The sequence below is a fragment of the Neolamprologus multifasciatus genome, chromosome 18 (genome assembly GCF_963576455.1).
Source record: "Neolamprologus multifasciatus chromosome 18, fNeoMul1.2, whole genome shotgun sequence".
In the NCBI taxonomy this organism is placed as follows: Eukaryota; Metazoa; Chordata; class Actinopteri; order Cichliformes; family Cichlidae; genus Neolamprologus; species Neolamprologus multifasciatus.
Window position 1 is genome coordinate 25,359,681 of NC_140456.1, and position 129,909 is coordinate 25,489,589.

At 42.1% G+C, this 129,909-nt stretch overlaps 11 protein-coding genes and 1 pseudogene across 23 annotated transcripts; 6 read left to right on the top strand and 6 right to left on the bottom strand.

Moving 5' to 3' along the window:
* Window positions 1–4,843: 4,843 nt before the first annotated feature.
* Window positions 4,844–15,529, top strand: LOC146498078 (neuromedin-U receptor 1-like). Of its 2 annotated transcripts, XM_085139206.1 has the most exons (4): window positions 4,844–7,504; window positions 8,941–9,676; window positions 11,764–11,997; window positions 12,232–15,529. In XM_085139206.1, exons 2-4 carry the CDS (start codon window positions 8,980–8,982, stop codon window positions 12,555–12,557), a joined length of 1,257 nt encoding a protein of 418 aa, XP_084995332.1. In that variant the 5' UTR covers window positions 4,844–7,504; window positions 8,941–8,979; the 3' UTR covers window positions 12,558–15,529. The 2 variants fall into 2 exon arrangements, with proteins under 2 accessions (XP_084995332.1, XP_084995333.1); XM_085139207.1 differs by having other exon boundaries at window positions 4,844–9,676.
* A 1,472-nt stretch (window positions 15,530–17,001) lies between these two features.
* Window positions 17,002–22,079, bottom strand: cpdp (CPD photolyase). Of its 2 annotated transcripts, none has more exons than XM_085139183.1 (10): window positions 21,909–22,079; window positions 21,350–21,703; window positions 21,088–21,236; window positions 20,579–20,761; window positions 20,188–20,346; window positions 19,392–19,590; window positions 18,077–18,229; window positions 17,809–17,930; window positions 17,565–17,724; window positions 17,002–17,483 (listed from the first exon to the last, which is right to left on the bottom strand). In XM_085139183.1, the coding sequence occupies exons 2-10, from the start codon at window positions 21,609–21,611 to the stop codon at window positions 17,335–17,337; spliced, it is 1,536 nt and encodes a 511-aa protein (XP_084995309.1). In that variant the 5' UTR covers window positions 21,612–21,703; window positions 21,909–22,079; the 3' UTR covers window positions 17,002–17,334. The 2 variants fall into 2 exon arrangements, with proteins under 2 accessions (XP_084995309.1, XP_084995308.1); XM_085139182.1 differs by having other exon boundaries at window positions 21,350–21,726.
* Window positions 22,080–22,168: 89 nt separating this feature from the next.
* LOC146498080 (UAP56-interacting factor-like) lies at window positions 22,169–28,058 on the top strand. The gene is made up of 9 exons (XM_085139216.1): window positions 22,169–22,364; window positions 22,531–22,671; window positions 22,779–22,942; window positions 25,220–25,368; window positions 25,514–25,586; window positions 25,701–25,756; window positions 25,921–25,995; window positions 26,568–26,694; window positions 26,790–28,058. The coding sequence occupies exons 1-9, from the start codon at window positions 22,292–22,294 to the stop codon at window positions 26,889–26,891; spliced, it is 960 nt and encodes a 319-aa protein (XP_084995342.1). The 5' UTR covers window positions 22,169–22,291; the 3' UTR covers window positions 26,892–28,058.
* A 793-nt stretch (window positions 28,059–28,851) lies between these two features.
* On the bottom strand, window positions 28,852–55,553 carry LOC146498081 (TSC22 domain family protein 2-like). Of its 2 annotated transcripts, XM_085139177.1 has the most exons (4): window positions 52,981–55,553; window positions 39,222–39,296; window positions 32,016–32,067; window positions 28,852–31,853 (listed from the first exon to the last, which is right to left on the bottom strand). In XM_085139177.1, the coding sequence occupies exons 1-4, from the start codon at window positions 54,831–54,833 to the stop codon at window positions 31,494–31,496; spliced, it is 2,340 nt and encodes a 779-aa protein (XP_084995303.1). In that variant the 5' UTR covers window positions 54,834–55,553; the 3' UTR covers window positions 28,852–31,493. The 2 variants fall into 2 exon arrangements, with proteins under 2 accessions (XP_084995303.1, XP_084995304.1); XM_085139178.1 differs by lacking the exon at window positions 39,222–39,296 and having other exon boundaries at window positions 52,981–55,551.
* A 3,192-nt stretch (window positions 55,554–58,745) lies between these two features.
* Window positions 58,746–64,775, top strand: LOC146498082 (profilin-2-like). 2 transcript variants are annotated; one of them, XM_085139221.1, is made up of 3 exons: window positions 58,746–59,118; window positions 60,348–60,540; window positions 62,653–64,775. In XM_085139221.1, the coding sequence occupies exons 1-3, from the start codon at window positions 58,990–58,992 to the stop codon at window positions 62,748–62,750; spliced, it is 420 nt and encodes a 139-aa protein (XP_084995347.1). In that variant the 5' UTR covers window positions 58,746–58,989; the 3' UTR covers window positions 62,751–64,775. The 2 variants fall into 2 exon arrangements, with proteins under 2 accessions (XP_084995347.1, XP_084995345.1); XM_085139219.1 differs by having other exon boundaries at window positions 58,751–59,118; window positions 62,978–64,775.
* A 150-nt stretch (window positions 64,776–64,925) lies between these two features.
* LOC146498083 (uncharacterized) lies at window positions 64,926–71,039 on the top strand. 3 transcript variants are annotated; one of them, XM_085139179.1, is made up of 7 exons: window positions 64,926–66,366; window positions 66,516–66,683; window positions 66,764–66,885; window positions 66,962–67,127; window positions 67,471–67,586; window positions 67,658–67,793; window positions 68,875–71,039. In XM_085139179.1, exons 1-7 carry the CDS (start codon window positions 66,093–66,095, stop codon window positions 69,963–69,965), a joined length of 2,073 nt encoding a protein of 690 aa, XP_084995305.1. In that variant the 5' UTR covers window positions 64,926–66,092; the 3' UTR covers window positions 69,966–71,039. The 3 variants fall into 3 exon arrangements, with proteins under 3 accessions (XP_084995305.1, XP_084995307.1, XP_084995306.1); XM_085139181.1 differs by lacking the exon at window positions 68,875–71,039 and adding an exon at window positions 68,175–68,296 and having other exon boundaries at window positions 66,065–66,366; XM_085139180.1 differs by lacking the exons at window positions 64,926–66,366; window positions 66,516–66,683; window positions 66,764–66,885; window positions 66,962–67,127; window positions 67,471–67,586 and having other exon boundaries at window positions 67,687–67,793; window positions 68,175–71,039.
* Window positions 70,736–72,833, bottom strand: LOC146498084 (alpha-2-HS-glycoprotein-like). Its single transcript, XM_085139210.1, has 7 exons — window positions 72,604–72,833; window positions 72,308–72,415; window positions 72,141–72,222; window positions 71,867–72,021; window positions 71,678–71,773; window positions 71,474–71,545; window positions 70,736–71,350 (listed from the first exon to the last, which is right to left on the bottom strand). Exons 1-7 carry the CDS (start codon window positions 72,799–72,801, stop codon window positions 70,925–70,927), a joined length of 1,137 nt encoding a protein of 378 aa, XP_084995336.1. The 5' UTR covers window positions 72,802–72,833; the 3' UTR covers window positions 70,736–70,924.
* Window positions 72,834–74,610: 1,777 nt separating this feature from the next.
* On the bottom strand, window positions 74,611–76,961 carry LOC146498085 (alpha-2-HS-glycoprotein-like). The gene is made up of 7 exons (XM_085139208.1): window positions 76,691–76,961; window positions 76,223–76,330; window positions 76,056–76,137; window positions 75,771–75,925; window positions 75,582–75,677; window positions 75,379–75,450; window positions 74,611–75,255 (listed from the first exon to the last, which is right to left on the bottom strand). The coding sequence occupies exons 1-7, from the start codon at window positions 76,886–76,888 to the stop codon at window positions 74,806–74,808; spliced, it is 1,161 nt and encodes a 386-aa protein (XP_084995334.1). The 5' UTR covers window positions 76,889–76,961; the 3' UTR covers window positions 74,611–74,805.
* A 1,394-nt stretch (window positions 76,962–78,355) lies between these two features.
* Window positions 78,356–84,002, top strand: LOC146498086 (sentrin-specific protease 5-like). 5 transcript variants are annotated; one of them, XM_085139189.1, is made up of 11 exons: window positions 78,356–78,779; window positions 79,133–79,762; window positions 79,865–80,077; window positions 80,155–80,260; window positions 80,336–80,483; window positions 80,596–80,643; window positions 81,571–81,648; window positions 81,837–81,974; window positions 83,049–83,132; window positions 83,220–83,270; window positions 83,352–84,002. In XM_085139189.1, the coding sequence occupies exons 2-11, from the start codon at window positions 79,390–79,392 to the stop codon at window positions 83,466–83,468; spliced, it is 1,356 nt and encodes a 451-aa protein (XP_084995315.1). In that variant the 5' UTR covers window positions 78,356–78,779; window positions 79,133–79,389; the 3' UTR covers window positions 83,469–84,002. The 5 variants fall into 5 exon arrangements, with proteins under 5 accessions (XP_084995315.1, XP_084995312.1, XP_084995314.1 ...); XM_085139186.1 differs by having other exon boundaries at window positions 78,357–78,611; window positions 78,691–78,779; window positions 79,133–80,077; XM_085139188.1 differs by having other exon boundaries at window positions 78,357–78,611; window positions 78,691–78,779; window positions 79,136–80,077.
* Window positions 83,991–93,400, bottom strand: LOC146498087 (protein crumbs homolog 1-like). 2 transcript variants are annotated; one of them, XM_085139174.1, is made up of 8 exons: window positions 93,299–93,400; window positions 90,877–91,848; window positions 88,829–89,379; window positions 88,533–88,698; window positions 85,903–86,812; window positions 85,777–85,818; window positions 85,544–85,666; window positions 83,991–85,409 (listed from the first exon to the last, which is right to left on the bottom strand). In XM_085139174.1, exons 1-8 carry the CDS (start codon window positions 93,300–93,302, stop codon window positions 85,157–85,159), a joined length of 3,021 nt encoding a protein of 1,006 aa, XP_084995300.1. In that variant the 5' UTR covers window positions 93,303–93,400; the 3' UTR covers window positions 83,991–85,156. The 2 variants fall into 2 exon arrangements, with proteins under 2 accessions (XP_084995300.1, XP_084995299.1); XM_085139173.1 differs by lacking the exon at window positions 93,299–93,400 and adding an exon at window positions 92,097–92,299.
* A 99-nt stretch (window positions 93,401–93,499) lies between these two features.
* Window positions 93,500–103,042, top strand: zbtb41 (zinc finger and BTB domain containing 41). Its single transcript, XM_085139176.1, has 11 exons — window positions 93,500–93,644; window positions 94,160–95,401; window positions 96,306–96,513; window positions 97,098–97,167; window positions 98,665–98,812; window positions 99,146–99,275; window positions 99,408–99,503; window positions 99,673–99,779; window positions 99,916–100,021; window positions 100,170–100,258; window positions 100,882–103,042. Exons 2-11 carry the CDS (start codon window positions 94,192–94,194, stop codon window positions 101,511–101,513), a joined length of 2,796 nt encoding a protein of 931 aa, XP_084995302.1. The 5' UTR covers window positions 93,500–93,644; window positions 94,160–94,191; the 3' UTR covers window positions 101,514–103,042.
* Window positions 103,043–103,248: 206 nt separating this feature from the next.
* Window positions 103,249–109,672, bottom strand: LOC146498089 (complement factor H-related protein 1-like; annotated as a pseudogene). The gene is made up of 9 exons (XR_014870590.1): window positions 109,492–109,672; window positions 109,217–109,396; window positions 108,616–108,795; window positions 108,359–108,535; window positions 106,091–106,132; window positions 105,808–105,969; window positions 105,555–105,725; window positions 103,558–103,583; window positions 103,249–103,428 (listed from the first exon to the last, which is right to left on the bottom strand). The product of XR_014870590.1 is annotated as a complement factor H-related protein 1-like (transcript).
* Window positions 109,673–129,909: the final 20,237 nt, after the last annotated feature.

Genomic DNA, 129,909 nt, shown 5'->3' on the forward strand with positions numbered 1-129,909 from the left:
ACACGATCCATTTAACAGGGTTATAATGTTTAACAAGTTGATATAAGAAGGTGCAAATACATTTTTAAAAACCCTGAAGCAGAATTTTCGTTTAGTCTACATTTTCTTGCAGAGGGTAAAAGTTCACACTCTTAATAGGGAATATGGGATGGATCAGCCAGGATGTTCTCTGCTCCCCTGAGCCCAGACTGCTGGTATATAATGTAGATCTAAAGGATTGGTATTCCGGCTTCTCTATGACCTTGACGGTGGTCTGGACGAGATGGGCAAAACTAGATTTTAACTGCGCTGAGAGGTTATGATACTAGCCATGTTTCACATACCTGATTAGGCTCTCCCACTCTGACCGCCAGAACACATGCAACCATTTCTGTTCAGTGTTATACACCGTGAGGCTTCTCAAGAAAAGTTAGACCTCTACTTTAGCCCGGGGCACATACCGCCAGCATGGGCTTCCAAGGCAAACATGCCGTCACTATGGGCACTAAGACACTTGCTGCTCTTTTTTTCACATTCACAATGAGGTGGTTATCGTTACAACAGTTTATAACAGGAGGGGGATGCAGAACTGGCCGTGCTATCACATGAGGGATAGTAGTGTCATCAGAGAATTTAAAAATATTTATTCAGGTATGTTCACATGCTAATTTCTATAAACCACTAGAGCTGAAACTGTGATGCGCTGGGACAGTGTATATAAGATCTGCTATTAGAAGAGGTAAAGTTTAAAAATAAAAAAGACTGAAAATGATTGTGTTTAATCAAAAGCAGCAGGTAAGGTTGAACCAAAATCAACAGAAAGCAGGCCCATATAGAGTTTGTGTCAACCACAAGCTTAAGACTCAGATGGCTAATGCTGTTAACAGCCTCATCAGTGCCTTCCTGTGTCTGCACGCACACTGGAAATCCTCTAACAATAGAATTATAACAGCTTTAAATACAAAAAAACATGTATTTTTCCAAGCATTTTCCTACAACTGTCACTTTCTGGGAACTGTGTAATTAAATATTATTTATTCGTTTACTTTTCAGAGGCCCCTGCCTGTTGGAAAATATTGTAGCACTGGAGTCAACTCATTAGCAAAGCTGAGTTGATTTGAACTTAGCCAATCTGATCTTAGCTGATATACCAAAGATTATTCCTTAAATATCCTGCTGAGTATTTAACATTGACCATGATAGGGTGCATCCATGATACGGCTAGCACATTCACAAAAGCTCCAAAAGAGGACAAAAACCCAGCCTGACAGGGTCACAAGCTAACGTACTTCCGTGCTAGTTCCAAGACTGGATAAATGGAAGAGTTGTGTTAGGAATGGCATGTGGTGTAAAAACATGTGACAAAACAAATATGCAGGTCCCTCTGCTGTGGCCACCTCTTGGGAAATAAGGGAGCAGTCAAAAGTAGCTCAGCATTAACACTAAAGAGCACACAGCTAATGCCTCTTAGCGATGTTAGCGAGACGGTTAATTTGTTAAATCGTCTTGTTTTTTTTTAACCATCTTCCCACTTCTCACCTTTGGCAGTGTAAACGATGACGTAGCCACCATGATGGCACCCATTAACTTGTAAAGTTCCTCTGGGTATTTTTACCGTCAGCACCTTGGCAACATAAGAGGTCCACTCTCAGTAGACTGTTTAGCTACGCTACATTAGCGCTCTGCTTCAGTTTCAGATCACTTTCAGTTTTATTTGTCATATGCAAGTTAGCACAGGGTCAACATTGCAATGAAATTTGTTTGACGAGCAGCAGTCACTCAGCAGCATGGTACAGTAGAAGAAAATATAATAAAATAAAATAATAAAAAAAAAATAGAAAAATAGTAAGGAGCAAAATATTAGAGAGACATGGTAAAAGAGAAAAGATGACTAAATATATATGTATCTAGAAATATAAATATATGTACACTAGTGATTAAATAAGAAAATCTTGAAAAGACTGATAGCTGCATCTGTCACTGCCTACACTCTGCCTAAATAGTCCTTATAATGTTTTACTTCTGTGTCTATTCTATGCTTGTGTTTTTCTCTTGTAAGAAAGACAACAATTCACCTTTTGCACCTTACTGCAGCTGTCTGTGGGCGGTGGTGCTGAAGCACGAGCTAATTGAGCCGCACGGTTTTCTCAGTGCTGAAACATATGAACTCGACTTGCTCCCTGTCTAATTTTGAGTTCTTCTGAACATTCATACCTGACAAAATGCTTGGATAAATAAGTTTCTGTTTATGCATATATAGGATATGAAAGGTAAGCAAACTGTTTCACTTCTGCACCCTAGCAAAGGATTGGAGTGTTTACCGTTTTGTGTTTACACCTCTACTCCACTTCATTTCAAAGGGAAGTCTTGTTGGCAACTTTTTAATCCTTTATTTATATGACTGTACTAGTTTGTCAACAAGATGTATTCAGAGTTTATAGAGCTTAAGATTGCAGGTGAAAGAGAATAAAAGCTGGGGTGCTTCACTGATTGATTACACATGAATTCAAAATGATCTCTCTCTCTTTTTTGTGTTTAAGACTTTTATCCTTAGTTCCAGTTTTTGGATGTGCAATTTGGGGATTTGGGTTGCTTGTTAGACAAAGTATCCCTGCAATGGTCTCGCTTTGTTATCTAAAACCATTTTCTGAAGTTTTACAATCCAAGCAATCAGTTAATTGAGAATAGATTAGTCTGTAATGAAAATTATCATTAGCTGCAGTGTGATCTGCAACAGATGGGCTCTATTATCATCAGTAACAAAAACAAAATGCTGGCTTTATTTTAAAGTGCGAGTTAAAAAATGATATGAGTACTTTTAATTTTTATATTCAGACTTTTAATGCATTTTTAATGTTTTTTCAGTGTATCTTTTGTACTTTTGCCCATGTAAATATCTGAAAACGTTACCTTACAGTTATACATTTTCAAATGGCTTCAAAAAACAGTACGTCAACGTATAGACGTGCAGTAGAGATCATTTCAGAAGTGTATCCATGCAAACCAATCTGATTATCGATCGATATAACCAACCTGTCCCTATCAGAAGGAACTTTTGATCCAAAGGAGCGTGATCGGGTCCGAATGTCTTGTTTGGCATGTTTACATGAAGCATTTTTAGTCCTGTCTGACTTTTAATCTGGTTACTTGCCCTAAAATGACACTTAGACTGACCAACATTTTCAAAATGGACAAAGTGGAGTCATATAGAATAAATGATGTCTGAGGCAATAAACTCATTAGAAAGGGGTTGACTGAAGGCCATCGTCCCATGAGTAAGTCCTATTGGAATGAAAGTGTTTGCATCCCCCGGCCTTTAAAAAAACGTAAATTTAAGGCACTCCTTAGCTTTACTTTTCAGACCCAAAAGTTACATCTGCCCTTTAAACTGTCTATAGTCCCCACAGGGAAGTACCCACATGTAGATCAAAATAAAAGCACTATTTAGCTATTCACTGAGCAATGGAGGCTAGTAATACTGAGCCTTGAATATCAAAAACAAAGAAAAACAGGGACAAGCTGAAAGACCAAATCTGTATGCACTGACAGGGACTATATAACAGAAAAATGGGATTTTCAGTGTCTGTGAAACCATCCTTCACCACATCAGCTTTCATTATGACTTTCCCTCTTGAGGTCACAGTTTAGTCCACTCTCATTTAAAACATTTTGCTGCTGGCCCCCTGTCACAGAATCCAAATTAACACTTGGCTAAAAGGGGGCACCAACAGGAACATATCGGTTCCCTGCTATGAAAGTGTTGGACTCCAGCATCAGGATTAAAAGCAATGATTGAATTAGTCACCATCGCAGAGGGAGGCAGGGTTATGAGGAGGAGTGGACGGGGGGGCAAGCCACAGTCATACGATCGTGTGCAACAGGCAAAAATTTCTGCTCTCTGACAGAAGCATCGCTGATGATTTATCTGTCTCCATCCTTGCTAGTCTGTAAATGTATTGTGTAGGATGTTTCTCAGTGAGCTGCTGCATCAGCTAGACAATCCTCACGTACGGAATAGTTTCTCTTCTCTGCACAAATGCAAAAATAGACTTAAATCCTGGATTTCTGGCTAATGACTCTTTTGGTTTGCAGTAATAAAAGCACTCGTCTCAGCCTTTAGAACTGGAGTACTTCCCTTCCCGATACAGCACAAGAACACACTTGATGACTCACATATCCTCAGCCTAATGCAGGAAGACAAAACACAAAAAAACCCCACAAGCCACTTAAAATCAAGGACCCACGTTAAAATACATCAACCCTGTTTTTCATACTGTAGCAGTGAGTGATGAAATAAGGTGTAACGAGACTGTGCTGATTAAGCGGTGCTTGGATTAAGCTCGAGGTCTGATGTTAAAAACATGCCGTACTACATGTTAATAGTACATTACAGACCACTGTACTTATTACTGGTCTAGCAGAAAGAGATGCAGGGTTGGTGATTTTATCCCTCGTTACGACTCACTAATTGCTCAGTTCAGAGAGGACACGTTCACGCTGAAAGCGGCACGGCAAGAAAAAATTCACAGCTCTCATTTCCTGGAACAGAGCCAGTGAGGGGGGGGGGGGGGGGGGGGGGTACCACAAAAGTGGGTGGTTGAGGCTGCTGCAATACAATGCAATATCATCCAACAAGTACTTTGTACTACTACTGTTTATCTTGCGATTAACTGTACTTGACGAAAGAAGCGGAGTGGTTTGCCTTTAAAGGTTTTTCTCCTGTAATTGATTATGTGACTGGTTGCTTACAAGATCGCTGTGTTGCTATATAACAACAGTGTTTTTGTCTGAATCCCTAAGGAGAAAATGTCTCACTGGCAATTTGCTTAAAGTTCCTCATTGTGGAACTTAGGAGGTCATATATATCAGAGCTTTGTTTTTGTATATACATTTTAAGGCAAAACTAACAGCAGAGATAGTAGAAGAGAACTTCAAGGAAAAATCTCATAACAGTAAAACCTCACTTGTCACCCATGATTTTCTTACCTGCTGACAATCAAGCTTTTACTTCTTGGTTAAGATCATCGTGCACTCAGCTCGTGCATCACTCTTGGTTGGGCTGTTATGTTGCCTTTGCTTAGAAACATTTAAAGCTGCATTGGTACAAATGGTGATAGTCGAGTCGAACGGAGTTTGCACTTTACCATCGCATTCTTGCCTTTTTGTACAACAATCCAGGAGAAAGTAAGGTGTTATACTACTCGTTACATTACTTTTGCATTTCTCTGTAAACTGACCTGAAACACATTGTCTCATAATGACCAAGACAACGTGATTTGTATTACAGTCCAACACAAATCCCTATCCTAATGAGGACACATATGATATTTGTCTTAGTATTTGGGTATGAACACAAAGCCAACAACACAAAGCAAAGATGAAAACCAGCACAAAGAGACTATAACGTTGCTGTCACGGTGATTCTACTTTAGAAATATGAACAGGTAGAAACAGAGGATGCAGTCTGACTGCTCATCCGTTTGTTACCTGTTGAAATTCAGGTTCCGGCTGTTTGGTTGGGGTCTGCATTCAATCAGCTTTATCATCACTCTGGGTTCTTTGCCTGCTTAGCATTAGCATGCTGTCTGTGGAGATGCTTGCAAAGAGCAAGACGTTGTTGTAGTTGTAGGCGTTTCTGTCATTTCTTTCCTATCTCCTGCTTACTTATGCGAGCAAATTTCTTCAGTCAGCTGTTGCCTTTTTTTTTATTAGTAGCTGTGATTTGAAAGCAGTAATGTTTCACAGGACTGGACAGGAGACTGATTGGAGGGTAGCAAGTTTTAATCTGGTCCTACGTGTCTTGCTAAAGAGTGGGATAGGTTGACTTCTTCACTTTCTATAAAAATCCTTGTGTGTCACTGCATGGTAAATAGTTACACCCAATATTGTTAGTGACACTAGTAGGTTATTTCAAGCTAAATGCTAACAGCTGCATAGCGCTAAAATGCTAATATTGAGCAAGTATGTCTTTGATTCACCCTGGCATGTGGTTAATATGTTGGATCAACACCACCACGAACAAGAGTAACCCACAGATGGGTTGTTTGTGACACTGACCCCTGGTGACAGCAAACAGTTACAACATGTCTGTTTTAGAAGCACAGCAGAAGCATCCTAATGGGCTGAGCATTGGCAGTGCGTTGGTAGACCGTGGGGTGCTGCAGACTGCTCATCTTCCTGCAGAGAGCGCCTGTTGCCAGGTGGAGGCAGTGCCAAAGGTATGTGGTACAACTGGACGGTGAGCCACTCTTGCTTGTGTTTTAGGTGGTCCACCACCCAGAGTGAAATGATAAACTACAAAAAGCTGAAACAATAAAACGTGTCCAGTGCAGCCCCCGTTTCTCGTGTTCCTGGTGAACTCCACTGTTGCTCCATTCCTTGTTCCAGCCCACTCATCAACCAATCATCATTTGACCAATGCACAGTCAAACTATGTGGGTTTTTGGACGACTGCATGCGAACACATTTGCATAGACAAATAACTATGCAAATGGACACAACTGAGGGAACATGAAACAAGTGTAAGGGAACAGCTAAAAGGAGCATCTTATAGTTAAAATATACCAAAAACTAACATTCTGGACCAGTTTAAATCTTAATACACTGATGGGAAAAAAGATTAGAGATTAGCAAAGTAGTTATGATTCATCGTGTGAGGGACATGAACATCAACGGCAAAGCGGTCATGCCAACATGCACGTCACAATTATCGATCACCGAGGTACATCCAAGACATTCACATTTGTCTTCTGCAGACTGTAGGTTCTTTAACATTTGTTTTTGTTTTGTTTTTTTCAAAATTGCAAAAAGTATTTAAGAAAAAGCTGTTGCACAAATCAAAACAAAAGCTTTTTCGCCTTTTCTGATGGGAAAAACTCTTATTTCATATTTTTACAGCCTTTTTTTCTTGTTTCCAGATGTGCACCTCGCCAGTTGCTGCCGATTCTACTAATGAAAAAGAGTGTTAGTTTTATCTTTGATTTGAAATGAGTGGAAACGGGAGCACATCCACACACACACATATATCACACATACTTGTACTCAGCTCGCAGGCTTTAGGGTCAAAGCAATCTCACCTTTAATTTTCTCACCGGTGCAATATCTGTGAAAGCAATATAATGCAGGATCACAAGGCAGGTAGTGTCTGTGCAGGCTAGGTTCATGAAAGTGTGTATCACGGTGTCGGGAGTAAGATGAGAAGAAAAGATGAAAACAAGTTGAATTGGAGGAGAAAGATAAAGCATGTAGTGATGGATGGATGCGAGAAGATATTCCAGGGATAAAGAGAGATGGAGACAGAGAGAGAGAGAGAGAGAGAGAGAGAGAGAGAGGCGGGCTGAACACCAGCCATCAAATACGGGAAGCCGAGCCAGTTGTGACGCACTAAGGCACCAAGGCGCTCAAGATAAAGTGTCAGAAAAAAGATCCAGGATGCAGAGAAACATGACAATCACCCACCTTCCTTCATTTCTTCATCTCTTGCGAATCCTGTAGATAAGACGAGTATAAAGACCACAAACTGCAGGTGAGTGTTTGTCCTTTTTGTTTGTACCTCATTTGAAGTTATCTTAACAACTCCACTGCCTGTTACAACGATATAGAAATCCCCGTGGGGGAATCCAAACACAGCCTAAACACATCTAAACAGCCTCCCTGGCGTCTGTATTCTGCTGAACATAAATTTCTAACAGGGCAATATTGTGACAGCGCTGTTAATCGTAAAATCAATTTTTGTCGAGAGGACCAGAGAGGATATTAAACATATTAAAGATAATTAGAACGCATGTGCTGAACATTCTTATCATATCAGGGATTCAGTGAACTGATTGGGCTGTTGCTGCTATAGATGAAAGCCAACAACTGTCTTTTCTTTATGTAGAGATACAAAACACATAGGATGCAAACATCCTATGTCACTGAGCTTACTTCTTTCTTTTGTACTTGAACCTAAGTTTCTTCTACTTTTTTAAATCAGAGGCTTGAAATTTTATCATGTCAAGGTTGGACATTACAGTAGCCAAGGACAAGGTATGCCTGCATTTATTCTCCAGCAACAGCTGCCTGGGCTGAAGCCAACCTGTAATGCCATGAGACTACTTTGCGGGGATTCTTTTTAAATTAGATGTCTTAATTATACTGAGGTCTAAAATTACATGTGATTATGCGTGAGTGAGCGACAGGCAGCTATCATCTAGCTGTCTGCTTGGTGTCACCTCAGTTAATTGAAGTCGCTGACAGATAATAGGGTTCACGGTGCAGTTGTGCTGTCGATGAGATAGTTAAAGAAAGTCTGCACTCCAACTTCAGTGAGGGAATTTCTGCTATTATTCTATTTACATCTGTTACTAATGTGCCACACTATGAATGCAGCTAATATTAGCTGATGACATGTAGTTCTTGGCCAAAACTGCAGCGCACTGACTGATACATGATATCATGGGGGCTACGTCTTATATAGAAAGCTAATTGCCAAGCTTCAAACAGCAGGATCCTATAGTTCTCAAGATACAAAGGAGCAGCATGTTCAGTATCATCACCCCTGCCTCTTAGATGAATGTATTATTTAACTTCAACAACCGTTAATTATGAACTGTTTACATTTTTAATTCAGATATTTTAAAAATCACAACACTAGTTGATCCCATCAGATGTTAAATATCAAACTTCCTACTTTCTACTTTTACAGATTCCTGACTGGCTCCATAGTGTAGTGGATAATGCGCTCACCTAACATATAAAAGATCCTTTCAGAACAGAAGGAGCTACAAATCTCTGGGAGGGTTATGTCAGGAAGGGCATCTGGTGTAACAATATGTCAAATCAAGTATGCAGATCCATCTGTTTTGTCGAACCACATTGTGAATAAGGCTGCAGCTTAAAGAGCCTTTACCCTTTTCTGACGCACGAGTGTTTAAGGAATCCTTTAAAATTCACACTGTCTCCTTTTTCTTTTTCCATCAGGTTTATATTAGTTGAGGTCCCTGCTGTTCAGTCACCACGATGCCGATACCTAACTGCACCTTCAACTCTCTTGCAGCCATTTTAACTGGTGACAGAGAACTCAGTGACTTAGGATGCCCCGATTCTGCTGTGGTGTGTGGAATGAATATGTCCTGGGTGTTGACGAACGCCACTCAAGAAGATCTGGAAGAAATGCTTTGCTTGACTGAGGACAAGTACCTATCCAAAATTCTGGGGGAATCAAAATCCCCCATGTTTCTCCCTGTCTGTGTCACTTACCTGACCATCTTCATCGTGGGTGTCCTGGGCAATTCCCTGACCTGTGCGGTCATTTTACGCTACAAGGTGATGCAAACGCCAACCAATTACTACTTGCTGAGCCTGGCTGCGTCCGACCTGCTGGTGCTGCTTCTGGGGATGCCGTTAGAGATCTACGAGATGTGGCAGAACTACCCCTTCCTGCTCGGAGAAGGGGGATGCTATTTTAAAACCTTCCTATTTGAAACTGTCTGCTTTGCTTCCATCCTCAATGTCACTGCGCTCAGCGTGGAGCGCTACGTGGCGGTGGTGCACCCCCTCAAAGTCAAGCATTTGACCACACGTGCTCACGTTAAGAGGGTCATCCTCATGTTGTGGGGGCTGTCCATGCTGTGCGCTTTGCCAAACACCAGTCTGCATGGGATCGAAGTGCTGCCGCCAAAGTTTGGTCGTCAGTTTCCCCGATCTGCTATCTGCCGTATGTACAGAATTTATATTTTAGTTTTACTTTATACGGTCTGCAGATATGCTAGAAGCTCTCTGGTAATGTAAGCATGTTCACCTGCTGATGTAAAGCAGGTATAAGGGTTACTCTTTACCACTCAGTACACTAAGATGTCAAAAACCAATGGTTTTCATTCATAAACCGAAGTGTTGGGCTTGGTGATGGTGCTAGATAGAAAAAGCGAACCTTTCTGAGCTGCACATAGATAACTGGATGCCATCTGTAACAGTGATTATTCATTCAATCACTGTTGAAACACTTTACTCAAGTCCTGAACAATATCAGTAAATCTTGTCTGGGATCACTACTGTAAAGTTCGTCCCAGTACACTGGATACAGTACGTGATACTACACTTTGGTAGCAGCAGTATTAACCTGGCTTGCCAGATTATGAGACCACAAATCCCTAGGGGGTTGTATCAGGAAGGGTATCTGGCATATAACTGCTAAATCAAATATGGAGAACAACCTGCTGTTATGACCCTTTATGACTAAGAGAGCAGCTGAAAGTAGCTTTAATATTGCAAGAGGCAATCTACGTTATAGCTCTTGCAATATTTCAGTCTGGAACAAAGTAGTGGTTTTTCTAACAGACCATTACCAGACATTTTCATGGTTATATAGTTTGGGTAAAAAAACAACAAAAAACCCCAGAAACCTGACTGCGTATTGGAAATAATTTACCTGAATTTAAGGAGCAGGACCACACCTCCATACATCTGACCTCCTGAGCACTACAAGCTATTCATTCTTGTTTTCATGTCCCATCCTCCCTCCGTTTTTCAATGAATTCACTTCTCATTAAAACATGGGGATCTGCCTGACCCAGGAGCCGCCGTCAGTCCCGTCTGAGGCCTTTCCCAAACCGCACCTTCAATTTACGCTCAAACCATCTGCTATTATCTTCTAGAAACACTGTCAAACCTAAATGAGGATGTGGTCCCAGCTCGCGAATTAACAGTTAAAAGTAACGGTATACCTGGAATTGTGATCTATAATCATTTTCAAGCATGAGCTCTGGATAATATTCGGGGAATCAAGCTGAAGCATTGTATGAAGTTGCCGTTTTGAATATACAACAGACAGATAGAAGAGAATTTGCTTTAGACGTCTTCTTTCTACTTGAAATAGTTTGGCCTAGAGCAAAACGAAGGTAGGACAGGTTCAGACATGTCCACAAGCAACCATTACTTTATGCTAATAGAGTTTCACAGACTGCTAATCATATGACATGAACTTGTTGGCCATTTTGGATGTGATAGCCATAGTGACAATGGAGAAAATGATATAGGACCCAGTCACACGGGCTTAGAGACCAGGTTGTGACTGTGCCAACCACCGTTTGTGAAAGAAAATTGAGTACTCCCCCATTAGTTGCTGGAGGTTGCTAGGAAAATGCCTGCTAAAGCCCAGTCTCGCAGACCCATCACTAGGGGAAAATACATCTTCTTCGAACAGTTCACGAAACCCTCCTCACGATTGCTTCGGTCGCTGTCTTATTGCTGTGATCACCCAAAGTTTGCATGGATGTGAAGCACTGGCCAGCTACTCTCTAAGGTGTAGGTAATCTGCTAAAAGGATGGCACAAACTGAAAATGAAGACCATTTGCCTTCAGAGTAAAAATGATGCATTTTGAAGCATGTTGACTGTAGTGCTGAGGCACAACCTTTAATCTAAAGGTGAATCTACTCCATTTTGTGTCTCACTTTTTCAAGTTTTACTCCAGCTTGAGTAGCGGTTAGCAAGCGTCTGCAAAGAAACATGAAAAACTACAGGCAGCAGTTACAATCTGCTAGAAATCAAAGCAATCTCTCAGAGGTTTTTGATGCAGCACCGTCTTTGTCTGGATTTCACCCAGCCAGAGCAAGCATCCTCCAGGAAACACTTCCAACTAGTCGGGAAACAAATATTTTTCCCTAGCAACCAGTACTGTGTACATGATGTGACATGAGAAACGTCGAAGAAAGCTGCCAGGTTAAAGTCTGTGTTAGACATTTTCATTTGCACTGCTCAGATTTATTCTGTTTCTCTTGCTATCCTATCTTATATATATCCTCAGATCTGGTCAAACCCATCTGGATGTACAACTTAATCATCCTGATCTCCACGCTGGTCTTCTTCCTGCTCCCCATGCTGATCATTAGTGTTCTCTACCTGCTCATTGGCCTGAGGCTGCGCAGGGAGAGGGTGCTGACCACGGTGGATACTAACTGTGGCTTCGGCTCTGAAAGTATCTCCAGCTCCCACAGGCAGAGGCTGAGCAAACGAAACGTGCAAGTAACCAAAATGCTATGTAGGTGTTATTTTCCTATATTTTTATTCTAAATTAAATTGGCAACAACCCTAACCCTACAAAAACCAAGACCCCATAGTCAACATTTCTGAAATGTTTGTGTTTAAATTCATTATTTTAAGATTATTTACAATATTTTGCTTAACTAGTCATCTGCCATTAGAGACTTTACTGGTGTCCCAAAACATAATTTATGTGCCCCATGAATCCCATCCATTGTTCCATCTGCTCTAGGTGTGCTGGTGGTTGTCTTTGGCCTGTGTTGGGCTCCCTTCCACATCGATCGCTTGATGTGGAGCTACATCAACATATCATACGAGCAGCACCGCAGGATCTTCGAGCATGTCCACGTCATCTCTGGAGTTCTCTTCTACCTGAGCTCCGCCGTCAACCCCATCCTCTACAACCTCATGTCCACCAGGTTCAGAGAAATGTTTAGCCACATTACCTGCTACTCTAACAGCTGGAGAGAACACTCGAGGAGCTTCCAGATGACTCAACGCAGCACCCTGCGTGAAAAAACACCCCAAAGTAACAAAATGACTTCTGGAGCCTTTTGAGCCTTTAGGAGACAAAGGAAGTAAAGGAAAAACTGAATAAACAAGAGTTCTGCACCAAGCACCACTAACATTATGGAAAACGATGTTCCTGCATTCATATAGATCTCGAACACAACCAGAATCTATGTCTTAGCAGCTGATCTGACTCACAATAAACACAATTCACTAGGCTATTGCCCACAAAACTACAAATATTACACTAAAATCTGACAAATACTGTAGGGGGAGCAGCAGGTCTTGTGAACTGTGGATGGACAGAAACAGACGGTGCTTCAGCCGGATGAGCTAAAAGATGGTTCCATCCTGCATGCTTTTACTCTATAATCATTTTTATCAACAAGTCCCAGAGTGTAAAAACAACAATAACTCAAATTACATTCAGAGTGAAGACCAACAAGACCACACACTGAGGTTACTGCACTGCCACATAGATGATGTAGCAGCATTTTTATGCACTGGCAACGCATCAAATGCATCAAAAGTAAACGTTTTCTATTGGAAATGGAGGTGAATGTATTTATTACATACATACTGTGTAATGCAATGAATAATATTTCCAGGCTTGCCTATATGCTGCTCTACAGCCCATTAACACATTCCTAGCAGCAGTAACACTGAATACATTTGTCTGTGAATGAAAGCCAACGAAGTGTACATGAAACGGTTTGATATTTATAACCACTACGGACGCTAATCATGACACACATGCCTCACAAGTATTTACATTATATTCTGAAAACACTAAAGAATCACTGATATTATGTAGCAGTTGCCACAGAGGTTCCACATATATTGATACGTATATTATGGACTTGTATACAATGTACATGACTAGTAACTCTACATATTGCTTAAGTCTTCACTGCAGCATAATTTGACATATGGTTATTGCTCAGTCCCATTCATTTTCTGCTTTGCTGGTATAAGCGGTGCTATTGTTTACGTATTGCTTTAATTACTTTTTGATGCACAATGAGTACATATGACATGTTTACAATATCTTTTTATGGTGTGCACCATTAAAACAGACCTGATTTTGAATATCAGTGCTGCTTGTAAGATGTGTCAGCAGGCCCACTCAGAAAGAAAAGATCACACCGAGTCTTGTCTTCTTTGGATTCCTATAGTGCAACCGGCCCCCGGGAGGCAAAGGTCTTCTGTGTATACATCGCAGTAAAAGTGTCGGGGCGAACAATTCGAGTAACGAGGCGTGCCGAAAGCCACGAGAACCTTCCGCCCGGATGTCTCGTCTCAACTTTAGGTGACGCACAGCGCAGAGGAAAAAACTCATTTGTATACATGATGAGGGGTAGAAGCTAGGAGGAAAGATGATGTCACCGGGTCAATAATATGGAACAAAGAATTAATGAATGATTAGATGAAGCAGGATGTGAAAGCAGACAAAGATGAGCCATCTGTTCAATACTGACAAATCACTTCGGAAAGAAACAGCGTTATCAGTGTGCCACACCAGCACAGATGAAGGGCCCTCTACCCACAGCTTCCATCAACATAACAAAATGCAGCGTTTACGCACTGGCTATGCAAATTGGCCCATTAAAAAAAGGGTACATCACAGCGTCGCCCAAATAATTACAGACACTCAAGACCGGGGTAATGATTGACTCCTGTGGGACTTTAATGTGACACTTCGAGGCAGGCATCATCATTTACCTTTGAAAGATTTTTTTAAAATTAAGACATTAAAGGACAGATCAGAGAAATTAGAAATTCAATGTGTTTCATTTTCACTCACAGAAATACGGAATTATCCTCATGATGAAAGTCACGAGGCCCAAGAACTGGAAACAATAGAAAGTTCATGCGATGCTCAGTGGGAGTTCTGGGAAGGAAGACTGGTGAGGGACACTAATCATCCGATCAAACTCAACAGACACGGAACTTTGAAAAGGTAATTTATATCCATCATCCTGACACGACTCCCAAAATAACAAACGGCAGTGAGTTACGAGTTTGAGCTTAGAAATCTAATTGGCTCTGCAACAACGGTAAACTTAAAGGCCACTTCTGTTGCAGTAGAAGATGAGGAGAGATGGAAACTTAAAAGCTACAGTGCTACTCAGTCCTCTTTTAATAGCAAAGTGATAACTGGAAATGTACTAGGACAGGAGATAATGTCAAGGCGCAGAGCAGTATCGGAGACAAGAAGGATATGGAAGTGGAGATATGATTTCCTGCCAAGAGGATGATGTGCTTCATAATGAGATGAGGTTAAGTATATTGTGAGAATGGAGACTGACACAGATGGGCTGTCTCAAACTCAAAGGTCTCTCTTACATTAATAACAGTTACTCCAAGTGTCATTGACCTGATGTGTTGAGGAGAGGCCAGAGCACAATGAAGCGACACCTTAGCACGCCAGCGCCTGGTCAGCTCAAGGAGGATTTGCATTTACTAAGCAGTAGAATGAAGCAAGATAGCTGTCAGGTTTAAGGTACTTAATCCACTTGCAAAGACTTTCCAGCAGGCTTCTATCAGTCGAACAACCGTGACTGACTGAGCCATTTGCAAACAACTCCATCTGTCCAAATGACCAACAGTATTCGCCCATGACTGTGTATTAATACTTGTAATCATGCTAGGATGTCTTGGGATAGCAATGCAGTCTTTTAAGGCTGAGGTTTATCAGCAACAATTCACCGGGTTGACTAGTTGGCTAGACCAGGGATTGACCCACCTGGTGATCATCAAGAGGGCACATTTGCTATCCGATCTTTATGTGATGACGTATGACCTCGCTCAAATGAACACCTAGAGAAGGTTTTAGATTTAGAGCTTCAGTGGAGATCAGTAGAGACTTGGAGGATCCATGCTGAGGTGTCCATGTGGACTGTCTGTTAATCTTATTATAATAATAATAATAATAATAATGGATTGGATTTCTATAGCGCTTTTCAAGGCACCCAAAGCGCTTTACAATGCCACTATTCATTCACTCTCGCATTCACACACTGAGGTTGAACGAGGCTAAAAGGGCTCTTCAGCATACTCGTTAGCCTGTTTTTTTGAGGCGATCATGTGAAAACGCTACTGAAGGTCACTAGAGCAACACTAGCACAAAAAATGTGTGTGGTTAAATTCTTTCGAAAATGTTTCCTTATAATTCTGTGATAGTCAGCAGCATATTTATATATCAAATATCAGCAGTGATAATCCTGCCAGAAGTTTAGACAAGGTCAGTCAGTCAGGAGATAATTAGATACCAATGAAATTGTTTAGATCAATCAAGCCATTTACTCTAGGAAAATAACTCCCGTCTCTACAGCTGTTAATGTGACTCACAGCCCTACTCGCTGTAATATAACCACACTATCACCAGCCACTTCATTAGGTACACTTTGCTAGTATCTGATTGGTCCCCCCTTTTACCTTCGGAACTTCCATAATTGTTTGCGCCATGGATTCAGCAAGATACGGGAAACATTCCTCTGGGATTCTGCTTCATGTCGACATGACAGCATCACACATTTGCTGCAGATTTGTCAGCTGTGTATCCATAATGGAAACCTCCTGTTTCATCATATCCCCGAGTAAAACCGCTGACGCCAACGACTGTGCCTCTTTTAAAATCACCATTTTTTTCCCAATCTGATGCTCAGCAGGTCATCTTAACCATGTCTACATACCTAAACGTGTTGAGTTACTGCCATGCAATTGGCTGATTAGATGTTTGCACTACAAGCAAGCAGCAGAATAGGCATGCCTTATAAAGTTTAGCAGTGAGAGTATATCCTTTATGACTGTAACCTGTAAAAGTCTACTTCTCTGAGCTCATTTTAATTAAATGAGGAAAAAAAGGTGAAGTATCTCTCTTCCCTGAAATGAACCGAGCAGAACAAAAGAGGCCATCGCAAGGACGAGCTTTCATATGCCAATTTGCGACTTGGTGTTAAGCACGTCATTACCGATGCGGGCTGTTTTTATCCACTACTGAGGAGTGCAGTTAATTAGGCTGGATAGAATGGGTTTTGGTTCTGTTTAATTACATCTGAGCTCAATAAAAGCACATTTAGGGCTGTGATGAACCCCAGTGGCTGCAAACATGAGAATATTAATACTGTACATACTTTTCATTTAGATTCACTTTGGATCATGTGAGGTCCTCTAGTCTAGAGTATTATTTTTCCATCTGTTTGCTGACAGTTTATGCTAGATGTGTTTACAGAAAAAACAAAAAACATATTGGCCGGTTTGATTAGATTATGGGGAAAGCCTCTCATCAAACATAGCTGTAGGCAGCATTACTGAAAACCTTGGCTAAATGGTGAAAGAGTTGGATTCAAATTAAATTACGTCTTAGTCACTGTGGGTGGGAATATGCTTTTGAGTAAAGAGCAGTTCAGTCTGTTAAAGAAACACGCTTTATCTCAACTTTAAAGAAATAACAGTGAGAGAGTTGGAAATGATACAAATGGACAGAAAATGACTTCAAACTTGTATTAAAAACCGAACGACAGTAGTAATGTGATTGTTTTTATGGTGCTTTTATATTAACAAAGCCCAAAGTGCTTTCTCTAAAGCTCACTTTAAAATGCCACAAACAGCCTACAGTTTTATTATGCATGAACACGTCTGAATATTTAGTAAAAGTGTCGACGCAAGCGAGAATAGACCGAATGTTTTGAACAAAACAAGCTGTGAAGAACAGAATAAAAAAACAGAAAGGCTGTAACAAGAAAAAATGTCCCTGAGGCCAAGGTGTAGGAGATCCACGCTGTCGAGCGCTTTTAACGCATCCTTCCAAACATATCGTTCTTCAAAGACTTTTAGGACAGTACTTTCTCTCAAACTGAGCCACGTTAAACTTCCGAAGGCAGCCTTTGTAGTTCATGTAGCGGATCTTCCCGAATACGGCTCTCTCCGCCCAGCCCTGGTCGTGGATGCCGCAAATAGACCACATACAACCTTTGAGACCAAAATGCAGCAGAGTGTGTGAGAAAACGAATGCATATTTGATCAAATAAGTCTAAATAAATCTGTTCTCACCGACAAAGCCGTTAGGGTCTTGACCATCCAGCTCGTAGCGATCGTTTAGGTACAGAGCGATGGAGAGCGCCTCCTCTGGGGAAGAAGTCCACTCCAGGATCTTTTTGGCCCAGTACATCCTCAGGAAACCATGCATCTTCCCCTCTGTAACCATCTGGTGCTAATGGTGGTGATGCAGCAGTTAGAAAAAGCACAACATGGACCGAATGCGTTCAAACATTTCATTTTAGACTGAACGTTGTACCTGAGCTGCATTCCACAGCTTGTCATGAGTCTTTGCTTTCTCCAGCTGCTCACGCGTGTAGAGATACGGCCTCTTGTCTTTGGCATGATCTTTTAAGGTCTTCTGAGCCCACTCATTCGCACCTATGAGACGCAGACACAAATATATTTAAACAAAAACACTTATGAAGCTGAATAACTTCGATTCAATCCACTAAATTTGCTTGCGATTCATCCGACCGACGTCACAGCAGTCGACAGGATGCAATTTTAATGAGGTCTCCACTGACCCTCCACGCTGTCGTATTTCTTGTTGTAGAAACAGAAGTTGTCAGTCAGCTCTCGACGCACCACCAGCTCTTCGATGAAGGCCGGTACGGACTGACTTGCATTCTTCCCGTTGCGCTGAACCTGCCAAGCCACACGCTGGGCCGAAATCTGGCCTAAAAGGACCAGGAAGACAAAAAGGCAGATATGGAGAGGAGAGGCAATTAAAATGTCTTTCCCGCTTCAGAGAATGTTCGGCAATCTTTCAGAGCTAAACTGTCCTGTGATGTGGTGCCACGGTTGCTCTCTTTGAACTTGTAAAGATGTTCAGTGTCTGCGGAGCCGTGAAAGAAAGGCATTAATATTCAAAACACAGGCGTGCTGATGCCTTCTGGATGTCCGAGATAACCGGACCAATAAAAGTTGTGAGTATAACTGCTGTCTTAAGCAATGAACTCAAGGGGGAGGTCATATGGGAAAGTGTGTAGGACACTTTTATCATTTAAGGACATCATTTGGGGGATTTTAAACCATCTATAAAAGCAACACTCTGAACTCACCCACATTATCAAAAGTCTCAAGGAGATCTACAAAGAAGGCAGTCAAGTTTTTCTTGAAGAGGATTACAGCAGTTATTGCGCGATGAACAGACTGAACAGAACACCAAGATGCTACTAAGGATTCTTCTCCGGATGTACTGCACAAAGGTCTTAAGCCACCTGTCATGTATTCATATTTTGCTTCCAAGTAGCCAGACTTTCTTGTTATTTTTAAAGTGGTCCTGTGCAAAAGTTCTCTAAGTTTTCTGAAGTTCTTTCAAAGTTTTTCTTTTCTTTTTATCTTACTCGTTTTTAGTCCTGAGGACTGCTTTGTTAAGCCACTTAACACTGACTGTGACTCACTCAAGAATAAAAAAGCCTCCTAACTCAAGGGATGAACCAGTGTTTTGTCTGCACATAACAGACATCTTATTAAGGAACCAACTTTAAATTGTATCTTTAGGCACTTTGCTACTAGCAGCCTGTCAGAAAACACATTTGTTCCCATTTATTTCATTAAATCTACAAAAAAAAAATGCCAATGCTGACATTGTTTGACAGGCATAAAAAAAAATAATAATATTTTTGCACCAGCAACATGATTCCTAAAGAGCTTTTAGCTCCATACTAGTAATATCTTGTGCAGTGTGTCCTTAAGACATTTTGAGGAAACTGGACAAGTGCAGGACAAAAGCAGAATTGGCAGGACTAACAAACTAGAGCATATGAATAATATTAGAGAGTCATGTCCTTAAGAAAACTCTTTTTTTAAGTTCAAAGTTTTACACAGAATACTGACCAAAGCGGAGCCAGGGGGAAAGCTGGCTCAGGGCGGGAGCGTTCGGGTCGTTGCGTTGGCTGCCAAACAGTTTAAGTCGTACATCAATGAAGGACTCCAGCATGTCCATCCCTGCTTTGGTGCCCGGCTTGGCCCATTCTGGCTCTTTTACATTTCTGTCAACATCCAGGGAGGCTAGGGTTTTGTCCCAGTCTACTCCCTGTGAGGTAAAGAAGCGAGAAAGGAGAAAAGATCAGTCACTGCTGAGAGGGATGAGTTTAAATATATACAGTGGTGCTACAGAGATCTGACAACTTCAAAAGCAAAGGAGAAAGTTTTTTTTTTTTTATATCCAGCTAGAAAAATATCAAGTGGGGGGGGGTCAAACCATGTGTAGCATATCAATCTCAACCCTGGAGCAAAAGCACATACCCCTGCAGCTTTAATAACTACTACAAGGGGAAAGAGAGCTTTAACTTTTGGACAGTTAAAAAAAAATTCCAGTTTATACCGAGTCATCAATAAATAATGTGTGGAAGTGAGGATCGAGTTGAAGGGTAAAAGTGTGTGCTTTCTGGCAGCAGCTCGACTTCCAGGCTCCCCGTCGATGAGCCTCCCTGACAGCTTACTTGCCTCGCAATTGATTTTAGAACAACAACCCCAAAGCAATGAATAATTTCATGACCTCTAGAAGATAAATTGTAATTGTTTCTCAACTGATCCAAGAGTCTTTGAACTCACTATAAAGTATAAATACGCCGCTTTTATCCTCAGTACATTCAACATTTATTCACTTCACTGTTTCTCGAGCACTTACTTTGGCGGTTCTCGTAGCAGTGTGGGGGTGTGCGTCTACCAGGGGAAAATCAGTGAGGAACTCTGATAACAGATTGGTAATTTTTCCTCTGATCGTCCGAGCGGAGTACTCCAGTTTAGGTGAAGCTACCCAGCAGGGAACAATATTGTGGGCATCAACCTATAAAAGGAAAATAGAGTGTTCAAGAAATAATGATAGGAAAAACAAAGTCAATACGCATGAAATGAGAATGAGGTCTGCTGCATCAGTTTTCATACCTATTACTTTGGAATCAGGGGAACAAATAAAGAGAGAAAACAGCCTGGGGACAGACAATAACCAGGATACAGAGCATCCTATCAGCACACACCTCCTGCAAATTGGATCTCAGAAAGTGAGGGGTTTTTCATACCTGTATGAAGGGAATGTCTTTGGGAAGTTTCTTTTTGACGTCCTCCAACCACTGCAGCGGTTCTCTGATAGGAGAGAAGTCAGTCACCACGGCCCCAAAGCTGTGGTCGGACACAAAGCCGGGGAGAACTTTCCCGGGAGCGCCGTGCAGCAAGTGGAACTGGATGTTTAACTGTTCACATTCCTGTTATATGGGCAGAAGAGCAAGAGTGAGGCTGGTTCACTGATGATGTCCCACCGCGTAGTACCTGCAACTACAACTAGACTCAAACAAGAGCGATTCCTCTGGTCTGGTGTAGTACTGCACAACTAATGTACGAAATATTTCTCATATAACAACAGATACAAGTTTCTATCACAACGTTCCTTTTATTAAGCTCTGTTTATAAAACAATGCATTTTAGATTACACTTGTAAAACAAGAAGCACTCAGAGAGCTCACCCTCTGTGCAGTATTTACTTTAAAGGAATAGTATTATATTCACTATATGTTCATTTTGATGTTTGTACCTTTGCAACTTCTTCCAGCCCCTTCAGCATGAAGCTGTAATGTCTCAGAGTAGACAGCTCTGATTTGGGCACTACCAAACAGAAACAGACATGCAGAGGGAGGTTCTCCTTCACGGCGAGCCGCTGGGCATGGATCAGTGCCCAGTTATCTAAACACACAGAGGGAACGCGCACATACGTCATGAGAAGAGACAGTGAGAAAATGCAAACCAAACAGAGGCTGCGCCATTGCTGCACTGCTGGCTCTGCTTTGATGGGTCACCTTGTACTCTCTGATCTCTTATCATCCAGTAGAGCACACCCTCTGAGCCCTGCTTTATCTTTTCAGTATCAGATAGAAAACGCAGGCGCTTTTTGTTGAACTTCACGTCTTTCTTCTCTGATCTTTGCTGCTGCACAAGACTCTGCAGCCAGCCCCCAACTTTCTCCTTCTTCTTCTGCTTGACGGGAGCCAGCTTCTGCTGCTTGGCACGGTGATCCTTGCCAGCCGTTGCAGAAGATGCCTTGCGTTTCGTGCCTGGCATGGTGGGCTGGCAGCTGAAGAAACTGGTCAGGAAGAAGAGTGCGGGGCTGCTGGGCCTCTGATGATGGTGAGGGAGAAGCTTTAAGAAGCGCCCTGGTGCAGAAAAAGGTGATGTGCTGCAGGAAATCGTATAGAAACAGCGAAACTCAAAATTCAGAGTTTTTGCAGATGTGAGCAAAACAGTTACAGACTGGAAAACTTTCTATGAACAAAGCGACACTGCAAACTACAAGAACTGAGTCAACGGGGAAGCTCAATTAAACGTGTTTATAGTGATTCCGTAGCGACGGACACATACCTCCTCCAAACACAGTGCAGCATACAGGGTGGGAAGCTTCAAATGATGCAGGCTCCGCTTGAGTGGACAACAAAATGTGAAATTAAACGAATAAACAACAGACTGAGTAGCCGTCGTGACAGCAGCAGCCAGGCGTCTGAAACCCGTGGCGTTTTCCCTTACACAACCACTTACATGAGCGCGCTGGTTCGGGTTTTGTAACGCTGTGTTTTCATTGAATTGAAATACACTTCCCACAGTGCATGTCTGTCACGTCTTCACGGGGCATGCGCGGCAGAGGCGGTTTGTGTCTGTTCTAGCGTATACAGGAAAGGAGCGGATAGCTAGCACGGCTGCTAACTACATTTCTGTGTCCACTTGGGTTGTTCGCTGTGGTTTGAAGTATGAGCATGGGGGATTTCACAGCAGACCGAGGGAAAAGGACACCTATACCGGATAAAGTCGACATGTCCTTGGGTAAGGCCCTCACACAGCTATGAGCAACGTTACTAAAATAGATTGCAAGCTAATAATACTAGCACCTAACTACTGGGGGGTCGCCAGTAGCTAGCTAGGCTAGACAGGCAGCACTTGTCAGAGGGCTCGCAGATGTTGATCACTGCTCGTGTGATGATTTTAACAGATGACATTATTCGGCTGAACAAAAAAGAGCAACAGTTAAGAAGGAGACAGGCCAATGTGAACCGCCGACCAGTGAAGAAGAAAGGCCGCTTAATCCAAGGAAAGGGAGTTTCACAGAGGACTGCAGGACCAGCCCAGAGAGGTGTGTTCGCTTACGTTTTCTCAGTTATTATTAGCTTCATGCTTCTCTTTTTCACCCCAGCTGAAACAAGTGTGTTTATCTAATGTCGCTATTCCAATACTTACCAGGAGGTGGCATTCCCCGAGGAGGAGGTCCCAAATTGAGAAACAGAAAGGTCCCACCAATAGTGGCTCGGAGACGGGGTCAGGGGGTCATCACGGGACTGGCAGCCAGGAGACCAGCGGCTCTGCTGAAGCGAGCCGGCACACTGAACAGATCAGCATTCAACCAGGTACTGGAGGAGACATGAGCTATAGTCCACAATACTGCCCTGCCATATTAACTGGCAAGCGCAGACCTTATTGTGGTTTTATTAAAGCGTGGGAATCACTCCAGCTTTTGAAGCCTTATTAGGGGGCAAAACACTGAGAAACCAGACCTGGAACACATACAGCTTTAATGGAGCTATGCTGGAAAATGACGCTACACCTTCATAAAGCAATGTTGGAATAATTCATCAACTTAAGTCCTGCTAGTATTAGTTGTAAATCATATTCAAAGTACTTCTAAAGTGGACAAAATAAATAAATCTCTTAAAATTTGGTTCCATTTATTATGTTTTCCTAAAGTTAGTATAGCTTGCTGAATGTACCAGTAGGCCCACTTTAGAGAAGTGATGTGCCTCGCTTTCATCACAACCAGAGCTAGCTATTTTTCCTTATCTTGTCGCCTGGCAACAGACATCAGCATCTCTTGCGTATTGTCCAGGAACGTCAAACTTTCTTCGTTAGCCGTGTCCCCTGTGGTTGTTTGACCTATTTAAATGACCTGTTTCTCAAGAGGGATATTGTGCTCAGGAGGTAGCACACTTTGAAAGTTCAGAAACGTTTTAGTTCATTTTAGTTATTTCACATAATCGCTGCATCGATTGGTAGAAATCATTTTGCCTGTTTTAAGGTATACAAAAGTCAGAGAAGTTCCTGCGTTAGCATCGCTTTACAATATGCACACATGCAAAATTAAATTTCTGCTAAGTACTACTACTTTATACCACAACCTCCATGAAATCAGGAAGCTGTGTGCTCCCCAGTGTGGTGCAAAAACCTAAATGTGAAGGAAACTGTCTACTTTTCACAAAGTGTCCCCATGTGTGAGACCAGACACTTTATGTTGGAGCTCTGGGAATGCAGACATGGATCAAGGATATAATTTGGTTCCCGATAATGAAAGTATGGAAGGTTAAAGTTAAAAGTCTTTCTTATATTATGCTTTTGTCAAACAGAAAGTTTACAAACAGAGTACGTATATTAAGATCAAATGGAGAAAGAAATATTCTTTTTGAGCCACAAATATTTACCAAAATGCTGGTGAAAAAATAAATCCAAATCTGATCTCTTTCATAGTGAAATTCAACAAATATACACCTCATTTGACATGCACAGACAAAGTATTGGCACCCTTCCTGATCTCCCCCCCCCCCCCCCCCCCCATTTTTGTTACACTTAAATTAGATAATCAAACAGATTTTAATATTAGACAGAGATAACCTGAGTGAATAAAAAAGTTTAAAATGATGATTATTTGTTAAGGGAAAAAAAAACTAACTGGCTCGTGTGTGGAAAAAGTAATTGGCCCTTAAATCTAATAACTGGTTGTGCCACCATTGGGAGCAAAATCTACAATCAAATGTTTGTGATCACTGCTAATGAGTCTTTCACATCGCTGTGGCTCTTTGCAGGTTTTTACGTTTTTTTAAATTTAACCACGTTGGAGGGTCTTTGAGCCAGAACAGCCCATTTAAGGTCATGCCAGAGCTTCTCAGTCTGATTTCAGTCCAGATTTGAGGATGCCAGTACACTGAGAACGATTTTTCGAGCCATTCAGAGGTGGAACTTTCTGGTATCTTTCCGATCAGTCAGGGGTAGGCAGCTCCAGGCCTCAAGGGCCAGTGTCCTGTAGGTTTTAGATGTGTCCTTGATTTAACACAGCTAATTTAAATGGCTAAATTACCTCCTCAACATGTCTTGAAGTTCTCCAGAGGCCTGGTGATGAACTAATCATTTGATTCGGGTATGTTGACCCAGGGTGATATCTAAAACCTGCAGGATACCGGCATTTGAGGCCTAGAGTTGCCCACCCCTGACCTAATTGAAAGCAGAATTCCTGGTTCCATCAGTTACATTAAGTCATCCATGCACTAAAGTAGCAAAGCAGTCCAAGACGGTCACACTACCACCACCATGTTTGACTGTTAGTGTGATGTTCTTAATGACATGCTGTGTTAGTTTTTTAGACTAAAACCTTCCACATGATATTTTGATCCCTGAAAGTCCGTTACTTTTTCACACAAGGGCAGGAAGGTTTGGATAGCTTTTCCCCTTAATAAAAAACAATTTTCAGGATAGTATCGTCTTCTGAAGTGAAAAAGCAGTCCCATATTTTAGCGAACTTTTTTCACCTGATGTTACACAGAATCGCTTACTAACAACTAGTGTCTCGCTGTAAATAATTCCTCCTTTGAGTAAGTCTGCTGTACTTGAAAGTTCATGCCGTTCACGTCTTTTTTCAGAAAACAAGACAGAAAACAAGGCCCTTCTTTCAGCGCACTGAAGCCCAGTACAGGAAGCCAGAGGTACAGAGGCGGCTGTACAGGCAGCCAGATCAACAGAGAGGCCCAAACGCCCCGTCAGTCAGGAGGCCTTTTCAACTGCGGCGAAGGTGAGAATGTTTGCTTTTTATCACTCATTATGTTAAGTTTGATTTCAGCTCTAGAGGAGGAGAGACCGATGTTATTCAGCTTTGATTCAGCTACATAGTTTACACAGCTAGATTTTTTAATTTTATTTGTGCTCTGTTCATGCAGACCGCTGCCTCCTGTCCAGCAGACTCAGAGGGAAGCACGACAGGCCACGTTTCTTTTTCGCAGGGGACTGAAGGTATCTGAGAGGTTACGTAGTGTGTTTGTTGTCTAAATCAAACCAGCAGTGAAGCTGGTCTTCGTGGCCACGTGGACTCTTCTCATTCTGCTTGTGCTTCATGTGTTTTAACAGGTACAAGCCCAAGTGCAGAAGCCAACTCCCCGCACACCTCCAGTCAGAACACGCCAGTGAGTATACTTCTGACAACCTGCGTTGTATGTTCATATGTGAGGAAGAGGAACTCGCACTGAGGATGTGAATCATTTAGAAGGGAAAGGGCACCGTTGTTGTCCGTTTTTGGGGTCTGTGTCTGTTTGTGTAACACGAGGCACCTTTTCCATTTGTCCAACAGGTGGCGCACATCGACAGCCAGCAGTGGAATCCTGACTGTTTCAATAGACAACCCCACAGCCAGGACACAGCCTGAGTAAGTACTCAGTAGGATCTCTGCAGTACACACTGATTTTAGACCTTGCTGTGAATGAAATGAGGGTTTTCGCTTGCTGTGGAAGAACTTCAGACGATGCAAAACGCTGCAGCAAGAGTATTAATGGGGAATAGCTTCGCTCTATTGGCTCTGGTTTAATCCATGACTGAGTTTCAAATCCTTCCCTTTAGGCTTGCTCATGGTTTCCAAAAGTAGAATAGGCGGCAGAGCCTTCAGCTATCATCTCTGCTGTGGAACCAGCTCCCAGTTTGGATTTGGGAGCCAGACAGTACTTTAAGTTTAAGCTTGCCTTTTTGGTAAAGCCTATAGGGCTGGATCAGGTGCCTCTGGGCGACTTTCCATGATGCACTGAGCTTTTCTCCTCAACTCCACCTCCTTTCTCTTCCTATATGTCTCTATGCCATTATTAAAAGTCATTAAATGTCACCCACTCTCCTGTAGTATCTAGTTTGCCCTATTTGTTTGTGTCTTTCCCCTTGCTGAAGGATGTCCTCCTGTCGACAGAAGGTAGTTCTTCCTTTTGTCTGACTGTCTTTGTGCCTTGTACTTAGGCCCCCAACAGCTTGGACCCTGCATCCCCCTGCTGCCAGTGTTGCCCCCATGAAGATGGAAACGGTGGAGAAGAAGATACCAAAAGGAGTGCCTCTGCAGTTTGACATCAACAGTGTTGGGAAACCGGTGAGAGTGTGCTTGAGTGTCGTCTAATCCACAGATATAGGACAGTTTTCATTCCAGCTGTAGAGCGTTGTAACCTCAGACCTTTCTCCCCACAGCAAACGTCGATGACTCTGAACGAGCGATTCCGCATCCTAAAAGACCGCCGCGCTGCCACAGCTCAGAGCAGTAAAGGCAGCAGATTCGTCACTGTTGGTTAGCTGACCGGAAGGAAGACACAGATGATACTCAAACGCTCCTCTGTCCTGCTCAGACTCACACGGCGAACCCCACCTCTCTGATGGAGCGGACAGTGCAGACCCCAATGCCTCGCTCTGCTAATTGGAGGGAAGGCAAAAAAACACAGGACAAACAAGGATGATGTGCACAACTGCGAGGACTTGAGTATGAAAGAGTTTGTTGTAAAAGAAGCCCCCAATCATTGTTCATATCATTGTCCTCAGCTGTTTGTGTTGTGGACGTTCTGTACTGGAAATGACTGAGCCCCCCCCCCCCCCCCCCCCCCCCCCCCCCCCCCACCCCCCCCCCCCCCCCCCCCCATTTGGTCTTGGGACTTTTGACACCAATCAAAGTTGGCTTCAGAGTATTTCTTTTCAGAATGGACCTCTGTGCATTTGCTAGAATGGCACGTATGTTCTCTTCACCTTTTTTGACATTTTTGAGAGTTGTTTTGTAATGTTTCTTTAAATAAATGGGTTTCTCTTTAAAGACTATTACAGCTTCTGATTGGTGGGTAGCACACTAATGCCCGACAAGGCTCCCTGATATCATTGTGTTGGTGTTTTTGCTTCAGAAATTGTAGCTGTTGTTGCCATAACTACTCATATCTAACTCATATCTACAACTGGCCAGTGAAGTTGAAGCCGTAGCTTAAATGCATAAGGAAGTCGGTGAAGTAGCATAAAGCAGAGAACTGGACCATCATATGACACATATGGGTTCAAGTCCTGATTTATTTAACTCTTTCGCCAACATGATGCTGGTGGAGGTCATTCGAGAACCAGCTCACATTTGGACAGGTTTGGGAACTATTACAGTGCAGTTCCCAATTTTATTTGTATACTGCAAATACTTCAAGATGGTACAATATCAGCAGAAACCCTAACAACCAGGTGAGTAAGTACATGTTGACAGGAAGGAAGGAAGAAGTCACTTTTACCAGAAAGGAAACCTCCGGCAGAACCAGGCTTGTAGAGCTGCAGCCATCTGCCGTGTCCAGTTGGTGGATGAGGAGGAAGAAAAGACCTCAGACCTTTACCACTCACATTCTAACTTTGGGTTAAGGTATTTTGTCAAGTTGTGCATGTGACAGGTTTTTGCTTGGTTTTTATTTCTTTGGTGAACATGCACGCCCACTGAAAGGACTGGAAAAACATTGGTAATGGACTTTTTACTATAATAATTCTAGTTTAATATATGTGCTAATTTTCAAGGATTTTTTTTTTAGCAGTCTGGTTTGAAAAAACTAACCAACAGGAATAATACACTTTTGCAACATTTACCACATTACAAAATCTTTTTAAAAGCCCCAAGAAGAACATCTGCTCCTGCAAGTAATTTTCCAAGTTGGCAAAGCTTTGATTGCACAAATGGTCAGTTTAAAAATATGGCCTGTAGCATTTTTATAAATAATACCAACATGGGCTTATTAGATCATACAACAGTGCCACGTGTCTGAAATACACATGATACTCAACTCTGTCTGTTCACTGCTTCGCACACTCTTGGCATTCTCTTGATGAGCTTCATGAGGTCGTTGCCTGAAATGGCAGACCATCCCCAGCACTCAGTCACTCTCCTTCTTGGTCAAATAGCTCTTACACAGCCTGGAGGTGTGTTTGGGGTAGGTGTCCTGTTGAAAAATAAATGCAAACCGGATGAGATGGCATGTCACTGTAGGACGCTGTGGTAGCCATGCTGGTTCAGTGTGTCTTTAATTTAAAATCCTGCTCCTCACATACAAGGTCTTAAATAATCAGGCCCCATCTTATCTTAATGACCTTGTAGTACCATATCACACTATTATAGCACTTCGCTCTCGCTCTGCAGGCCTACTTGTTGTTCCTAGAGTATTTAAAAGTAGAATGGGAAGGAGAGCCTTCAGTTTTCAGGCCCCTGTTCTGTGGAACCAGCTTCCAGTTTGGATTCGGGAGACAGACACTATCTCTACTTTTAAGATTAGGCTTAAAACTTTCCTTTTTGCTAAAGCATATAGTTAGGGCTGGACCAGGTGACCCTGAATCCTCCCTTAGTTATGCTGCAATAGATGTAGGCTGCCATGGATTCCCATGATGCATTGAGTTTTTCCTTTCCAGTCACCTTTCTCGCTCACTATGTGTTAATAGACCTCTCTGTATTGAATCGTATCTGTTATTAACCTCTGTCTCTCTTCCACAGCATGTCTTTATCCTGTTTTTCTTCTCTCACCCCAACTGGTCGCAGCAGATGGCCGCCCCTCCCTGAGCCTGGTTCTGCTGGAGGTTTCTTCCTGTTAAAAGGGAGTTTTTCCTTCCCACTGTCGCCAAAGTGCTTGCTCATAGGGGGTCATATGATTGTTGGGTTTTCTCTGTATCTATGAAGCGCCTTGAGGCGACTTTTGTTGTGATTTGGCGCTATATAAATAAAATTGAATTGAATTGGAACCAGCTTCCAGTTTGGATTCGGGAGACAGACACTATCTCTACTCTGCTGGAGGTTTCTTCCTGTTAAAAGGGAGTTTTTCCTTCCCACTGTCACCAAAGTGCTTGCTCATAGGGGGTCATATGATTGTTGGGTTTTCTCTGAATCTATTATTGTACGATCTACTGTACAATATAAAGCGCCTTGACGCAACTGTTGTTGTGATTTGGCGCTATATAAATAAAATTGAATTGATTCACTCGGTCTCCTCTGAACAGCTGATGTACAGATGTGTCTGCTACTAGAACTTTGTGTGGCATTTATCTGGGCTTTAATCTGAGGTGCTGTTAACTTGCGATTTGTGAGGCTGGTGACCCAGATGAATGCATCCTCAGCAGCAGAGGTGATTCTTGGTCTTCCTTTCCTGGTAGGTCCTCGTGTGAGCCAGTTTCATCGTAGCGCTTGATGGTTTTTGTGACTGCACTTGGGGACACATTCAAAGAATTGTTTATTCATACAAACACAGAAACACTAAACTTTTGAACAAAAAGGTGAGACACGTTTGGAATCTGAATATTGCTTTTATTTAAATACATTAAAATTTTGCAATGTAACAAAACTATTGGCATATGAAATTCAAACACCATTTAAACGAACAAAACATGGCTCACTTCATTTTGCTGTGACTAGTGTCGGTAACACTAGGTTATTTTACTCCGCTCGCTGTTGCGCATCATTACCCTCCCCCCCTCCCATCCCACCCTCTCCCACGTCCCCATTTACACTGTTCACAGACTATCTTACAATAAGAGTGCTGAATAAAAATGAGGTAAGAAAGTGGTTTGAAGATTACAGATCATGCAGAACATGCTGAACAGCAACAAAAATATTCTGTGAAGGAGGAAGTAACAAATGAGAACCAAGGGGAAAAAAAGAAAGAAAAAGGTGTGTGTGCATTTCAAAATAAATTTACACAGCTTTGGATCTTTGGTTACAAAGTACGTGATTTCACTACTGCCACCGTGCCCGTGCCCCCACCCACCTACCCCGCTTCAGGAAAACCAATGGAGAACTAAAATGTGAGTGAGTGAGGGGACGTGGCAATACTAATTCACCTTTGCCTATCAAATTTTCACCGGAGGCCTTAAGATTTGATATCGGTGGGTAAAAGTCCATCATGCTATACAAAAATATACACTCAAACTGAATCAGGACTTGAGCTACGAATTGGCAGTTGCAGCCTTAAAAATCTGGGTTAGTGTTAAACATTTGTCAGAATTTTTCTCTGTTTGTCGGCATTTCACAAATATATAAAGCTGTTGTCTGGGATGTGTGGCCAATCTGTTCAAACACTGGGGGGGAAAAAAGCAAGAGAGGAAACAAGTTGTTGGGCTCCTGTTAAATAGGTTTTGTTGTTTAAATTGTTCATTTATGAAAAATAGCAGCCCTGTAATAAATAAAAACACTTAACAGTAGAACTCAAAAGAGTGATGCAAGAGTTGGACTTAGTAACGGCAGCGGCGTGGCGCTCCGAGGAAGAAGGAGGAGACAAAAAAACCCAAAACAAAACAAAACAAAAAAAAAAAACACTCCCAGTTTTTACTTTACAACATGAAACGGCAAGGCTAAAAATACCCCTCCCCTTCAATTATCTCATTTAAAAAAATAATCGCTCTCTTTTTGACAATCACTCCCCGTCTGTCCGGCAAACCCCTCGCTTTCCACAACAACAACTACTGGTTTCGGTTCAGGTCACAGGTTGGTTTGGCTCGGGCCCGGTCCAAGAAAAGACATCCTCTCTACAAGCCCAGCTGTTAACCAATCTGGGAATACAGCCAAAATGGAAAAAACAAAAGAACCAAAAAAACAAAACAAAAAACCCTCAACCTTCCCCGACTCTCTACTCTGAACACTTTGTCTCAGTCCGTCTGTTGCATTCTTGATGATTGCATTAACACTGGAAAGGCCCACAGTACAGATGCATACACGCACACATTCTAACACCAATTCACAGTCTTGCTTCCTCACTCGGACACACACACTCACACTCGCACAGAAGCACTGTACTCTTTGTGGTCAAGCTGGTGGCTAAGAAGTTCTTCTTAAATTTCACATACACTAATTGTAATAAGTTGTAGAGAAGATGCTGTTCTGCTTTTCTTTTGTTGGTTTTTGATGCGCTTTCAAGCAGAGGTGACGTTGGGTTGCAGTTGTTGGCTGGGATCGAGCTGCGGCTGAGTCTGGAGCTGCTGGGGTTGGGGGTGGTGCTGAAGCTGGGGGTGCGACTGCGACGGAGGCTGAACTTGAAGCGGCGGCTGGGCTTGCTGCTGAGGCTGGGTGAGTCCTGGCTGGGAAGCCGCGGTGCCCGAGCTGCTGGTCGACTGGGTGGACAGCTGAGACAGCTGCTCGCTGTTGGCCAGAGATTTCAGCACGGCGTTCTCCCTCTCCAACACAGAGTTCCTCTCGTACAGCTCCTTGATCTGCTCCTTTAAGACCTCCACCTCTTCGCGCACTGCATACATCAGATGGCTTTTCACCAGGTCCTGAAAGAGAGCAGAGGGAAACATGAAGTGGGAACTAACCAAACTAACCAGTGGTAGGAGCCATTGTCTTATTACATGTATACACTCTCTACATTGAACTCAATCCTAAGCTTTTCATTTAAAAGACAAGCATATATGATTAGTGGTAAAATGAATACTCACCATAGCCTGTTCAATTTTATTATCAATGGCAACAACATTGGTTCCAGAGGCACTGCAAAAAAAGAAAAAAGAAAAGACAGATAAAGTAGTTACACAAACAATTGCATCATGATTACTTTCTATATTTGACTTCTTCCTGCTTTTATTTGTGTTCCCAAACACATCGGAAACATGGAAAATACTGACTTCTATTGAAATGGACAAAAATACCAATCCAACTTGAAATGAATCAGAACCCCAGATAAAAAGCGAAAACAGATGACACATTGGTGCTCGATCAGTCAAACAAGGCGCCTCAGGTATCTAGGTCAAATCACACAAAAGCACCAGTCACCGCCTGGCCACCTACAGGAGAAATGACACGAGACCGGGCCTCGGCAACAGGCTCAAGTTTGTTTGAATGATGCATCCGTTTGTTTAACAGCCATGATGACTGGACCATCCCGATAAATCTCCAAAGGCAGCTGCCAGCTAACCCCACGGCTGGAAACAAATATTCATGCACTCAGATTCACTGACGTCATATCAATGTATGGCTATGATTAAGGGCTTTTGGTCTGACTCCTGTAAATCCATTACAACGTGAAGACACAGCTACAACCACGCGGGGAGGAGGAGCGGCGCTCTTACGTGCGGCGTGTGCGGTAGGAGGGCAGCGGATCGCAGCTCGCGAGCCGGGTCGGGTCCCCAGGGCAGCTCGGTGGTTTGTAGGAAAACGTGCACGGCATTGCGCTGCTGGAGCTCCACCGGTAGCGACGCACAGAAGGTCATCGGTGCCTACCGGAGGCGGTTTAGTTGGGCAACTGTGACCGCATTTAGAATAATGAAACACGAGCCGATGGGAGGAGAAGTGCGAGGAGCTGAAGGAGGTGGGGACACATGTCTGAAATTATTTCTGGCTCTGATGGCTTCATAGTGACTGATAAGTGCGGCGACTGTACTCGGCAGGGCTACGGGTGCAAGTTAAATGGCCGAGGTGGAACGTGCTTTAAAATACAGTTTTGATCCACTGCAAGCTATACTTGCTGATCAAACCAATTATCCCCCACTGTTACATCCAAATGTTACAGAGGCAGCTATAAGCAGGCATATGCTGTGTCTGCAGAATATGTGCAACAGCTGCACAATAACCCAGTTTTCCTCTGGGATTCACCTCCCCCATCCACGTTTGTTCCATTAACTTTTTTTAATATCTTCCATCTTGCTCATGGGAGTAAACATATATACTGGTTTATTGAGAACATTCGAAATATCGCTGAATTATTTGCTGCGGATTGATTTACAGACATTACTATCACTGAAGTTATCCTGGTGATCAGTGACAAGAATAAGTAACCAAATAAGGAATTTAAAATTTGTTGTAAAGGATGCTTTATTTCTTATATATTCTGTTAATGATGTTTAAAGTTTCTAATAATGAGGTGAGCTCTGTGCCATGTCAGAGGCATAAACAGGTCTGGCTGTTTGTGGGAGGGAACCAATCAAAGTTGGCCTCATCCTTAAGAGGAGCTGAAAATGCTGAAACTAAAACATGGAAACCTGCTCTCGCAGAGTCAAACAATATAAATACAGAAAGTAGAAATTAGCACTTTAAGAAATCAGTAAGAATGTTATTACATACTTTCTCCACCAGGGGGACATGATGAGCTTATCTGTCCAGCTGCATAACTTCTAACTCTGTACATACTCTGGTGAAAAATCTTATTATAGCAGTATTTTAATTTTTAATGATCACTTAGTGTCTTAGTAAGATTCCTGATCTCATAAAAAACAAAAGGATCAGTTCAGCTGTAATAAGATGCAGATTTACACCTGCAACAAAAAGCTATGGAAAATCATTACCACCACGCGGTACTAAGGTGCCTTCAAATACATGTAGACTCCTACTGTTGTTCTGTTCCTCTACATGTAACTAGTGTGGGTGTGAGAGGCCGGCAGAAAGACTCGGATGATCTTTATCAGCAGGCTGTACTGGGGAAGGAATGTTCCCCATACTCCTGCTGCTCGGAAACACCGTCACTCACACCCCTGTCCTCCACTCCTACCTCTGGTCACTGCCAGATATGATAATGTCAAACACCACTTCCAAGCCAGCATGTCACACAATGACGGAAAAAAAAATGCAGATGTTATGAACAAGATGCACATGGTGCCATCATGGCTAGAGGCGCAGATCACGCCCATCACTTCACGAAATAAAATTCAGCACTCGCTCATTAATGTCTCTTTATGTCGTTCCCTCAGACATTATGTGACCCCCACCATGAGTGCTTATACAACCAAAACACTTTAAACAAGGAAAAGAACATCAGCTTCACCCAGTACCAAACGTGTCTTTAATTTAGACGGGGTGCCGCGCTCGGGACCTCCTATAGCTTTCCTCCCTAACAGGAGTTTTCAATAGGCCTGTGCCTAGAGGAATCTCAGTCTATAAAATACTGAGATTTAATGGACTCGCTGGGTTACACCCTTGTTGCTTCACCAGTGGTTTTCAGATAGTACAGCAAACAAAAACATGCTCTGCTAATAACAGGATCACACTCTGCAGCAGCACATGTATAAATACAGGCTTGTTTGAATTTGTTAGAGCCCAAAGTTTGCTTATACCCACGCATGGTTCTACTTTTGACAAAGACAAATGGCAGGATTTGAATTGGACCAGCCAAAGACAAAATAAGAAGAGCCGATATAATCTCTTAAAAGAAAAGCAAGTCAAGTTGATAAAACTGAGGCCTCATCAAAAGGTTTCATCAAGATGTGAAAAACTGTAAATGTGACGGGGATGAGACAGGAAAACGATGACAGATGTTCACAGCTAAGGCCAGATGCTTTGTGGATTATAGAGGATACAGTAAATTTCCATATTTTCTGGATAAATCTACAGTTAGGGTGGAAACCTGGGTCCAACCCTCATTTGACAACTCACATGGCAGAACAATTGTTAATGGAGGGAGCCATATTGTGCGAATTCTATCAAAACTGCTGCAGATTAACTTCCAGCCTGGTTTCAGCTCTACTGTCATCCAAGGTTAAATGTGATACTCCTCTGTAGTGCCTTTAAATGACCTCATTGTAATTAAAGCAGGGGGGTATGAAGCATTTTCCCCTGGGGTTTCCTCCAGCTGGTTTCAGAGAGCTGGGTTGAGACTATTGTAATCAAATCAGAGAATAAAACGGCTGGGAAAACTCTAAAAAACCCCATGTGCACTGTCAGGGGAAACATGTGACAAGCCAGCAAACTGTAACTATGGAGACTGGAAAACATCAATAATACAATCAACCTTTATTAAGAGTCTGTCAGAACAAGCGGGTAAATATGATTCTATTAAGTCATGATGGTTTGGGCAGCTCCTCTCGACTATATGTCGTGTATAAAAACTAAACAAAAAAAACAAAACACTCACAACAAGTCAAAACCATATTAGGAGACCATCTGGTATTCGAAGTAAAACTTCCAAGAACAACTGGCACTGAGGGAGGGGATTTTTGGTTTTTGGGAACCGCACCATCAGTAGTGTTTTGGAGCACTGGTTCGAGCTCTGTGCTGACACACATGATCTTGTTTAAGTCTCTAGAGCTCCTGTGAAAGCCAAGAACTAGTCTGAGTGCCTGACTTTGAACCAAATCATGTTAAATGCTCGGCGGAGCCGCCTCCTCCGTTTTGACAGGATTACAAAGTGAGCACTGTACGACCGCTGATGTATGTGGGGTCAAATCCCGGAGGCCTAAAGGCTGGGCTCAGATGTAACGGCATGCTAACGAGGGTCTGAACTTACTCTGCCGCTGATTATGCAACCGATCGCTCCTGTAAACTTCACCTTCTACACCAACAGGACTGAAGTTTATAAGCTCCCGGCAGAAGTTTGCAGTTTCCCTTACAGTGCTAGCTGTAAAACAGGAATGCCAATAAAAAGTCCATTAGAGCTAGAGAGGTTTACACTAGCACCAGGGCAAGTGGAGCGGCGGGCATGCATAAGTCATCTGCACATCAAATAGTTGTCATTCCTTCTCTGAAAGAACTGCTGCCATATTTAAGACCACTAAGTTTCCTTCAGCAACATTAGCAAAAAAAAAGAGACATGATGATACAAGTTTAGAGCTTGGGAGGTGAAGGCGAGGCTGATCATGTGCCCAAGGACAACAGGTGCACAGGACAATATTCTCGTGTCATGCCCCCAATTTAAAGGGGGAAATCTGTGTTCTCTTTCTAAGCAGCTTGGTACTGCAACCACACAAATATTTACTTTCATTTTTATCACAGACCTGTGAACTTCCACAGTTACATTAGACAGCTGTGTCTGTAGGAAGGCAGTCCGCCACAGAGAACAAAATGAGGAAGTGCTATAATTATAACCAAACAGCAAGCCTCAAAACTCGAGCATGGCTTTGGTGTAATTATGAAGCAGCAGTATATATGTATTACCCAAGAAAGCTGACGGGCTTTATTTGGCTTGGTGGTTAACAACATTTTTAAATGTGTTGATCGATTTTGGCAGCATGCAAAAATAAATGAACACATATTGGGACATGAATGGATAATGATACCAGGAAGTGTAAATATTCTGAACCAGGTCTGATATTTAAAAAAAAAAAAAATGACAGCTGACGAGACATTTTCCTTTTTAAGACATAAGGTTTTTGTTGCCCTCTTTATCTGTAAGTGTCGTTCTATTTGCTGATATCTCAACTCAACAAGGCTGATATTGTCAAGTGTATCAATCAGTGTGTTTACCCTAATATCTGTATAATACACCCACAGGTCTGACAGGGGTCAATGGTTGCCATGCCTTTAAGCTCTTCCAAAACAGATTCTTCTGGAAATATAAAAATATATTAAAGAAAAAAGTAAACAAAATGAAAAACCTGGCAGGAGACAGTGGCGACCCTACATGCGTTCTTCTGTTGGGAACATGTGACCCATGGAGATGATCAAATGGGTGAATTTCCTATACAACTGATGTAGATCTACTTTGGGGAGGTTTTTCAGGTTAAACAGGCCTCCACACAGGAAGCATTTCCACCATCGCCCTTACGACTGGTCAGTAGCTGACATAAAAGGCTCTGGTTGGCTGGGTAACCCTCTACCACCCCCTCATATGTCAATCGCGGTCATTGGTAGTCACGTCAATCACTTGCCAAGAAGTTAAGAAGTTTACTCTGAACCCTCCTAAATTATGTTGCAGACTGTCTTTAGCCTGAGTGCTTCATATGTAAATGGCCCTTTAAAGTACAAAGCAGAGTTATGGTAGGGTTACATATGTTAGGGAAGTATAGATGAGGCAGTTCTCTGTAAACAAACATGAAACGACTGGTTTCACTTCTATACAAAAAGAAATGCAGGAATGATGCTATGATATAACAGACCATGTGGTCTTATTCCAGCGGATGGGTGTCATCTGGAACATCATTTCCAACACGCTGGTGAAAAAAAGACCTTCAGGATATTCATTTTTCACTCTCTCCGACTTCATCTGGTCGCCTCACACATCATCCCAAACCAACCCGTATAAAAGGGACGGATCACGTGTCAAACGGCCATCGCCCGAATCTACCAAACAAAACTTTGGTTATCTTTGCATCCAAGGAAACAAAAGCAGTCCTTGATGGGACAATGTATCCACAACAACGGCGCTCCAAAAGAAAAAAGAAAAAAAAGCATGGATGGGGCGAAACATTTGTGCCATCTTACACTGTTGCTGCCTTCAGCCAAGAGTAGAAATCACATGCACGCCACGCAGCATTACACTCTGGATAACACCACCACAACGTTGATCTATCTTTTCAAATTTAAATCAAAGCAGCTAAGGCGCCAAAAGGGCTGACATTACTGTATATGCGCGTGCATGAAAGTGTGTGTGTGTGTGCATGTGTGTGAGAGTGAGCGAGTAGTTCCTCAGCGGCTGGTTGTGTGTCAGCTGTATATTTCTCTAAAACAGTTTCATTTCCTGTCACTGAGATATGGTTTCATGTGCTTCTCTTTTCATTTTTGTAAATGGCATCAGAAAAATGTTCGCCCCTCCGATTGTCTCGCTACGCCAGCTACTTACCTCGCTGTCATGTAGGAAATGAATCATTTCATGATGAATTTAAAATGTAACCGTGAATAAAAACCATTTGGCAGGAAAGCGTGCAGAAAGAGCGCACTAGACACCTGGCTTTACTCAGGTTCATATTTAAATCCAGTGTTGCAGAGAGCATGCGCACACTCGCCTTTTTTAGCCACTTTCAAGCTGAAACAACAAGTATTTTCATTGGATTGTTTTCATAGTTTGAGGCACTTTCTATGAATTAAAAAAAAAAAAAAAACTTCGCTGAACAGGGAGTTATCTCTGAGCCACCAGACCAGTTTACTGCTTTACACGGAACTGTATGCATGTTTAAACCATGAACAAATCACCAGCTTAAAAGTCCTATCAGTCTGCAGAACTGCTCTGATCGAGTTGTTTCATGTTCTTTGTTGTCACTTCACAATACTTTAAACTGAATGACATTTAGAAGTGTCAAGCGCTGTTAGATGTATTTGATGTTTGAGAGCACAATATTGCTCTTTAGCATTACAGAAGAAGGCTACAGTGTGGACATCTCCATTCCTGAGATCAACAAGTGTGTACACTACCAGACTATCCTAGAGTTTGCACTACGAAACACAGTCAGCTGTTGGATTAATAGTGGCCGACTGGAAAATTTCAACGTTCCCCACGAAGACCTTTTATTGGTCAACAGATTTATAATCAAACAATTCATCAGTGTAGCACTGAAAATACTGGTCAGATAGTTTAACAATATTTTTTTAATCAACGAGTTAAACTTGTTTATAATCCGATTAACTGATCGCTCACCTGCCCTATTAGACTCTGTTCCATTATTATATATTATTGTTGGTGGCCAAACCTATGAAAATAACACCCAGGCAGTAAACAAAACCACATTTTTAAGTGACACACACACACACACACACACAATATATGACATCTTAAAAAGAGACTGCGTTAATTTGCTAGTGAGAAGCAGTGGGAAAAATAAATAAATAACAGAGAGCGAAGAGATGCCGGTTGAGAAATCTACTGGCTAATCCTGCGCTTGCAGCCAGGCTTCGTTTCCAAACTCAATCCATGCACGTGGAAAAAGCAAAGCTCGCTGCTACTGAACACTGCACACACAATGTTACACTCTTGCAGGCCTGCCCGGACCAATCCAGTACTGTACCTATCAATGTGCGCCTTTGAGTCTCTTAATCTGCTGCCAGACTGGAAGGCCTGGTAGAAAGCCTTGGAGGGATTCCTGTGTCAACCGCATTCAGGGAAGAGAGAAGAGACAGAGACAGAGTGAAGAGCTGCGACAGTGAAAACAGACTCAAGTTTGACTCCTGTAAATGCTTTCTCACACATCTTCAAAACTCTCTAGCAGTAAACATGACAAGAGTTAAGGCTCTTAGTCTTAATGGGAAGATTCAAAGACAGTAAAGCAAAGGTCTGAGGTCTTCAATTAAACACAGGAAGTTATGTTCAAAGGTGGGGACAGCTTCAAACACATTAAGGACCTCCCTCCAGCTTTTAACCGTCAACATGCCGATCACTCAATTGTACTCCCTGATTTCACCCTCAACTTGTACACACACACACACACACACACACACACACACACACACACACACACACACAAATATCATTTGTCTTGGATATTTGAACGTCACTGCAGAATTGTGCATGTGCAGACGAGGGATGGTAAGAATATTTCATATATTTTAAACTCAAATGACTTGCGTAACTACTTCTGGTTCAAAAATATATATGCTTTTCCTTCATGATATATAACAAAGGTTTTGGAATAATTGGGAAAATTAGCATTTTTAAATAGCCCTTTTTTAAAATCGGGGCTTCATTTACTCAAGCAGAACAGACATCTGTATTTCTCAAAAAACCCTAAAATAACTCAATAAAACCGATTTTAGAGTAACAAGATAACAGACCACATTAAGCAGACTATCCTTGCTTACATAATCATCTCCTGGAGACGATCCTGAGCCAATAAAAACCTGACAATGCAGTTTCTATTGCCAGAATGCACTCAAACGTTTTCTGCCAACTACCACTGACAAACAAAAACAACAAAGAAACACATGACTACTTGCTATGCTGCAGATCAAAAATAAGGGAAGTGCAAAATGCTAAAATGTTAATTTAAATAAATATCTGTTAGTTGCTTAGCTTCTTCTCACATTATCTTTGAACATTTATCCAGTGTAAAATTAATGTGACACAATCTGCAACTTAGGGCTGCTCGATTATGGCAAAAATGATAATCACAATTATTTTCACTGAAATTGAGATCTCGATTATTTGACACGGTGGTTAGCACTGTTGCCGCACAGCAAGAAGGTCCTGAGTTCAATTCCAACATCAGGCCGGGGTCTTTCTGTGTGGAGTTTGCATGTTCTCCCCGTGTTTGCGTGGGTTCCCTCCGGGTACTCCGGCTTCCTCCCACCGTCCAAAGACATGCAGCTTGTGGGGATAGGTTAATTGGAAAAATCCAAATTGCCATTAGGTGTGAATGTGCGAGTGAATGTGAGTGTGAATGGTTGTCTGTCCCTGTGTGTTGGCCCTGCGACAGACTGGCGACCTGTCCAGGGTGTACCCCGCCTCTCGCCCTATGACAGCTGGGATAGGCTCCAGCGCCCCCCGCGACCCTGAAAAGGATAAGCGGAAGCGAATGGATGGATGGATTATTTGACGATATTTATTTAACCCTTTAAGACCTACCATAGAACCAAGTCCGCCAGAGCTTATATTATTTTTTTTACATGTTGTAGTGCCATTTTTGGGAGCATTTCAAGTTGCTATACATCAATACAACTGTTATAGCCCATATTTTAATAATATGTATGCATTAAGTCCATAGTAACTACATAAATTGCAAAAATGTGCAATAAACTACAAAAAATTTGAATATCGTTTTTGTCTTTTACATGTGGAGAAATTTAAGAGGTTTATCCTTCAAAACTTTAAATACAAAAAATTGCAAAAAAATAGTTTACAACAACAGGAAATTTATTTTGAGCGTCTTCATAGTTTTATTTTGGAGATACAGCAATATAATACTGCAATACTGCAGGAAAAACAAAAAACAATCCTATGATGCAAATTTGCAAAGAAAACAGCATGTGCATCAAAATAAACTATTTCCAGCAGTGCAATTCGAGTTCTAAGCATCCCAGAAACTATTCAGAAAAGTATAGAGTCAAACATGACTTATAAAAACACCAGTATAGGCTTTTAAGGCCTACAAGTAAAAAACTAAATTTTCCCGCAAAAATGACGCCACTTCCGGTTTCGGGCAGGAAATGGCGGACATGCGATAGTTCGCGTTGACGTCTTTTTCAATGTGGGAAGTGTTACGAACAGCTGATCGGATCGGCAAAGCGTGTTTCTGGAATATTGTGTTTTTGTTCCTGCAAGCGCTTTTTATGCAATTTTTGCAAAGCTTTATGTGACCATGACCTAGGACAAGCTGATGGCATAAGATGTAAGTACAACTCCTCCGGTTTCATATGCAAAAAAAATTATTGCGCTAGCTTACATGGTTCAGGTTCTACAGGGATTTAAAAATAGTTACGCAAAACAGAGCGTGCTGCTCTGACCGGCTTTAAAGGGTTAACAATGTATTGAATAATGACTTTAAAAAAATAATATAAAATAGTGTGCAAATACTGATAACAGTGCAAATGTTTGCAATATAAGAAATAAATGAAAAATGTAAACATCCATGTGAACTTTGCAGTGTTGCTCTGTGGTGCAGCTACGACACCATAGCAAAGTTTACACACTGTGTCTACTTGATCCACGTCTGACTCCGCGAACCCATAATGTTTCCACACCACTTAAGTTTTTTTTTTACCTCTCTTTTCAACCAACGGCAGTCACTCTCCTCTCCTCTTCTGCTTAGCTTTCCGAGCTTCCCTCCGGTCCTCTTATTTGTTGTGACGCGTGTTCAAAATGCAGAGAGGTGCGCTCGATTTGCCACATGGAGCAGCGCGAGAGTAAAGCACGAGGGAGATGCTAATAATCATTTTTAATGATGGTTGAAAGCCCAGATCGTAATCGAGATTAAAATTCGATTAATTGAGCAGCCCTACTGCAACTGACACTGATAAATGTCCTTGCAGTTGCTAACAGGCCAGTATCTTTCCAAATGGAGGATACTGACAGACACCAAACGTTTGGCCAATTTATCTGTAGCAATGCAGCCGTAGGAGAGTAGTTGTGACGGGAATGGTGAGCATCTTCCAAGAATGGCAGGGATTCCCAGTGAACAGAGTGGTATTTATGCCTAATGACACTAGAAAGCAGTTTTCAAATTCTGCTGGTGGGAAGACCTTTAAAAAATGTTTTTAAGAACCTTAAAAAAAACAAAACAACAAAAACAACAAATTTTATAGACACACAAATACATGAGAACAACTGCTTTACTGCTGGACTGATGTTATCTGTATCTGCATTTACAATGGCCAATAAATGAACATTTAAAAAGCAAAAAAGAAAAAATGAGAAACACCCTTCAATCATGTCAGGCGTATTGATACTGCACAGACAGCCCACCAGGGGCACTCTACACATTTCCTCATGTCAAGATGTGTTTGAAATGCCACAAAAACGACTGTAACTGAACAGAGGTGGGAAATTTTTAGAAGAACCTGTTAACAGTTTGTGTCCTTAAATAAATAAATACATAAATAAATAAATAAATAAATAATCGGCTGATATGACAAAATATTGATTTTTTTTACATGATCAAATATTGGTATTGATGAGGATAAAGCTGGATCTTTTTCCTGATCAATTCCTGGTTAATTTGAGTCAAATACAATCACATACTCAATTTCACTTTACCCCCCATATTCCTGGTGACTAGCTACAAGTACACTGTGTTCTAACAACACATGCATGAGGGGAAGGCAAAGGAAATTCCCATACCCCCCCGAACCTAACACACAGACACACAGATATACTTCATTTACTCTCAGTCTGTGCATTTTGAGACTGCTTCTTTCCCACATTCACACTAACACAAATGCGCACTGACTGCGCGTGCACACACACGCACAGTAAAGTGTAGATTTACAGCATGTGTGTGGATATTATAGCAGCCAAGGCTCTTTTCCTAGAAATTTCTGGCACAAACTGCCTTTGTCACATTACCTCATGACTTAACACTCTCACTAGCTCTGGCTCTGCTTAATATTTCTTTGTGGCCTGCAAATCTCTGTACACACACACCCACACACGTGTGCCAGGCACGCCTCCACAGGAAAACCTCAGTTTTTCAAGGCTAAAGCTCTGCACAAGTCCTGTATCGACTGAAATCAACAAGGTCAGATGACTTGGAGTTGGGTAGCCTCTTCGTGAATGAGGTAAGAACCAGAAGAGTCATCATTCTCTGTCTTCAAGTAGCAAACACTCGACTCTCAAGGCTGTCTTTGTCAGTCTAAAATGCAACATGTCAATATCCCTTTATGAAAGCTGCTCTTTGTAAACCAGACAGTCACCGTGTTCAGCAGCTGAGAACATGCGGCCTCCTCCATAAACCCCAAAATCCAGAGTGTGTGTGTATATATATATATATATATATATGTGTGTGTGTCATACAAAAGGAGGGAACACATAACCCAACAGGTGTGCACACACAATGAAAATACCCCCCTTTTTTTAACCACTCTCTGAGATCCGACAAGGTTACCTGATGGAAAAAAAGAGGGTTGCACATGCTCAGGCTTTGCTCGAGACGACCCTAAAGCTCATGTATGACCAGGCAGCAGAAAATAATCTGCATTGCATTTTTGCTGGTTGATGTCACACATTAAGTTGGGGCATGACACATGGATTTTTTATCCCCCCTCTTGTTTCTGCAAACCAGTGGTTTGCAGGTTTAGGTCACGGTGTTGAACCTCTTAACAACCTTGCTAAGTATCTGAGCATGTGAAAAACCCACAACAGCCTTAAGTGATGAAGCAAAGGGGGAGCGGGGTAGGAAGCTTGAGTTGGAGAGCGAGAGCATGCAGAAGTGCAGGAGGAGAAAATATCAAAGAGCAAAAGTGTGAGAGGGAAACACGAAGACTACAAAAGGTGTCAACCTAGATATTTTCCTCTCCAGTCAAGGTGTTGCAGAGGCGTCACTCAAGGTCCCCCTCACAGCAGAAGCACCAAAACTTCAAACCGGGGCCAAATGAGCTACAGAGTTTTACAAAGGTGGGGAGGTTTGCTCTTCTGTTTGCAGTGCAAATCATCCCCTTTCAAAAACATGGCCTTTGGATGGATTAGAGAGTGTTTTGAGTTTGTAAAAAGGGGCTGAGGGATCACTAACAAACTGATAGTGTTGGTAGTAAGTGGACAGGTAGAGTAATCTGGAGGCAAGTTGTGCACAAAGAAGAGGGAGAGGCTATAAGGGGCTGTTGAAAGCTCTCATTGTTGGTGCACATGAGGAATCAGGTTTTCAGCAAAATCCATATATCTGCCACGCAGCACAAGTAGGTCAAAACTATTTACATTTCAGTGGCCTCGTGAGATTTCTTTCAGCAGGTTTTAGGTTGTAGTCAAGGGAGATGGAGAGCAAGAAGGACCCAGAGCAACTGCACGATTACAGCAGAGCTACCAGCAGGAGACTGGAAACCTGGATTTAGCGTTCAAACTAATTTTTAACCTCATGTTTAGCATAACAAAACTAGGTAGTTGCATTTTTTGATCTTGGCCTATAGTTCTTCAAAATGTCGCTCCTTTTTAGGGCACTCCCCAAGAGTAACCGAACATTTTTAAATCTGCTTTTATCAAGCTACGTTTAGAGATGCGAGGAAATAGCACATTAAAAAATAAAACAACTTTTAGTTCCAGAGTCTAGTTCCTGGTATTGCATGGAGCCTTCCGAGTATCTAAACATATCCCAAATGTGTAGATCTTAAAGTGGATTGTACAGTTCATGTATCCAGTTTCTGAACCACTTATTCAGCTTTGGTTTGAGAGGCGGGGTACACCCTGGACAGGTTGCCAATCATAGAGAGAGACAAGCTTACACACACTTTAGAATCACCAATTAACCCAACAAGTATGTCTCTGGGCTGTGGAAGGAAACCAGAGCACCCAGAGGAAGCCCTTGCAGGCACAGGAAAACATGAAAACTAAATTGTATGTAGTGGAAAACAACTGACAGCAGCAGTGAATAGATATATGTGTAGATTAAAAGACTTGGGCTAAAAGAAGCTGGTATTTAATTGACCAAAGAACAAAACTGCTTAAAGACTTTTTCAATTATTGTGTCACTTGTTAATGTTTTGCTTTCCAAAAGCAAGATAAAAAGAACACTGTGAGCTAAGCTTATCTATAACACAGTACAGCACATCCCCAGTTAAACACCGGACCAACTTGGTGAAGCTGTTCTGCTTGTGAGAAAAATGACGAGCCTCAGGTGGGATGCAAATTAAAAAACTGAGTCCAAAACAACACAACCCCTCCAATCTTATCAGTTCTTTTTAATCCGTGCATGCCTGCTTCTCTAATGGCCGCACACATAAAACTGACATTTTGCACACCCAAGTCACATGCTAGCCTTCTTTCTACACCGGTGAGACTGACATAAGAAGACAGTTGCATTGTTTCAGATAATGCCACTGGTCTCAAAGAAAAAAGGAAACAAAAACACAACCTGTCAACATGGATTCTGAGCCTCTACACCTGGGGTGGAGGGGTGGATGACTGCAGCAAAGCCTACAGACATACTGACTAATAGTGCCGGTCAAACTAGAACAATACACCCTTCTTTTATAAAAATAACTCAAAGGCTGAGATTAGGCTGGGGTCTTAGAGGAACAACAACTTGACTAGCGCACACAGAAACACACACCTAAAGTTGAGGCTCCATTTCAATATTTACAGCCAGAAAAAGAGAGTATTACATTGCTGTTAAATGCAAATAAAGATACTTGTAGATCTACTGCTCGCTGCTGTACAGCTCAAAGGGTATTACAGCCGAAAGGCAGATTAAAAACTTTCCTTCCAATCAAAGCCAAAGATGTCTGATTTTTTTTTAAAAAGTGTTGACTTGTACCTCAGTGAGGCACTGTGGATAAAATGTACCCACCAAATGTCATATGATATGACCAGGGAGCCCCAGTGCGGAAGCAGGGAGTCAGCTAAGGAATATTAAATGAATAGAAGGTGGAGAGCAGTGTGAGCGACTGTGACTGAAAACAGGATACAGCAGTTAGAGGAGAGGTCAGCGATGGGAGGGAAAGACCCTGTGGTACATGCTGTCTCTGTGTCACACTCACTCTCACACACAGAGCTACCACTTCCACTATGACTAAAAATGAATAAGCAGTTCTTATCCACGTCCACCCCCAGCATGGATACTTGTGCACACATACGCAAGCGCTCATGGAGTCCAGCCATCCCCTTAAAGACACACCTCTTATCCACCCACACGAGCACAGTCTCTCAATTCACTGTGGCAGTAACTATATCGCAGACCTGGACTCCCTTCCTCTCTCCTACCTCCTAAGGAGTCTGATCTTACATAAGCTCCCGTTATGTGAGGACAATAAACCATACCCCCCCAGCATGAGGCTCAATTACATACAGACTTCAGTTGCAATACATTTATGATGAGTTTGCAAAATAGCAGCCATCCCCCCTCTGTGAGTACAGCAAAGACATTATGGCAATCCAGAAATGTTGTTTTATGCCTTCGGTTGTTGAAGCCATCTGGGAATCATTAAGCTGAGAAAACCATATTCTAAAAATGAGAACAGCATCTTCAGTCTCTAGTATATATAGCCATTGTTTTATTTTAATTACTTGTGAGCAAAATTAAATGGGGGAAGGAAGCTATGGACAAATGTAAGAGTCTTTCCAGTTTCTGCACTGAAGTCTATAACCCTTTAAAAGATGCAATAAATACTATGTAATGCATGTTTTATTGGGAGGTGTTATTAAGACACTTGATATTAACACTCAGCATAAGAAAGAAAGCTGCCATTACTAATAAAACCTTTAATGAACTGCATGCATAAAAATCATACATACAAAAGACCCTGAAGTTTTGTATACATGTTACACGTATCTAGTACAAATGGATATAATAAGATGGCTAAGGCCCCAATCAAACCCATCAACAATCAGTGGTAACTACAGGTCAGGAAAGACGTGTAGTCCCTGATTATAGTCATAGTGAAACTGACTGCTAAGCCCCAGTCATGCTGACCTAGAGGTCAATCAGTGCCCCCTGGTAACCACCTGTACCTAAACAAACGTGTGTATTCCAGGACCAGTTGGTGAATAGTTGCTGTCAATCGCCAGTGTGACATTAGTCACAAAGAAGTATGCAGGGCTCGCAAAATCGCTAGCCTGACGTCCCGGGGCTAGCGATTTTTCCAGTCGGGCTACCAAAATCTATCTCTGCCTTGCCCGTCGGGCTATCATAGGAAGGAAAAATGTATGTCAATGCTTTTGCATTCTTTCGGAAATGTAGCTGTGTAATTATGTCATTGGCATCGGTGAGCCACTGTCAATATGTGACATATTGAAATCACGTTTGAATTTGCGCTTGTTTTTTGCTTTCACTTTGCAATCGCGCAAACTGTGTGTAGAGAGCGACAGTACTGATTGGTGAGTGACGATAATTTTCGCACCAATTCCTCTGACATCGTCTTATCAATCGTTAGCTTACTATGCAAACATGACAAGTGAAATCTCCCGCAGCAAGCTTAAACATGTGAGAGGTTGATCGCGCAGAGAATCACTGAGCGTTATGTGAGTGCGCGTGTAAAAGCAGCAGGATATATATTTTAGTTCTGCTGAGCCAAATAAGACAGGTCAGCGTGAAGAAGTGACAGCCAAAGGAAAGCTTACCACAAAACGGAAAAGTTATGACAAATCAGACTATAAGGCAAAAAGAAAGTGGAGCTTTATGGTTTCATGGACAAAATAATTTCTGTGGCTGCAATATGACGAGCTAAATAACCAGGGCTGCACATAAGTGGTCCGCAGGTGCGCATTCGCTGTCAAAATACAAAACGCGCACAAGATAAGAAGTTGCAACACGTGTTTGCGTACATAAGATTTTCTGGAGGAGGACAGACATTTGTTTAGAACTCTTAAAGATGTCGAAGAAGCTCCTTTAAGCAATTACTTTGGTGTTCCTCCACCTCCAAAGAAATGTCAGAAGGAGTCCGAACCACAAAAGAAGCGCGTATTCTCGGAAAAGTGGTTGCAGGAGGTGAGCTGGCTTCAAACAAATGATGAACGCACAGAGATGTGGTGCAGAATGTGCCGTGAAAATCCCACTCTAGTTGACAAAAACACTGCCTTTTATATGGACGCAAACGCGTGTTGCAACTTCTTATCTGGTGCGCGTCTTTTATTTTGACAGCAAATGCGCACATGCGGACTACTTATGTGCACCCGTGTAAATAACAATGTTCTGCCGGGTGTGTTGTTGGTTTTCCCTCGATTTCTGAGTCGAAACGCGCCTTTGTTACTGGGACCAGTCATTTTAAGAAAGGCCCCCATTAGAACCCATGAGAAATGCAAGAAATGCATTATTGCTCAGTCTGCAATATCTTTCCCAGAACAAACACCAATTGCAAATAACATACTAAAAATAAACCTGAAAAATCTGTTTAGAACAGTGTACTATGTTGCAAAGAGTGAACTACCACTGGCACAATTTAGCAGTCTTTGCAAACTTCAAAAACCCGTGACTTCAGTGGAAAATTCAAATTCAGGATCTGACACAGACTGATTCATGTTCATAGAAATTTCTGTTTAATTAGAACCAAGTATTTGAGTTGGTGATTGTAATTTTTATACAATGTTGTAATTTGTGTTTCAACAATTTTTTGATTAACATCAATCAAAAAATTGCTCTCTTTTTTAGTCGGGCTACTTACATTTATTTTGGGCTACCAAAAATTGAAGAGTCCCTGCCCAAAGGGCTACCAGGGATTTTGAAATTTTGCGAGCCCTGGTATGTGTTACTATACTGAAAACCACCTTGTGAATGTCTTCGTCTTGTTTTGCTCTGCTCTCTTCTTTCCCCTAACCCTCAACTGGTCGGGCTGGATGGCTTCCCCTGCTCGAGCCTGGTTTCGCCAGAGATTTCTTCCTGTTTCAAAGGAAAATTTTCCTTCCCACTAGGGCTGTTCGATATAACAATATATATCTGATAACGATATAAAAACGTCTATCGTTTCATTTACACTATCGTTTTTTTCGTGGTGTCGCAAAATAAACTGTTTACGGTAATATTTTTTCATCGTTTTGATGGACACTGTAGTGGCTATATTAATTTCTTAAAGTTCTCTCTCTCTCTTATATATATATATTTATATAGCCACACTACTGACGGTCAAGCGCCTGTTTTTATGCGTTGTCGTTAGCAGCAACGACGGTAAAACCATCGCGTGTCCGCTTGTTTATGTTCCACATAAACCTTTCACAATAAAGCTCAAGATCCTGTTGTGACTTTTCAAAATAAACTGAATCACGTTTTATGAGCAGATTATTTACGGATGAGAAGTAAAAAAAGAGCCGCCAGGTGCTAAAAAATAAAGCTTAGACTCAAACGTTAGAACAGGCTTTTCCCCCGCAGCACGCCGTGTAATAAATACTCACAAAGAAAACGGAGGGCGTTACAACTTATGTCTAAAAATGTCTAGTTTCATGCATCGGTTAAAACACTCGACTCCAGCTACATGACGCGCAGCTGGAAACACTTCCCGCAAGTCAAGAGATTTCCCGCTGCCCGAGATTCACAGAATTTACAGAAAATGTTACATTTTTGTGATTTATATCGTTATCAGGATGATAGAATTCTTATATTGGGATATGAGATTTTGGTCATATCGCACAGCCCTACTTCCCACTTTCGGCAAGTGCTAACAGGGGGTCGTCTGATTGTTGGGTTTTTGTAATATTGGTAAATGGTAAATGGACTGGTTCTTATATAGCGCTTTTCTACTCATCTGAGCACTCAAAATTCACCCATGCATACCCATTCGCACAAGCACATTTTTCTAAGTGCATCATAACTAACATTCACACACATTCATACTCCGATGCATCCATCGGAGTATGAATTTGGGGCTAGTATTTGGGGTCAGTATCTTGCCCAAGGATATTTGGCATGCAGACTAGGGGAAGCCAGGAATCGAACCACCAACCTTCTGATCAGTAGATGACCTGATTGATGTGAATTGGCACTGTAACTGGACAGTTACACCCTGCCTTTTGTTGAAATTAATGACTTATTCCATAGTGGCCTTATCATTTCTGAGCTACCATTAGCTAGCGCTGCTCACTGTTACTGCTGGGAGAGGAAGAGAAAGCACTGAGGATAGCCACTAGGGAGTGAGTTTTGTGCAAAAATCTGTCCAAAATACCTCATACAGCAGGCACTCCACAGGGTGAGTCAACCAAGAGAGTCGGGAAAGGTCTCACTTTTTTCAAACTTATGCTACAGTCTGTTTATTTGGCAATAAAAAGCCTAATTTGTGTCTACAGAAAAAAAGAGAAAGTTTAATGAGCATGAATTTTCTCGTTGTGTGACACATGAGTATGTAGAGAAACAAACAGTGCAGTAGAAATGTAGAAATTAAGAATGGAAACATGTTTTTTTTTAATCTAGGGGAGGGAGGTGTGCCAGGCCTAGCTAAAATGCCTACTAAAGAGAGGCACAGCAGGTTTCAGTACACAACTTCTTCCTCCTCTTCTGTGCTTAACTTAGTTGCTGCAGTAAAGGAATGTCATTCAACACTTCATCTGTACGTGAGCAACTGTCATGCCTCTTCTGTCAGTCAATCAGAGGGGCAGACAGCATGCTGACCACACCAACAGAGAGCAGTACTCTTTTTTTTTTTTTGAATGACTTACAGATGGAGTGTGAACCCTTACTATGAAACATGTATGTTTGCTCCTGTCCAAAGGCTCTAAACAGTACAGGGTAATTTAGCCTAAACTTGCATTGCAAAAGAAAGGGGCCATTGCGTGACAACGCAGTTGGTTGACACGCCCCTTTGTGAGGTCTCTTATCGGCAAAACAGGGGCACAGTGGAAAGACTACTGCTCAGTGTCTGATAGTGTTTGGCTGTCGTAAAAGACCCCCCTCTTATCACCCCGGGAGCTCGGTCTTCTCACAAGCAAACCATAGGTGCTCCAAAAATCCAGCGCCCGAAGAGAGTGACATTATCACAGACATTAATAACTTTTGAAATGTCACCTGATATTAAAAAAGTGTACTCAAAATAACTGGCCTGTGGTCATTACAACTTAAACAGATCAAGTGAAGAGCTGAATATAAACCTGCGAAGCTCATCTCCCTCTCAGGGTGTGAAAGACTTTCAGGATGGACACATACTGCAGAGATACTGCGTGAGACTGATAAAACAAATCTTAAGTTGTATGATTTGGCTTGCTGATTGGACATGCTTATATGCAGCTCAAAAGCTGACATGTATGTCTCATAGTGGCAGCTAAAGTGTTTGGAAGCCTTTTTGAGTCCAATTGCAATAATTTGCATCAAGAAAATATATTGTTCTCGATGTCATGAGTGATATCTGTGCAAATGTATTTATGTTATTGTGTGACACAGACTCATCAGTATCTAGTAAGATAATCTCCATTGTCCATTTAGAAATAACATCCATAAATAATTCAAAAATGATTTATGAGTGCCAAAATGTAAACAAATAAAGGATTTTTAAAAAAAATAAAACAAAATAAAAGCCAGTCACAGAAATGACAGAAGTCATCGAAGCACTTTAAACTTCCTTGAAGTGCACATTACAAACTGACACTTCAACATACAGCTCGAGAGGAAGAAAGAAAGTAGTGCCAGTGCTCTGCAGGCTGCGTATCCTGTCTGGTCTACATTCTGGTACATCTCTAAGACTGTAAATGGAAACCACTGAGAGATTTCAGGCTTTAAATCATTTCCGCTCATGTGTGCCATCTACTACTGAGAGAAAGATAATTTCTGGAAGAGATACAAACTTCACGTACTCCTATTTTTTAGTTCACAAATCAAATCATTTATGATATCTTTTGTAGATGACATTTGCTTACAAAGAGACTCCTTATGTGACACCACACGAGTGGAAGACAGTACATCACAAATTTAACAATGTAAATGCCCAAAACTTCTCTAAACATTTTTAGTGAGCAGTACCTGGCGGGGCTAACTGTAGCAATGCCCCCCAGAAATACATTTAAAAATTAAAATAACATACTCTTCATTATGTTTGTATCAGAACGTATTTTCTAAAACAGGACCTGACTTAATAAAATCTGCTCTACATGTGCAGTGCAGCCACAGTTAGCCTGGCTAACTGAACACTGAACTAACCTTACACATAGTAGCAACCAGCAAAACATTTGTGAGGTTTGCAGCCAAGGCCATCACCTCACACACTGTCCTAGAGGGTGATAGCTGGAGTAAAAGCTGGAGACCCACACGTACACACACACACCCTTACACACAAGGAGTCACAGAGTCACTGTGATACAGGAGCCATGTGTATTTAACAAGTTGTCGCTTGTGCTGGGGAAGTGTGCTACACTCCACTGACTGCTTTAGGCCCCAATATTAAAACAGCGAACATATTTCCTTCCTGTGCGCCACTACTCTCTTCCTCGTCATACTCCCCTTCCTCAATACCTCCCTGAAACTACGGGGAAAACCCTGTCCATATTAACAAGCACACAGTGCTGCTGTTTGTTACGGCTTTTCATCTTTCTGCAAATGGCTAAACGTGTGACAAACTTCTCCCCTGCTGTGGACTAAATTAAGCATGTTTAGTCCTTGCATGGTCATTGTGATTTTTTGAGCTGTGTTCATTATGGGTAGTTTTAGAGAGGATCAGCAGTGATGATGTGAAGCTTAACAGGGATAGGGATATTAATATAAAGACTTGGAAATATATTACCTGTCCTCCTCCCCGTCGACAGGTATGTGGATTGCAAATATGCTGTTGACAGTCGGAGTGGTGAGCTGCAGGCTCTCAGGCATGAAGGGCTTCGCTGGTTCCTTCACAGAGACAACTGGAGACTGTATGTTGATGATTCCATCTGACTTCCTCCCACCACCAACTTCCACCTGACCAAATGCAGTCACTGGGAGGCCCTGTGGCCCCAAAGCCCCTGCAGTGTTGCTGTGGGCTATCTGACCTGGAGGCAAACTCGGAGTTGTCACATTTGGCTTTGCTGCACTGGAGGCACTGGGCACAACAGTGGGCACAGTGGGGGGCACACTGGAACTCACTGCAATGGCAGGCACGTTTTGTACACCAGAGGGTGGAGGGTGGCCGTGGGGTTGAGGCTGTCCAGCGGTGGCATAAAGATTCACAGTCTGCTGCTTCAGAGCAGATCCACCAACCAATACGGGGCCTCCAGCAGCTCCCATCCCTACAGTCTGCTGCTGCAAGACAGTTGGAGCTGGCTGTCCAGCAGGTAGAAGTACTCCTCCTACTGCTGCTCCAGGAACATCTCCAACCTGACTTGGCGCAGATGCCCCTCCAGAGGCTGTAGGCATCACCGAAGTGGGTCCTTGTCCCTGGCTGGACACTGGGTGGGGCTGGCCTGAGGCAAGCCCTGGTGGCAGGGGTGCAGAGTGGTGCTGCTGATAGTACTCTGCCTGGTTCTGCATCAGTCCAGGTGATTGGCCGGCCAGGTGCTGGCCCACAGGAAGCTGTTGTTGCTGCTGCTGCTGAGGAGGAGGGTAAGGACTTGGTTGGGCAGAGGGAGGCATGATGGGAGACTTCTGTATGAGGACACCGGATTGAGGTGGGCCGTTTTGCTCGACAGGCAGCAGGTTCTGTGGAACAAGAGGCTGCAGACCTGCCACTGCTGGCTGAGCCGGAACAGCCGTAGGCCTGGAGAAAGAACTGTGCGTGACCGACCCACTCACACCTTGTTGGCGGGCGCTGTAGTTTTGATGGTGGATTTGCTGCTGCGGTGGCTGCGCCTCCACCGAGTGCACACGACTAGAAGAGAGAGAAGAGTCCGCCATGGAGCCCAAGCCATGACTCGAGTGCGTTGTTGAGGTTGCGGCAGATCCTCCTGTAAGCCCGAGCCCACTGTCTCTGTCTGCAGCAGGGTCCAGTGTTGTGTTGGCATGTCTCATGCTATCCGCAGTCCGACCAACAACAGAGCTCTCAGAGTCCTTCTCATAAAACTCCGTGCACGTCCACCTGCCTCGCCGAAACGGTTCTCCAGTACCATGATCAAGTTTAATGACCCTGAACCGCGAGGAGCAACTCACCGTGGAGGTGGCAGGAGGTGGAGCTGAACTGGGCACTGCAGCAGGTTGGGATGTGTTCACTGACGCACTCGCTGGCCCAGCGCTGGCTGCAGAAGCAGGCTGCTGCTGCACTGGCCCAGCCTGAGTGATAAGGGGTAAACCAGCCCCAGCGCCAATCCCCGGTGCTTGCTGACCACCTTGACTCGAACCAGACACTCCCACTTTTCTGAAATCCCCAGAGGGATTGCTTGACAGCGCTGACAGCTGACTGGCATGAGGTACGCTTGATGGTGGCATCACTCCGACCGCCTCTGGCTCCACAACATTATTCAGAGCTTCTTCAGATGAACTTATGTCACACGCAGGCTCATAATCAGCCCGTGGCATGTCGTAGATTTCCGACGACACGTCCTCAGTCCGTGACTCGTCTGGATCGTCCAGACTCTCCGTGTCGTCGGCGGCACCTACAGCCGCCACCTGGGCCTGAGTCACACTTGTGATCTGAAAGCAGCTCTTTTTCTTGGCCGGCATTTTCGACATATTGACAGCCTGAATCCAAGTCCCGTATGGCTATGTTTATCCTCAGTCAAAAAGGGGCGAGCTGGCTGCAGCTTTTAAAAGCTTAGAGCATAATAAGCAGCAGACCTGGAGCTAGTTTTCTTTTTAGCCTACCTAACTGTAATCAAGATGTATCTGCGCCATCCTCTTCCTCTCTCGGACTCCTGTTGCGTTTCAAGAGCTCATAACGCAATGCCACACTTCGTGTCGTCTTGTCCAGCAGCAGGGCTTCATACACGATTACCAGCAGCCCGTGCGGTGATCGATCCGCGGCTTTCGGCCCGCTAATGTCCCGGTTGTCCAGTTGTCGAACGGCCGTTGTCGCAGAGTGGGCTGCCCAGCTGCAGGGGCTACTTTAAGCTGAGGAGGGCCCGTAGCCCTCCACTCACTGAGCTAGCTAACAATTCAAGCCAACTGGCTGCTGCACACTCCCCCTACGTCGGAACAAGTATGTGAGACATCCTCCCGAAAGCGGCGCTGCGTAGCCTCTCGCTTCACCAGCTCAAAGTCATTCGTTGTCGACACTCGCTCCGTCGCTGACTACGGTCGAGGGAGAAAGGGGCTCTTAAATATGACGCGTTAATAAAAAACAAATGATATTCTAAACAGCGTCTACAGTTGCCTCCCTCACTCAGTCCACTCTTGACAAGATGGCTATGTTGTGTGCGACCGCGCTGCATCGTGGGTAGGTAGTGAGCGCAAAAGACGTTTACGTACCAGGCTTCTGAGAATCCATCCTAATGATGCCTTCATGGGCCTTCGGAAAAAAAAAACCAAATACGTTCACAACTGCACGCACAGAAAGAGTAAAAAGAAATGTTTTAGACTACTCATTAGAGTAGCACTACCCCGAAATTGTTGTCGGGGTAGTGCTACTCTAATGACTATTTAACTTTTTACATTCTATTTGTCACTATTCAGACAACGGATCTATTTGACCGATTACTTTGGACTGTGGAAAACTGTGAAACGTAATTCAGCTCATAATTTCCTCATTATCAGTCTAGCTGATTATGCGATTAGTCAGATTTATATAAATCACAATAGATGGATGTCTTGATACAACACTCCCAAACACTCTTTCTTGTTTGCTACCGCCTGCCCCTCAGAGCAAAATATTCTTTTCTTATCACTGTAAAGTTTCTTTCTTTCTTTCTTTCTTTCTTTAGCTACACCTTGCCTTAATTAGCTGTTACTAGGCTATTATATCAGGCAGCATGAGGTATAAAATGCCTTATTTGATGATCAGCTGCAATAACAAACTAAATCCACCCAGTATTCTGTTTAAATGTGTTATGGAACAATACGATAAAATATGCATACTTGTAACATATATGAGCAAATAAAAAAAAATAAAATAGAAACTATCTAATTAAGAATTAACCAGAATGCTTCCTGTTTCAATTTTACAGGAACTTTACAGGATATCTCTCAAAAGCACCGAAAGGAAAAAGACGTGCTCGGAATCCAGCGAAACATGTTTTTTCGCACAGACCACGAGGCTTCCCAAATCATAGAGAACACTGCCCCCGGTGGCCAAGAATGAGTTTTGAATTCAAAGAAGTCCTTCCCTTTCCTTTTTTGGTGATTTTGGGTGAACCTTGAACCCTTCACCGTTTCATTTAGCTTATATCAAGTAATGGTTGTTTTACGTCCGCTATAATAATAACAACAGTGGTGTGATAAAAAAACAAAACAAAAAACAAACTGCAGTTTCAAACAGTGTATGTGTCTGTGATTAAAACTGCTTAACTGGGACCAAAATAGAAAAGAATAAGATTAATAGAGCAACACGTGCATTAGGTTTAGCTTGCACTGTCTCCAACACAGTGACTTATATACCAAGTGGAACGATCTGGGTCTGATTTTGATAAGAAGGGGGAGGATGGGGTGTCTGAAATGGACAAAGTGAACTACTGGTCATCACTTTTACAATGGACTGTAGAATAATCACATTTATTTGTTTTGTTGATCTCGTTTAAAAACATTTAGACGCAGTGAAAAGGATGTAAGGTTAAATACTGGTTAATGTGACAGTCATGCTGCTGTTAGGATGACAAGGCAAACAAGGCAGTATGAGCATCATCTAATGTTTAAGTAGTCAAGAATGATGACTTTTGTTTTTAAAGAAAAAGCATATTTTAAATGCAGAAATTGTCTTTTTTAGTCTGAGACAAACAAAGGTATGCTTCTAATAGTGTAAGTAAAAACAGTACTAATCTCATAATCCTGAACCTTTTTAAAGCGAGTGCAATGATTTGTCCAACTGGGACAGCATATTTGATCAAATAGATGTGGTAATGTATATAAGTATGAGCAAAAGGCGTTCCACTGTAATTCCCAAACATAATTCTAATTTTCCATATATTTGTGTTAGCTAGAGTCTGAGCACATTTTTTTTATATTAATCACATAAAAGAATCTAAAATCATGTTATGAAAAGTTCCAAGCTGATAAGATAATGCTAAGCAGTCTTGGGCTTCTGAGTTTGTCTCCAGGACCCCAAGCAGAACACAGATAATAAATATACGGGTTGCTTATCTCAGATAATCAGATTTCTTAGGGGAGACTGGTTTATATCTCTCAGTAGTCATCACTTGCTAGTATCAGGTTGGACTTCCTTTTTGCCTTCAGATCTGCCTTAATTCTTCATCCCTTGGATTCAATAGGGTGTTTAAAACATTCCTGAGAGATTTTGGCCCATATTGACATGACAGCATCACACAGTTACTGCAGATTTGTAGGCTGCACGTTCGTGAGCATATCTAAAGGTGCTTGATTTGACTAAGATCTGGTGATGTGGGGGTTATTTGAGTACCGTGAACTTAGTATGTTCAAGTAAGCAGTTTGAGATGATCTTTCTTGGAAGCAACCAGAAGATGAATGCACTGTAGTCAAAAAAAGATGGACACATTCAACAACAGGTAGGCTGTGGTGTTTAAACGATGTACAGTTGGTACTAAGGGACCTAAAGTGTGCCCAGAAAACATCCCCCTCACCATTACACCACCACTACTAGTCTGAACCATTGATATGATGCAGGATGGAGCCATGCTTTCTTGTTGTTGTTGTTTTTTTAACCCTACATCTGAATGTTGGAGCAGAAACTGAGACTCACCAGGAAACATTTTCCAGTATCTTGTTGACTGGAGCCTCAGTTTCCTGTTCTTAGCTGACAGAAGTGGCACCCTTTGGTTGCTGCTGTAGCCCATCTGCTTCAAGGTCAAAGTGTTGTGTGTTCAGAATATAATGAATTATGAATAATAAACATAATGAATGGCTTTTTTTGGGTTATTATTCCCTTTCTATCACCTCAAAGCAGTCTAGCCATTATCCTCCGACCTTTGAAATCAACAAGGCATTTTCACCCACAGGGCTCCCTAACCCTAACCCCGATATTTTTTTCCCCCTGAAATACAGAGACAAACAACCACGCCACGTTCAAAGTCACTTAAATCACCTTTCTTCGTCATTCTGATGCTCGGTTTGAACTTCAGCATGTCGTCTCGACCATATTTACAATGCATTGAGTCGCTGCTATGTGATTGGCTGATAAGATACTTGCAAATACTTGCAGATGAACAGGTGTACCTAACAAAGTGACCGGTGAATGCAGATTTTAAGTAACAATATTATGAAGGATCGTTAGGTGAGAAAATAATCGCGAAATCCATCAGACACGTGCATCTCAGTGCGTGTTGTTTTTGTGTACTGCGGGTAAAAGCCCACACGGTGTCTGGTCTGACGCTCTTTGTCATGTCATCCATACAACATGAAAACACTTGAAGTTAATGGAAGAATCAGTAAATCTCCATCCCGGCATTCCCTCAGACTTGACTGTTGGCTGAGCTGATAAGTCCCTCTTTATTCCGCCGCCTGCTGCCATAAAAGCGCCAGGGAGCTCATTGTGCGGAGTGATCTGATACGGACTACACCCAGCCGCTGCCTCACTGCCCTGGCTTTCTTTGCTGCCCCAGCCTTCGCGTTGCTCAACGTCGAAGTGTGGGTTAGATTGGAGACTCTAAATTAGTCTGCGGGCTTTCTTTCATTCTGTCTTGCCTCTTATTTGACGACAACACTAAAAAATAGGTGTAGTTTTTTTTAAATTAAATATATTTATATCATCAGTTTCTTGAAAATGTCTTGGCAAAGCTACGTGGAAAACCTGATGGCCGATGGCAGCTGTCAGGATAGCGCCATTGTTGGTTATATGGACGCCAAATATGTTTGGGCAGCACATGCCGGTGGTACATTCAACAATATCACGGTAAGAAGTCAAAATGAGCTCGTTTGGGGGTGTGAGAGTGTGGTTTCGTTTGGCAGTAATGTTATCTGTCACGCAGACGTTCACCAGCCTGAGGAGCGCAGAAACCGTTACCTCGCAGGGTCTAAGCGACTAACGAGCTAACGGTGCCGAGCTAGCTTATGGGCTAGCTCATCAGTGGCCTGTGTCGGCTTTTTCTAGCTAAGGAAACGTTGGGATTAGACCTCATGTGGTTCAGAGAAGGCTTCTCATATAATGGCTTTCACACACAAATAGATAATTATGGCGTGCTGTCTTGTAATAATCAAAATAAAGGGGTGAGGGAACCCGGGTAAAACAACACTTAGCTAATTTAAGACCAGTGAGTAGACGGTGTCTGATTGAAGGGAGCGTGCATGCTTTTGTGTGCACGCTTGCTTTGATTAGCTAACTTTAAGCTGCTGCTTTACCGGCTCCGGGTGCTTTTAAAAGCTAATGTGTGGTGTTTGGTTCAGCCTGGGGTAAACCCGCAGTGTTATCAGTGCGAGCAAGAAACGAGTGCAATTATAAATGCTCGTCTTTTAATAAGGAATGAGCGTTTTCAGTTCATTCATTGGGATTGCTTGAGCGGTAGACCGGTGCATAGACGCCGCTTTACTTCCGCTAGTCCCTGCAGGCAGAGGATCCCGATCACATTATCGGCTGGTTTGGGGACAGGGCGTGTTGGGATCCAGAGAACGGGTTTCAACGCGGTCCTTTCCCTTGATGCTAGTCTGTAATTCCTAATGCCGCTGTTTTGTCACACGTGACCGGTGCCAGAATGCTACTATTAATAATATACCTTTTTGTTTTTTCTCTGTGCCTTTCTAAAATATTAGATAATTGAGGCCTCTATCATTTTGTCTGACACCCAGAACAGAGTTGGAATATGTCTTTGCAAAAAAACCACCCAATTCTCATAAAAAAATCATTATAAAGCAGTGTTTACAAGGTTGGAAATGAATCCCCAAAAGTCAAGACATGTGCAATTCATTTAAAATAGCCCTCAATTATTATTGTGCGGAATTCATGTGTGCATAGAAGTCATGCATTAAAGTTGATCTACCTAATAATACTGTGTTATTTGAAATGGGATTATGCTTGCCATGTAACTGGAACCACATCTACGTCTTGGGCATGTGACTAATATCGCCTCAATCCTGTTGCTTTGTGTGTCTCTTCTTTTTTGTTTGCCCCTCTCTCTCTCTCCTCAGTCTCAGGAAATAGATGTCCTTATCGGTAAGGACAGGGAGACCTTTTATACCAGCGGTCTCACTCTGGGTTCAAAGAAGTGTTCAGTCCTCAGAGACAGCCTCCAGGATGAGGGCGACTGGACAATGGACATCAGGACAAAGAGCCAAGGAGGAGAACCTACATACAATATCTCTGTGGGAAGAGCCGGCAAAGGTAAAGGCATATTATGGGTTAGCTTTCTGCAGCTATCAGAATGCATACTTAGGCTAAGACACTACTGTTTCCCATAAACACATGGGTATGAGCAATGTCTTAAATTAGATTTGTCAGGCTCATTCTCTTGCGGCATGACATCACTTCCTTATCTCATGGCTATGGTTGTAATCCACACCTGAGCCAGAATAAGATCTACAGGATGCACAAAGTTATATTTTTCCCAATATTTCATTAACAGTTTATATTCTTAATTAGTCACTTGTTCTATAAAGGTCAAATGATACAGGATGGCCAAAACTACTGAAATAGTTTAACATTAGTGAAGAAACAAGTTTTGTGTAGGCAGAAAATTGTGTTATTTTGATGATTAAAATCTTTTGTAGGCCTCAAACACATCATGGTTTTAGCATCTTTGACTCAAGTTATGGTTACTCTAGTGTTTGCATTTATTACAAGATTAGTACAGCTTTATAAGCCACGATATCCCCGCTTCTTTCAATTTGCCTTTGTGGTCCTTGATTTCTGGTATTGTTCAGTGTTTCTCACCAAAGTTCTTGTGATCTGACGCCTTCGATTTTTTTTTTGTGTGTGCGTATGCCATCTAATTGCACACATCCAAACAATTTAAATACTTTTAAATCAGTTCTCACTTGAAAATGATTTGTTTAAAAATGACTGTAACCTGGTGCTAAGGTGAGAAACACTGATTGCAATGAAAACCAGATTCTGTTTTCATTTACTGTTTCATCCTCAGCTATAAGTTGTATTGTTTTTGGTTTTTTTGTTTGTTTTTTTTTCTTCTTTCCCTAAGCACGAGCTATTTCCACCTGTTATTCTACTGCTCTGCATGTTGTTCCTCACTTGAGGAGTCAAAGAAATAATGCACACATTTGATTCAACAGCACATGCATGGAGGTGCTACCGTCTTAACTGTATGGAAGGTACAGTGCACCTTGATTAGTGTCTTTCTTTTTTGGTATTATCTTTCTTTAGCAGAAAGAGCCAGGACCCTCAAAAAAGGAGCGATTCTGTCCTAAATCCCCTGGGCGATTACTGATGAATCACATCTGGTTTGTTGGTAAACGCAGAGGTCAGCAGAAGCTGAGAAAATGGGTCTAATCAAGTGCACTGGTCTTCCTGCAGTTTGTCAGTGCAAAACACACCAATATTTCAAAGTGCACTGAAGACGAGGGCTGTGCAGGAAACTGCTCACTCATCAGTTAACGGTTTTGTCTTTAACAGAACTAGAATTTTTGGTAAATGAATTTGGCAGATTTGAATTAATGGTTCAGTGACACAGGACATGTGTAGAGGCTGTATTGTGTCAAGTGGCAACATGAATAATGCTAATAATAAAACTGTACTTGGCCCTGTGAGCTTCAGTTAAATATCCTTAGATGTCACATTTCTAATAGTGTTTCCCACATACTTGTGTTCCACTTGTGGCGGGAGATAAGTGTGTGTGTAAAAGTGGGAGGAGCTGTCTTAAATAATAAATTATAAGCATTTTCTATGCAACTTGGGTCTGCACTTTGACCCAAGGGTTTTTGTTTTTTTTGTTTTTGTTTTTTTTTTTGTGTTTTTTTTTTTTAAGCAATGTCATCAGCTGTATCTTCAGTGAGTCTCATACTGCAGTTGAACTATGACTCCATAGTTTTTAGACTGTAGCTGGTAGCCCTTATTATTCCCTGCAGCCTCAGTGAGCTCAGTGTAGCGCCACATAAACCAGTTCTCCACCTGCTGCAGGTTCTGGCAGGTGTGAACCTCCAGCTCACAGTGGATCTTCAAAAGCACATCCACTGAGCAGCAGGTGAAAGCTGCAGCAGAGAAAACGTGCGAAGGGAAATGGTCAGTGCTTGCTGGTTATCAGAAACTGACCTTTAAAATAAGAGTGCAGAAATTTTTCTAGTGTTAACTTGATCAGAGATGACGTCGGACTCAACGAGGAAAATAAAATTGAACAAAAACATTTATCAGGCACATTTAGGTAGCTGTTAATATACCTGAGCGGCCCGCCCAAGTAGAACCTGTGTGTGGGAAAACACTCTTACTGCTTTTCTCTTACCTCTTTTTCTTAACTGTCTCTTTTCTATCTCTTCTCTTTTCCAGTTTTGGTTCTTGTAATGGGCAAAGAAGGGGTCCATGGAGGCGGATTGAATAAGAAGGCTTACTCAATGGCAAAATACTTGAGGGATTCAGGGTTTTAATGATTTCAAGCTCACTTAGCTAAAATTTGAGGGACATAAAGAAGAGAAAAGAAATATTGCTGTTAAGATTTCTCCTGAAAGCAGTCAAATGTCTTGGAAACTTTTAATAGCAATGAAGAGTGGTAAGATGCTGTGTCACCTTTGTTCCCCCCTCCCCCATCCATCCTGTAGGGGGAGGGAGACTCTTCAATTCTGTTCATTTCTCTTTTTTTCCTTGTGTGCTCCAGTATTGGTTATAGTCATGGGAAAGGAAGCGGTCCATGGTGGAAATCTTAACAAGAAAGCACATGCAATGGCTGAGTACCTGAGGAAGTCTGGATATTAAGCAACCTCTCCACCCGTTCGTCACCTTAGCAGCTCACTACCACTCACCGTATTGTGTTGACACTACTTCCAGGATTAGGTGGCATACAGTGTTACTTCCTGTCCAGTCTACTTTTATACACAACCTTTTGTTTGCTTAACCCTCCCAACACCACCCTCTTTATTTATTTTTATTTTTTTAATGTTCCCCACTTAAACATTGTACTTCTGATGTTTCTGACACTACAGTAATGGCATGTTCATTGAAATGTTAACCACAAGTGTGCATCAAATATGATCGCAAATTGTAATAAAAGCATTCAACAAATTTGGACTCGCCTTGTATAACATTCACTGCAGCAAGTGGCTAGTATTTGAACAGGAAGTACACATGTGATGGTGGTGAAGGTGCATAATTACGCATTTTCTTTCCCATTCTTTTGAGCATTACTAAAAGATGCTGGGTTATTTTTTTTATTTTTTAAATCAGCATGTTGGCATTTAAAAGTTGCATGCATACTCTCTGTAACACTTGGATCCCAGCCCGGCTCCCTCCTCTGTCCTAGCGCAGTATTCCAGCCAAAACCATCTTCTCATCTGCCTCCATTAAAGAAATGACAAACTTCCTCTAAAGTCCTGTATGTGTGTACCGATTCGCCGCACAACTTCTTCAACCCTCCATCACATGCTTTTTTTTGCTGTTGTACCTGAATGTGGTCTTAAAAGTTAACGATGTGGTGTTGGGCTGTTGTGTAAGGTCACCCATTACTGAGGTCGTCGTCTCACTTCACTATATTTCGGGAGTCTCGGCAGCCATTCCACCTCTGTGCCAGCTGAGACGTCTGTCTGTCATCTCCTGCTATCTGTAAATTTTGCTGTAAAATCACTACATGCATACACACCCCTCTCCCCCACAAGTCTCCCTCCCTTTGGACCAATTGTCAATATAAAAGGGTTATCAGAACTCCTTCAGCTTATTCTGATGGATGATTGTTGGCATCACCTGTTGACTGTAAATCATTAAGACGACTACTTGAGATGACTGTAAAACATGTAACTGCTTCTTTAGACTTCAACACTACTTAAACTTCTCATCACTAATTGATTTGTTGCTAACTTCTTGTTCATTAACCGATGAAACTGAAATGTCATTGTACTACAGTATGAATGCATTTTGACTGTAAACTGAGGCTGCTGGGCTCCAGCGCCTTGGGATTATTTGCCTTGTGCTTTAGTCATCAAAGGTGTATTCACAAATTGTCATAGTACGGTACGTAGAAGTATATTTAAAAGAAAAAAAAAGATGCTGTGTACACTAAACATATTGAAAATGGTGTTGGTTGGAATAAGAACATTTGTAAGTTGTCTTGTGAATTTTTTTTTTTCTGAGAATAACTGTGTATTCTGTGCCATAAAAAAAAAAAAAAATCAATATCTGATGATCTGTTGCTACCACAAGGTGGATTTTTAAACTGCTGCCCCAGCAAGAAGTAACTTTTAATGGCACTTTTCCTAAGGGATATTTTGGCATAAGTAATCTCCAGACTTTGTGGAATATGTACAGAATTAAACAACGGGGGGAAAAAAAAAGTTTGGAATATTTTGTCCACTTTTCTTTGAGTGGGAAGTTTCCTTCTGCCACAAAATCTGCTGTTTCAAATGCCATGCATCGATGAGACGTCTTGTTTACAGACAGATCAAATAAACATTATTCCAACCAGAGGGAAAGCCAGTATGTCCAGTCTGTTGCCTCATCACTTCAATCTTTGTTTAATGGAGTAAATCAGGAGTTTTAGTGATTATAGCTGTAACTGGGGCAGTTTGAATTTATTGTGCTAATGATACACTGAATTAGCAACAGTACATACTCTGATTGGGAAAACACTGACCTAGATCTTATGATCAAACAGGAGAACGCTACTGCTACACTTAATGTGTGAATTATCACATTCCACTCTTTAATAGGAGAATGCACTCAAGTCTTGCCAAATCCCAGAAATAAACTTGCTGAAGTGTTTAATGACTGGAATCTGTAGGAATTACTAATTTTAATAAATTGCAGGCTGCCATCAAAGGGAAATCGCTTTGATCTGCTCGGGCTGCTTTGGTATTTTCAGTAGTTAAGGACAAACTTTTAAGGTTAAAACAATAAAATAAAGTTGATCTAAATGGGATTTGGGTGATAATCTGATTGTCTTACTTTCAGACCAGTTCCTAATCAAACCAAAGGAAAGAAAACATGCTAGACAGGAAGGATAAACTGGCTACACAGCTCTAAGTCTCTGAGACAAAATCAGTCATGTCTTTACTCATTTTCTCACTTGCAAAAAAAAAAGTCTCACGACATCATTGTCTTGTATAAAAACTAGCTGCATGTGTTTTTGCTACACTAGAGAAACACACTAGATTTTAGATATGCACCATATCAGGCACATTTCCTCAGAGTGGGACTCAAATTTGGAAACTCAGGATGAGTGCTAGATTTCAGTAAAATTTGTGGTTCTAAATAGTGTTTGACTGCTTAGTATTGAGTTTAGTACAGCTGCTGCTTGCCCACCCAACCCACACTCCCCACACTTTGACCAGAATAAAGGAGACATGGACAGCAACACAATCCATATGTGATTTATTATTGCAGTGGAGTTTTGATTTGAGATTTTATTAAATTTTTCTTTTAAAAAAAGTTTCAAAGATGTTTCACACAAAATGAAGCAACAAAAAGTCTCAAAATTGGCCACTAAACAGGCTGTAGAAGAATTATATTACCATAAAATAGAATCTGTATAGCATTATTCAGCCGAAGGAAAACTGAGCAGCAAAAAAGTTCTGTTAGAAAAATGGCAGCAGGGTAACTTGTTGTAAATCTTGTCTTGTCAGAGCCACAGACTGACCCCCTGCTCTTAACTGCGCCATTGGCACCAGCTGCTGTGGTTAGGTGTTTGATTAGTCAAAATTAAGACCAGGTTTAGCACTACATGCTAAGAGGACTGATCAGTTTTTGTGGTACAGTCCTGGGACAGTGCTTTTTCCTCTGTTCCAATGGCGTGTAGAGAGAGCAGGGGTGTTAATGTCTCACTGTATTTTGGGCTCTTTTTGTTTTCTGCTTCACTTTGTCAATGCGCAACACTGACAAGGCTTAAAGCCCTGGATGAACTAGGTGGAAACTCAACGCTTAGTCAAAGTCGAGCTAAAGGTCATCAGCATCATGGAAAACTTTCAATTGGGCAAAAGCTGCTGCGAGGTCCTAAACCCAACAGAAACAAGACCACAAACAACACCAGGGATGTTGAAACAGATTACCAGGCAGACGTGGGTACGTAAAGTTAAAATTGAAAGTGAGCCATGGCTCCAACATTTGGTCTCTTATGCTTGTAAAGGATTTTGTGTTCATAGTGTTTTAGGGCCTCTCTAGTAAACAACTGCATACCTTCTAAAACTAATTTCAAACCCTACTTTTGAAAGCCTGGGAGGAAGCTAAACAACCAGATGGACAATATGGTGGTCTCGACCTGGAGGCAATGGAACGACTCCTTAAGATGGAACCAAAGGTTGAATGTACGCTAGACTCCATGACGCTTCAGGTTCATGATGCTGCTTCTACCCCTGGATCTCTGCTTTTCGTGGACAGAGGTAAGTAGTTATGTTAAGGTCTGCGTAGTAGTTCCATGTAATGATTTTTACACCCTCCTCCTGCTGAACATCTCCCCCAGGAAACCATTTGTCTCCTTTGCCCCTGTCCAAGTTACCTTCGAGCTGCGGTTACACCGTCAGCTCAACACGACGAGATCTGGTCCTAGTCGCACCCTATGATGGTTGCTTCATCGCTCTCCAGGTGGGTCACTGTGATCTGAAGGCACTGCACATTTTAACCACATGCTTATGCATAATAGCTTCCTTGCTGCTTTCAGGAGGACACTTATGTTCTCCCACTGCTTTGGTGGGGCATACCAGTGAGGATGTCGTGCCCTTTCATGGGCTCGCTGTCACTGAATCCTCCGATGGTCACCTGCAATACTGCGGACATGCTCGTAAAAACAGAGTGGACCCTGCCCGTCTCCAATATTAAAGTTAAGTGTGAGTTTTTGGTCCCCATCATGTCTCTGTTTTTGTTTTTAAACCAGCACTAAAGACATGACATGTTGGCTAAACTGGCCTACAAATACTTTTTCCAAACCCTGTGTGACTATGACAACCACTTAATTTTCATGTAATTTAGATTCCCTTAAAGTTAACTGATCGTCCAAACTCCAGTGTGCATGTTTTGTTTTTTGTCTAAACTTTTTAGCTTTCTATATGGCTTTCTATATTTTCTAAATGATAGCTTAGTTTGGCATCTAATTTTTAATCAGAGGGGACAAAAGATGACTTTAGGAGTAGGAAACCTAAGGTGAGTTCCTGCCTGCCATTTATTTTGCAGTGAACGGTAAATGGGAGCCACTAACAGTGGCCTCAAACAGATGTGGCTTCAGCACAGTCGAACATCCTGAAGGTGTGGTCATCTCTGCTCATTATGCGCCCTGCCTAGAGAAAAAGGTGTGTTGTGCATGTTTGTTTTGATTTTTCTCCCTTTCTTAGGAAGAAAGATAACTTGTATTTCTGTTCAGGATGGGTTGTATACTCTGGAAGTTGCTGGAGATGGAGAAGCAACAATTTCCTGTCCATCACAATTACCAGCTCAGACTGAATTCACAGAAAACCCGGCAAAGGATCCCGATTGGCAAAATGAAACACCGAGCAAAGGTGTGTATGCGTCGACTTTTCCTCATGATCCTCATCAAGCGGTTCTTCCTCAGAACTCAGATATGCTGAATCTGTGGCCAGAAGATACGGATCGTCCTTTCCACCCCTTTCTTTTACTCTGCAAGTCTGGTCAATACACCTGCTGCATCTCCAGTTGTCCAAACTAATGCAGGGAAAAGATGGCAACATTTTTCCCCTTTTTATTCTCAGCCACCTGCTCCTACACTGTCACTAATAACTAAACCACCAGCAGGTCAGTTTGAAGAACATTTGCTTCCCAGCCCAATTAACCCACGGCCTAGTCTTCTTCAGGAACCTCCTGCAAGCCAACCCGAGAGCCAAGACAAGAAACCCCCATATTCATTTTCTTTTTACTCACAGCTTTCAGCATCTGAAGATCATCCATCATATCACAAATTACCTGAAAAACCAGAGGAAGCAGAACCCAAAGCACAGAACCAACTTTCCCACCTCTATCACTTCTACCCCCAACCAAAGCCCGAAGTACAGCCTGCTACAAACCCCTCCACTGTTCCTCAGCCACCACAGCCTGAAGCCCCTCAGCGTCAAGTACACCAGCAAATGTACTTGTGCCCTGAAAATCAGCCTGCCAGAAATCCAAATGCTGCTTTGGCATCAGCAGCTGAAAGTCTTTTGGGACAAGTGCACAAACTTTGTCAAACATCTGAGACACCAGCTGGAACAAATGAGGAAAATCCAGTCCAAAGCACACCACCTCTTCTCAGATATCCACAGGGCCAGACGCATCACCTACTTAACCAGTTCTATTACCCACAGCTGCTACAGCCTGTGACATTACCCTCTGCTACCTATTTGCAGCAACAGGGTGCTGCTAAACCCAGTGACCAAAAACATCCTGAATCTGCAATTCCACTAACTATCAATAGTTATACAGCCCCGCAAGATCCTCAGCTCAGCTCTGCATATATGCAACCTGTGTGCTTGTCTAACTGCTGTACACAAATTACTTTTTATCAGCTTCTCCATGTTACTCCAGCTAGAGCTAGCAGTTGTGCAGATGTGCCTCACTTATTTCCAGATCTTTCATTTCCACCTACAGCTTCATATTTTGAGTTTGGCGTGGGTTCTGCAAGACTTTCTCAACAGCCGACTGAAGCAGCACAATCTGCCTCATCGTACACCTCTGTGCCCCACTCACTGCACCCCTTTCCGGCTCAAAATGTGGAGCAATTATATTTACAGCCACCAGATGGCAACCCTACTACACCGCGAGGAAATGATCCAAGTTGGACTGCAAATCATGAACCACTGAACCGCATGAACCCCGCACCTAATTCACTGCATGCCCACTGGCCGTATCTACACAGCCAATCCTCAGAACCTCTGCCTTCAGGTTATGACCCAGCAGGGCGATATCAGCTGAATAACATTAAGTCCCCAGCGCAGGTAAACGGTCAACTATTGACTGGGAACTTGAACCATCCAACGTGGCCTAATTTTATGTCTAACAACCCAAATTCACAGCAGCAACACAATAAATCACCTGGAGAGGAACTTGATCATTTTATGGTTCCTTTTGATAGGCTTCAGCACGCTCCTGTATCCACTTATAACAACTCTGTGTTCCCGAACAATTTAAAACCATTCATAAGTGACTCAAACTCCAAACATGAGCAAACTCTAGATTTCTATTCTGGGAATTATGTGCTGCTACAGCGTGAACCACCAGGCAGGGAGCCCAACAGCTTCATGGATTCCTCCGAGCTTTACAGAGATCCGACTGTTGATATAAATTTTATGACCCAAAATCTTGCAAAAGAGCAGAATGGTAAACATCAGACTCCACTGAATTTTAAGCCCCTGCAGGGAAATGAACAACTCTCCAAGTGGCTTGAGGAAGGTATTGCCACTCCCTCGCCTGGTAATGCTAACCATGATGATGGTGATGATTATGATGATTATGATAATGAAAATGAGGATAATGATGACGTTAACAATTCCGGTCTGCCATTTCTTTCTCCTACTACGGATGACCCTCCACTTATATTTCCCCCCTACAAGCCACCTTTAGGTGCAGCACCGTTAAAGCTAAAATTCCATGAATCCTTTAAAGACTTCTCGACTCCTTTAGGCTCCAGCAACAGGTTTCCACCCCATAATGCTCAAAAGATGTTTCAAGGATGGGGCTGAGAAGCTGATCACTAAGCCGGTGGTAGTGTGTAGCTGAGGCAGGTGTTGAACTCTTTACCCTTGTTGTTTGGACTCGTACAAATGTCTCTTGAACTCCTTCAGATGAATCATTGAAGTTGGAAGCGTGAAAGCAGCAATTTCTAGCGATGTGAATAAATGGTGCAACTACCCAAAATGTGTGCTTTGAACTTTTTTTTTCTGGAGTGTGTGTTGGGCAGAAGGGCAGAATTCATATCTGCTGTGACGTAGGTTGAGACGGACGACCTCTGTTTGGCTGCTTTTGCTATCAGTTTACCCAGTGGGGCCATAATATCCGCTTCTTACACTTGGAAGGTACACAGCCTTTTTTTTTTTTTTAACCTGTTTGTCCAGCTTGTTTGTGCTTTAGCATGATATGCATTGATCCGTTCTTGTAAATGCAATAAATGGAATTTGGCCACTCATAAACTGGGGGTGGGTGGATGAGTGCTTGCGTGGTGAACTTGAAAATCAAGTGTTCCACTGCTCTCATTTGTTTTAGCACACAATGATTGTCAGTAAAATATACTGTGTAATGTCATATTGCCTGTGTAATGAAATCTTTAAAAAGTGTGTGTGTTTGTTTGTTTTCTTCTTCCATGACTGTATGAGAAGTGTCAGCAGGTTCACAGCAGGATTGAATGCACTGTAAACTTCTGCACTTGTTCTGAAAGACTTTGCAGGAATGACTGAATGCATCATGGTACATATAAGTGTGCTCACTAGGCCTGTAAATGTACTGACATAGTCCATTGTTTTGATTTATAAACACCTTTACTGAAGATTTAATGATGAGCATTACATTCAGTTTTACACAGATGATTGTCTGATTTGACAGTTTAAAACAAATAATTCCTACTGCTACTACTGGACATGGCTCGAGTATCAAAGGTGCTCTGCTACAAATGAAAGCAAGTATAGAGTCTGTGGGACTTGAAAACTTAGAAGAATCTGACTCTTCCTGGGCAGACTGGCACGAGAGTAACTGGTCCTGTTTGAACAGCAGGAGCATCAACCACGGCAGCAGCTGCAGCAGATACATCTCTCTTCTTCAAGTTAGGTGAGCTTTCCTTACTCCTTAAGGATTCTCCAGCTGAGTCAAAATCTGCAGCGAGAGCAGGGTCTGCAGCTGGAGCTGGATCTGCAGCTGGAGCAGCAGCAGAAGGGACGGCAGGTACAACTTCATCTGATTCATCTGATTCTACTGACTCTGAAGATAACAGGACGTTTTGATGGGGGTTGTGGAAAGCTGTCAGTTTGTGGTGGCTGTGGCCGTGCTTGTGTGACAGGCCGTGTGTTTGCACATGAACCACTGGTGGTAGGACGGGGTCTGCAGCTGCAGTGCTGTTGGCATCTACAATGGGAATCTAAAAAAATGACATCAGTAAGAGAAAAACAGATCTTAATGTTTTCTATGTGAACGTTAGATGGTGAATGTTGTTTTATTTTTATGTATCAGAATATATTAGAAGTCAGATGCAGTATTTTACCAGAGTGGAGAACATCTTGCAGTCCACACTGTGCTGGGCGATTGTACCTTTGGCTGTACAAATCCCACGAGCCTGGAGAGAGAGGCACAGCTCTCAGTTTTGTTCATTTTCAACATCTGGTGACCTGATTGAACATTTCTCCGTCTCAGATCAGCTCAACAGGCCTGAAAACAAACTGAGTGCTTTTTACTACTGTGTACTCACAGCCATGGCATCGTTGAGAGGCACGCAGGGATCCTCGGTGCAGTTTCCCTCAACAACCACATATTCTGTTATGAAGATGGGCCCACCAGACACAATCTGAAAGTATTAAACAGCACTGATGAACTGACAGCTGCAGGTTAAAGCATGCAGCTGTGTTACATCTGGTAAAAAGTATCCTGACTGTCTGACCTGTGATGACAACCTTCCAACCTCGAGAAGAACGTGTGTCGTGTTCACAGTCATGTTGTTGAAGGTTGTCAGAGAGGCATGGACAAAATCCAGCGCATCAGTGTTATTGAGGGGAAGGAGGCTGGGACAGCCCAAACACAAATCCTCTGTGGATACTACAAGTCGAGCAGGAAAGTCACATACAGGTTATTGACGCATGCAGCAGAATGTATGGACACTGCTGTGGTTTGTTCTTTGTAATCATTTGGATGAGAGCAGCATCTGTGATCTTTACCCTCTGATTTGCACTTGAATGCAATGACCTTCAGAACACCGCCAACCTTCTTCAGCACCACATCACAGTCTCCTTCTACCGCCTGGAACGAAGAATCAAAGTAGGTTGATCAGAACTAATATCGACTGAATTACAGGAGTCGAAACCTGAGAGCTTCTGTGTCTCACCGTCTGTACTTTGGGCCTGACTGTGCAGTTTGCAAGAGGCAGCGGGTCCAACACGTGACAGTCTGTCTCCAGCAGTTCAACTTCCATGTCGTATTCATCTCCGTCTGGCTGAATAAGCAAAAATATATACAAATCAATGCACAATTGTTAAGTTACTTTTAAAAAATGTAGTGCATAAGATGGTAATTGACTAAATTCTGCTGTATCTATTATTCCAGATGCAGGTGAACATATGACAGCTACTATTAGCAAAATTAGAGCACATAGCTGCTTTTGATCTCTGACTGCTGACTTACCTTCGTGTAGACCTTGATTTCGTCGATCTGGTTCAGTACATACTTGTAGCCATGATGGTGCTGGGCGTTGAGGTAATCCTGCGCCACCAGAGCAGCCTCCTCCGCCTCGGGGGAGTCACACAGAGGCCTTCGCACGATGGGTTGAGCCCATGTCCCCACCAGCAGTCCCAGCACCACAGTGAAGCTCAGGAGGTTCATTTCTGTGTGAAATGCAAAGATGAGAGGCAGACTGTTGCTTATATCTCCTGTACTTCAAACATAAAAACAGAGCCAAGGTAAACACCATGCTCATCCCTCCTGACTCTTGCGTCACACGGCGCTCCTGTTTTTTTAAAATCATGGCCTTTAATGATCTGAATGCTACAGAATTCTTCAGCGGTCACGTGCAAGATTCAGGACGAACTCATAAAAGCAAAGTGGACGTCCCGTCTCCAAAATTAAAGCTAAATTTAATTTCCCTCGTCTCCCCATTTAAAAAAAGAAGAAGTCCTGTTTCATGTTTAAGACCAGCACTAAATACATAAACATTACCTGGATTCTGCTGCAACTCCTTTTTCAAACTCTGCGTGACTTTTACAAAGACTGAGTTATGTTAGGCTCTTATGTTGTGCATGTCAGCTTACATCTTACTCCCATTAAAGGACTCGTGTCCCTCTTTTTTTTTTTATGTCACAACATGTGCAATAAAAGTCTTAAGGCCAGCCTCAGCGGTGATGCAGGAAGACATCTGCAGGACAGAAAGCAAAACCTTCTGTTCATTTTCTGTTACAGGTTTCATGCGAGAAGTTTTTTCTCATGATCGGTCACGTTTGTTTCAGTTTGTGTCACTTGTCTGTCTACTCTGTCCCTGTTCATCATTTAAAGCTAATTAATTTACTCATTTAATTCATGTAGACTTGTACAATGGCCTGAGCCACAATTTGTTACAAACATTTAAATGTTGCAGTGATTAAAATGAGTCCTCCTCTGTTAACAGCAGCGCTCAGTATAAACAGTAAAGAAAAAGTGAATATATTCAGTCTAACGAGCTGTTATATCATTAGCTGTGGAAATTGTGGAGCAGCGCATGTGTTTTCAGTATGAAAGCTTCCTTTGGCATCTAAATGATTTTTGATTGGGAAAAGGGTGACTCTAAGAATCCAATAAATTCTATTAAGTGGAAAGTTACTGTTTAATAGGTTGAAGTTTACGGCAAGCGGTAGCTGGGAGCCATGAACTCTGGCCTCAAACAGATGTGTTTTCAGCACAGTCGGACATCCTGAAGATGTGGTCATCTCTGCTCATTATTCAGCCTGTCTATAGGAAACGATCTGAGAATTTGAGTTCTGTGTGGGAGGTTTATGGGTTCAAAACGACTGTCTAAAACATCTGGAAAGTGGGTGTAAGAGCAGCTGGGTATAAAAATCATCTTATCTCTTCGTGTGTGGGTAACCAAGGACAACTTTTTTTTTATTTGGCTGCTTATCTTATCAGTTTAGCCCGTGGGGGCATTAAAATTGCTTTTTAGACTCAGAGGGTTCACAGCATTTTTGAGGCTGTCTACCTAATTTGTCCTTTACCATGAACCGCAGCTTCCTGAACATTGATCCATTCTTGTAAATTCACTAATAAACTTTGCCCATATTCACCAGCATTGACCTGTATGTTTGTCTGTCTGTAACTTGAGAAACTCAGGTTGATGGGATAAAATATCTTATCAACATTTTCACATTGAAATCTTTAAATAGCCTCTTATGATTATGAAGTCTGAACTCTTTCATACTTGGATGTATGAGAATCCTGGTGTTTTTGTTCATTTCTGAAATGTTGAGTTGTGTTGAGCGTGGATGTGCAGAGGAAAAGCTGCTGTTGTTCATGGCTGTATCAGCAATGTCAGCCGGTTCACAGGAGGGTCGTTGGCATGAGTCAACACAACAGGCAAACAGCACTGTGGACTTTTGAAATCGTTCTAGAGGACTTTGCAGAATGACGGCAAGGACTACAGTACAAATGATCAGTGTGTCCTCATTAACCCTGTAAATTCACTTGAGATTTATTCAACATCTTTACAGACAATTTGACAGAGAAGCTGATTTGACAGTTTAAAACAATGAATTATTTCTCATTGGTTGGTGTTTTGTTACATCTACTGGAAATGGCTAATGTATCAAAGGTGCTCTGCTACAAATGAAAGCAAGTATAGAGTCTGTGAGACTTGGACACTTAGAAGAATCTGACTCTTCCTGGGCAGACTGGCACGAGAGTAACTGGTCCTGTTTGAACAGCAGGAGCATCAACCACGGCAGCAGCTGCAGCAGATACATCTCTCTTCTTCAAGCTAGGTGATGTATCCTTACTCCATAAGGATTCTCCAGCTGAGTCAAAATCTGCAGCAAGGGCAGGGTCTGCAGCTGGAGCTGGATCTGCAGCTGGAGCTGGAGCTGGATCTGCAGCTGGAGCAGCAACAGCAGGGACGACAGGTACATCTTCATCTGATTCATCTAATTCTACTGACTCTACAGATAACAGGACGTTTTGATGGGGGTTGTGGAAAGCCGTCAGTTTGTGGTGGCTGTGGCCGTGCTTGTGTGACAGGCCGTGTGTTTGCACATGAACCACTGGTGGTAGGACGGGGTCTGCAGCTGCAGTGCTGTTGGCATCTACAATGGGAATCTAAAAAAATGACATCAGTAAGAGAAAAACAGTTCTTAATGTTTTCTATGTGAACGTTAGATGGTGAATGTTGTTTTATTTTTATGTATCAGAATATATTAGAAGTCAGATGCAGTATTTTACCAGAGTGGAGAACATCTTGCAGTCCACACTGTGCTGGGCGATTGTACCTTTGGCTGTACAAATCCCACGAGCCTGGAGAGAGAGGCACACCTCTCAGTTTTGTTCATTTTCAACATCTGGTGACCTGATTGAACATTTCTCCGTCTCAGATCAGCTCAACAGGCCTGAAAACAAACTGAGTGCTTTTACTACTGTGTACTCACAGCCATGGCATCGTTGAGAGGCACGCAGGGATCCTCGGTGCAGTTTCCCTCAACAACCACATATTCTGTTATGAAGATGGGCCCACCAGACACAATCTGAAAGTATTAAACAGCACTGATGAACTGACAGCTGCAGGTTAAAGCGTGCAGCTGTGTTACATCTGGTAAAAAGTATCCTGACTGTCTGACCTGTGATGACAACCTTCCAACCTCGAGAAGAACGTGTGTCGTGTTCACAGTCATGTTGTTGAAGGTTGTCAGAGAGGCATGGACAAAATCCAGCGCATCGGTGTTATTGAGGGGAAGGAGGCTGGGACAGCCCAAACACAAATCCTCTGTGGATACTACAAGTCGAGCAGGAAAGTCACATACAGGTTATTGACGCATGCAGTATGTATGGACACTGCTGTGGTTTGTTCTTTGTAATCATTTGGAAAAATTGGTAAATCATTGGTAAAAATCTGTGATCTTTACCCTCTGATTTGCACTTGAATGCAATGACCTTCAGAACACCGCCAACCTTCTTCAGCACCACATCACAGTCTCCTTCTACCGCCTGGAACGAAGAATCAAAGTAGGTTGATCAGAACTAATATCGACTGAATTACAGGAGTCGAAACCTGAGAGCTTCTGTGTCTCACCGTCTGTACTTTGGGCCTGACTGTGCAGTTTGCAAGAGGCAGCGGGTCCAACACGTGACAGTCTGTCTCCAGCAGGTCAACTTCAATGTCGTATTCATCTCCGTCTGGCTGAATAAGCAAAAATATATACAAATCAATGCACAATTGTTAAGTTACTTTTTAAAAATGTAGTACATAAGATGGTAATTGACTAAATTCTGCTGTATCTATTATTCCAGATGCAGGTGAACATATGACAGCTACTATTAGCAAAAATAGAGCACATAGCTGCTTTTGATTTAGTCTGAAAATATCCTAAAAAGTTAGAAAGAGAGGGGCACCATAAACAAAACTGTCTATAACATGATGCAGTATGGACTGCTACACTTTGTTTTTATCCTTCTTCTCTTCCCAGTAAACTTTATTCTTGTCTACTATGTTCACACATTTCTGTATGTAACCAAACAGCACCTCCACCTGCTGACTTACCTTCGTGTAAACCTTGATTTCGTCGATCTGGTTCAGTACATACTTGTAGCCATGATGGTGCTGGGCGTTGAGGTAATCCTGCGCCACCAGAGCAGCCTCCTCCGCCTCGGGGGAGTCGCACAGAGGCAATCGCACGATGGGTTGAGCCCATGTCCCCACCAGCAGTCCCAGCACCACAGTGAAGCTCAGGAGATTCATTTCTGTGTGAAATGCAACAAAAATAAGGTATCACAGACGAGCAGACACTGGTAAAGATGAGAGGCAGAGCTGGTGCAGGTCGCTGCTTATATATCCTGTACTTTAAACATGAAAACAGAGCCAAGTTAAACACGATGTTCATCCCTCCTGACTCTTGCGTCACACGGTGGTGCTTTTTTTTTTTTTTTTTTTTTTAAAGGATAACTGCCAAAGCAAATGGAAACTCACAAAGTCCAGCGTGGGACGAGCAGCCTTTAGTTCAAATCAGTTTTAGTGTCACACTCCTGCAACATATACTGATACCTGTCTCTATGTCTGCCGTGAATATATATCAAATATTACATGTGAGAAGATCTTTGGGTTCACTTGTATTGTATAACCAGCTGTCTCCCTCAACAGAGGTCACGCTGGTCAACTACAGAGCTGGGCCCCACTGTCAGCAGGGATCTGCGGACTTGCTCAATGATACTAAAAAAAAAGAAAAAAAAAACAGGATGTTTGCCAGATTTGGGGGTGGGGGGGACAGCGACCATCTGCTTATTACACCAGTGTCACTCAAGGTCAGCAGCAGGCCGCAAACAGAGATACTGATGAGAAGATTTCAAATGTTTTCTCAAATGAGCAATAAAGTGCAGACTGAGGACCGCCGCAGAGTTTTTCCATTCCCTCTAGAATACTTCACAAAGCTTTGAGGTTTAATAACTTTAGTAAAAACACACGGTCACTTTCACATTAAATCACAGATATGTTACAGTACCGTGCAAAAGTCTTGAGCCACGGCCATTCCTTTAGATTTAGCTTTGAATGAGCCCTTTAAACTGTATCTTTAGGCACTTTGTTAGTAGCAGCCTGCCACAAGAACAACCTCCCAAGTTTGTTTGGCTTCTCCTGAAAATACTTTAGATTTTTCCCAACTACTTTTATAATTGAAATCTTGTGGCAGAGACTTCATTTTTAAAAGGCTTCCCTGCAGTCTCTGCACGTAGCAGAGACTGCAGGGAAGTCCATAATGTTTTTGTTTGGCTTATCATTTTCATGTTTAGTTTTGTGGACTCTGGAAATGTTTAATAGTCAATGACTGCAGAAGGTTGGAAGGCAAGCAAGACATTTTTTATTCTGATGTTTCTGTAGCTTTGTATTTATTAATGAGACATGATTTCTTTGATTGGCGTTTTAATGATATTGCAAGATCAACTTTAAAGACAAAACAGAAATGGATGATGGATGAAAAAACATAAGAGGTAAGAGTGTTGAGAGTAATGGAAACTAGAAAGAAGAACTTATTGTGGCCTTATTTTGCAAAGTAAAGGGATGCATAAGTTGAAGTTGAAGATAAGATACAGAGAGGGCCTGCAGGGGGCAGTGACACACTTTAATGTAACTAAACGGACATCTAAAGAAGAAGATCGTGTTTTGATTGGTCAGGATGAGAGGGGCACGTGACTACATGTGACTGTTAACGGTCAACGGATTGGATGAAGCCGAAGTCTAACAACCAATCACAGCAAGACGTCGCTCACGTTGCGTCCGTCTGCGTGATCCAATCTTGCATCGGCTAACCTGAATGCTAAGTAAGCTAAAGAGTTTTAGCTCCAAACGCCGTGTTCTGAATAAAAAACGCTCTGATTTATGTGAACGCACACACGGACAGGACGTGTCCGCTGAGAGCTTTCTCCGCTTCGAGGTTTCATTGAGCCAAACGAGGGGGAAACTGCGAGGCTACGTGAGTGTGTGGCTAGCTGCTCGTTTGTTGCAGCCAATTGTTGGGTGTCTTTAAACATCGCCGGCTTTTTTTTTTTAAGCAAGGGTCTGTGATTGGAAACACGTGTCTGGAAGAAAGCAATTCAAGGCGGGCAAAACAGCGACCTGTACCCGCTCTGACAGCCTGGAGGTAACAAAATAATATTGCTTGTAAAAATAAAAATGTGTGTCTTTCTATGTGGGGACATGTGCTGTACACGCACACCTGGAGGCAATTTCTGATAACTTCTGAAAAAGGCCTCCTTCTCAGTATAAAGAGCTGATGCAAGTGCAAAAGCAACAACTGTGATGGAAGATCTGTTCAGATCATTTGCCTTGGTAAAAGAAGCAGTAAGTAATTAGTCCATACGCACGATTATACCTGAGACGAATTTACCAGCGTTCAGCCACTGATCGGTTCACCGCAGAATCAGATCTATTTATGAAATCCTTTTTCATCAAAGTGAGGCTCATGTGTAATCAAACTTTTGTTCTGTGTCGCAGCAGATGGTCAGACTGAAACCAAAGCCAGCACAGGGACCCCTAAGTAAGCTGTGAGGATCGTGTCAAATTGTGAATTCTTCAGACCTCATGTTACTTCACCTTTCCACTTCAAGGTGAAATTGTCTCAGCTAGCAGCGGCTGGATCATGGCCCGGAAACCATGTAGCTCCGTGTGTTGGTTTGTTGCTAAATGCTGCTACATTTGAGCCGTCTCGCTCACACTTGGCTCTCGGGAAGGCGTTCTTCACTCTCTGCCAAATGCACCGAGCACAGAGCCAGCGGAGCAAAGCGAAATACTTGAAGAGGAGGAAGGGATCCATTTCTTTAATCAATGGGGTCTCTCACATGTCCAGGCGAGCCAAGAGGCGCTTGTACTGTAAACTACAGCTTTGGATGTGGAGGAAGTGGAGAGAGAAGTGCCACTTTGGGATATATAGAGCTAAAAAACGCTTTGGCTCTGGCTCAGGCCCTGGCCTCAGTTTAAAGACACAAAAAAATAAAAGGAAAGCGTACCACGTGCTGAATGCAGCAAAAACATCAGTCCTTGTGTCAGCTCTTGGATGTGATACTGGAGGTTCAGAGGATCCCCTTAAAAGACTGAACCAGGATGTGAACACAGATGCTGCTGCAGGTACTGATGGTGAAACCATTACAGGAGAAACTTTGGTGCACATTAGTGAAATTAGAGAGCCTTTAAGACACTGTCACAGTATCCAATCTTCATTAAATGCAGACAGTAACACATGTGAAGACGTCACACAGAGCAGGGTACCAGGAACAGCTCCTGCACAAAGACTCGAGGTCGGCAGCCCATCAGCACAGACTGCTGCTACTCCAGGCCAGGACCAGAGTACAGTCACAGATACTGATGAGACAATCAGTAGTAAAAAAACAGTATCCCCTCACACTGATGTCAGCCTGAACGCACTGACGAAGGACATCCACGGTATGTGCATCGTTAACTTTTGGTGCAACTTTCTTCTCTGGGCCGTTTGTTAAGACAGAGTTTCTGTGTTTCTCCAGAGTTTCTTGATGACTTCTACATGAAATATGGAAGCTTAATCCCATTACGTAAGAGCGACGTCTTGAGGCATCTCAAGGGGAAGTTTTACACTGGTTTAAGTGACAGGTAAATCAGAATTCTGTTGTTGTGGTAAAGAGTAAGTGGGAGTTTTCTGAGCGTTGCCTGTTTGTGTCTGTTCAGGAAAAACACAGTCCTCTCTGAGGTTACCAGATACCGAGCTGCGATCCTCCAGAAGCCCGTCCCGTCTTTTCAGGTGGTCTACAAGAAACACACGTTGACTCTGGACGATTTGTTGACGCTGGCAGATCAGAACTGGCTCAACGACCAGGTTAGCATCATCTATAACACCAAACATGCCATGCTTTACTGGATTCACTGGAGTGTGAATGTTTAAGATCAATGTAACGGGTGTATGTACGTATTTGTTGTTTCTGTTGAAGGTTATGAACATGTACGGGGAACTGATCATGGAGTCTTCCCATCACAAGGTAATTAAACAAAGCTCTAAATGAAGCTCTAAAAATGCTGGAATTTTTCTTGCATTGGAACGCTAAGGGAGGAAAGATTTCACCTACCGGAGTTATTCATTACAGGGACTATAAGGCTGTATGTATTTCTATATTATTTAATGAGGTCAGTTTATTTACTCCAGACTGTTTAAAATGCTTTTTACCCCTCCGCTGTAAAAGGCTGACAGAGTATTGCTGTCACTCTGCTGGGCAGGCAGGCATGGAGGCGGAGGAGAGCTGGAGAGGGCATCTAGCCAGTTTCAGGAACAGTTTCTGCTCCTCTGTACAAGCAGGAGCAGGAGCCCCACAAAATGACTTCCAGCTGCTCTCTATGAGGGTGGCATGAGAACTTAATGTCCTTTAGTTGGAGCTCACAGATGATCTTCGTGCAGCTCGACTGGCTTTCGGTGCCACAGATCACCAGAACGGGCAGGTCGACCACTGGCACCGTTCGCTTTTCACACATGAGAGCAGATTCACTGAACATGTGTAGCAGACCTGAGTCTGAAGATATCATCCAAACGTGATACTCTCTGCAGCATCAGCCACGATGATTGGTTAGGCAGTCGGTCAGTGATGCTCTGGTGATGAATAGCCTCTGAGCGTCAAACATGGCTCAGCTTGTTAGCCAGTGCTGCGTTGAGTGCTGTTAGATATGGAGATGAAATCCACAGACCTACAGTTAGACCTTATGCTGGTGCAGTAGGGCCCAGGTTCCTTGCTAGTAGCCCATGTAGTGCTGTGGACTACCCCTAGGAGTACTGGTACCCCAATATGAGACAATACTGTAGATATCGTTCCAATATTTATCCTATTACTTGAAAGCGATGTTTGATCCTAGAACTTTTAAATCTACGTATTTTTAATTGTTATAAACTGATGATTTCTGTTTGTCTTCGCTTTTAGGTCCATTTTCTCAACAGTTTCTTCCACCGGCAGCTGATGACCAAAGGATACGATGGTGTTAAGCGATGGACGAAGCAGGTGAGCTGTTAGATGGAAATGATGTGATACCCTTGTTAGTCGTGCAGCTTTCTATTGCCATGTTTCTCCCAGAAGCAAAAAGAACTAATATAACTTTTATTTCTATGCAATGAAAAGTATGAAAAAAGTCTCTAAAGAACTAAAGAGTGGGTGGGATGGGTGGCTGTGATCTCGTGTGTCTCGTCCAGGTGGATTTGTTTTCTAAGAGACTTCTTTTGGTGCCTATCCATCTGGAGGTTCACTGGTGTTTGGTGACTGCCGACATCGTCCAAAAGAAAATCTGCCTTTATGACTCTCAAGGGAACGGGCTCCAGAAAGTTGGAAGGGTAATTCCACACTTCACTTACACTAGGGCTGCCACAAACTATTATTTTGATAGTCGACTAGTCACCAATTATTTTTGCGATTAGTCGACTAATCAGATCATGCATCCATTGGACGTAAAACGTACAGCTTTTTGCACCAGCAGCATCTGCTCTTATATAACTATCATGAGCTTACAGCTTTAAGTGTTTAAGGTATGTGCTAACTAAAAATAAAGACAAGATGATAGTTTATTAAATTTTAATGAAATTTGCAGATTGTTTCGGTGAAGTTTAATAAACTCCTTGCTATCTAAAATATAACAGGACACCGGAGTATATTCTCGAGCATCTCACACTTCTGATAATCAGTTGTCTGCTTGACGTTTATTCAGCTGTGTAAAAACTATAACTTTAATCTCAGCCGAACCGATTTACTCAGGAACAAATAAAATACTAAAAAAAGCCAAACAATAATATTTTGAAGTTATCTAAGTGACTTATATATGTTTAACCTGAGTAACGAAAGACGGAGGTGGGTTTGAAAACGATTTGCCGGAAGTCCGGTGTTCTCACGGCTCTAGTGAGCCTTGCCCCCGGCTAGCTATCGAGCTAGTGGGTAACAGACGTCTCCGAAAACGTCTGAGCGCTTTTGAAAATATGTGGTATCTTGATAAACTGAGCAGATATTTGAGATTTACACAGCTACATTCTCGCCTGAAAATATGTTAAACGTTTATTTTGTGACCCAGAAAGAATAATAAGAGTAATATTAAAACTAACTAGCTGCCGCCATTGTTGGAAACTGAGCTGGGCTGCGCTATGAATTCTGGGACAGAGCTTCTTCTTCTTCGGGGTTTAACGGCAGCTAGCATCCTTGTACATGCAGTGCTGCCATCTTCTGTTTCAATCCGTTATTACACTCTTAAATCCTACTACTTATTCCTGCATCTTTTGGGATCTTACAAAGCTTCAAACGACGCGTCGACTATTAAATCAGTCGTAATCGTGACTAGTCGACTAATCGTAGCAGCCCTAACGTACACGCAGTTACTTTGACAAAATACTTTTTCTTTCTAAACGTTTTCCTCTCAACAGAACATCCTGAAATACTTGATGACCGAAGCAAAAGAAAAGAAGCAAACTGCTTTTGAAAGTGGTTGGACGGTGGCGTTCAATGAGGTACGTCATCCTGGTTTAAACTTTTACCCGTTTGAACGCTCGCTCTCACTGACACGATGTGCTGTCTCCCCCTGCTGCTCCTCGCAGAAAGTCCCGCAGCAGACCAACGAGAACGACTGCGGAGTTTTTGTTCTGGAGGTACGTGCGACTGTTCACGTGCATGATCGTTTCAGATTTGTTTCTGTTGCTTGCTCACTACATGATATTACTCTTTTACAGTATTCTAGATGCCTTGCTCTGACAAGACCCCTCCACTTCTCACAAAAAGACATACCAAAGATACGAAAGAGGATCTACAAAGAGCTCTGCGACTGTAAGCTCCATGAACAGGACTGATGAGTCATTAACTTGTTGGATGGATGTGTTTTGGTATAAAAATAACATAATAAGCAACTTAAAGGAATCCAGATGCTTTTCTTTCCAAGCTCCTTGGACTACGATGACCTGGTCCAAGGATGACTGAGAACCTTCACAGACAACATCGTGTAGGGTGTGATTGTGGTAGCAGCTCCACAGCGGCCTTACATTATGTATATAATGTGAAAATACGATCCCTGCTGCGAAATATAATTCACTCGTCAGGTTACATTTTCATCCATTTTGGTAACTACTGCATATGATCAGTATTTAATCAAGCATGTCTTTGAGAGGAGAAGAAGAGTGGACTTACCTGGAGCCATACGGAGTCTGTCCGGTGTCCGTTTGGCAGCTACTATGTTTCTGTGAATCTTATTGACACCATTGTTAGCATCAGATTTGACCTGTTATCACCAGACGACTGAACTGAAGTAGTGTTTTCTTGAATGTGCCCGTTTCAGATGAGCAATATGTATACAAAGGATTTAAATAAAAACTGTCTTTTTCCAAACATTTCACATTTATTTATATTTGTTTCTCCTAAAAGAGACCTTTAATGCTCATTTCCATCTACATGATTTTTTTCCTTGGACTCTCAGAGTAGGTTTGCATGATTCATATTTCAGTATGATCCTTTTTTAAATCACACATTAGACCTTTTGCAGCCCCTCAGGTGTGCCTGATTAGGCCATATTAGGCATATCACATCACACAGCGCCAAAAGTAGAAAAAAAAATGCATAAGAGTGAGTGTTTAACTCACATGTTTGCATTTGCTGACCTCACCAGTTCAGTCTCTATCCATGTTTAATATGAACATCCATGCTATGTAGATGCTATGTTTGAGAAATTAAGGAAAAGCATAATGGGTTCCCTTTCAAGATCAGATACTGTATGCAGGACAACTTATTTTATATTACCTTACATAAATATTTGTAAATACGTCTTAGATACATATATTGTAATTTGAGTTTCATCCTCTTGATTATAACTATGCGAGGAACAGTTGCAAAACCCCAGTGAGAGAAAAGCTGTCGCACAGATCAAAAAGTGGATATTTAAGGCACACAAAGAGCTCTCTAAAGTGCAGTTTTCAGTATTAGAACCAGATTCACACACTGTCAAAAACACGATGGAGTATGTATTGGTCAATATCACATAACCAAATAAATCTGTTCACAACAGACACATCTCTATTGCTGACCCTGTCAGTACATTACACGAATACATAACGTATATTAACAGCCACTGTTCCTCGTTAGCAGCTCGTTGTGAAGCTGAGATTTAAAAAAAAATTGTCTTCATAAAAAATTCAAACATTCATAAAAGTCTCATGTTTACGAGTGCACACTGAAACCAAGAGCTGTGTATCTGCAACACGGACCACTTAAATACTGCAGGTATTATGTAGATTAATGCAGATACACCTGGTTTATCAACCTAAATCACAAGAGGCCACAAAGGAGAACAGTTTCCCCTTACCACGGAGACTATGTAGGTAGATATATTTGCTCACAATGTCTGTGGACGTGTATGTTCCCACAGGAAGAGATAAAAGTGATTCATACAGCCCAAAGATGTTGCAGATCTCCTCCAGTAGATGTGCTGTTGTTACTGATTAACCCTTCACATCGAGCTAGGTCTGATTTTATTCATCATAAAGAGGGTCTAATCGTTGATCTGGAACCCCCACTCAATTTCTGGCTCGTCGTCGAGACGAATCACGAGGTAGGACACGAGCTGGAAGAGGTTCTGCCACAGGCCCAGGAAGAGGTACAAGTAGAAGTCGCTGACGTCTATTTGGCAGTGAATCCCCGAGTAATTCATGTCGCACACGCACTCAAAACTGTTCACGTAGTTGACACAGAAACCTCCGTTCATACACGGGTCAGAGGCACATTCATCCAAGTCCTTCTCACACCTGAAAGGAAAATTTAAAAAAAAGTTCTGTTTTTGGCCACTTGGGGGCAGTAGCGGCACTGACATGGACTTTTAAAATCACACGGGGTGGTTGGTAAGTTGCGTGCAAATTAACTATCATTATGCATGTCATACCATTGTCCCGCGAAGCCAGGCAGGCAGTAACAAGCATCATCATCCTCGGAGCAGTGTCCTCCATTAAAGCAGCTGTAGTTCCAGCGTGTACCCGTGCATGTAGACAAAGGCAACTGAGGAAGTCTGGGCAAACATCAGAAGAGAGAAAGTCAACACTGTTTAATTCAGAAATGGTTGATTTGTTGTTTACTTGGTTAAGTGAAGTGTGTTGAATTTGATGTAAAAGCACTTACGGATTGGTCTCGATGTACCATGGGATTTCAGGGAGTTTCTCGCTGTAATAGAGAAGTTTGCAAATCAGCACAACTGGTGACATTGCTATCTCTGGTGACATTGAAATCAACTCTTGAGGAACTCACTCGCAGTACTGGCCAGTCATATTTTGAGGGCATAGACAGGAGTACGTCTGGAAGCCTTTGAGGCACGTGGCGCCGTGGCTGCAATTGCTTTTTTCACACATATCGACTTCTACCTCGCATTGCTCGCCGCTGTACCCCTGCTCACACGCACACTTATACCCTGCAGGTAGGCTGACACAGTTGCCGTAGAGACAGGGCCCGGAGATGCAGGGGTCTGTTGAGACTTGACACAGGTGGCCCGTCCACTCGGAGGAACACGTGCACTGATGCAGGTCAAACAAGTCCTTGCAGACACCCTCGTTCCTGCAAGGGTTAGGTGTGCAAACACTGGCTCCCCAGCAGCCGTACAGCAGAGGCGCATTGCTGTTTATCCTCAAAAACTGCTCCTCCTGAGGTCTGGGCAGGTTCAGCTCTGTATCGGGGTGGAAAGGGAGAAGAAGCCCCCCAATCTCGACAGGGCCCAGACAGCCAGACAGATCCACTCCAGCATTCAGGCTTAGACCACCCAGGAAGATGTCCGCTTCCTTGCTGAGAAACTCCAGGTCACCCACAGCTGTTTTGGGCATGCTAATGGCCTCCTTTCCTCCATCCACGACCATGATCCAACTGGAGGTCGATGCCTGGGTTTCCAAGCTGAGCTTCACAGTGTGCCACTTTCCATCACTGAACTGAGTCTGGCTTTGAATAGACACGTTGTCCTTGTCACCCCCAACCTGGAGATCCATGACCACATGAGAGTTCAGGAGAGAGACCGTCAGGTAGTTTGAGTCCTTGTGTGCATGCAGTAATGTGGCAGCAAGCCGTCTTGAGCGGAAGCTGAGGGAGACACTGGTCAGGCTGCGCTTAATCTTTCCATTGCTCCGGTACTGTGGAATGCTGCTTCCAAGCCGAAATGTCACATTAGACAAGCCTGTAGCAGAGACATGGAGGAGCAGCTTACTACTCAGGGATCTTGTTGCAGTCTCAAAGCATCACACCCATACAGACTACAGTCCCTCCTGAATATTAAAGACTCGTGTTTTCAGGTCTTGAAAAGTAACCTAACACCACATTGCTCTTAGCCCTCCTTGTGGCTGAAAGTTTGACACAACCCATTGTAAATATGCTCTACTTTTTGGGGCGTGGGCCATATTATAGAGCAAATTAATCTTTTCCCAATTTCCTTTTTTTTTAAAACACATGTACACGGTAGATTTTGTATTACTCGATTGTCCTTTTTTCTTTTCAGTTATCCAATGTAGATGTGAGAAGAACTTTTCTCCCTTACAAATGCCAAACAAAAATAAATGTCATCTAAATTTAAAGGCCTATGTGAGCTTTTCATGATGGAATAAAGTCTAATTTAACTTTCTTTCTTTAAAAATCACTGTTCACATCTCTCAAAAGGAGTGTCTCATACCCTGTAAAGTACCTTGAGGTTAGTCAAGGCTAATCCACTCCATAAAATACCCTTAAAACTACAGTCTACTTACAATGTAAGATTGGGACATGTTATTGGTTTTACTGTCAAATTACCAAGAAATTATGCAGCACTTAGAGCAGCAATTACTTAGAGTATAACTTATCTCCTTTCCTGTAAAATACCCAGAATTGTTGCACTATGTAAAGTTACTTACTAATTATTAAAAATTACTTACAGACTTATTTAATTTATTTACAATAATTATTTCTTTGCGTCCTCTAAAAGCATTATTCTAGTATTCCTACCTTTATGAATGTGTAGGTTATTATAATTACATTGTAATATCAAATAAAAAAAACACTGACATTCCATTAAATTACAGGGGAATTACATGCTAAGTTGCACGCTGTATTATAAAGCGTTAAACCAGTTTCTTTAAGAACTGCATACTGCTCATGTTTAATAAAAAAACTGTCTGGTCTGCTTTTACAAAGTGCACACCGTGAGCGGGAAGTTTCTAGTGTAGTCACAAGGTTAGAGTTTAATTAAGCTAATCTCTTTTTTCAGGACTCTGTAAATTCAACCACACTTGACAGTAGCCTGGCAGCATAGCAAATACAAACATACCAACTCTGCCTCAGCGGAAACTGATTTGTACTGGCGTACAGAAGGAGATGATTCCACTTTATTCTGACTGAGCCCTAATAACTTCAACGAAAACATAATTCCAAAAACATCCAGTGTGAAATAACCCCACTGTCCTTACCGTTTGTTTTTATTTAAACAGCAAATTAGCTCAAAAACTGTTTAAAAAGCTGTTTTTCCCTCCCCTCTGTGAACATGTGACTGTTCCAGGAAGACATGTCATCATAAACTACCACAGCCATGTGGCAGCAGAGTTAATCTGACCAGGGATTACCATGCCTTAGAGGAATCCCATGCAGGATCCCTGCCTCTACTGTGTTCCCTGCTGTAATCAACAGTGCTGTAATTAAAACTGTGTGTGCACCATTGAGTCCCCTAAAGGGACGTGCAGTGCTGATGATGTCTTCAGTGGATGTCAGTTATATGCTATCTGAGGGGCTTGCACATTACTTGTAAATTCTTCCAAATGCTTGCATGTGCCATGAATGGGAAATGAATTCTTAAAGAGTCTTTATTCCTCCCTGATGATGTACTTTCAGGACAGGCATTATGCATGACTGGAACCTGTTATCAGGTTACTTACATTCAAAACCCTGAGAGAGGGGCTGACACATTGCAGCAGCTGGGCAGGGAGACAACTCGCACCATTTCACCTCCTCACAGCGCCGCCCTGCAGTGTTGGGGGGGCAGTTGCAAATGAAATCGTCCCACATGGAGTAACACACTCCCCCGTTAAGACAGGGGTTCACCTAATGCAGAGAAGACAGTATCAATTAATTAAAAAGCACTCTTTCAGTGTCAGTGCAGACACCAGGGTCGCAAGGGGTAGCAGCTCATGCACAACAGCGTTATCGATATGGCAGCACTGCCATAACTCACAGCACAGGCGTTGTCACTGCTGCATCCTTCTGCAACGCTGATGAGTTGTTCCAGGTTGTACGATTCTACCGGAGTTGATATTGGATAGAACTGCAGTCTTTTGTTGTTAATCCTCAGATCCTGGATGCATCCCTTGAAGTACCCGCCAAAAGAAGCCGATGCCCTTGAGTCTGGTAGCCCCCCGACATAAACCATATCCCCAGGATGGACGTGGATGAGCCTGATGGGCATAGAGCCCTGGCTTTGGGCTGACTGGAACAAGGTGGCTACCACTCCTTCCAGTTTCAGAGTCACCAGGTGGAAATGGCCATCATTGATCACAGCCCGACCGACCAGGGTCTCAAAGTTGTTGACCTGAACTTTGATCATACCCGCTTCCAGCCACAGGCGGAGGTACTGGCTTGTGCTGTTAGTCATGATAAGGAGCAGACCACTGGGCTGTCTGGTGCGGATAAACATGGATATGATCACAGTATCACCTGGGTCATCATCCAATGAGAACACAGCATAGTTCTCGAGGTCTTTGTTTCCAAACCTGGCTGTGATGTACTCTGTATAAGCACGAGAAAGAGAGAAATTCATAATTTACTTAACAGGAGCAGTAAAGTCTTACATGTACAATCCCAGTAAAAACTGTTTAAATATGCAGCATCTCCAGTCTTTATGTAAGTGATAAAAAGATGTATCGTCTTATCTAACACCAAATAGTCTCTAATCTCATTTTTAAGCAAAACAATGCCATGATTATTGTACAGTTGTCAGTGTTATGGGAACTAAACGAGTTATTGTTTCAGTAAAAGGTTTTTACACTGAAGAAGGCTCGCAGGTCATTACAAGGAGGAGCTCCTCAGTTTGGCAACCAAAGAAGACACAAGTCCATAAGACTCCCTGATCTGGCAAACTGAAGGCATTCCCGGTCAATTACTGAATACCACGTTTTTTTAATCCTCGATGCAGGTGTATGTTCTAAAAGCATGGCTGTTTGACTTGACAGTCTGCTATTTCTACCAGCTCCGTAAGCTCCTTTAACGTCTGCCGACTAATTTTATCCTGCAGGGTGCTTCTCTTCACAGCTCACTGACACTTGAGCAGCAAGACGACTCAGGCTGAACTTGAACTTGAACCAGTGCACCTATATTTAAAGGGTATCTCCAATAATTTGTCAATGTGCAAGTAATGTGCAAGCGATCGCGGCTCAAGAGTTGGGTGTTCGTCTTGTAATCGGAAGGTTGCCGGTTCGAGCCCTGGCTCGGACAGTCTTGGCCGTTGTGTCCTTGGGCAAGACACTTCACCTACCGCTTACTGGTGATGGCCAGAGTGGCCGATGGCGCGATATGGCAGCCTCGCTTCTGTCAGTCTGCCCCAGGGCAGCTGTGGCTACACCTGTAGCTTGCCTCCACCAGTGTGTGAATGTGAGAGTGAATGAATAGTGGCATTGTAAAGTGCTTTGAGGGTCCCGAAAAGCGCTATATAAATGCAATCCATTATTATTATTATTATTATTAATTAAATGTTGTTCATGATTCAGAAATTTTACCTAACAGAGATCAGGTTAGCGCTAATGGATGTGGTTCAATGGAAATCACACCACATCTATTAAACCAAAAGTTGCACAAGGCCAAAAAAGGCTTTTGCTCACAAAACCTACATGTTTTTTAAAGTTATAACCTCAGACTGAAACAGCCATTTGTTAAAGAGGACCTCCATTGCTGTGTTTCATTGTGGGAAAGAAAATTTGTTTTTTGAGGTTCTGTACCTAAAGAAATAAAAAGACTATGTAGGGAGGAGGCTGGGATGGAGAGACAGGTCAACAAAACACTGGATGCAGAGCTTTTTAATGCCATGACTTTATGCAGTATTTAATGTTGCAGGTAAGGAAACAAACACAGGAGAAGCCCTGGACAGTAGGCAGGGACAGACAAGGTTTTTGTGGATGGCGGAGCAAATAGGAAGAAAAACTGGGAACTAACAAGCAATTTGAGTTTACTTGAGAATCTAATTTAAAAAAATTACAATTGCAATGATGTTAATGTATATGTAAGTCTTACCCTCTGCACAGTTGTTTCCCTCATATGGCCTGTGGCACTCACAAAGGTAACCCCTCCAGCCTTGGCTAACACAGCGGCCTCGGTTCTGACACGGGCTGTCGTCACACTTGTCTTTGTCGCTGCACCCCACAGTGATGTTCGCCTGGATGCGTGAACCTTCTGGCGCTATAACCGGCAATAACAGCCATGAGTCTACAAACACATCTCTGAAGCAGCCCAGAAAAGGAGGAGGGTAGTCTGCTTCCTCTACTGCCCTGCCCAGTGTCCAGTTCCCACTGATTGCTCCAATGAAGAGGCTGTGACGAACTGCTCCTGGCTCAGGGAGAGAGGAGGCCTGTTCAAGCAGCTGGACTTCAGCATTGGACTCTCTGGTGCAGCTTCCTTCAGTGCATAGCAGCCTGATGAGACTGACCACGCCACCCAGAGATGCTTCCACTGTGTGCCACTTGCTGTCAGACAAATACCCTGGAAGCTCTTGAACCAATGTGCTGGAGCCTTGGCCTCTCAGGCTGAGGAGGCAGAGATGCCCATGCATCAGCTCGATGCTGAAGAGCAGATCGTCCACCCTGCGTTGTAAGAGGGTGCCAACCGGTTGTTCCGTCCTGAAGCTGAAGGTGACGTTAAGAGGAGCTTCTTGGTCTAGGAGCGGCGTCTGTATGTACATATAGCCTCTGGACTCAAATGAGAAAACAGTGGGAGTCTGGCATTTAGGGCTCGTGAAGCCAGGAGGGCAGATGCATGTGTAACTGTGGTGATCGTTCACAAATAAGGGAGAACACACTCCTCCATTCTCACACTGGTTCTCATTACAGCCTGTAAGTGCAACTGTGCAATTCTGTCCACCATACAGCTGCCCGTTTTGGCTCTGAGAGGCGCAAAGGCATCTGAATCCTCCATTGTGGCTCTCACATACACCACCGTTTTGGCATGGCTGCTGTTCACATCCACTGATATCCTCGCTGGAGACGGTGTCTAGAGAGCAGATTATAGTTCATTATAACTTTTTATACATATATTTGTGTAAACAGAGAGGCACGTAAGGCGTCTACACAAATGAATTAATTTTAAACATACAAAAAAAATCAGTTGTACAAACTTCAGTACACTTCACTTCAGCCAGTATTTCCAAATATGCCAATGACGAGGTGAGAACGAGAGCAGAAAAACATACTAATGACTCTAATATTGACCTCTGACAACAACACACAAGTTATATTTACCTGCAAAAAGCAACCACAGCATGCACAAATACACGCTGAATCTCAACATTGTCCCTTACAATCCTACAAACTGTTCAATATTTGGCAGGTTTGTTATTTTGGATCAAACACAGGTGAAAATACTTGCATGTGCACTTCCATCTTCACTGCCTGTCCTCACTGTTTGTGTGCGTTCACTGAAATGCATGGATCGCTGCACGCCAGATAGGAGGGATTAAGCTAATGCACTTACAATGTCTTACACGTTAAACGTGTTGGGGAAGGGAGGGGTGCACCCAAGAGGCTAATCTGAACAACTTCAAGCATGTTCCCTGGACAGAACTCTAATGTCCTCTTATGTAAGGGATGGCGATGCCAGAGGTGCCAGAGTTTGGGCACAACTGAAATTCAGTTTGAGAATTAAGTTTATGTAGAGGTAAACAGCCCTTCCATTCACTTTTATGCACATGTCCTGAAACATGGACACTAACGCAAATGGATGTATGCACGTGCACATACATATGCACTGCAGGTTGAGTGCAGTTTGGCTGCAGTGGGCTGGATCAAGGCTCCAGTCTTTGAATGAGGCAAACTGAGGCCAGTGTTTCTAATCTGGGAAGCATCTTTGTAATTTAAATGCCTCTGACGTAACCGCAATTCATTTAACTCTAAGAGCATTCACTTTGGTCTCTGGTACAACTAATGGGCTTGATGCTCTGTTTGTGTTGCTTATTTTACCATTGGTCTGGTAAAGTCTCAGGCTGATAAACCTAGGACTCCACCCTATGATGAGGGTTTTGAACCCTTAAACTCATTCATTGAAAATATTACTAATATACACCGTATTGCCATGCATTCACTTTAGTGAATTCAGAAGTACAGTGCTAACAATGTACTTCAAATTTAAATATACAGTACAACCAAATTGCCCTGCAGGAGGTGGGGGACTCTGTAAATTCTTCCACCTGGAGGGGCCACAGCCTAATCGTGGATTCACATCCAGGGCCTTCTTGCTGTGGGTCAACAGTGCCGACCATCACACCAGGTTTCCTCCAATATTACTTTATATTATATTATTGTTGCAATTGGCTGGAAATGTTACATTTTTAAAAACAAAATGCTGCATTTATATGTTGTCTTAAATGTTAGCCGTCAGATAAATGTAGTTAGAAAGTAGAAAATAACAGAAAGCCAGTATGCCATTAGCTGTTGGACTACATTACCCATGATGCCGTCGTGTTATGAGCTCACGATGATAATCGACAAAAAACACCCCAGCCTTTGTTTATTTCGTCTTTGACTTTTCATGTATTATATAGAAAACGAAGTAACACGGGCATGAACTGTCGTAATTGTTGAGGTTTATTTCACTGCTGCTTGTGCTTACGCGGATAAAAATGGACCGTTAGTGAACAAAAGCTGAAGCAGCCAATGAGCAAACGGCTTGTTTCGGTGTCTGGTGGGGCGTTACAGATATCCAGGAAATTATTATTCCTTCGTTTATTTCTCACATTTCTTATTCAAGCTGGGGGTACGCGGTGCCTTGTAAACGTGTCCCGCAACTCTTAGGTAAGACGTTTGGTTAAAATACGAGTGCGTATTAAATGATAGTTTGCAGGGTAACATCAGAGGTCGTTTGTCAACACTCTCCTCGGAGGGGGGCCCGCCCGTCACTCCGATAACACAATGTTAGGGGTCCTTGAGGTGGGGAGCGAATATGTAAATGCCCCTGTCCTGGCAGTTAACAATTTAGATTAGCAGCAGAGTTACTAAGTTAGCTTAATTTCACATTTAAGGCCACTGAGGCCTTTATTGTGTTGAATGCATTGTTTATAACGAATAGCAGTTTTGTGTTTCGCATTAGCACGAGAAATCTCTTAGCATCTTTTTATGTGTGGTTATGCATATGTATGACTACAGTCTCCTTTTACAGTCAGCTTTGCTGCACTGTGTTGCACTTACATACCAAACCATTTGTGCAACCTCTTGACTAACATGCTCCTGTGAAATCTGAATAAAAAACCAAGTAGTCAGCAGCTATACATGTTCAGTCCCAGCTCTGATGACATTCCTCTTCTCTCCAGGAGGGATTCCTTGTAGACCTGCAGACACATTAATGACGAAAAAGCCTAGCACTATGCTCCGTCCCAGACGTGGCAGGCAGGCCAGTGCCAGTGGTGACGGTGTACCTCCATCCAACATCCCAACAAATTCTGAAACGTTACAGGAGTCAGCCCCACAAATGAGACATCTGATTATGTCACAGCACAGTAACAACCTCCTCAATTTCTTGAATGAGGACCGGAGCTGGCAGAAGTTCTGTGATGTGTTTGTGTCTGTAGGTGGGAAGACCTATAGTGCCCACAAGGTGGTTTTGGCCCATGGGAGCAGCTATTTCCATGCTGAGCTGTCCAAGAATCCTTCTGCTAAAACTCATGTGACTCTGGAGCACGTGGAGGACTCTGTTTTCCAGCACCTGCTCAGCTTCTTGTACACCGCTGAGTGTGTTGTTGCAGAGACAGCACTCCCAGCTCTAACTGAAGCGGCCCGATTCCTGGACATGATGGATATATTAAAGCTGTTATGTAAAGACGGTGAAGTACAACCTGTAAGTGTGATACAAACCCAGGTTGAGACAATAGCTTCTCGTAAAGTGGAAACTACCTCCAACAACTCGTCAGGAGCTGATACAGAGATCCACAGTCCAGCTGATGTTCAAGGAAACCTGTTCGGTCATGATAACTCCAATCAGAGTCACTTGGCTGAGAGTGTACACACTGATGTACATCAGGAGGCCTCGAATGAGGAAGAAAAGACGACAGGTCAGGGAAGTGCTACCACACGGAGATCAGCTCGTAGGAGGAGAACACCTACTAAGTATAAAAGAAATGATAGTGAGTACTGTAGCAGTGCTCCCAAGGAAAAACAAAGCACTGCATCATCAAGGCAGCACAACAAAAACAGACTGGAAGGAAAAGGGGAAGTGAATGTGACAGCCAAGCTGGATGTGAATAAGGCATCTAAACCAGTTCAGGGTGACGATGTAATGGATGTGGACGAGGAGGAGGAAGAGAGAGGAGACGCAAATGCCGCCATTATTGCTGATACAGCTGATGAAGCAGAGAGCCGTGCAGATCTGCAGAATTCAGATCTACAGAGGACAGAGCAGCAGGCTGCTGAAAGGGTGGAGATGCATGTTGGAGCAGCAGCAGGAAGCTCTAACCAGAGTCCAGTGTATCCTGAAGGTCTGGCTCCAGTCATCATACGGAACTCCAGCAAGAAGATCCTCAAGTGCCCCAAATGTGACAAGACGTTTGACCGTGCAGGTGGGAACCACGGAATAAGATATAGATTATTAGTGTTATTCTTATCTTACAGGGTTAACAGATAATTATTTTTTGTGATGTTATTCAGTGTTTGGTCTGCACACACATACAATAGCTATAAATGCTCATCATGAATTACCACAGCCTAAGATATTGAGGGTCATTCCATAGAAGATCAGTCAAAATTGATTTTGTAAAACTTTTTGTTTATTTATCAGCGCTATGTAACCCTAAAAGTTAATAGAGTTGAGTTGTAGTTTGCACTTTTTAAATTTTATTGCAGCATTTCACCCCCCATAATTTCATGGGTAAAAAAATAAATAAATATATATATATATACCATTAACACGGTTAACCTGTTAGACAGTAAAACAAGTTATGTCATACAAAGGGTCTTCTTTTTTGTCTACATTTTCATACGAGTCTCATCTCCTGGCCATGGTTCCTTCTGTTTCATAATATTTATAATACAGTAAGTTTGTAATGTTCAGCAAGTGTTTAATATTAGATTCTGTTTAACCAAGGAAAGCAGGATTTGTGATAACACAACTAGTGTGGAAGACTATTCAACTGATTTCCTATCTTTTGGTATGTTTGTCACACTTAAATGTTTCAGATCATTAAACAAATGTAAATATTAGACAAAGATAACACAAGTAAATACAAGAGTTTCTAAATGAAGGTGCTTATTATTAAGGGAAAAAAATCCAAACTTACATGGTCATTGTTTATAAATTGATTTTTTTTGTCGCCTCTAACCTGTCTTTAGAGAGTGCCTCTAAAAGGCATTGCTGTGTTTGTATTGTAAGTGTAAAGGGTTTTTTCCTTGTAGAGGTATGTCTGTAGTGTGTGTTTATCTTATGACCCAGATGTGTTCCTAATACAGTATAATACATATTTCCAGGGAAATATGAGAGCCACACTCGAGTGCACACAGGCGAAAAACCTTTCCAGTGTGACATCTGTCTGCAGCGTTACTCCACCAAGTCTAACCTGACTGTACACAAGAAGAAGCACGCCAGCGACGTCCCGTTCCAGAAAAAGGAGCACAAATGTCCCTTCTGCAACAAACTCCATGCCAGCAAGAAAACCCTGGCCAAGCACGTCAGGAGGTGAGAGATGGCCATTTTACTTTGGTATTGTAATAAATTCACATAATGTTCATGGGATGATTGATGCCAGGGTAAGCAAATGGATGTAAATGTGCAAGTATAGTATGTTTGGACCACTCCCAGTCGCTCTGGTTGCAAATCATCACCAGCTCAAGATATCAGCATACATGTGTGTGAGGTATTTAGACTTTGCTTTGTACAAAAAAGAGAAGCTATAACACTGCATCCATGTGCATACAGTGTATATGGTGTGTGCAGTGCAGTGAATGATAATTCATATACACAAATAGTTAAAAATAAAACCAGAAAGATCAGCCTCGTGGTGAAGAGTCTGAGATTAGCAGTCTATCATTTTACATGTTCAGTTTCCGTGTTATTGGATTTGATATACAATTAAAATGATTGAAGCAGTGTCACCGCCACTATAGCGCTCATATTTGTAAAACTCTGGCTCTACTTAAATTCTAGTTAAGATATTATAGTTAAGTCATTTGTGCAGCACAAACATCACACAACACCAACATCAGCTGAGCTGCTGCTGTGCTGTTGCGCTGTGTAATGAAGTAACTTCTCTTTCCTGTCAGGTTTCATCCAGACCACATCCAAGAGTTTCTTACCAAAAGGAAGAGGAAGAGTGAAAGCTGGAAATGTGCTGTGAGGACTGGTTTCAGTTTTGAAGAAATATTGATGTTATTGACAGTGATGTTAGCAAATGCATTTCTCCTGATGAGCCCACATCCATTTTTTATAATATATTTCCAAGACTCAGTCAATCAAACAATCAGTTATTATCAAATTAAATAGTTTTTAAGAACTTTATCTTTTTAAATGATAATCTGTGGAATCAACAATAATATTAGTTCAATTCAATTCAATTTATTTGATACAGCACCAAATCACAACAACAGTCGCAAGAACCTACAATAATACATACAGAAAAAAACCCCAACAATCATATGACCACCTATGAGAAAGCACTTTGGCGACAGCGGGAAGGAAAAACTCCCTTTTAACAGGAAGAAACCTCCGGCAGAAACAGGCTCAAGGAGGGGCGGGGCCATCTGCTGCGACCGGTTGGGGTGAGAGAAGGAAGACAAGATAAAGACATGCTGTGGAAGAGAGACAGAGATTAATAACAAGTATGATTCAGTGGAGAATCCCCCCTTAGTTATTCTACATCTATTGCAGAATAACTAAGGGGGGATTCAGGGTCACCTGGTCCAGCCCTAACTATATGCTTTAGCAGAAAGGAAATTTTTAAGCCTAATCTTAAAAGTAGAGATAGTGTCTGTCTCCCGAATCCAAACTGGAAGCTGGTTCCACAGAAGAGGGGCCTGAAAACTGAAGGTTCTCCCTCCCATTATCAAATGAGTTAATCTTTCATTCTGCAGTCTGCAGCTGATGTGGTAAGATACTGATCAGACCAGAACGCACAACCACTGTGGTCCCACTTGCAAACTCTCGTCTCTGTCATGCATTCATGCATGCAAATGTCAATAAAGTTACAGTACTTATTTTCAAGCCTTCTGCTAGGCCTACGGAGGAGGAGTGAGGATCAACAAAGATGATTTTTTTTTTTTAATTCATACATTTTTTTATGTGGCATGTCATTTCAAATGCAGCTTTTCAGACAGCTCAACAGGTGTCACCAAACACAAAGTGTCTGTGCCGTTTGCCACACAGTCTCTCTTGTTTGCTGCTCCAACAGTCGTTGTGTTTGAAGAGAAAAAAGTTAGTGTGTGATCGTTTTATTCTGAGAAATGGAGAAAGATGTAAGGAGGAGAGGAGAGGAAGGTGACAGATTATTTTCAAAGACAAGGACTGTTCAGCAAGTAACATTTGTTAAAATAGAAATTTACATGTTACACAACTTATTGTGAAATGTCTTTTACAACAAACTGAATGATAATAATTTATTGTTCAGAGTTTATACGGGATGGCAGCTGTAGGTTAAACTGGATAGTTTGTGGTCTTGTGGTAAAGTTATAATAATGGATTAAGCTCATTGATCATTGTTTTCCTGTGTCAATATTTAAAGAAACTCTTTATATTAGTATATCTGTGAAATAACCAGTGTTTACACCCATGACTTTTATATGGGCTGTAATGATGAATTAATCCTACCTGTAACTTTTGAACACTCTGTATCAGATCTGTTTCAAGACCTTCACTCGCAAACCTCATCTGGAGGAGCACATGATCCTGCACAGCCAAGACCGGCCTTTTAAATGCTCCTTCTGTGATGAATACTTCAAATCCAGGTTTGCCAGGCTGAAACACCAAGAGAAGTTCCACTTAGGTGAGAACTATTTTTTTCATTTATATATTTAAACGTATTTTTGAATCTCAGATAAGTATTTAAATAGAGAATATTCAGGAGATAAAGTTTTTGTTTTTCATGTTTTCAGACTATATTAAATCCAAACCTTTAACGTTTTTCTCCAGGTGCTTCAACTTCGTCTCATAGTCCAAAGACATGCAGACGGGTTAGTTTAGGTTAAGTTAGTGATTCTAAATTGACTGTATTTGTTCATGTGAGAGTGAATGGTTATCTGAATGTGCCAGGGTGTACTTTTGTAACCGTGTTGAAGTAGCAATTGATGTACTCGATTTCATCCTGCCTCATTTTCAGGTCCTTTCCCCTGTGAGATCTGTGGTCGTCAGTTTAATGACACTGGCAACAGGAAGAGGCACATCGAGTGCACACATGGAGGCAAAAGAAAGTGGACCTGCTTGGTTTGTGGGAAATCAGTAAGAGAAAGGTACACCTGTCTGTGCCTGTTACATTTCCCACATGGCCCGTTTTTACGTGGGAGTGCACTATGTTAGACAGCAATGATTATTCATTTAAAAAAATAGTCATAGATGATCATATTTGTGTTTTCACTTTGCAGGACAACCCTAAAGGAGCACTTGAGGATCCACAGTGGAGAGAAACCTCACCTCTGTAGTATTTGTGGCCAAAGTTTCCGTCACGGCAGCTCCTACAGGTGGGTCGTGTGAGATTTGGAAACGCCGTTTGGTGTTGGTGATCACAAAAGTTTCAAACTTTCTACTATGAAATTTCCCACTCGTGGGACTAATAAAGGTATCTTATGACCTTATGAACATAAGTTCATAGTAGACTTGTCTTTAATGAGAAAACTGTTCCTTGGACAGGCTTCATCTCAGAGTCCACCATGATGACAAGCGGTATGAGTGTGATGTTTGTGGGAAAACCTTCATACGCCACGATCACCTGACCAAACATCAGAAAATACACTCTGGTGAGCATGGAAGGGACAGCAGTGCTATTCTCTAGTTTTACTTGTTACTTTTGTGGCTTTTACTCCACACAGAGTCACATGGTACAGCGTAAAACACTTAAAAACAGTATTTTAACTGTGCCCATTTCTATTACAGGTGAGAAAGCACACCAGTGTGAGGAGTGTGGCAAGTGCTTCAGACGCCATGATCACCTGACAGTCCACTACAGAAGTGTTCATCTGGGAGAGAAAGTCTGGCAGAAGTATGTTATACAAACCACGGGTTTGTTCTCTAGTGTGGTGGTGTTGTTGTTGTCACTTGCTTCTCTCTGCATCTCCTTTCCAGAGTAGCCTGGAGGTTTGGTAAACGTTCCCTTTGTGTGTGTTAATGACAGGTTTTTTTCCTCTCAGGTATAAAACTGCTGTGCATCAGTGTGAGGTCTGCAAGAAAGAATTTAAAGGAAAGTCAAGTCTAGAAATGCACTTCAGGACTCACTCAGGTAAGGAAGCAAATGAATTAGTGGAAAGTCTACATTTGCTTGAAAATACTTCCTGTATGAGAACAGAAAAGAAGTGGATCTTTAATGAGTGTTTTTAGGCTTGTTTTATTCCTTTAATAAACTCTGAATCCTTTAAACACGAGCAGCTTCAACTGGAGATTATACTCTGTTTTGGATGCAGACACAGATATCTGGATGAGTAGTCATTCTTGTTATACTTCTTTGAATCTCACTTTAAGCCCCGTGGATGTGTCTGTAAGCTCCACGCTCACCGTCTCATGATAAAACTTAAGTCACTTTGACACAAACAGATCTGAGCAGACTCCTGGATGCAGAAACTATAACAAGACCACTAACTGCTGCTGACAGCTGTGCATTCGTTGTTTAACAGTTTCATTTGTATGAGCTGTGTCGAGTAGACAACATTTAGAAGAACCATAAAATAAAGACTTTTTGGGTTTGGAGAAGTGATAACAAAAGACACCTCTACAAACAGTCGGGGGTCTTGAAAGCCCGACAGTCAGTGTTCTGATGCAGGGTCCATCAGGACAAGATGATTATTATTATTAAAATTAAAGGTGCCGTAGACGTGAATGTCTGTCTTTCTGTGTTATGTGTAACAGGTGAGAAACCGCACAGATGTCCCGAGTGCCATCAGACATTTCGGATCAAGAAGACTTTGACGAAGCACATGGTGATTCACTCAGACGTCCGTCCCTTTAACTGTCCCCACTGCAGCGCCACTTTTAAAAGAAAAGACAAGCTCAAGTACCACGTCGACCACGTGCACAGCACGCGCTTTGCCGAGCAGCCCCTCAGCTCGATCGGTGAAGAAAAAATAGTGTCGGTTACTTTTGAGGAAAGCTCAAAGACGTACCATGCCGAGCCCAAGTCGAGCCACCAAACCAGCCCCGCTCCTACAAACGTGTGCGTTCCCGTCACTTTAGTTCCCATCCAGATGGCTGGAGGAGCGCAGGGCGACTTGACCGTTCACAGGCCTCCACCTCACTCCTCACAGACTCACACAGTCATTAGCTTGCAGACTCAAGGACAGCAGCAAAACTCTGGCTACCAGGCTACGGACATGGCCTTCTTAGAGAAGTACACCCTCACACCTCAACCGGGCAACATCGTCCACCCCGTGAGGTCGGATCAGATGCTGGACCACCGAGAGCAGTCCTACCTGGGAACGCTGCTTGGACTCGATCCATCTTCCTCTGTGCAGAACTTGGCCACCTCTGATCATGCCCACTGATGCTCCTTGGCAAAAAATTGGAGCTTAAAGGCACAGCGCAACAAACTTGGCACAGAAATCATGTCGGGAGAACCAAAGACGTAGTCACCTCTGCAGTGTGTTTGTATTTTAACATTGTGGTGACTCGCAGTCAGACTCACGTACCATCTAAACTTAGGACAAAAAAAATGAATCCAACCAGAGTTTGATGGATTTGTGTGACATGTTTAAGATAAATTTAATTTAAACTTAAAAAAAAGACATTCTGGTAATAGTAAAACATTTTTAAACATTACTTTAGCAAGTCCAAGTCTAGGCAGGATTTTTTGCTGTTACTGAAGTGTTTACTGTTTCATATCAGAGTTTTTATTAGCACGGTCACTGTCATTTTTAACGGATTCATTTTAAAATGAATGATGAGATTTTTGACAGACAAATCATGTAATTATTTTTAGTACAAACAGTTTGCCGGTTCTAACTTCTAATAATTAATGCTGGTTCACCAAATACATAATAAACCTCTAATAAAAATAATAATCGCTGGTGGTTAGAGGAATTCTAAACTGTGACTGCAGTATACATGTGTGCAATTTGTCAAAAACAAGCACAATGATATTTTTTTTTAAACTTGATGTCGTTTTATGATTTAGAGTGATGTAGGTGAAAGGGAGAGCTTTCAGCCACTTGTGAGCTTGAACAGCTGTAGGTGTGAATAACCTTTGTTGTTTAGCTTTAGTTACACATCTGGTTTTATGTTGAGATGTTTCATGAACAAATTTCAAGCTTGTTAAATAAAGTAAAACAAGTGTACAATGAATAACATATAATGACTCCTTATTTGAGGGCAATAATTAGGCATACACTGCATTTCTTTTACAGATGAAGACTCACCAACAGACAAGTCTTTTTAAAGATAAGTTTTCAGTTAATATCTCTTTGGAAATCACCTGGTTGGTGCAAATATACCCCTCCCCTGACCTCCTTCAGTTACTCGGATGTCCGTAAACATCTGGGAACCGAGGAGACCAGCAGCTGGAACCTCTGGGAGATTTGTCTGATATAAGATTCTAGCTGTGTTACGTCTTTGTTTTTGGTTTTGTCTCAAATATTTCCATTTAGTTAAACTGCAGGCAAATTCAGCACCCAGACTCCTGCACTACAAAGTGATGCTGTAAAGATGGTGCAGTATGCAGTTTAGTGTTGTCCTGTTGAAATATGCAAGGCCTTCCCAGAAAAAGACTTATTCTGGGTGGGAGCATAAACTGCACTAAAACCTGTACATATGCAATGTTTTTGTGTTTTCAATGCTGTACAGTCATGTGAAAAAAAAGAGTCTTCAGAGCACTATGTGGGTCTGTGAGAAACCAAGTACATCTATCAAAGCAGAGGTTTTGGCTTTTTGCAGGTCTAGAGCATTCAGGTGTGTGTTAACAGGAAGGCCACAGCGTGGTTTTTATAACATTACCGTAGGTGAATGTTGAACACTGCATATGAGTGTAATGAAATGTGCAAGAATCTTAATAATACACTTGTTTTGATATTTGGGAAATAATTGTGTTTTTAAACAGTAAAGAAATGAAAAGAAGAAGAAGGATTACTTCTTTTAATTTCTTTACTGTTTGAAAACAAGATTATTTTAATGTTGTAATGTGTTGTTTCCTATAACTTTGGTCACAATTTGAGAACTGATTGATTTTTAAATCGGTGCTCTTCAGATATAAACACTAAAAACAAGAACAGTAGAGAGCAGCAGGAGTCTTTATGAGGAGGAGACTTTATTCAGTTCAGCTGTGTTTTTGTTTCATATATGAGCACGCAAACCATTTTCTCTCACATTCTCAAAGATGAAAATGATGATGGGATAATATGTCAGGCGTCTCCTTTAGAAGCTCCAAGGTGGTGAGGAAATCCACAGCTACAGCTATACTTTGCACCCCTGGTTAGAAGAAAATATGTTTTATGAATAAATTACGAGTGTAAAAAAAAATCAAGATGTAATTCTTCATGTGAAACATCTTTAAATGACAGATCAATAACAGCATTTCTTTTAAAGAGGAACACTCACCACTGCATGTTCCATCCAGTTACAACCTGTAAACAGTGATGCAGAAGCTCAGTGTGAACACTTCAGTGACTTAACATTTGCAGATGAGGTGTGTTCAGTTTTCTACATGTCTACAAGCTGCTGGCAGCTTTCATCAGGTTTAATATTTTGTTTAATCGACTTTACTGGGATACAGTTTAAATCACTGCATGAGGCAGAAGTTTCTATAGAAGTTGATATGGTTGTTTACTAAATAGTCCACCTGTGTTTACACGAGGCACAAAGTAAACAACATATTTATCAGCCTCATTAAAGGTGATCACACAGTAAACTCTGTTTAAAGCCTTTCTGCATATGTTAAAACCTTTAAAGAGGAATTATAGATTTGATCAACTGGTCCCTAAATGCAGTTCACACTCTCCTTTCAATGAGAAGCCTGGGCTCGGGTGAGCCCGAGTGTCCTGGAGGGACGATCCCGGCCGGATACACAATGGATGGGTGGAGGAACTGGAGGGTCGTGTGCCTGGCGGGACTGTCGATTGAGGACATTGAAGACATCTACCTTTTCGGAAGCATGATAACGGGGTTCTTGCTGATCGGAGCTGGCTTGGCCCAAGCTTATCGGGAATTGAAGAAAGCGGAAATGGCTGATCAAAACCCCACAAGGCTGCCCGCTGTGATTGAAACTGTGGCACAAGTTGTGACTTCTCAAAATGTGCTCATCAAACGCAGCATGGATAAGATCAAGAGAAGCTTGATGCTGTTGTGGGCACTTAGAGTATGCTCTTTGAGCGCAAAATTGATAACATCTCTGAGAAGCTCACGGCTCTCCAACGGGAGATTGAGAGACCAGTGACGGACATTTAGATCGACTGTAAAATTAACATGCAGTTGTTTGCACTAAAGGAAACCACCATCATTTCATGCGTCTACCATATCGGTGCCAGCTGTGGCCTCACAGCTGGAGCTGAACATCAAAAAACACTCTCTCTGATAACAGACTCTGTTTAGACTCTTCGTCCCCATCCCGTGTCCCCCATCCTGTATTCCAAACGACTTCGGATGCTTATCTCCAAGGCCGAGGTCAGACGGCGGGTCTGGGCCCAGCGCATGCTGCAGGACCAGATGCGCTGTCTACACTGGCTTACTCTCACCCCTTACCCACCCCTGTTGCTTGCCATGTGCTTCTATGGTGTATTACAATTCATGTGCTTTTGTGCTGAGGTGTTTTTTTCTGTTCTCAAACTGTTCTCCCCTCAGGAGCTCAGTCTGGATGGAGCTTTTATCTCCTCCTCTTACTTCATGTTGTGTATTTTCATTATTTTTCTTATCAGCCTACCGCTCTGACCTGTCTCCCCAATGTGATGTTGTGTAAGTATGTTTGGTTGCAGGGTTCCTTTGTGAGTGCGCATGCCAACCAGCACGCTGTCTGCTGTAACCCATAATTTCCTTCAGGATTAATAAAGTATTTCTGATTCTGATTAAAGAGATACATATTAATAGAGTCTATAAGATCTATTGTGATTCCACTAGAAATTGCCAAGTGGAAATGCTAAGGATAATTTCAGGCTTAAAAGCAGATGGGGAAAAATATGTGTTAGTCATTTTAATAATTTCCACATCACAGGCATTAGTGCAGGGAAAGGGAAGCTGTCAGGGCGGCAGCATACACTACAAGGTGTGACAGGTGGCTGTGCAGTACTTCTGGTGACAAAAAAATTAAGGTAGAAACAACGAATCAGTGAATCAGCAGAGTTGCTGTAGTTTTTTCTGTGCCTGTTTAAAGGAGTTTAAAGTTGTAAAAGCTTGCTTGGAATTGGCGACACTGAGAGACATTAAGTGCTCAGATCTTTTAAAATGTAATTGTTATTAAAACGATTCATGTTCAGTTGTTTTATTTATTAAAAAGTTTTCTTTCTTATAGGTAATAAAAACGTGTTAACATGTAGGCAACACAGCACTGAAAACTCTTTTCTGACTGACACGTTCAAACATAGAGAGTTTACAGTAATACTTACATTTAGTTGCCTCCACTCTTCCATTGATGCATCGAACCATAGAATAATGTTTAAACGACCAGCTGTGTGGTTTCACACACTCCACTCTCTCTTCCTCACCATTATCTATGTACACAGTTCCCACAGATATGTATTCAGGATTGTCATTGGTGTTGACAGCACAGAAGTTAGCTGGACACAAGAAACAACCATTAAATTAAAATTTCTCCCCAACACAGATCCATAAAAATGATTATCATTGATGTGTTTATACCTCTGCACTCAGGTAAGTTTGACCACATACCACTGCTGATACACTTCACTGTTTCTGGACCCACTAATCTGTACAAACGTTGGCATCGGTATGTCAAATAGTATTGTGAAGTTTGCAGAGAAACAGAATTTTCAATAACAGGGATGTTTCCGCAATTCTGAACTGAAATGAAAACGCAGGAATATTTCTGAAAACATATCAAACTGTGGCCGAGGTAATGCACTTAACATTCTGATTTCATCAGCATGAATAAATTCAAGGAGAAAATAATGTACTTATTTACTTGTTGTATAACGAGGACGTGTGTCTCTCTCATTTGAAGATCCTGAAAGATACAAAACAGTTATTTTGCTTTGAAAAGTTTTCTTTCTTTCTTTTTTTTTTTGCCTGTCCCATTTGGATCTTTAGCCATCAGAATTGTTGTCTGAGGGCCAAAAAAGATGCCAAGTGTATTTAATTTACCAAGTGGATCATCATGGCCTTGTCATATTGGTCCATTTGATTGACCTTTATTATAATTATGTATTTATTTTATTTTATTTTCGGTTGTTACAGACGGGACAGACATGACTGGGGGATAGGACAGGGAAAGAGAATGAAAGAAAGAGAGGGAGAGAAAGAAAACCAGAGGGGAGAAGAGATGGTGAGAAAGGGGGAAGAAAAAAAAGAAAAACAAACAAAACACCTGGATCACCTGTATGGAGATGAAAACAAAACAGAAGAGAAAACAAACAAAACAGAGCAACATAATAAATACAACACCATCACAATAAACTAGCTAACAGTAGATACTGAATATTACATGTTATTGTGCAGTACGCAAGATCGACAGTGCACAATGTGCTTTGAGGTAGCAGCCAAGAAAGGTGTAGTTTGTGTCTGTGAACACCCATGAGTACACCTGTGTGCACACCTGTGTGGATCAGCGCGCTTGTATTCAAAAGGTTTCTCCATGTAACGATCTGCTAGGGAGTGTGGGGAGCCATAGCCCCGTCCCCCAGGGCATGAAGCAGGTATGGAGGAGCCAGGCCCCAGACATCCAGAGGCCCCAGAGTACAAGGACCACCACAGGGGCAACTGTGCCACCCTGCTGGGAAGAGCTGAGGAGAGCCCCAAAAGACAGGTCACCCAGCAGCCACGGAGCAGAGGCCAGAGGGGGTTGCAGTGACGTGCACGTGGGCTCTGCCGGCAGCCAGCTGTGCCAGAGAGGACCGAGCCTCAGGCCCAGCTGGGCCACAGGCGCCAGGCCCCGCCAATCGGCCACCAGGAGTGAGTCGGTACATGCATGAGCTCCCAGCCCCAGACACCAAGAACCACCAACACACCAACGTCTGAGGGCATCAACCACCAGCAGGGAGTGTGGTGAGGGGAGATATGCCTCCATACCTTGGAGAGCCTGAGATGTTCCCAGAGAGGTGGAGTCTAACCCAACTACAGGCGCTCAATCCCACCTGCAGAGCGCCTGTCCGTTTGCCTGAGGTTAGTAAAAGTATTTAATATGGCAGTCCTTTATTGATACCTGTGCTAATATATGCTAAACCATCCATTTATACACTGCTAACATGGATGTGCTATGCTAACAGTGAACCCAAGCTGACATATAGATGCAGACGAACAGGCGCTCGCAGACACAAACCCCATATACACAAACAAATACTCGGCACTCACCCGACGTGGAGACAGACACAAATAGACACTGTACACACCTTCACGCTCCCCAAACATACTCTATATATCCCAGGTCCGGGTACCCCTGCCCCCAGAGGGGCAAACCATACCCAGGAGATGTAACCCTTCTCTCTGGGGTGGAGGCAAGCAGACCGCCTCCTTATCTGCAGTAGCAGGGAGGCCCCACATCCCAGACCCCTCACTGGGGCATAACCCCCATGCACCCACCCACCCACAACCCCAGCAACACAACTACCAGGACCCAAGCCCCCAAGGCCCAGCTAGAGCCCCAGTCCCGGCGGTGGAGCACCCCCAGACCCCCAAGCCTCCACGCCTGTCCCGAACCCACCCAGGGGCAGCCAGGCTACCAGGCCAGTAACCAACGTCCGCCAGCACAGACCCTCCCCCATCTCCTCTGTACGCAGCCACAAGGAAAACACCATCTAAGAGCCACCAGAGCCCCTAACCAGGTCATGGCTTTGAGAAGTTTTCATTAATTTAAATAACTCAGAATATGTCAACGTTTTCTCTTTCAGTCTTTCAAAAAAATTATGATAATTTTCAATGAAATTATTGGTTTTTTTTATGTTTTATGTTTATATTTATATATTTACTTTTTAAAACTTTGATTATTAGCAGCAGAACAGGATGTAAACATGACACATTCTGCATCTGCAGACTACAGAGTTCAAATGTTTATTATTTTTCTGAACACGATGATTTCCACCAATCATATTCATGCACTGGTGCATTTACTTCCTGGATTATGTTCTATATTCCTTCAAGTGTCATGTGATTACTTGTTTTTAAACTTACTGTGGATTATTGCCGAATAAGAAAAAGTAAATACATAAATGCAGATCTCATTAAACAGTCAGCTTACTGCATGTTGGCACTGCTGTCCAGCTTCCCTGTATACAAACAGATTTCTTGGTGTGTGCAGTGTATCAGTCTTCACACTCATACTGCACTTCTGAACCTGCTGCAAACACCTCCTGGTATCCATGAATGATGACCGCATGGGGGATTTTAGGAGGTGCACTGCATGCACTCATACTTCCTGTAAAAAAAAAGAGTCATGAATAGAAGCAGAAAAAAGTGTTGAACAGCTAACTGGAGTCAAACATGTAGCAGACTTACTCTCACAGACTGGTGCAGAGGACCATTTTCCATTTCCACAGGTAGTGGTGTTGATCTGGTTCTGGTGCTCAAATCCTCCATCGCATGTTATCCTTAGTATACTTCCATCCTCATACCAGCCATTTGAGTTTTTACGGTACTTTCCATTGGGAATAGTTGGTGGAAGGCAGCTGCTTTCATCTGAGGAAGAACAGACCAGAGTCACCATCAACACTTTGAGATTTCACAGAGTATCTTTTAATTCATAATTAAAACTTTCTGATTGCGACAGCAACATGTCGCATTAAATGTTGTGAATAGTTATTTCAAGGAATTACTGTAAGATATTTTTTTATTTTTCCTTGTGGGAGACTGAAATTCCTGATTTGTACTACTATAAATAAATTTTTTTACACTTGGCACAAAAACATTAAATTAAACTTCACCATTCTGCTATTGGATTTTATTGCTTTTTATATTTATTTACTAAAATAATCAGATTTCATTGTTCTTTTTCTCAGATGAGTCTATTTATTAGGGAATCTAAACTAATGACATTTTTTAAGAACAGAATTTATATTGAAGCTTTAAAGCACATTCACCATTCCCAGGACTGACCTACCTATACATTGTGGTTCATGAGACCATTTTCCACGTTCACAGGTACTGGTTGCCCACCAACCCTCCACTACAGGTTTATATCCGTTATCACAGGAATAAGTGATCGTGGTTCTGTCAGAGTAAGTCTCTTGTCTGGGGAGAAAGTTACCACGAACCAGTCTGGGAGGATCACAACCCTGTGCTGAAACAATAAAAAATGTTTTTAAAAATCCCACATAAGCCTCACATTTACAAACTAAAATCGTTTCTGTGTATAACAGAATTGAATCTTCTTACCTTGAAGCAATCCAGGAAACAAAACGAGGACAAATCCAAGAGTCCTGAGACACATTTTGCAGCAATGAAAGCACGATGTGAAGGCAGAGTAAAGAGCCGTGTTCTGCTGGACGAGTTAATAATTGTTGGGAATTTCCCACAAAGAACTAAGTAGTCAGGACACAGTAAACATTGCGCTGAGTAACTCTGGCTCTGGTCCATATTTCTTAGACACATGTTGTATAAATAAAAAGACTCATTTTAATTTTTTTACTCCTGTTGTCTCATTTACTGTGAATATTTAGTCCTTCTCAAAGTGAAGTGCAGTCATCGTCAAGAAAACACTTCAGCATTTCACGTTTATATGACAGAAAAAGTCCATGTTTATTCATTTGATCCTGAATTTCTCAGAAAATGTTTTGGATAAATTCTATGATGTTGTTTCTAGATCCCAGATTTCAAAGAGACTTCCCGGATTGCTGTAATCAGAGGTCACCATTACGAAACATCAAACATGTAGAAGCACAGGTTTTCTGGTTAATGTGTGTTTGATTTGAAATCAGAGTTTCTCTGATTGTCAGCTAGATCTCTACAACCTCTGTGTTTTTGTTAAGGAACAGATATCAGGAAAAATGAGGAAAAACATAAGAAAGCACAGTTAGATTCTCCTTTACTTGAGTTTACAGCATCCCAAAAGGTCTGGCGTTGCTGCCTAGCAACTAAAAATGTTTCCAGGTGTATAGTAAGAACATTTGTTTTTACCAAATTCATATGAGGCGGAAGGATTTGACAAAATCTGTGTTTTTCCCATTTTTCAGAAAGAAGACTTTAAGGTGCACCCAACTAAACATTTATAAAATCATCATACCAGAGTAACTGGAACATGTCTGGAAATGTTCTCATCACAGGACAACCTTAAAGGAGCACTTGATGATTCACACTGGAGAGAAACCTGACCTCTGTGGTATCTGTGGCTGATGTTTCCATAGTGACAGCGCCACACTTTTGGAGAGGCTTGATGATGACAAAAGTTTCAAACTCTCAATTATTAACATGCCTTTGTTATAGCTATAGTTTTCTATATTGGCCAAACTGTTCCTTGGACAGGCTTCACCTCAGAGTCCACCATGATGATGAGCGGTATGAGTGTGATGTTTGTGGGAAAACCTTCACATGCCACGATCACCTGACCAAACATCAGAATAAATGACTCCACGGGTTGCTATTCTTCAAAATCTTTAAACTGAAAAGTTGTAATATATTCATATTCCAGGTATTCCTAATAAACGAGTTTGTGACATGAGGCCATTTTGATTTTTATGTATTTTTTCATTAATTTAAAAAAAATTAAATTTAAGTTTTTGTATCACTACCTCACTCTTCCACAAGTGGGGTCACAGCAGTTCCTATGGAATCTTCTATGAACCTTTAATTCTTCCCATCTCTGACTGTCCCCCTTAGACATCTGTCTGCCAAGTATGGCATTAAAACCTTTTGGTTTGTGTGATGCACCCACCCCATATGCAATTGATGGGATCATGTACCTAGGGAGACAACCAGGGGAAGACATCCAGAAGAATCTGGGGGAAAACATTGTCCATCAGTTGTGTAGTGGATTCAGACACACAGGTCGCAACATCAACACTGACAACGTCTTCACCAGTGTGCCTCTTGCAGATCATCTCCTGGAGAAGGGTCTTACTATTGTGGGAACTTTGCGACAGAACCAGAAGCCAGACACTCCTCCAGTTATGAAGACTTCCAGGTCTAGAGAGGTCCACGGCACTGAATATGGGTTCAATGGCAGTGTGACCATGATCAGCTATGTGAGAAAAAAGGGAACGGCTGTTCTGCTGCTCAGCGCAATGCACCACAGCAAGATGGAGGATGAAAACAGCCCAAAGCAAAAACCAGAAGCAGTTCTCTTCTACAACCAGACCAAAGGAGGAGTAGATACTATGGACCAGATGGTTGGCAACTACACTTGCAAACGCCAGACGCAAAGGTGGCCCACGGTGCTTTGGTACAACATGATTGATGTCACCGGTCTGAATGCCTATTCATTTTTCAGGGCTCAGCACCCTGAATTTTACACGGGCGACACCGATGGACAACGACACTTCCTCACAGAGCTCTCAATGGAGCTTGTGACATCTCACATGAAAAGTCGACTGGAAGGTACCCCAACCCTACCAACCTACATCACTGAAGCAATGGGAAGATGTGGAGTGACAAAAAGTGCTGCGATCCGGCAACAGGAAAGAAGCACACAGAGCCAGAAGAAGAGAAAGAGGTGCCAGTTGGGTCCAAGAAACAAAGATCGCAAAGCCACTGATTTCTGTTGGAAATGCAGTACCCCTGTGTGCAATGGTCACAGCCAGAAGCTGTGTTTGTGACAGCTGCATACGTGGACAGGGTTATGGTCTCTGGACCTGTTGAATGTTCTCTGTTCGTCCTCCATATAGGGACACACAAACATGTTTTGACACCTGATTGGCCTGATTGATGGGTAAGTGCTAAAATGTGAAGGAAAGGAAAGAATTTACATGTCAAAGATTAAATTACTCTTTTGTTTGAACAAAGTATATCATCTTAACCAAACTGAGAGAAATGTCTTTAGTTTATTGCAAAACTCACTGATTTTGTGAAAGAGTCAGGTAGCGACAGAAAAACTGACATTTCTTAAAATTAATGAAAAAATAAATAAAAATGCAAATGGCATCATGTCACAAACATGTTTAATGAGGAATACTTGGAAAATGAAAATATTACAACTCTTCATTTTAAAGATTTTGAGGCATAACAACCCAGTTTATTGCAAAAACGCATTGATTTTATTTGGGGTCATTTTTGACCCCACTCGTGGAAGAGCGTAGGTATTGGTAGGTTGTGCATCCAGGTGTTAACCAGGAAGCTATAAATACAGGAAGTAAAACTACATTTCCTCCTTTTGTTCCTGGAACACAGGTAGGTAAAGTAATGTTAGAGTGAATTGTTAAATGTTGTCATTTCTATGCTTGCCAACTCTGATGAAAGGAATTCCACTGTCCTTCCCCCCAGATTCTCGAGATTCTGGGTGGGGGGCTGTAGTGTTTTATTGCAGATACATCCTATCTAACATTAATATCTGATGTTGCTCCTGCTTTTATGACCCTTTGGTCAGCAGGAGGTAACACACACACTTTCTTACACACACACATTCTCACATAACACACACACACACTTTCTTACAGAAGTTCACACATATACATACAATGCCTTTTCTTAGAACAATGTGGGCGTTGCTTTGCTGTGATGTGTTTGGTGTGAACTGTCTCTCAATAAAAGGCAGCGGGAGGAGGCCAGATCTGGGGGTCATTCTCGTGGTGGACACGGACGAGGCCTCCCTTGCGCAAGTAATCGATCGATCGACTGTCTTGTTTTCTTCATGATGAATAAGTCTCTAGAATTAGCGGGGCTTGTGGAAACACAGACCCAACAGGTGAGTTCAAACTAAACCACTTAACAGTTGAAATAAATAACATGTTAGCTGAACAAACTTGTCAAAATTAATTTAAACCAAGATGTTATGTTATATTATGCTATTATGTTATATACAGTGGGGCAAAAAAGTATTTAGTCAGCCACCGATTGTGCAAGTTCCCCCACTTAAAATGATGACAGAGGTCAGTAATTTGCACCAGAGGTACACTTCAACTGTGAGAGACAGAATGTGAAAAAAAAATCCATGAATTCACATGGTAGGATTTGTAAAGAATTTATTCGTACAATAATGTTTAATATTTAGTAGTTACTGTCATATTCCCATATATCATTGTGATGTGGTTTATTGTATTACTCTCGTTTTCTTCTGCTTGTTTTCTTTTTTCTTTCTCAACAGGTGATCCAGGTGATCGATATATGTATTTATTTTTTTATTTATTTATTTTTTTTCTTCTGCTTATTCTGTTGGTTTTTGTTTTTTGCCCTTCTCCCCCGTCCCTCTTCTCAACTGTCTTTCTTTCCCTCTTTCTTTCTCCCTTTTCTTTCCCCCAGTCAAATCTGTCCCGTATTCAGCAAGTGAAAATAAAATAAAGAATAAAAGGTGAATCAAATGGACCATTACGGCAAAGCTGGGATGGTCAATTTGGTAAAGAAAAACCGTTGGGCATCTTTCTTCGCCTTTAGACAATAATTCTGATGGCAAAAGAGCCAAACGGGACAGGCAAAAAAAAAAAAAAAAAAAAAAAAAAAAAAAAAAAAAAAAAAAAAGAATTTATTCGTAAATCAGGGTGGAAAATAAGTATTTGGTCACTTCAAACAAGGAAAATCCCTGGCTCTCACAGACCTGTAACGTCTTCTGTAAGAAGCTTTTCTGTCCCCCACTCGTTACCTGTATGAATGGCACCTGTTTGACCTCATCATCTGTATAAAAGACACCTGTCCACAGCCTCAACCAGTCAGACTCCAAACTCCGCCATGGCCAAGACCAAAGAGCTTTCGAAGGACACCAGGAAAAGAATTGTAGACCTGCACCAGACTGGGAAGAGTGAATCTACAATAGGCAAGCAGCTTGGTGTGAAAAAATCAACTGTGGGAGCAATCATCAGAAAATGGAAGACATACAAGACCACTGATAATCTCCCTCGATTTGGGGCTCCACGCAAGATCTCATCCCGTGGGGTCAAAATGATCATGAGAACGGTGAGCAAAGATCCCAGAACCACACGGGGGGACCTGGTGAATGACCTGCAGAGAGCTGGGACCAAAGTAACAAAGGTCACCATCAGTAACACACTACAACGGCAGGGAATCAAATCCCGCAGTGCCAGACGTGTTCCGCTGCTGAAGCCAGTGCATGTCCAGGCCCATCTGAAGTTTGCCAGAGAGCACATGGATGATACAGCAGAGGATTGGGAGAATGTCATGTGGTCAGATGAAACCAAAGTAGAACTTTTTGGTATAAACTCAACTCGTCGTGTTTGGAGGAAGAAGAATACTGAGTTGCATCCCAAGAACACCATACCTACTGTGAAGCATGGGGGTGGAAACATCATGCTATGGGGCTGTTTTTCTGCCAAGGGGACAGGACGACTGATCCGTGTTAAGGACAGAATGAATGGGGCCAAGTATCGTGAGATTTTGAGCCAAAACCTCCTTCCATCAGTGAGAACTTTGAAGATGAAACGAGGCTGGGTCTTCCAACATGACAATGATCCAAAACACACCGCCCGGACAACAAAGGAGTGGCTCCGTAAGAAGCATTTGAAAGTCCTGGAGTGGCCTAGCCAGTCTCCAGACCTCAACCCCATAGAAAATCTGTGGCGGGAGTTGAAAGTCCGTGTTGCTCGGCGACAGCCCCAAAACATCACTGCTCTTGAGAAGATCTGCATGGAGGAATGGGCCAAAATACCAGCTACTGTGTGTGCAAACCTGGTAAAGGCCTATAGTAAACGTTTGACCTCTGTTATTGCCAACAAAGGTTATGTTACAAAGTATTGAGTTGTATTTTTGTTATTGACCAAATACTTATTTTCCACCCTGATTTACGAATGAATTCTTTACAAATCCTACCATGTGAATTCATGGATTTTTTTTTTTTCACATTCTGTCTCTCACAGTTGAAGTGTACCTCTGGTGCAAATTACTGACCTCTGTCATCATTTTAAGTGGGGGAACTTGCACAATCGGTGGCTGACTAAATACTTTTTTGCCCCACTGTATACTGTTCTTATCTAAGGGTTAATCTGAGGTCACAGGAAGAGACCAGGTGAAGAAGGGGGAGAATCTTTGTAATTTAATCAACCTAATTTTAGACTATACAGAAATTGATTTATTGGTGCAATATGTATTGATTACACTGTAGAGACTTTATTGCTAGTAAAGAGTAGCAGTAAAGGTTTGAGTATGTCCCTCCTACCTACTGAATGGATTAGTCCAGGGGTGAGTGGACTATTTAAGCAGATGAACACAGGTGTTCAGGGAAAGAACCAGGTCAGTGTAGCTGTGTGCAGGTTAACCTTAATTTCTGTTGATTTAAGTTCAGTTATTTATATTTGAACTGAGTTAATTCTTGAGTTGAGTTTCTTATTTATTTTTTGTAAATATGGTTTGATCACAAGATGGTGAATAAATCACTCGCTACACTGGACAACATCTGTCTCCTGCCATTCTTTAGCCACTTAGGTCAAGTTTTACCACAATCAGTATTTATTTTTCTATTACAGGTGAGAAAGCACAGCAGTGTGAGGAGTGATTCAGACGCCATGATCACCTGACAGTCCACTACAGAAGTGATCATCTGGGAAAGAAAGTCTGGCAGAAGTATGTTATACAAACCACGGGCTTGTTCTCTAGTGTAGTGGTGTTGTTGTTGTCACCGGCTTCTCTCTGCATCTCCTTTCCAGAGTAGCCTGTAACTTTGGCAAGTGTTGTTTTCTTTTGTTGTCTGCATTAATAAAGACTGTAAGTAGTAATACACCTGCACTTTTTTTGCCCCCCCCCCCCCCCCCCCCCCCACCCCCCTCACCCCCCTCACCCCCCACCCCACACCTCCCACCCCACACCTCCCAGACATTGAGGAAACAGGACCTCCAGACTAGGTGTCTTTTGTCTCTTCGAGAACTCTGGGAAGTAGCTTGGGGAGTGTGAACCTTAAGGTGTGAAGCAGTTGTGTACTGAGGCTAGACTAATTTTATAAATCTGACAATATCTCAGCTTGCTGCGATGCATGCAATTTATTTTGAAAACGGCACAAGTGGGAATTTCTTCCGAATGGGTAATGACGGCATGTTCACAAGCGTTTTATTTAATCAATCCCCCTAGTTTTAATTTAACTAGTTTTTTTTTGTTGTTTTAATGTTTTACACAAAAAACTTCACATTTTTATATTTTTAAATGAAAGTCACATGCAAGGATATTTTTCTTTAGTGATGTTGCTTCAGCAATCTCAAATACTAATTATTCTGGGAATTTTTATGGTCAAACTATGTGATTTTCCAAATGTGTGTTTGTGTGTGTGTGTGTGTGTGTGTGTGTGTGTGTGTGTGTGTGTGTGGAGTAAAATGACCTTCTTCTTATGATGTTGTCACAGTGAATCATTCAGGATTAACAACACAAATTGTTTCGATAGCAGAAACAGTCTGTCTTATAGTTCTCACACGTTACCACTAGTTTTACAAACACAGTCTTCTACAGCTCTGTTTATGTAGCTTTTATGAAACTGATTTTCCATAGTACACCTAGAATTTAAGTTTTCTTTGCTCTCCAGTATAAATGCAATAATTTGCAGGCGTTTTACTGAAACTCTCACAAATGTAACACTCAATGCCAAAAACAGAGTTGATTAATGTTTCTATGAACACTGCTGCGTATATCAACAGCTCTGAAACCCCCCTTTATTTTTTTTTAAAGTAATGCAGGACAGGCTCTCTGTTACTCTCTGTGTCTCTAAAAACCCAACCAAACTGGCAATCGCCTTGTAGAGGAATTTCTTTCATTTATGTATTGATCACTTTGTTTATTGGTAATGCTTTTAGGTCACTGTTTTAGCATGTCTGCCTCATACTCCATTCAAACAGTTAGACAGATGGTGGGGATCTGGTAAGAAAGTTGTCTTGATTAAAGAATGTTAGCTACCGCTCATCGCTTGTCTGCAGGCTTTATTAAATGGAAAACTTCCACAACAACCTCTAAACAATGGTTTATGGATTTTTATCACCTGCATCACCATGTAACACTTTGATGTTAGATCCTTTGACCAGTCAGTGTTGTTAGCCCCAACCCCCCAGGCCCCAGGTTTCTGAGCTCTAACCCTGGCTGCCAAATGTGCCTCCAAGGCCCTTGTGCCTCTTACCACCAGACTAAGTTTGTAGACCTATTTACTAATATTATTTTATTATAGCACAAGGTTCAGTTAGGTTACTACTTTGACTTACTCACTTTGAGCACATTCCTGACCCGATACTTTATCAAACCTATACTCGAGTGTTTTTGACACTAGCAGCTGTACTTCTACTTAAGTAAAAATTGCCTGCACTTTTGCCACATCAGTTGCCACTTTTCTGGAGTTTGTACAGTTTTTATATTGACACTTTCAACGTTTTACGTGTTATCCATGATCACAGTTCTAAACAAATTAACTTTCTTGACATCAAAGTAACCCAAAAAAAGCAACTATATGTGGAGTTCTCTTTACTCCAAAACTAGTTTAAGGCTATTCTGTTGTCGTGATATGGCCATACAAATAATATTAAGTTGAATTATTCTTAAGAAAAATATGGTTGCTTCATGGCTACCTGTTCAGAGAATTTGCAGGCTTTTATGGAAACTGTCACAATGTAACACTCACACTGTAAAAACAGGGTTGATCCATGTTTCTATGAGCACTGATTCATATATCAACAGCTCTGAAAATCCTTTTCTTTTTTAAATAAAAAAATAATGCAGGACAGGATCTCTCACTCTCTGTGTCTCTAAAAAACTCACCCAAACTGGCAATCACCTCTAAACAAATGGAAGTAGTTTATAGCTCTTTATCACCTGCAACACCATGTAACACCTAGATGTTAGACTCTTTTATCAGTCAGTGTTGTTAGCCCCAACCCCCCAGGCCCCAGGTTTCTGAGCTCTAACCCTTGCTGCCAAATGTGCCTCTGAGGCCTTTTGTGCCTTTTACCACCACACTAAGTTTGTAGTCCTATCTACTAATATTATTTAATTTTTTTTTATTATAGCACAAGGTTCAGTTAGGTTACTACTTTGACTTACTCACTTTGAGCACATTCCTGACCCGATACTTTATCAAACCTATACTCGAGTGTTTTTGACACTAGCAGCTGTACTTCTACTTAAGTAAAAATTGCCTGCACTTTTGCCACATCAGTTGCCACTTTTCTGGAGTTTGTACAGTTTTTATATTGACACTTTCAACGTTTTACGTGTTATCCATGATCACAGTTCTAAACAAATTAACTTTCTTGACATCAAAGTAACCCAAAAAAAGCAACTATATGTGGAGTTCTCTTTACTCCAAAACTAGTTTAAGGCTATTCTGTTGTCGTGATATGGCCATACAAATAATATTAAGTTGAATTATTCTTAAGAAAAATATGGTTGCTTCATGGCTACCTGTTCAGAGAATTTGCAGGCTTTTATGGAAACTGTCACAATGTAACACTCACACTGTAAAAACAGGGTTGATCCATGTTTCTATGAGCACTGATTCATATATCAACAGCTCTGAAAATCCTTTTCTTTTTTAAATAAAAAAATAATGCAGGACAGGATCTCTCACTCTCTGTGTCTCTAAAAAACTCACCCAAACTGGCAATCACCTCTAAACAAATGGAAGTAGTTTATAGCTCTTTATCACCTGCAACACCATGTAACACCTAGATGTTAGACTCTTTTATCAGTCAGTGTTGTTAGCCCCAACCCCCCAGGCCCCAGGTTTCTGAGCTCTAACCCTTGCTGCCAAATGTGCCTCTGAGGCCTTTTGTGCCTTTTACCACCACACTAAGTTTGTAGTCCTATCTACTAATATTATTTAATTTTTTTTTATTATAGCACACGGTTCAGTTAGGTTACTACTTTGACTTTCTCACTTTGAGCACATTTCAACTTTTTACTCAAGTGTTTTTGACACTACCAGCTGTACCTCTACTTAAGTAAAAAATTGCCTGCACTTTTGCCACCTCAGTTGCCACTTTTCTGGAGTTTGTACAGTTTTTATATTGACACTTTGAACGTTTAACGTGTTATCCTTGATCACAGTTCTAAACAAATTAACTTTCTTGACATCAAAGTAACCCAAAAAGACATATATGTCCAGTTCTTTTTTACTCCAAACCTACTGATCGGAAAACATTATGTGATGTTGGAAGTTTTTATCCTATCCACCTCCAAAACAAGTTTACCTGTAAGCCAACACATTAGACTTAAACAAATTTGTGAAATTCCTGAACAATATGTTTTGTGCAGTAGCAGTAGTACTAGAACTAGTGCTAGTAGTCCTAGTACTGTGCAGCAACCAGGCTTCAAGAGTGATCACTATTCTGGCTTGTTGGTAAATTTTAAAAAGGAATTTAAACTTCAGGTTTGGCATAGACACAGACTTTATTAATGCCACACTCGGGAAATTCACATGTTACACATGATTTAGCTCACCTGCTAAATCCCCAGCGCAATAACCACATCAGCATCATTAGCCTGAGTCTTGATCCTCCAGGTGAGTGAGTGGAGTTAAGTGTGTGTGTGTGTGTGTGTGTGAGATCAGAGGTGAAGCTGCTTTCTGCAAAGTCTCATCAACAACATCTTTAGAAACAAACATCAACAACCAGGAAGAGTCTAAAACTTTACAAGAATCAATGTAATTATTTGTTTTACAAACAAATGTATTGGTTTTGTTTTACTTGAAATAAAACTTTTTTGGAAACCTTGTACATGAAGGAAAAAGGTTTTTGATGTTGTAAGTTCTGGCTTTAATATTTTCAGCTGATAAGGTGAACTTCATACAAACTTTATGTTAGAAAATTCAAACTGTGTCTCGTGAGTGTGTATTGTAGTGTATCCTAACCCTAACCCTAATGCTCCAATGTATAATTTGACTTGTGAGGTACACACAACAAGGCCAAGAAGAAAAAGGGGATAGTTTACTACGTGCTTTAAAAACACAATCCTTAATCTTTGATCTTGCAACTTTATCTTTCTGTTCTGGTTTTAGAGTCATTGTTTTAATGACTCATACTTTGGGAATCACCCTGTTGTGAGAAAAGGGTAAGCTGGGAGAGAATACAGCATTATACAAGCAGAGTGTTTTAGCTGTATCCGTAGATCTAAGACATAAACCTGTGTTGAGACAACGCTGGTCTCTGCGATTCTTTTGGTCCTGGTAGAGATCACGCTGAGATGTTTCCATGTTTTACACAATCCTTTTATTACCCATTATTCTTACAGATGCATCTGGAGATCAGCACACTGCAGTCCTATTGTGACCTCTGTGTAGTGTCTTCTCTGGTCTGCATTCACAACAAAAAGGCAATGGTTAGAATGCTCTTTTTAATGTCGTGGGCAATCAGCACAAAATCTCGCAGGAATCCTCCATTATTCTGAGGATTACATTTCCACTTGCAGTGTGATCGTATAGTGGTAAATTTATACAACCAAAATAGAAAAACTTCAACACCATTAACATTGCATGTTAAATTTCCCAAATGAAAGGAATATTCTTTGTCGGGGCCATGACCACTGCACACGCCAGACTCATGCTGTATGATTTGCTAGACAACTTGCAGCAGCGCGTGCTGTATTGTGACACGGACAGTGTCATTTTCACAGCATGCCCTGGCGAGTGGATGCCTCCTCTAGGCCCGTTTCTGGGGGATCTCACAAGTGAATTAGACTGTGGAGAGGGTGGTGTGGAGGATTACATAGCGGAATTTGTTTCCGGTGGGCCAAAATGCTACGCGTATCACACATCGTTGGGCAAGACCCAGGTCAAATGTAAAGGCGTGACACTGAACGCACTAAACTCAAAAGTTGTCACCCATGAATCCTTGAAAGGTTTAGTCCACAAGTTTGTAACCAATCAGACATCAGACGCACACCTAGTTGCCGTGTCTGATAGCATCAGACGCGATAAAAAGAAGCTTCATTTGAAGAATAAAACCATTGTGAAAAAAGTTAAAGTTGTTTACAATAAGCGCCGTGTGCTCCCAGACTATACAACTGTACCTTATGGATTTTAAATTAGAACAGGGGTTTGACGCCCGGTTGCAGCACCCGTTCAGTATGGTGGTCAGCGGTCCCAGTAACTGCGGCAAGACTTTTTTTGTTAAAAGCATAATTGAAAATTCTTCCCGGATTATATCATGCAGCATTGACAATATTGTATATATATACTCATGCTGGCAGCCATTATATGACCAGCTTCTTAAGATAAGAGACATAAACTTTGTTAACGGTATACCCGAATCTCTTGCTGATGACACCCTTCTTCCTGCAGAAAAGAACAATTTGTTAATTATAGACGATGTAATGAACGATGCAGCTAACAATTTAGAAGTTCAAAATGTGTTCACAAAGTATGTGCATCATAGGAATTTGAGTTGTATATATCTAGTTCAGAATTTGTTTATTCAAGGAAAATCCAGTAGAACCATTTCCTTGAACACTAACTATCTAATATTGTTTAAAAATCCGAGAGATAAATATCAGGTTATGCTTTTAGGTAGGCAAATGTTTCCGGGTAATACTAAATATTTTATAGAAGCGTTTAATGATGCCACATCCACAACATACGGGTATCTTTTAATAGACTATAAAGCTAAGACCCCGGACTATTTAAGACTCAGAACAAATTTACTATCAGAGCGTCCGGTTGTTTACATTCCAAAACAAAAATCAGCAAAGAGGTGAAAGGATGTCATCACGCATGCGGAGGAATCTGTCTCTGTTGGAGATGATATACAGGGCTCCTCCTACTCTACGCAGAGTTATTATTAGTAATTCAAACTTAGATTTTATCAATGCGCTGTGTGAGATAGCCTTTAATGTATTGCATGGTAACATACCACTGACCAATCAGCAGTACAAACAGCTGAAAAAGAAAAAATCAATAATCAGACTGATTGCAGACAAAAAAATAAAAACTTTGAAAAAGAGAAAGACAATCAACCAATCTGGAGGGTTTTTACTGCCGCTATTAGGGGCTGCAATCCCTTTCATAACCAGTCTGATAGCAAACAGGTGAAAATGGAACATGTGCAAAAGATGTTTTTGGTACCCCAACACCAGTTGGACTTAATAAAGCAACACCAGCAGCAGCAGCAGCAGCAAACAGACAGCATCAGACAACAGTCTCAGAACGAGTTGGACAAGGAGATGTTACAAGTGTTACAAGATTCTGACATAGATGTGTATGAGAAGGCTAAAAAATACAGCGATATTCTCCAAAGATACCTTACCCTTGTGAGACAAGGTGCCCGTGAAAAGAATGTATTGTCTTTATCATTACCTGAACAATTTAACAGGGATGTGCAACCCCAGTCGACGGACACATCGCCTGTTCATGGTGATGCAGGGGTGAGGGATCTTGTTGCGGAGAATGTTTTAACATACATACCTAAAAGGTGTAGGAGGAATGCAGAACTTATTCTATCAGCGGTGAGCCGTTCGCCACACTTGATCTCTTACAACGACAAAGGCGAAATTGTTGTTGATAAACACACCATCCCTGGTTCACACATTTATGATCTAATTAAAGGCGTCACAACCACACACACACCCTCTGAGGGTTTGAGACCTATCGGCTGGACAGAGTTTTTAAAAGCTGTCTCAGATTTAAACGTACCGTTATCAGCCATATCTAACACAGGCATACGTAAGACCGTCGCCATGTATAAAACCGATCACACACTGTCTGAAGACCCTGGTTTTTTAAAACACACACCAAAAAAGATCACCCCTGGTGGACCGCTGCGACATAGTACACTAAAAAAAATAAAGAATAAAAAAAACAAATTAAAGGGGGGTCCTGTAGAGTGGTTGGATTTTTGAATTCAGGTTTTTTCTTATTGCACCTGAAATTGTTTTTCTGCTAAAAATATTTGCTGTTTGGTGTTTTTTCTACTGTAATGTTTTTTTCACTTATTGCTGCTAAATTGTTTTGTTTTGTTTTATTTTATTACTGTTAAATATATTATGTCTTTATTACTGTTAAATATATGTTTTTCTTTTTTATTACTGGTTAATGTTTGATTTCTTTTATTTATGTTTAAACAATGTATGTTGTAAATCTATATATTTATATACGAGATTTGATAATAAATACCATTGACTCGATTATCATGCTCTCATGTTGTTTTTATTATTCTCATTAGTACATGTCAGTATCCGCATTGCACACACACGTAATCACTGCATACAGCAACAGGTTGTATGTTGTTGACAAATCGACACACCATAGCATCATTACAAATTAAATCAGACCCATACATGTTAAGCACACGCTCATAAGATACACCATTTTGCACATGATATAAAAAAAATACACAGTGTTGACCGCATGTGATGGAGAAGTCGTTCTGCACTTGTTTTCCTGAATATAAAACAGTGGAACAGTTTTTTAGAAGAAACATCTTTATTGCTGGGGGAAAACTGTCTAACGAGTGACCAAAACTATCAAAAAAATAACCGCGTCTGTCTCTCGAAATATAAACAGCAAGCCAATGTTCCCCGGGCATCGTAGAAGGGTGGGTGTTTACAATACTCATAGCAGGGAGTCTTTGAAGCCGTTCAGTGGTTAGCTGATCATAGGCTAACACGCCTAGGAAATGTGTGTTTTTATTGATAATGCTGCCGATCACGGCTGATAGTTCTATAGTGTTCATGACCGTTTTTGTCTCAATAGTAGTCCAAGAGCACCTGTCTCATGTTAGATATTTCAATGACTGAATCAAATACCGAATAACACAAGAGGTTCACTGTACGGGGTAGTGGATTTCTGAAACGGGTTTCCAATCTCACGTTCCCTGTTTTAATTAACGACACATTCCCTGAATGTCCTTCGTCAGCTTCCAGATTGAAACAGAATAAAGTGTAGCCGTTACCAAAGTCCGCACGCGTAATAGCTAAAGATCTATCCTTTAAATGTCTTCCTGTGGTTTGTATCAGCTGGTAAAATTCTCTGGTATAGTGTTTTCTCTGGAAATTGGGCTGGAATGGTTTAGCAGGATAAGCCTGACTATCAGCATATAAAGACATAAATTCTATATCGCAGTTTTCAAAATGAAATGGATTACGCTGGTAGGAGCCAGTGTATGCTTCATTGTCTATAAATGCAATGATCACAAATTTAGGTATCCTACCCATAAATAAATTGTCATTTGTTGATATTCTAGCCCCTGCAGGTATGGAGAAGGTCTTTAAAGACACTCTGTCTACCGTGTATTTTGCGTTTGCATGGTGCAATGCCTTGCTGTGTGCAAGTCTGACGGTCGGTGATACACTAACTTTCTTGACAAAGAGACTGGCTGAGACAATTTTAACTCTGTATGCATTGGCATCCGCTGTCATGAGAGCAAATTCGTCTTTAGAGCGCACAAATTTCAGTGACAGGTCGATTCCATTAAGTAACAGTTTTTCTTGAAAAAACAGGTCTGCATGTACTGGTGCAATCAATTCAACAATACTGCTATTTGCTGTGTAGCCACCTCTGGTCACCAGGCCCTGGTTCTCTCCTTCTATAGATGTGTCATTCATGTGTGATGATGTATCCTTACAGAATAACCCGGTGCTGAACTGTGTGTCTAAAGTGTCCTTATTATAATTGATAAGACATTCTATCACACCTCTGTATGGATATGTGTTGGATGATTGACTAATGAGGCGGTCTCCCAAATTAACATCAACTTGACTAAATATGCTGCATCCAGGATAATTAATAAATCCTACATTAGCGTCCCTAGCCAGGTTTGAGCCATCAGCGTTTGTGATTCTCACACGTGTGTAGATATATGAGTCATTTAGATCCAGGTAATCTTCACCGGACGATGAGATGTAAAACTCGATCGGCCCTCCATCAGTGATTGCAGATACAGGTGGGATTTCGATAAATGTACTTTTCTCAATGCTAGTCTGTGTGTAGGGAACAGTAAACAGGTCCAGCTCTGTTTTTACACATTCTCCAGAATGACTGTGTAACAGTGCCATTTAGAATATGTCAAACTCTGCAGTTTTAGAACGACTGGTTCTGGGTCTTTTCACTCTGCGTGACGGTGTCCGTTTGCTAGCTCTCCTGCTAGGTTTTGTGGTTTTACGCTTTTTAGACAACGGTTGCCCTGGGGGTGGGGTCTTAGATGGTCTGGGCGTATACACATACAATCCGCTACCGTCCTGCTTAGTGGTTGAGGGTCTGGTTATGTTGGTTATGACATCAGACACTATGCCCGATGCGGCTGTTTTTAGGTGTGGTTTGACTATGCTAACTCCTTTTTTAAACAGTGGTACAGCAAATCTAAACAAGCTGCGGAACAAACCACCCAGCCCTGACCCATATTGCGTACTGGTCCCAACATACCCTCCGAGCTCTCCACCAGCCTGTGATAAGTAGTATTTTACATATTTTGAGTCATCAGTGTTGTAGACGGCCATCCTTTTTTTCAAAAATGGTGGGTTATCGGTCGGAAGTGTAACTTGACAAACACCTTGCCGTATAAAAAGGGTATGTGTTGATTTCGATCGTCTTTCAAATCAATTTCTATGTCGTCGATCAATGTCTTTGACACAGGTGTGTAGTGTGGGCTGTCAAATTGTAGAATAGGCAAGCGGCGGTCATCGTCCGTGATATTTATAGCTCTTAATAGCCTCGCGTGGGCGTCACCCACAAGCTGGTAATCAACGATATCTGCATAAATAAAGATGTTATATTTTCCCCCGTATATGTCTGCGGGGTGCGGGGCATATGTGTTTTTATAATGAAGTACAAACGGCTCTCCTGTTTCGAATCCTAGGATTTCCGCCAGTCTCCCTCTAAATGTGAGAATAGTGCCCCTAGGTCCCATAACACAGGCATGGTTAGTAACTGTGTTGTATTGCATTTTAAGGTCTCCAGTGGTTTGGTACTGCTGACATTTAAAATTAAATTCTTTTATTATCTGTTCCACAGATGCATAATGACCCACAGACAGTTCGATCATGGTTACGGCGATGGTTCCATCTTTGACTGGGTCATGAATTTCCACTTGCGAATCTGATTGTGGAAAAGACATCCATATGCGTGGGTACTGTATCTCTATAACAGCAACCTCATACGGCTGATCCAAAACGATAGGTTTTGCTAGCTTTGTTCTAAAATTAGATATCTTATTACCCGGGTAAACATGCGCCGAAGCATTCGAGAAGAGGCTTACATAGAAGCCTGCATTGTTGTTGTTCTTTTTATTCATGCTTTCTCCGTCTATGCTCAGTGTTGAATGAATGTGTGTAGAGCTGCGTCATCTGAGTTAATTACGCCTCAACGATGTCTTTTTCTGGAATCCACGAATTAAAGCTGTCGGGCCATCCTAGCCATTTCACTAGCACATGCTTTTTCCGACCCACTTTTTTTCTAGCCAATATGTTTTCAATTTTAAATGTTTTGTTTTCATCAACAACCACACGTTGTATCTCAGGCTCATAAAATGACCCTTTCAATACCTCTCCAGCTAGATCCGCTAGTCTGTACACTGGGGGCTGTCTCCCTATACGTTCCTTGACTGTGAAAATCTCATCGGTGTAGGTCTGCTCGTATCCTTTTCGAAACTTTCCTCTCAGTTTTGATATTCGTACAGTGTCGCCAATATTAAATTTAAAGCACAGTTCCCTCTGAGGCCTCGTTTTGTACAGCGCGTTAAACACCGACTTCTCATTATCCTTATTCACCTCTGCCGGAGCCATTTGGATAGATCTGTGATAAGCATTGTTATATGCTTGTGTGAGATCTGGTATGACATCTACATATCTCCGGGAGTTGGCTGATGTTAAGTACTTCCACATTCTACCCTTGAAGCTACGATTGAATCTCTCGACAATACTGCATTTAACCTCGCTAGCTGTTGAGAAATGTTTGATATTATATCGCTCCATTAGGTGTTTAAAGGTTGTATTATAAAACTCTTTGCCTTCATCTGTTTGTAGTTTCACAGGGATCCTACCCTCACTAAGTATATCCTCAAAAGCAGCTGATACAACATTCGCTGTCTTGTTTGTTAGGCATCTAACCCATGCGTATTTTGAGAATACATCTATACATGTTAGCAGATATCTCACATTATCATTATCTGACACATATTCACACATGTCAACCAGATCGGCTTGAAACTGTTTGTCGATCCCTGTCACCAATACTCTATTTCTGGGGAAATGGATCCTCACAGGTTTATGGAGTGTGTAAGTGTCGTCTTGTTCTAAATAATGTTTGACCTGAGATATTGGAGGTGTTACACCTGATGCCTCCCCTGCCGCTATACGTAGCTTATTTAAACTGGCCAACCCCGCAGGATGGGCTGGATCATGATATATTTTATGCAATGTGCTTTCCATGACTGTGCAAACCACAAATGACTAAGAAGTTGGTGTTAACACGTCTTTTTATTTAATTTTCACACAGACACAATCACAGACAATGGATACTTGAACAGCACACATTAAACCAGGTGTCTCCCATCCCAGTAGTTTCCAATCATGCGGAGCATGGCTGGTTTAACACGTCGGGCGCAAGTACTTGCTTCTAGCAGGTCCACAATGTTGTCATTAATGGCGCATACTATATTTCGCTCTGATCTCAGTTCACACATGAGGTGTTCTGCAACTCTGCGGATTTGTGTTCCAGTCCCATCTGTGGTGTTTGAGCGTACAAACAGCTGGATGGCTGGGATGAATCGGTCAGTCTTGAGCCTTATCATCACATCGTCATAGTAGGTGTCGAAGAAATACTCAGACAATTCCTGCAAGCAGCTGTGTTGCACCTGACTGGGGTGGCCTGTTTGGCATCCGTAACATGTCTCTTGTAGAAACTCATTCAGCGCCAACATCAACAGGTGGAGAGTTGCGAGTTTGATGTCGATTACAGTTTCCTCCCACAGGTCTGATATGAGGGGGTCCTGCGAGCATGATGGTGAGGGTGGTGGAGTCTGGGGGGTCGGGATTAGCAGCCCTATTGATGGTGACTCTGACAGGTCCCACGACGGCGAGTCATTCTCTGTAAAATGAAAACCACAAGCTCTTAATTTGTCACATAGATACACACGCAACCCCACACACACCCCTCACATTAAACCTACCAGTTTATTGTTTAGTTGTCGGAAGGTCTTATGATTTTAGGTTTGCACAGGGTAGCAGGCAAACCAGTCTTCGGACAACTCGCCAGATCGTCAAAAACAAGGCGTTTTCTAATACTCTCGTACGCAGTGTTGAGTCTGTCCCTCTTGATCGCGTCGTCAATCTGGCTAAACAGACGCGACAAACCTCTCCAGTCGCACCACTGTATAAAAAACAAGTCCTTAAACCATCTTGTGCGCTCTTCAAGGTTTAGAGGGTAAGGATTTAACCTCCAGTTTTCAAGCCCTCTGGAAGCAATAAGACTATCCCTGTCATCACATGCACTGAGAAAAATAAAGTCTTCAGGGTTGCGATTGAAACGATCAGCCTCAACCCTGTAAAGCTCAGGGCCTGATGCACTGTTCCACTGGGAAACATACAGCACCTCTGGGAAGCCCACATTGTCCAGGTCCGCACACACTACGGTCCGGAAGAGCTTCCAGTTTTTGGTAGAGATGCTTTGGGGTTCCCCCCAAAACAATCCCTCGCCACAATCTACACTAAGCACAACTGTCCCTTCGGTATATTTAATGGTATACACATACCCTTCAGCGCCGCGATATTCTAACTTAAATACAGTCCCATCTACGGCATTTTCACAGCGTTGCTTTTTACGTTGAGGACCCCGGCTGCATACTCCTGTAGACATACCTAGAGCGGCTGTGGCATGGGCGATGTCCTGGCTGGGTGTCATGGTTGATACAGATGGTATTCTGTGCTCCTTAGGTCGGTGAGTCGTTGGGGTCCTTAGCGCGATGTGTCTGTGCTCCTTAGGCCGTGGCGGTGATGGTCTTAGAATGTGAAAGGATCACTTTTATACCTATATAACCTAAGCCATCCCACTAGGAGGAGTCGATACCGCCCAGAGGGTGTGTTTTCACACCTGAACGCGCATGCGCCGAGCACATCTGAACGCGCATGCGCACACGCACGAATCCGACCAAACGGGGTGGGAGGTGTGGGGGGGGGGGGGGGGGGGTGGGGGGGGGTGTGGGGGGGGGGTGGGGGGGGGGGGGGGGCAAAAAAAAGTGCAGGTGTATTACTACTACTGTAGAAAGTTGCTGTGCATCAGTGTGAGGTCTGCATGAAAGAATTTAAAGTCAAGTCAAGTCTAGAAATGCACTTCAGGACTCACTCAGGTAAGGAAGCAAAGGAAATAGTGTAAAGTGTCAAACTGCCAGATATGTCTGGGCTCGTCTGGTTGTGCACGATGGGGAAGTAAACACATGGCATTGTTATGAAGCTTATGAATAAGTTGAATAAGGAAAATCTGTAATGAGTGATCTATCTGCTTTTGTGGGTGTTGGGCTGCTTTTTTTTTTTTTTTTTAATTTGTTGGTCATACATACACTGCATCTGGAAAGTATTCATAGTATTCCACATGACGGCCGTAGTGATAGAGTGACAGCAACATCAGGAAGAAGGAACATAAGAAGCTGGAGAAGTACCAAGGGCTCAGAGAAGAGCTTGAGAAGATGTGGAGGGTGAAGGTGGTCCCAGTGGTAATTGGAGCACTAGGTGTGGCGGCTCCAGCAGATCCCAGGAACAACATCCGAGATCTTTGTCCAGAAGAGGGCAGTCCTAGGAACAGTTTAGATACTG

Excerpts from the sequence above, each read along its gene's own strand:
- LOC146498078 (XM_085139207.1), top strand. The coding sequence starts at position 8,980 with ATGCCGATACCTAACTGCACCTTCAACTCTCTTGCAGCCATTTTAACT. Across the intron at positions 9,677-11,763 it reads TCCCCGATCTGCTATCTGCC|ATCTGGTCAAACCCATCTGG; the intron begins GTATGTACAGAA and ends ATATATCCTCAG. Across the intron at positions 11,998-12,231 it reads GCAAGTAACCAAAATGCTAT|GTGTGCTGGTGGTTGTCTTT; the intron begins GTAGGTGTTATT and ends CATCTGCTCTAG.
- cpdp (XM_085139182.1), bottom strand. The coding sequence starts at position 21,931 with ATGCTGCACTGTGTTTGGAGGAG. Across the intron at positions 20,762-21,087 it reads GGCTGGAAGAAGTTGCAAAG|GAATGTGAACAGTTAAACAT; the intron begins GTACAAACATCA and ends CCCATATAACAG. Across the intron at positions 20,347-20,578 it reads AAGACATTCCCTTCATACAG|GTTGATGCCCACAATATTGT; the intron begins GTATGAAAAACC and ends TTCCTTTTATAG.
- LOC146498080 (XM_085139216.1), top strand. The coding sequence starts at position 22,292 with ATGAGCATGGGGGATTTCACAGCAGACCGAGGGAAAAGGACACCTATA. Across the intron at positions 22,365-22,530 it reads TAAAGTCGACATGTCCTTGG|ATGACATTATTCGGCTGAAC; the intron begins GTAAGGCCCTCA and ends TGATTTTAACAG. Across the intron at positions 22,943-25,219 it reads ACAGATCAGCATTCAACCAG|AAAACAAGACAGAAAACAAG; the intron begins GTACTGGAGGAG and ends GTCTTTTTTCAG.
- LOC146498081 (XM_085139177.1), bottom strand. The coding sequence starts at position 54,833 with ATGTCGAAAATGCCGGCCAAGAAAAAGAGCTGCTTTCAGATCACAAGT. Across the intron at positions 39,297-52,980 it reads GTCGACGGGGAGGAGGACAG|GAATCCCTCCAAGGCTTTCT; the intron begins GTAATATATTTC and ends CGGTTGACACAG. Across the intron at positions 31,854-32,015 it reads ATAAAATTGAACAGGCTATG|GACCTGGTGAAAAGCCATCT; the intron begins GTGAGTATTCAT and ends GCTCTCTTTCAG.
- LOC146498082 (XM_085139221.1), top strand. The coding sequence starts at position 58,990 with ATGTCTTGGCAAAGCTACGTGGAAAACCTGATGGCCGATGGCAGCTGT. Across the intron at positions 59,119-60,347 it reads GTACATTCAACAATATCACG|TCTCAGGAAATAGATGTCCT; the intron begins GTAAGAAGTCAA and ends CTCTCTCCTCAG. Across the intron at positions 60,541-62,652 it reads TGTGGGAAGAGCCGGCAAAG|TTTTGGTTCTTGTAATGGGC; the intron begins GTAAAGGCATAT and ends TCTCTTTTCCAG.
- LOC146498083 (XM_085139179.1), top strand. The coding sequence starts at position 66,093 with ATGGCGTGTAGAGAGAGCAGGGGTGTTAATGTCTCACTGTATTTTGGG. Across the intron at positions 66,684-66,763 it reads TCTGCTTTTCGTGGACAGAG|GAAACCATTTGTCTCCTTTG; the intron begins GTAAGTAGTTAT and ends CATCTCCCCCAG. Across the intron at positions 67,128-67,470 it reads CTCCAATATTAAAGTTAAGT|TGAACGGTAAATGGGAGCCA; the intron begins GTGAGTTTTTGG and ends TTTATTTTGCAG.
- LOC146498084 (XM_085139210.1), bottom strand. The coding sequence starts at position 72,801 with ATGAACCTCCTGAGCTTCACTGTGGTGCTGGGACTGCTGGTGGGGACA. Across the intron at positions 72,416-72,603 it reads AAATCAAGGTCTACACGAAG|CCAGACGGAGATGAATACGA; the intron begins GTAAGTCAGCAG and ends TTGCTTATTCAG. Across the intron at positions 71,774-71,866 it reads TTGGAAGGTTGTCATCACAG|ATTGTGTCTGGTGGGCCCAT; the intron begins GTCAGACAGTCA and ends TAATACTTTCAG.
- LOC146498085 (XM_085139208.1), bottom strand. The coding sequence starts at position 76,888 with ATGAATCTCCTGAGCTTCACTGTGGTGCTGGGACTGCTGGTGGGGACA. Across the intron at positions 75,926-76,055 it reads ATTCAAGTGCAAATCAGAGG|TATCCACAGAGGATTTGTGT; the intron begins GTAAAGATCACA and ends CTCGACTTGTAG. Across the intron at positions 75,678-75,770 it reads TTGGAAGGTTGTCATCACAG|ATTGTGTCTGGTGGGCCCAT; the intron begins GTCAGACAGTCA and ends TAATACTTTCAG.
- LOC146498086 (XM_085139185.1), top strand. The coding sequence starts at position 79,390 with ATGCACCGAGCACAGAGCCAGCGGAGCAAAGCGAAATACTTGAAGAGG. Across the intron at positions 81,649-81,836 it reads TTAAGCGATGGACGAAGCAG|GTGGATTTGTTTTCTAAGAG; the intron begins GTGAGCTGTTAG and ends TGTCTCGTCCAG. Across the intron at positions 81,975-83,048 it reads GGCTCCAGAAAGTTGGAAGG|AACATCCTGAAATACTTGAT; the intron begins GTAATTCCACAC and ends TCCTCTCAACAG.
- LOC146498087 (XM_085139173.1), bottom strand. The coding sequence starts at position 92,145 with ATGTTGAGATTCAGCGTGTATTTGTGCATGCTGTGGTTGCTTTTTGCA. Across the intron at positions 86,813-88,532 it reads CCTCTCTCAGGGTTTTGAAT|GCTTGTCTAATGTGACATTT; the intron begins GTAAGTAACCTG and ends TCTCTGCTACAG. Across the intron at positions 85,410-85,543 it reads CCTGGCTTCGCGGGACAATG|GTGTGAGAAGGACTTGGATG; the intron begins GTATGACATGCA and ends TTTTCCTTTCAG.
- zbtb41 (XM_085139176.1), top strand. The coding sequence starts at position 94,192 with ATGACGAAAAAGCCTAGCACTATGCTCCGTCCCAGACGTGGCAGGCAG. Across the intron at positions 98,813-99,145 it reads CCAAGAGAAGTTCCACTTAG|GTCCTTTCCCCTGTGAGATC; the intron begins GTGAGAACTATT and ends CCTCATTTTCAG. Across the intron at positions 99,276-99,407 it reads GGGAAATCAGTAAGAGAAAG|GACAACCCTAAAGGAGCACT; the intron begins GTACACCTGTCT and ends TTCACTTTGCAG.